Below are 144,179 nucleotides of genomic sequence, written 5' to 3'. Positions count from 1 at the left end.
CACCACCTCACCTAGAAATATAGCTGGGGCAATAGTCCCTCTAGTTTACGTAAAGCAATCAAGAAGCTAAGGCCCTAATTGAGCAAATACTCTGTTCTGCTAAATGTGTTGAAGTTATAGGCCTCTGTCTTGCTGATGTCATGTCCTAATTAGTTACATGACAAGAAATGACATACAGCAGTGGTCAAGGAAGCTGAGAATTAGAGACTGTCATAGGAAATGATTGATAAAGCCTTTTACAGGGGTTGGTGTAATGGGGAACAATGATTGGAATAAAATTCTTTTCACAGCAGCAGCTCCAAGCCCTCTAATTACTTCAGGTCTAACAGTGACATATCTGTATAAAATTTGGCTAAATCACAGGAGGAAGAATTAAGGCAAAAAAGGCGGATCCAAAGGTTAGTTAGATACTAGAATGCCATTTTTTCTCCCAGACACTCATGGCCTGAGGCAGACTAGTCCTCAATCCCAAATCTTTACATCAAGACATGGTTTGGGGCACAGCTGATTTTTTTCTCTTTCCCTTTTTTCTTTTTTTTTTTCCAGCCTGAGTGAGAATTTGGACTTCTTTTCTGTAGAGGGTTGACAAGAAGTTGGCCAAAAGGGTTGATGTAGGCCAAGTCACACCCGTGGTGAATCCAGGACCCTGCTAAAATGCACACTTTCAGCAAGAATTCATGTTTTTCCCTAGTTCATTAAGGTAGCCATTCCTCTAAATGGAAAAGTACAGGCAGTGTGTATTTGCTTGGTCTGTGGTCTGAGCCACAGGAGCCTTGGCAAACTGTTCTTGACTGTGGTCTATGAGACCAAGAGACCAAACACATCTGGGCTGGGTACAGTTCTGAATCCAGCTCAGATCAACACACTTCATTCCCTCTTCCTATCAGAAAATAAGAAAATTGTCTCTCTGAATCTCAGAGCAGGGAATGATGTGTTAAACACATCACTTTCAACATCAGTTTCCGACTAGCACTCAATCAGACGAGGCTAAGTAGATCACAAAATCAAGCAAGATAAAAGCAGCAGATGTTTTGACTCTAAATAGAAATATTTTGATAGTCATGAAGTGAATGGCAACTGTCCATCCTTCTTTAATGCAGGAAAAAAAGTTGTTTGACAGCACTACATCATTTGTAGTTGCCTTTTCAAAATGCTGTCATGTAAATGCCACTTGCATTATGGTCATTCACAAGAAATGTCACTTCAGCCAAGCAAGCTTGTGGCTGAGGCTCTGTCAGTTTCCATCCAGTTTGCACAATGAATAAACTGTGTGATAAAGGGGTGCATGAGGCAGACAACTGAGGTAAGTGGGGAGAGGGCATGCTGAGAAAGCTTGGCAAGAAAATTTTCTCTCAGCTTTATCCAAACTAATAAATGCTAAGAGAATGCCATTTACATTAAAACCATGGTCAGATTGCAAATAAAGTTTGGTGATTCACAAGCTGCTTCTTTCCTTCTGAGATAATATTTGTAGGGCTGTGAAATGTTGCATTTTAAATATAGCAGCACTTAGGGTACCATAACATGGGAAACTGCTTCTGTTAAAAAAAGCCTGCAATATGCATCAGCCCAAGGACACCCAGAAATTAACTTGCCACCACAGTTGTATCCCTATTTCATGCCATCACTCCCTTTTTTCTCCTCCAACACTGTTCAAAGCCGCTCCAATGGAATTGGAGCTCCCAGAAACTGCTGCACCATCTCCTGTGAGCCTAAGGTTCTGCTGAATGGAAGAGAAATCTGTGGATATCAGCAAGAATTACTTCAGCCCTGCTCTTGCAGCTAATACCTAGAATAGAGTGTGGTTCTGGCCTTACTGGTGAGATCAATGCAGCAATCCAAAAGGAGTGAGAGCTGAATGAAATAAAATGCTGGCTTAAGTGTTTTCCACCTCCCAATAGATTAACTGGTCTCTGTAGGAAATCAGAAAAGAGTGTGTGGGCAAGCTCATCTTTCAAGACTCACCAAGCCAGCAGGTTGGTTGATCACTTTAGGCTGCCTTCAGTGGCAGAATTTATTGCCATGTGAGTTAAGTAAGTTTTCTGAGATCATGTCCGTCACATGCTATCCAGTCAAGCTTACAGAGTTCCCCTGGTCATGTAGGACATTACTACACTTGTCCCTGCAATAATGTATTTCTATAAATGAACTCTGACTACTGAGTGGACTTTGGGGGCAAATAAAGACCCTGCCATCAGTCTTAGCAGAAAGATAAATCCAAATGTATGTGACACTAAATCCCTTCTCCCACCCCTGCCTTGTTACAGCCTTCACTCTTAATGGATTGTCTACGTGTAGGTGGCTGGATCATCCTGTGGGAATGTATTAAGGGGCACAGTGATGCTGGAGCAATGGTATCAAAAGCTGGGATAACAATGGTCCTGTCCCTATTTGAATTATCTCTTGGAAGAATTATTTGGGGGGAGCATCTGACCCCCAAGCTACTGAAAAATGAAAGTTAAAACTGAACTAGAAAAAAACCCTAAAAGCTGCAGTAAGAAGTTTAGAGTGGAGAATTAGATGCTGGCTTTGCCATGAGTGTTCTCTGGGGAGTCAGTACAGTAGCAGCCTAATATATTTTATTCATGACCTGAGGAGAATTTATCCCAAGTGTGAGCATGATGGTATTTCACTGAATGTAGCTGGCTTCACTGATCAGAAGATGAGAGCCCACAATGCTTAAGAAATAGCCTATAAGAAGGAAATGTTAATGATGTAGAGGTAATAAGGACCATTTGGACTTTTAAGGACTACATATTCTATTTATCACAGTGACTTTTAACTTGCTCTGTTAGATGCAAGAAAAAAAATGTTTCACCAGTGGCTTTAACTCAAAAAGTTTGTGTTTGTATTTCTGTAGTAACTTTTCCTGATTTAAATTTGGAATCTATCTGTATCTTCAAGCCTAATTCAGTGAACTGTCTGGATCGTGATATTGCCAGGGTGGATTCAGCCTGTTTGGAACACATATAATACAGCCTGACCTTCAGGATATGTGCATTTTTACACGACATCAGATTAAACTAGTAACTATCCAAAAATATATTTGCTAATATAATCATGCCATTTTAACAAACTTGATTTTCTTAAACCAGCTAACACTATGGGGTTTATTATCATGTGGTATAGTTGAGGTCTATGTGAAATATTTTAAGAGTAGGTAAAGCATCTGTTTTTAATTTCCCAGAAGTAGAGGGTGATGACACCTGCTTTTGCGTGCTCTTTAAATTATTTTTAGTTTATTTTAATTGATTTTTATCTTCAGAGGTGGTTAGTAAATACACTTTGAAAATTTTCCTGGGTGTAGATCACAAAACTACTTCATTCATAGGCAAAAAATTATCAGATACTGTATTTAGTTGTACTTCATTATTAACACCAAAATTAATAAACTGTAAACTGTGATTGTAAAGAAGTTTACCACTTACTATCATTTACCCAAAATGTTGCATCTTCATTGGAACTGCAGGTGTAAGATAACCTTGAGCTGTTTTCAAAACTTTTACAAAACAAAAAATTACAAAAACTTCTTCTAGTATTTTGTTTTCTAAAGGAAAATATGACAGTTATAAACATAACCTTACATAAAGGTAAGGTTGTAAACATAACCTTACTTTCGCCAATGACCTGCAATAACTTTCAGAAGTATAAACATCAGGTGTCTCCAGACCTTTCAGAATGAGATTTGACTTGTATAGGAGTGTTAAAGGAGGAATCTGGGGTTCTTCACTCTATGCCCTAGAGGGTCTACTCACAAACCTGTTACTGTTCCCAGTCTGTGTGATTCTTGGTGTGGGCATTTGATTGTTGTATGCTTTCTGGAAGTAAATCTGCACTAAAACACAACAGAAATCAAATGAAAGTCAAACCCCAGAAGACTGGCATATGAAATAAATTACTATTTCAAGTAGGCATTGAATTCCAGATGTAAACCTTGCAGGACCAAATCACTGTAGAGTTTAGGATAGCATAAGCTCTACCAGAATACCAGTTACTGAACCTGTGTTCCTTCCCCATACAGGCAGGTCTTTTTACATATCTAGTTCAAGCATATGACCCAAAAATCAAAATATAATGTCACAGCATTCATTTAATTTTTAAATCCGTGGCAATTAAAAGTAAAACCATCACAAAGAGCCAGAAGGATCTCCTTTCGTATACCCCATCGAAAAAAAAGGGACGTGTAAAAATCCCTCTACCACACAAGACAAGTGCCAAAGCTGTTTGGTGTTTGTATTTCCCTTAACAAAGATAAACTATCTCATGACTGCAGAAAGAGAAAGGAATTTAAATGATTATACACACCAAGGTGTGTTTTCCCAAGAGAACTGTGCGTACTCCATTTACCAATGAGGATCTCAATTTTACCACAGTGTGAGTTGATTGACAGATTTTATGGAGACACATAGAAAGACTCAGGACTGTTGTATCAACATGTTCACCTAGTTGTCCTCCAGGATAACAGACATGGAGAAGATAATTGTCTGTAAGTAAATTAGCGAGCAAATTCCTGCCTTCTGGTAGTTGACTGAAATGTTGAGATATGATGAACCCTGTGGGCCAAAACTGGTTAAAAGCACATTTCACAACCAAGTAACCCCTCCTTAGGGTGGGATACATGAATGGGGGTCTTCATACCATGTGCAGGAAGAATCTTTTTCTGGTCTTGAGTGGAAGCACATCAACCTAAGTTTTTAGCAAAATGGCTGCTCCGTGTCAGCCTCAGTGTATTTTTCACAGCACCTGCTTCCACAACAGCTCTTCAAAGCTGTTGTACAGTTATGTACTTGGCACACACACACACACACACACTCTCACCAGTTTGTCTCTTGACTACGTACTTCACATGGTAGGGACATCCTTGCCATGTTAGGATCTGTTCTGTGATTGAAACTGGGGGATACGTGAGAGCCCTCAGTGATGACAGGCATACCTGAACTACTGAGTACTTCAGCCTCTCTTCCTGCATTTTCTCATCTGTCTGTCCCTTTCAGCCTTCTGTCAGAAGAGCTACCTTCATCCTTGTCATACTGTTAGCATTCCAAACCCCCAAGGAAACAGAGGATAATAATTTAATACATATATAGAAGTTCTTTTGTCTTTCTTCTGTAGTTGGCTGTAGTTATGATATTTTCTGAAAAATCCTTTCCTTAAGATCTTTTCTCCCGAGAAGTTGAGAGGCCTCAGGAACAAAATGTAAACAATGATTATCTGCTGCTGTGGAATGCAACAGGTGGATCCGTGATTGGTCTCATGTGGTTGTTTCTAATTATTGGCCAGTCACAGTCAGCTGGCTCAGACTCTCTGTCCGAGACACAAGCTTTTGTTATCGTTCTTTCTTTTCTATTCTTAGCTAGCCTTCTGATGAAATCCTTTCTTCTATTCTTTTGGTATAGTTTAAATATAATATATATCATAAAATAATAAATCAAGCCTTCTGAAACAGTCAGATCCTCGTCTCTTCCCTCATCCTAAGACCCCTGTGAACACTGCCAGGTTTGGCAATAATTAATTTTATATAATTCTTCATACAAAATTTTAGCAAAAAAACCCTCCCTTACTGAAAGGTGTTTAACGAGTATTTTGATGCTAATTAATCACACTAATTCTGCATTTTTGAGGGAAGAATTTTTTTATCACTGATCTTTTGGATAAGGGCAAAGTTTGCTAGGTTTGGGGTCAGCAAGTTTTTGTTTTTAGACAAATTATCTCTTTGGCTCTTGGAACAGCAATGGTAGAAACACCTCTAAATCTCTCCCATCTAAATGCCAGTTAATACTTTGACCTTTTCACTTACATTTATTTTACATTCACAGAGCCTCAGGCATAGACCAAATTGCAAATCCCTCGCTGTTCACACACTCTGACTAGAATGGCTTAAGGTTAATTAGTTCTTCAGCAGACCCAGCCAGAGGTAATTTCTTGAGTTACCTTCTCTTGAACCCAGGTCTCTTGCTCTCGCTTGATTTTTATTTTGTGTCTTCCTGGTTCTGTGGCTTCCCTACAGACAATTTAAAAGCAATGGCAGAAAGTCCCAACTGGATGTGTGCCTGTGTAACCTGCTGTGTGTGATCCTGCTTTGGCAGGAGGGTTGGACCAGAGGATCCAGCCAACCAGGGAGGAACCAGGGGACCAGAAATCCCTTCCAGCTCCAACACTTCTGGGAAAGGGAATGGACTGCTACTGAACCAAAGCGTCACCTGTCACCTCCTCATGTCCTGTGGTTCCCCACTCATCATTGCTCTCAGTCAGCCATGGGAGCAACGAATTCAACAGTAAATGTTTTATATTTCAAAACCAAGTCAGTCCTCTATTCTCAATCCTGCCTTGTAAGCTGCAGCCAAACCTCTCCCAGGAGCTCAGCTGAGACTTGAAGTTAGATCATGGCATACCAGCACTTCTGGTAGTAAAGAGACACCTGGGAAGATTTCAAACGTTCAAGGTGCTCCTGCTTTGGGACCGCTGATTAATCAATGTGCATCCTCAGTGGCCACACAGCTGCAGGCAGCTGTTTTGGCAGTTGTCCTGGTGCTGTCTTATTGCTCCCTGTCACATCAGAGTGTCAGGTGCCATGTCCCATGAGAAAGGCTGATTCAGAAGGTGAGAACAAACATGCAAAGGGACAAGTTTTCAGTTAATTCAAAAGAGGCTTCGTTATTCTGTCTTTAGGCATTTGTGGGGAGGTAGAAGGAGAGTTTTGCATTACCCAAGAGAGCTAGGTGTTTTGCCAGAGCTGGAGAACATTATTCTTTTGGTCACAGGTTCTTGAACCAGGGATCAATTTAAAATAATATTTTCTAAATCTTTTTTTTTAACTATTTTTTGTTAACTAGTCTCATTCCCTAACTCTATTCTGATGTCCTCAGACTGTCTGTCTTTAATATAAGTTTCGTGTAGGGGTGCTATAAGCCTCCTCTTTGGCTATGGTACCAGAAGTCAGCCTTTTTCCAGCTTTTCTCTAGCTCTGCAGACATAGCCAGGGTAAGCTGGGCTTTGATACTGATTGCTGCACATTTCCACAGTAATAGGCTAGGGTAGCACTGACTTGTGGAGATATTGGAGAAGGGATGGAGGAGATTTGAGAGTTATAATCCCTGGGAAACCTCACATTGCACTCATAAGAGCAGCTGGCTCCTTATGCACTATAACACAACCAGTGAATTGCAACAGGCCATGGACTGATCTTGTCAGCCACAGAGAGAGACATCAGAAAAATGCGTTTCTGTCCAGTGTGGGGAATGGAGAGACCAAGTGTCCTGGGGTGAGCTTTTGCCTTCCACATAAGTTGGCGAGGATGAGACTAAAGTTCATCAAGTCTCTGCAAAATCTGAAAAAAAAAAAAAAAAAACAGTTTCCAGATTTCCAAGTGTTTCTAAACCCCTCAGAAACTGTAGTTGAGCCTGAAGCACAACTGAGGGAAGAGAGTTTAGGCTCACAGTTCCCTGAAGAAAAAAGTACAGAATATGAAAACTTGGCTGAAACAAACTGCTGTGCTTAGCATGTCAGCAGTCCTGTGGGAGCCCAGAGAAATGGGCACTCCTGCACCTCCAGCTGGAGGGTCACTCCTGCACCTCCAGCTGCCTGTGAGGCTTTGTGTCAACACTTATTATCCAAAGAGTCTGTCCCATCTGACCAGCTTCTGCCAGACCTGCCACTGGAGCTTCTGGGGTTCTCCGTGTGCTCCAGAAACCACATGGATTTATGGAAGACTTTGTTCAGCCCTGACATGCTGTGAGGAAACCAGGAGTTAGTATAGATCTATAAACATGCTCTGAGGGAGCAATTACTTCTGGCATATGAATGATAGGATCAATATGTACACATTCTGTATAGTCTTTGCCTGTCTGCTAAGTGCATAGGGGAGATTATTTTTAGCAGTGCAAGTTGTTTGCCAAGGTAGATTTTTCTGTACCTTTGCTGAAGTCACTTCAGCCTGGGAAAGGCCAGGGGAGAGACATCTGGTGGAAGAGTCTGGATGAAGAGCAAGACTGATTCTAAAAGAGGGAAAAAGTTTGGACCAAGCTTGCAAAGCCAAAAGCTAGGTTAATTAAAATATTTCATCCTGTCACTCTGATGTTCATGGAAGCAAACCAAAATACTTAATATTGCCCTTCAGGGTCAGACCATGCTTTGCTTCGCTTCACTTCTAGCTGCCTCTCCCAGTCATTGTTAAGTGCAAGCCTCCAGCTCACAGGGACATCAAGCTTATTAATCAGATTTCAGATGAGGCCACATTATATTGTCTGGGTCCCAGGACTGTCAGGTGTTTTGTGCTGACGACTGAGTCTGATACTTTAGATTGGTCATCCATTTCTGGGCATTTAGCGGAAACTCATCTACAGTTATGCTGATAAGTTTTCACTAAATAAGGTAGACCACAAGCTGAAAAAAATTAGCCATATTTCATATTAACAGAAAGCAATTTGAACTAAAGTAGAGGCACACTGAAAGACGTAGCATGAAAGAGGAAAATATTTACGTATACTCTTCCAAGAACCACAAGTTAGGAGCAGAGAGACTAATAAAGAGAGGCATTAAGCTTCTGCCACATCTATAGGATTTAAGCATTAATTTCTTCAAAGTCCTTGAATAATCTTAAATTGAATCTCCCTGAAAAGTCATATATCAAAGTGACAGAAGTTGAAGGCTACTCTTGTTGTGACTCCAAGCTGAAGTCCATGACTGCCATGGACTCAATGACATGAGAAAAGAAACAAAAAAAAGAGAAGAGTGACAAAAAATAAGAGAACGAAAAGAGAGAAAGAGAGAGAGAAAGAGAGAGAAGAGAGAGAGAGAAAGAGAGAGAGAAAGAGAGAGAGAAAGAAAGAGAGAGAGAAAGAGAGAGAGAAAGAGAGAAAGAGAGAAAGAAAGAAAGAAAGAAAGAAAGAAAGAAAGAAAGAAAGAAAGAAAGAAAGAAAGAAAAAGAAAAAGAAAAAGGGGAAAGGGAAAGGAAGGGAAGGGGAGGGAAAGGAAAGGAAAGGAAAGGAAAGGAAAGGAAAGGAAAGGAAAGGAAAGGAAAGGAAAGGAAAGGAAAGGAAAGGAAAGGAAAGGAAAAAGAAAAGAAAGGGCTCTATAATGTATGAGGAGAATGCAAATATTTGAGAAAAAGACAAATCTAATTCCCAAAGCATTGCACATCACAGACAGAGTGACACACATACACACACATACACAGGAGTCCAGGTTTCTCCTCTGTGTCTTCTCCATGAAGTCCTCCAAACTGTTCTGCCTTTACCACACTACTCCTTCTTGGGCCAGAGAGTGACAGACTCCAGCATTTGTGTTCAGATTTAATGTGACCTTCAAGCGGTCCTTGCTCTGGTATCTTTGGTAATAAGAAGTGCAGTGTGTGTGAATACTCTCAAATAAATAACGGCACTGGACAGTGGGACACAGCCACTTTGGAGAGCTGACATAAGCATGAAGTTCAGTGTTGCACCATTCACAAGAAACAAGTTCTAGACAAAATGACTAAATTTGGAAATATATTCAGTCGAGGTTTATTCCTCCAGTTTAAGTTTTAGGGAGGTGATTGTATTTTTCTTGGAAAAACCTGAGGGAGTATGCAGGACAAAGAGTTGACCTCCAACTGTTACAGGTTAAAGAGGTTAAAAACCCAAGGATAGCTTCCATCCCAGCTATCAGTGGTGAATGATACCACCTGCCTTGCTGCATCTCTCAATTCAGTCTCAGGACTTGTTTCATTCATGGAGTCTGTAATTAGTATAGTCCTGAATACACACCTTTTCTGCCCTAAAATTTGAAACCTGTCTCTCCTTATGTCTGAAAGATATGATTTTTGTCATGCTTCCAAAATTTTGAAGCATACAAAAGAAGGTAGACCCATTTCTGGTCTTCCTGGCTTATCAGCTAGGACCAGGAGTTGTGATCCTGTGGCTCAGCTCTTCTCTGAGCCGCTTCTGGTGTCAGCCCCACTTAGTCACTCTTTGCTTTCTCTTATTTCAAATTCCTGTTCCCCTGTTCTCCTGTTTCAAATTCCTGCTCTCCACACCATCAATGACAAAGCAGTAATTCAGTAATTCAACAGGTGTACATCATTAGGGCATCAGAACAGATTTTTTTAAAGAAAGGAAAAGGGGAATTTCATAAAACATGTTCCATTTAGTCCACAGCTCATTCTGACCAGAAGGGAAATTATTCCCTATTATTATCATCCTTTTTTTTTTTTCACCGCTATAATAAATTAATCTGGAAACCCTTTCCTTCCTCAGAAAGTAATGAAGAAATAAGCAACAGATTAAGGAGCTATCGCTCTATTTTTTAAGACTTAATCTGCTTCAAAATAACAAGAGCCCAGGTCTTCACCATTGGGATGAATAACTGCTGGTGATGCAACAGACTGCTTAGGATTTGCAAATGCCACTAGAAACAAGAAATCACATGTGAGCCCTTTCTCACGTCATGCTGAGTCCTCTAGAGTTGTTGTAGATCCTCTCCTTCTTCTTCTTCTTAAATCAATCCCTTTCTTTTTTGCCTCAGCTGGATGGTTAGATGGTCTCCAGAGCTCAGCCCAAGGGGCAAGTGAGGTACAGGGGAAGATCCTGCTGTCCCTTCTGCAAGGTGAGTTATTTCCTCTGATGTAGAGGGAGTGTATTTGCTAGCTCACAAAACTCTACACTTTGGTCTGTTTTACTGAGTATCAGTAACTTTCAAGGGCCTTCAGAAATGTATGATATTCCATGCTCTCATGGAACTCTTATGACTTTATCACATGATTTGTAAGCTTGTTCATGAAGAAAAAATTTACACTCTGGTTCTCTTAAACTTTCTCCAGAATGCACAATCCTTAGAGCCCTCCAGGTGCATGTATTAACTCAGTTAAAGTTGGTCAGGGATGTTAAGACTGATAAGAAGGCTGAGAGCCCAGGAGTTCCCAGAACTGGGAAGAAGGTCTGGGGCAGAGAAGGCTGACTGCCCAGAGCAGGAGACAGTGTTTCTTAGGGTAAGGAGGTGGGAAGGGGGATGTGGAGCTCACAAAAATGGATGCCAGGTCAGCAATAAAATTTTTGAAATAATGCTGTTTTTGCAGATGTAATGATTTCAAAGATAAGCAGTGTCAGAATCAGGTATGAATCAGTCTTTGATGACACATGTACTAAATTCTGCCAGTGTCACACTGAAAAGTAATGTCAGAACATGTAAGGATGCTCTCATATGGCACACACAGTAGAGAAGAGGTGTTAAATTTGATTATGCAAGCAAAATTTGAGTTTTCCCAGCTCACGAGTGCTTTTTTTTGGCAATGATAGTAGTGTTATTTTAGCTTCACGAGTTCCATGTAAGCCAGTGCTGGAGTTAATGAGAGCAGTATGTTCTGAACTGCATAATGCCATCTATTTTTACTGTATAACTTTGGAGCACTAATGCCCTTTAAACAGTTTATAGATTTTGCTTTGGCTGTGTGTTTATAGCTCAGTCTTTCACATGTTTGAATTCAACCTCTACAAAGTCTATCTATATACAGAGTTTTGCTAGTATGTATGTAAGCTCATGTAGATAGGTATAACAACACATTGTTTAATCAACTTCCTCAAGTAAACTATAAATGGAACTCTGCTTATTTGTTTGTGTAGAATATGTGAATAGCATCTGTGTACCTATGCTAAAAACAGACATATGAAGAGAGAGGCCATAGAAGATTTTCTCAAAAATTATGGCTTTTGCATCCTGCTGTCTGTGTTTCTCTATATTGGAAGTGCATGAATGTGGTAATGGTTTTGTTGGGGTTTTTTTGGTTTTTTTTGTAGCTAGGTAACTCATTTATCTATTTCCACAGCATTTTGACTTCTAGGAACCATAATTGGTGTTCCATTAGGTGCAGTGCTAGCTTCACTTCAAATAAATATAGAAAACTCTTCCAGTATGCATCATTAATGACTGCATAGCACACACAAAATCATCCCCCATGAAAGGAAAACAGATGGCTTCTTTATATTTTTAATATTGCACAGAGTAAAATCTTGCGATTGCTTTTTATTCAAGAAAAGCTTTTGTGTCCTCTGCAGTAAGATATATTTTAGTCTTTATGGCCTCACAACTTACAAGATAAATAATTACTGGATTTCAATTTATGACTGCAGGCACAAATATTCTCTAGGTACAGATGGGACTGGAGTGTGTTTATGAAACTTATAGATCATCTTTAATCAGTGGGTTCCTGAAGTGACCTTCAGAGTCATAAATAGTACCAAATAGTACCATCAGGTGTTTGAGTCTGAACCTAGATTTCTATGAAGAAAACAGAATGTCTAGAGGGTAAAAAGAAAAGAGGAAAGTCACTAAGTTAAATTGTTCTTTGAGAGAAAGTCTACCTCTGAAGATTAGGTCCAGTGCCTAGGAAAAGAATGTGAGAACTTTAACAGAGTCCCAGTATAGATGTTAGTCCCTGGTTGAACCCTCCCCTTGTTCTTCCAAGGAGAGTAGCGCATATCAGAGGAGAGAGTATCTTGGTAAGTGCTTTGGTTAGAAAATATCTTGAGTTCCAGGGGCAGCCTGTGTATTTCCTCCTGCTGAGTTAGATGAGAAGTACACAAGCACACATTCAATCACACTTTTGATCTCAGAGAAAGTGTGTTACCTGCTGATTCTATGGTTTACATAGAAATCTATTTTTAGTAGACTTCTGGAAATGTATTTGCAGTAAGATTCTTGTGTCTCTAGATGAGGCAGAGCCAGGCTGTTTACCAGCCATTTTCCCAATCTGTGCCAAGCACTGGGATGTGAGGAAGGTGAGGTGGTCACCTTTCCAGCTATAAGTTAGTGATCTCCTCTAAGATGTTCACCTAATCTCCTCTGTGAGCCAGTGAGGGCAGAAAAGTGATTCCTTCCCCCTGACTCTGATTCTGAGACGCTTTGGTGACACAGTGCACATGAACTGAGAAGGGGCACATTAGGTTTTACAAATCTTGGTTAATCTGTTGCAGTCGAGCATTTATTCTTCAGACTGTTGAAGAGCATAAAAATAATAATAAATAAATAACCTTCCTCCCTGACAACAACAGCAGTAGCATGAAAATGAAAGGTGGAGATGGTTGGTATCCACTGTTGCAAAGCCCTACTCCTCAGACAGCAAAAGATCCCTTGTGAGGGATGTCTTGTGCAGCCTCTCATTTGGGCACAGGTTTTGCTCTGAAATGAAATTATTCTAGGGAGACAAATGACTGAAAGCACAAGTGCTCTGCATTGAGACTTGCATCATCAATGGCCCAGCTTCCACACCCCCCCAACTTCAGCCTAGAGTTTCCTTTGGTGTCAATGTGAATGAGGGCCTCAGATGCTAAATCTGACCACTCTGATCCCAAAAAAGAATCATTGCTTTCTTTTGAACAGTGTAACAAAAGCATAACACAATTGGACAATTTTTAAAATGTTAGAAAAGGGCACAATGCTTTCACAGTGCTATATTTGCACTGGACAATTTTTTTGTTCTGTAATTTTTCAAATTCAGATGAAGAGGAAGCTCAGACCATCTGTACTTTAGGGATAACCTGGACAACAGATGTTTCTCTTACATCATGAACATTTTGTTCTCCTCTGTGATTTGTCATCTGTTTTTTGGCATTTTTTTGTTTGCTGTTTTCATTTTTTACTACCAAATTCTTGCCCCACTAGGTCTAACTTTTCTTCGAGTTAAATCAATAATGAGTGTAATGAAGTCAATAGGGCTGTGCTGATATGGAGACAGTATTTTCTCAGTGAAAAATTCTTTGGACATTGCTTCCTAATGCTGTCACACACTGCTCTGCAACCATGCAGGAACTGAGGAAGCTAGTGAATTTCTGAACCAGCAATTTTAGTATCTAGTTACAAAATGTAGCCATATGGTCATTTTTGTCTTGGTCCTAAGGGTCTGTATATATTTGCATGTTTCCTCCCGAGGGCCACCACAGATGAAGAGCACTTTGGGGACAGAAAACAACAATAGTAACAGCTACACTCTCTTCAGCTGTGGGGGCACAGATTTGTACCATTCCCATGGTATTGTTGGGATCTTCCATTTGTTGGGACGTTTATAATTGTCAGGTTATATAAGTGCGTGTGTGCAAAAGGGAAAGAGACCTACACAGATGGAAAATTCTGTTCAATGCCTTAGTAAAAAAAGGTGTTCACTGGAAATCACAAAAAAAGTGCTAATCTGCTTCAATGGTATTGAATGTTTTCTTTTCCCTTTGATATAAAAGGGAAGGTAGGTAGGTATAAAAGTAGGTATTTAGGAGTTGAAAATTTATCTGAAAGTGGAATGGCAGCAACAATGTTAAGCAACATCTTTCTTTTTCTGCAAAAAATCGTTGTTCTTCATCATCCATTCAATCACCCTGCCACTGGATCTGTTTCATTAGCATGACCTGTATCTGCATTGGAAGCCCACTCCAAAATCTTTCTTGAGGTCAGTATAGCCTGGCAATGACTCCACACTGTGTAGATAGTTATGATGACTGCCTGTGACCAAAAGGACCACTTGTATCCAACTTTTCTTTTTATAGCATGTCCCATTTTCCTCCTTTCTCTCTTTTAGATTTGTTTTCTCTCCAATTGCAAACTGGCGTATTTCTGCTAAAGGTAGGAGCTTGGTAACCCTACCACTTAAAAACAGTTTAGGCTGTTCATGAAATTGAAAATGAATGTGCTTGAAGTTCTTAAAATTCAGAGAAGGTAGTTAATGGTAGGTGGTCATCTCCATCATGCTTCTCAAGCAGTGCTGTGTGCAGCTATGATCTTTATTTGCCTTTCAATCCCAAACAAAATCTCACCACTATGTTATTCCTATTCCTTACATCTGCTTACAAAACGCCTTGGGTGATGCCTGATGGCTCTTCTCAGATACATAATTGAAGAAAGGGAAACCCTGAGGAAAAAAGCCCTTAACCATGCTTAACTTTTTGAATTAGATGCTTAGGAGTCTTTGACCCTAAGGATGATCTCAGACACATCCCAAACAAGATAAATATTCAGGAAGGCCCTTGAAAGTGTCAGTTTTTTATTCTCCAGCCTTCTTGAATTTCTCTCCTAGCTTAGAGTATTTTGTGTCACATTTCATGTAAGTTGTAATCTCCAAGGGGAGAAAACCACTCAAGCATGCTGTGAGGCTCTTACTTCAGGCTCTCAGCAATTTTCTCCTTCCTCTGAACACTTGTGTATATGAATAAGACTTACAGATATTGTCTGACTAAACAAATCAAATCACCAGCTACCTCACGGAAACTACAGAGGTAGCTTTGCATCCCTACTCTTCAAAATGTCAGGATGTCTTTTAAATATTATTGAAAGTCTGTTAGAAATGCCATCCAAGGTGTTGCAGCTTGAAAACAAACACATGAATCTAGGGAAACAATTTTGATGACTTTGTCCTAATTATCCACAGTTTAGGAATAAGAACTCAGAAGGGTACATATATAAACTTGTAAAATAATAGATATACAATTATAATTTTACTTTATGTGATTGGTATACAAGTACATAAAGGTGTATATATATATATAGCATATATGTAACATAACAGCACATATATTGTTAGAATACACTATTTCTGCAAGAAGGGACTTACAACAATAATTTATTCCAACTGCCTGACCACTTGAGGACTGAACAAAAGCTAAAGCACATTAGTTATGTCCAGAGAAATTCTGTGAGGAACAAAATCAAAAGCCTTACTAAAATCCAAAAAACTGCATTCATTGCCTTCCCTTCTTCCACAAGACAGGTGACCTTATCAAAGAAGGATATCAAATTAATTAAAGAGGACTTTACCTTTGTGAACCCATTTTGACTGTGCCAGAGTTCCTAAAGCTCTGTAAATCTAGGAACCCTAAGAAATCTGGGAACTCTAAAGGAAAAATCTGTGTGTGAACAAGAATATATTAAATCCATCCTAAATCACATTTAGAAAAATAACAGCGAGTTGCTGTGTCTTAAGATATCTGTACCTGAAGTAAAATATAATTTGGTGGATAGTCCACAGAGAAGCAAATTATTGGGGAAAATTATTTACAGAAGAATAAATTTTCTGAAAAGCTATACATTGATGGATGGTATAAAAAATGAGTGGCTTATCAAATTAATGAAAACAGGAAACATCTGTGAGAAAACCTGTTAACCTTGTATATGAATCACATAAATTAATCCCAGAAGGAATCCTCAAAGTTGACATAACTAATGTCTTACATTACGTGTATCAGACTCAATCACACAGTGATGAGTTGTGCCAAAGCTGCTTTTTGCCCAAGCTGGGTGTGCAGAATTGTGCATTCTGATATCCCCTGCTGTGAACTATGTGGAATGTCTGTATCAGATTATTCATTTTAAAGGGAATTAAATTTCTCTTGCTGGTGTTTTGTTTGATATACCACAAATGACACATCTGTAATTTGCAGGTTACAGAGGGATTCCTTCTACACTACTTTCACAGTTCTTGAAGACCCTATGGAACAACATGAAGTTCTAAAGAAATATAAAGGAAGAGTTTGGAATTAATTTTCTTCTTTTCTTTTCTCACTTTCTTTTCTTCCATGTTTTCTAGCCACCACTGAGACACAGCCCATGGTTCATGAAGAAATCTCAAACAGCCTAAGAAATGGTGAGAACAAGCTCTCAACAAGGTGAGAGTGCTTGCAATTCCCATTGGGTGTCTCTAATTATAATGTACTCTTCATTAAAAATGGCAACAAGAGTTCACTGAGCCTGCATTCTTGTGATTAATTTCGATGTTCTCCTAATCTTTTATTGTTATTTATACTTCTGTCTTCATGCAACTGATTATGCTGTACATTTGCACCATTCAGAGAGTAAAAGGAGTGACACAAAGGGTGAGTTTACATGATGCAATGGAGCCTTGTGGAGATATTTCTGAACTAGTGCTGAGCCAGGCTGTGTGCTGGCACAGCCCAGAGATGTACGTCACTAGAAATTCTCATCTCAGAGCTGTAAGGAAGCCACATTGAGCACATAAGCTCTGCCTCAGAAGGATTTGCTACACTCTATGAAGAGCTGTGGGATCACAGTTTTTCTGCTTCCAGTTAAGCTCATGCTGTTTCCAGTTGGTGAAAAAATTACAGGCAGCTTAGTGCAGGTGTCTCTCAGGAACACCCTTTGAGTGTTCCTCCCAGTATGTGATGCCTGTATAAATATCAGATACCGGATTTCTGCTAAATCCTTAAGGCTCCTAAACATATCTTTAAAATTACCTATCTCCACTGACTAAGCATTGATATACATTAAAGAATCTACTGAGCAAAGCCCCCACAAAAGTCTCTGCAGCTCAGGAGGAACAGAAAATTTGAATTATCCAAGATAACTTGCCTATAGCAGAATTGTAGCTTGATCCACCTTGAATTTACATTTGTCGTTAAATTATTTCTGATTTTCCTTTGATGATTGTTGCTAAGGTAGTTAGCAATTTTAGGTGCCTATTGTTGGATGTCCCAACCCGAGACAGACATCAATAAATTGATTTTTGGAGAAATTGCAAAACAGCTATCTCTGAAAACGAGTTAGTCCCTCAGGCACACTAGAGTGGATGGCGTGGAGAGGTGCACACTTCATCGAGTAATAAACTGGCTGGATGGCTGGGCTCAGAATGTGTTGGTAAATGGAGTCACATCCAGCTGGTGGCAGGTCACTAGTGGGGTTCCCCAGGGCTCAGTGTTGGGCCCAGCCCTGTTTAATATCTTTATCTATGGTCTGGATGAGGAGATCAGAGGCACCCGCAGCCTCTTTACAGATAACTCTACTTTGGGTGGGAGTGTTGATTTGCTGGAGGACAGGAAAGCTCTGCAGAGGCATCTGGACAGGCTGGACCAACAAGCCAAGGCCAATGGTGTGAGGTTCAACAAGGCAAAGTAACAGTCCTGCCCCTGGGTCACAAAAACACCAGCCAGCACTACAAGCCTGTGTAAGAGTGGCTGGAAAGATATCCAGCCAAAAGGACCTGTGAGTGCCGGTTGACAGGGTTTGAAAATGAGCCAGCAGTGCCCAGGTGGCCGAGAAGGCCAATGGTGACCTGGCCTGTGTCAGCTATGGTGACCTGGCCAGCAAGGCCAGGGCAGGGATTGTCCCCCTGTACTCAGCATTGATGAGACTGCACCTCAAATCCTGTGTTCAGTTCTGGACTCCTCAATTCAAGAAGGACATCAAGGTGCTTGAGCATGTCCGGGGAGGGCAACAGAGTTGGTGAAGGACTTGGAGCACAAGTCTTACAAGGAGCAGCTGTTTAGCCTGGAGAAAAGGAGGCTGAGGTGAGACCTTATCACTCTCTACAACCACCTGAAAGAATCTTGTTACAAGTTGGGGGTTGGCCTCTTCTTGAAAGTAGCAAGCAATAGGACAAAAAGGAAATGGCCTCAAGCTGGGTTAAGGGGAGGTTTAGATAAGCTATTAGGAAAAGTTTCTTCCCTGAAAGGGTCATCAGGCCTTGGAACAGACTGCCCAGAGAAGTGGTCTCTGTCCCTGGAAGTACTAAAAAATTTGAAGATGTGGTGCTTAGTGGTGGACATGGCAGAATTAGGGTAATGGTTGGACTTGATGACCTTGGAGTCTTTTACAACCTTAATAAATTTATAATTTTATGATTCTATGCATGTGCATAAAAAATTGTGGCATTGACATGCCAGCTTAATTTCTGGGGAATTTTTTCAGAAAAGCCCAGACTTTCTGTGTTGTTAGAGATCTTTCTTACGTCTTCCTCTTCTATTAGTTTTCTGCTTGCTACACACCTGCTCTGAAAATCTTCTGTTCCTCAGTTTCAAGCTTTTAGTTGCAATTTAATGCTATTTGCACTGTATTGTTGCCCGGAGGCCTAAGTCAACACTGGCAAGGCTCCTACTGGCATGTTATGTTAATAACCACTTGATTTTGTTCTCAGTGAAAGCAATTTTTTCCAACAACTGGGATTCATCCTGCTTTTGTTAGTGAGTACACAAGTACACCCCAGTACAAATATTAAAGGCCTAGATCCTTAAAAATAGAAAGGTAGGAACCAGCAGCATCACTGCATCCAAGCCAGCAGCTGCCTGGTCCAAACTGCACACCAGATCTGGCTCCACCATCACAGGCCATTGCTCCTGAGTCTTACTTCTGATTGAGGATCTGCTTACTTCTGATTGAGGATTTTGAGCATCCTAGCATCCCCCTGCCAGCTTCAAATATTCAGACTTTTTAGCAGACAGTTGTGGAAATTTTGGCCCACCCTGGCATGTAAATGCTGCAGGAAAAAAATCATGCAGATAAGGACTTGCAATATACAGCACTAATTAATACCCAGTAATGGGGAATTAAGGTTGCAGAGAGCATGCTTGTCTGTAATGTTGTTCTTCAGCAAAATATGTCCCTAATATTACATGCATTTGTATTTGGCACCTCAAAGATGCATCTCTATAGTGTAAGCTTGGCATTTTGACTGCCTGGGAAATTTCAAAATAAATACCTCCAGACAACAACAACAAAAAAATGCTACTCACAGGCAACAAAAAGTAGTATTTTAAAATCTATATTTTTAAAATAAGTCTGTGAAATTTTACAGTCATTTGCATTTCAAGTCTGCAATTAGATTTAAAAAAGGCCACAACTGCAGCTGTGACAAGTACTCTATTATGTGAAAAAAAATCCACATAAATAATCCTCTTGTCCTTCAGTGGCAGCTCTGATGAGAAGGAATTTTAGCATAGCACTCAACAATTGCCTCTTCAAGGTTGTTTTCATTTTTGATACTGTATGAATGGTAAACCAAAAAGAATTGGCATCCAAACAAGATGTGTATTTAATTCTACAAATTGCTCTTGGTATTGCACATGACCCTTTTCAGAGCATCTTCTCAGGCTTTTAGGATGAGCTGTAGAGCATCCCCTGAGCCATAGAGAGGCTTTTCCTGGCACACAGGGTGATATGGCATCCCATCAGCTCCATCATTTTTCAGAAAGAGGGGAGAGGAAGGTTTCTAGGGATGGCCATCCATCAGCTCCCCTGGAGCTGGGAGTACACATCCTCCCAGGAGATGGAGCACGGGGCAGCCAGGTGTGCAGTGCACTGCTCTGCACTTTGGCTGGTTATTGCCATTGCCAATGGTTTCCCCTGGTGTTCATTAAGGGTGACATTTGTAAGCATTTTTTATACTTAGCTGAGTTTGCCAAAGGAGGTGCTGAGGTTTGATACAGCCCTACCCTGAGCACCTGGATTCATGTCATGTATGGAAAATGACTTCAGTTTTAAACCCCCAAATAATCCAGCATTTAAAGTCTCTTCCTGCCAGCATTAATGCTGATGTTGTAACAGAGGTGTTTAAGGTCCGAGCCCCAAGACCTCGTGGAGGAAATGTGGCATCTTGGAAAATATCCATTGCCTACACCAGAAGGCAAGTGGACACAGCAGGGAAAAATGAATTAAAGACACAAAAGATGAATAAAAGTAAATGAAGAGCTAAGGACTGGGCAGGGAAAGAGACTGATGATTGTTATTGGGACAAGAGAGGACATGATGAGGAGGAATAAAAACAGTAGGAACAGTATAAAATAATTTTGTCATTTATGATCCATAAAGAGGGTTATTATATTTTTTTTCTGCAAGAGGTGAAAGACTAAGATGGTGGTCAGGGGGGAAAAGCACACAATGTGACTTAAAATAACTGAACTCATTTCAGCTTAGCAAAAGGAAGGTTGAGAAGGATGTGATTTCTCTCTAGAAATATATCAAGAGTAAATGCCAGATGGAAAAGGGCTATTTAAGCTAGAGGGCAATTTTGGCAAAAGAGCAAAAGGGGGAAATCAGCCATAAATACTTTCATCCTGGGGAGCTTCCTCCCCATCTGAACAGCAAGGGTGTGCACTGTCCTCTCAACTGGTGCTACTGGGGCAACATCTGGCATTTAAAACTGGAGCCTGATTACTGCATGGAAAAGTATAAGTGACAGGACTGCTTGATTTTGGCAAGGCAGGATGCTCATAATGCTCAGGTTTTTTGGCAAAAGCCAATGAAAATGGAAATGAAGGGAGAATTTGCTGCAGCCTTTTTGTTAGCTAGCAGTTATCAATAAGACTGAGTGTATTGAAAATTTCCACAGTTGGCTTCAACCTCACCCAGCCAGTCCCCTGAAGCTCTTACCTTCATGATTTACAACCATTTTACAATGGAAAAGAATGCACATCTGTGAAGACCATGTTTCAGAAGTTACCAACACATTTTCTTATTGCAGCTCAAGCTACTAAATATGCTTTTCAAAATCCTTTGACATGCCAGACAGTACTGAACTCCAAATAAATGGCACCTAAATAAATATTAGACAGAAATTCTTCTAAAATTGCTAAATTTTTGGCATCATGAAGGTAGCCCCTCCTTGGAGGTTTTCCTTCATTTTGGTTGTTGTGATTTCTCTGTTCTTTGAACCTCTAGTAACTCACTCTGAGACTGCTGGACTGGTGTCAGTGGGCAGGAAGCAGCGTGAGAGCCAGGCAATATTTTTAGTTTTGTATATAGGAAAGTTTCTGGCCAAAAGTTCTTCATTTCCCAAATTAGAACTGTCCTATAAATTCAACATGGTTCAACACTGTTAGGTCTGGGTAAACATTTCCTTTCCAACAAAGCATGTAATATGTCTGATTAAACATCAATAATACTTTAAATATTATATCAACATTTTTATTAACAAAGAATAATTAAAATACCTATCTGTTCCAGTAGGACACCAGCCATCTTGAGATGGGGAGAGTTTTCTGACCTGCCAGATGTGCTCTGTTTCCAATTGTGTGGTGGTGATTTGAAGGATTTTTCATTTAGTTTAGCATTTTTTTGCTAAGGGGCAAGCCTGGGTTTTGTAGACATCAATGGACAAACAAAAACTGAGCCTGGTTGTTTTTCACTTCAACATCAACAATGTAGTTGATTAAACTAAAATCACAAAAAATCCTATCCATTCTGTCTGTTGCAATTCCTGATTTCAGTCCACTACTGTGTTTTCATCTTTCCTATAGTCATTTTATAGTCTGGAAATTTTTATATCTTGATCTTCATATAGTCAATTAAGATGTAAATTTTCCAGCAGTCTGGTTAATATTAATTTCAGGTGGTATGAAAAGCCTGTTGAAACCTCTGAGAGCTTTTCTTTCAACTATAATGGGCTTTGGATCAGAACTCATAATAGCAGTAATTTGTTTGAATCTTTTCTAGCTAATGAGTGATTAGCAGATGCTTTTTCCCCTCTTTACCTAACACTTGATAAACCAGAATCCATGAGGAGCTGTGTACTAAATAATGGTGTGATTTTACAAGCCTCAAATCGCTTTAGAAAATAGATTTATAAATCATGCACATAAAGGCAAAGGATATTGACAAATTCTCTGCTATTAAAGAGGTGGCTTGCTGTGCTTTATGTGAGCCTCTCAACAATAAAGTGTTACCTGTCATGGGGCACTGGGAAACACTATCAAGTCTATATATATTGGTGTCTCCTTTTTGTTTTCTTTTATTTGAAGTGATTTACATGTCTTTGGTACTTCAGCTCAAATCTCCTCTTTTTTTAGGATCAAATCCTTATTTAAATGTTGTTAAACAATTGTTCCTTTGTGCAGAAAGAGAGTTATGCAAAGGAATTACTTGTTGTTATTCTCTAAGTCACCTTTCAATCCAAGCAACCTTTCCAAAACTGAAAGATACCAACTATCAGGATTTGTTCTACTCGACCTTTCTTGATATTTAGGCATCTGGCTTTCCAGCTCAAGTAATCAAGATGATAATTAAACCTACATCTTTGTGAATGTCAAAACTGTCATCTGCATTCAGGATGTTACAGGTCTGCAAGAAATCATGATCAAGAGAAATTTAACATCAGTGAGGTCATTAGCAAATTGTTCCAGCTTTGGCTTCACCAAAAACTACCTTGTCAAAGCAAATGAGATACATGGAAGCGTGTTATATTAACTTCCCCTATAGAATGCCCAATCAGTGTTGTTATAAAATAAACATATTTGTCAAATAGAACTATCAGGAGTATTTTAAATATAAATAAATGCCCAAGCTGTTGTTGCAGGTTATGAGTATCTTTTAGAATGTTTCACTTCTAATATCTTGCACAATGTGCAATTGTATATTCATTTATAACACCAATTAATTACTTTCCTGCTGCAAATTGTATTTTTAGAGAAACCAACAAAAACCCTCTATGCTTCACATTAAAAAATGGAAAATGAAATAGTAATTCAGAAATTAATTAATGATGCAGTAGCTTCCAGCTTAGAATAAGACAGTCAGGTCCATTAAGTTCATGAAAAACATGTCTTGAAATTGTTCCCATTTGCAAATGAAGCCATGTCACAGTTTTCTTATCCCCAAACAATCAGAAGTAATTTTCTTTCCAATAGCCAATGTGGTTCTGAGTTTTCAGCCAAAGCTGTGAACCCACACTTGGCTCTGATACCAAAGGGAGGCAACCACTGTTTGTCATGATATGGGGTCACTCATATCACAGGATGTCTTCTGTCATCTGCACTGAAACTGTTTCATCCAAAACATTATAAATATAGGCAAGTGTAGGAATTATTTCCATTTCCCTGGCATTATTTCTCTCTCATGCTCCCTATCACATGCAAAATTCAAGCACAGCAACTCCAGCTTCAGAGCAGCATGCAACAGCACTTCTGTGCACAGATTTCCTCTGCTCAAATCTTTCTTTGGAGATGGTTTTGCAGCTAGTTGAAGAAATGAAGCTAAAAATGTTGCCTTGGAACTCCAAATGTGTGCTTTAAATAGCCAGGATGATAGTATGTATTTTCATGTGTTAAAAATGGGGTTTGCAAAGATGGAAGGACTGACTGGATACCTCAGATAAATGTGCCATGTGAGATGGAGTGAATTCAGTCCATAGGTCCTCTCCTGTGGCAGGAGAATTGTACAGCTCTGCAGGGCAAAGCTGCATGTCCAGTGTGCAGTGGCAAGAAATAGAGTGTAGGGAGAATCCATGCCTTGAAGGCACTCAGAGACATGCCAGGCACCTTTTCATGACAGGAGACTCCCCTCTATCTAAGATGCAGTTAGATGCTGCAGTAGTGCTTTTGTCAGCTCTTTACATCAGAGGCAGATGCCTAAAGCACTTGCCCAAAGAGTGCTCTGGGTCATGTTCCAGGATCATTCTCTGCTGAGCTGGAATTTCCATCAAAACTCTCCAGCTGCTCAGCCAAGAAGAAAGACCTTTGAAAGCAGGAGGAGCACACGTGCCTGACTCCTGCCTAGCTCTTGGCCAGCTTGGGTAGGGAGATTTACTGTGCTGGTTCCTGCTCCTGCAGTTGTTTCTGCCTTTCACATTAAATATCTACAGTGGAAAAAAAGATGTACAGATGGTTGCTAGAAATTTAAAATACTTCAGCACTTACCTACATTACTTGTGTTTTGGACTGCAAACTCTTAAGAGTAGCCCTGGGCAGGAAATTTTGTACCAAATTACTTCTGTCCCTGTAGACTAAATTTATTACTTGAAGCAAAATGTGAGCCTGGGTGAACGGAGAGAGGTTCTTAATTGTCTGACAGTCTGCAAATTCCTTTTTTTCTAGTATTTTTCAAAGAATGGGAAAACAGGGTCCCTAGTGGCAGTGCTGGCATTTTAGGAGAAGGTGTGAAGCAGCAGCTCACTGTTAGACTAATTATAGCATCTGATCTGTGAGAGACTCTCTAACAAGCAGAGGATTTAATGGTACAGCTGAGCAAGTCAGCACTTGGCAGCACATGCCTGCAGGTCTGGGCTCTCAGCACGGGGATGGTTAACCTAGGGCAGGGACAATGCAAACTCTGACCTGTGGTGTTGATCAGGGATGGAGGAAATGCCCAGGAGAGCACTGCTGGGCAGATTTAAAGTGTTTAGAAAAACTCCCCATGCTCTGTCCCAGGTATAAAAACCACCAGCATCTGGAGACAAGTGTGCTAACCCTTGAAGGCTAGAACATAACTGAAATATATTTAAATACAATGTTAGAATGAATAACCTAAAGATTACCATGATGTATCTTAGCCCTGAGTCCACATGCTGTTTGCCAGTGTACCTTCTGGCAGCTGGGGTAACAGCTCCTTTATCTCCAGGTTTTTGCAGCAGGAGCAATAACAGCTGAAACAACCCAAGTGCTGGTGGTAAGCTGGGGGATAATTCAGAGCTAGCCTAAGGCTCCCTCTGGAGTTAAAGGAATGATCAGTGCCTCCAAGGAGGGACTCAGAGATGGGGATCTGAGTCTTTCTGGAGAGTTCAGTGTAGGGAAAACCCAGAGAGGCGCTCTCCCTTTGCCTTACTGGAGCTATGCCAGTGCAGGGCCACTTTCTGGGTTTTCTCCTGCTATTTTCTCCTGCTATTGGGGAGAAGAAAACTTACAAACCGAAATTAGGCTGCAGCGCTGGGACAAAGACATACCACAGTGAATGCTGCAAAGCTAAGGATCATTGTCCAAACAAATGCTGTGCTGGCTTAAGCATTACCTTAAGTTCAGTTAATTAGTGATTTAAACTTTGGCTGATTTTAGGGGTAGTTGTTTTTTTTATTTTTATAGTATTACATTTTCTAGCTTTAGTTTTCAAGTACAAGTGATGCTGTATGTTGGGAAAACTGTCAAAAGGTTTGATTTTCTGAATGTGTATGTCAGAGTCCACAAGTCAGCTCTCACAAGCTATAAGGACCACATAAATTAAACACCCACGATCTGAATTAATTCTTGTAAAGCCCTGACCCTGTATTTGGAGGAGTTTGAAGGCACTTATGAGATATTTCTTTGTTGAAAAGCAATTCAAAGAAGCCTTGAGATTCACACTGGTTTTAGTTCAGTTTTCAGCTACTGCTGTACCTCTCTTAGCAGGTGCCACTTGCTATTGTGACAGTATAAAACAAGCATCTGAGGAAATAGTCTTGATACTAACAGGACCATAACAATTTGGAGAAAAGAACCCATCATTTCTACCAGAACCTGAACTCCTTTGATATAATGAGTAGTACTTAAGCAATTAAATAGTATTTATCCATTCATCATCTCCAATATACACAAATAAATGCATCTCTTAGCAAATATTCCCAATCACAAAACTAAGCTTGCCACAAGGTTAATCTCTCCTACTCTACGATGCAGGCTGGACTAGAAAAAATAGATCATAGATGTTACTTACAACCTGGGAAGCATTGCTAAACATGCAGAAACACGCTGAAATAAGAGGGAGCCTTCCTTTTGATTTAAAAGGCCATTACAACTATGGTGCTGAATCTTTTTATCTGCTTTTAAAATTGTGACATGTATCATTAGCTACTGTGAGATTTAAGCAAGCATATGACACCTTGTTCCTGCTTTCCAAATTTTCAAGGTATTTTTTGGTTTTGGGGGAAGGGGTTGTAGCACTAATATCAAGGTGTCTTTAAAATCCCCTTTCATAAAATTCCCTGTATCCTGACTCCTCTAAAATAAATTATTTAGCAATAAAAAGTTTAATGAACACAGTTCTTGATTACTGAAACATATAAATAAACATGGTCTTGTTTTGATATTAAAAACCTCTTTTGTGTCCTGGGTAGAAGCAGGCTTTTTCATACAGAGCACAGAACAAACTTTTTGCTCTCAATTGGCAATGTCACAGCTTGAAGACAGATTGGTTTGCTATTAAGAATCTTGCTAAGTCAGTGGATGTAGTTTTTCTTTCTTCCTTTTTCTATTATACAAATCACTAGGAAATATAGTTGTTCAATGCTCCAGAATCTCATCTTTTATTTGTGTGTTGTTTAGAAAATGCTTCCATATTTGGTCTTTTTCTGTAAAATGTGTAAGACTAATCATTACACGCTATTTAAGAATAAATTTGGCTAAATAGTCATCACGCTCCCTCCATTCCCAGAAAAAAAACCCAATAAAATAATTTTTAAATCCTTTTTAATAAATTAATATTCATTCATCAATATTTTCATAAAGCATCTCTTCATCATTCCATTTTACTATTCTTTTTTTTCACTGCAGAAGAATACCAAAAATACATAGCTGTGCCTTAAGCAAAAAGAACTGGGTTTTACTTTATCTTTACAATGGGATGAAATCAACTTGGAGTTAAACCACCATAATATTTCTACTGTTTATTGACCCTTTGGGCTATAACAGAAGATAGTTCTCCTTTTTTTAAATGCCTTTTACAAACAAAGTATGTGTAAATGTTATTTATAGTAGTGTTGAATTACAAAGGAGTTAATTAGCTATGAAATACAATACTCTGGTGTGATTTAATTGAAATTACCGTTTTTAGTCTTAAAGCAATCTATGGTTAAAATAATATACTACAGCTAGTGCACAGGGTCAAGAGCCAGAAAATGGGAGGTCAAGGCAAACACTGCTCTTAACACGTGGTTGCACGTGTGTGTTTTTGTGTGTAAGAAGTCGTGCTGGGACTGTAGGAACATAATCGGCAAAAAAAGGCACAAAAAATGTGTGTGTAAGATGATGAAGTACTAACCTTACGCGAGATTTTCCTGGCTTTTTTCAAGTCAAACCAAGACTTGGATCTGTTCAAGGTTAAAGCTGTTTGTGACTAAACCAATGAATGTGAAATCTTTTGAAAAAGCTGAAGTGTGCAACTGCCTACTTTTTGCAAGGACAGGCAAGATGGGGAGCACAGTTCCCTGAAGGGGGCTGCAGTAACGTGCTGCCCTCCAGCAGTGCAAAGGGTAAGAGAGGGAGAGAGTCCTCAGAGACTCAGCCTCTTGCACGTGCTGGGCCCTGAAAAATCCACACTGCCTCTTTGCTCTGTGCAGAGAGTAATTTTCTGCCTTCTTGGAAATTCCAGTTGAAGCCACTGAAGAACTGATTTCAGTGGGATTTGGAATATACATTTCTATCACAACTAAAAAGTCGCTTCTTATTGAAGGTTTCTGCCTGGCCATGTGATTTCTAGGAGGTGAGGCTTGAAGAAAAGGGAGTGCTGAGGTTAAATCATGAGCACAGGACCATTCTCAAATCCGACTTCTTAGGGTAGCTCTTTTAGGGCACTTACAGGAAGAGTTGCCTGGGGATAATTTCAGTGGGGAAATTTTTCTAAAGCAAAGCCTACCATTTATAATTTTTATTAAAAATCAGATAGTTTTATTTAAACATATTTTGCTATTAAGATAAAAACTTAAGAGAGGTTTTCAACTATTCTTTCTAATATGTATTTTGGGAAGGCGTTAATTGTTAGTCACTTTGATTATAAAGGTGACAATGTGCTCTATAATCCCTTCACAGTCTGGAGAGATATTGAAGAGCTCACAATATATTGCGCTTTACCAATGGGACTTAATACTGAGGAGCTTTAAAACACCAAGTTTTTCTGCTCAAGCTATACGGGTTTCTTTGAGGCTCTTCATGCTGTGTAGTTGTCTGCAGACACAGTGCTTAAAAACTGCAGCTTCAGCCACTGTGCACCCTTGCCAAGGCTGCAGCGGGACTGCGGCGCGGATCCTGCCCAGGCAGCAGCCGGGGCTCCGGTGAGCGCTCCCGGCTGGGATCGCACGGCAGGGATGCCGCAAGGCAACTGCGCCAGCCCATCCACGCTCAGGGAGCAGCCTTGGGGATGGAACTGGAACACCTTTGCACACCAGGCTCATCTGCGCTGGAATTTTGGTCCAGAGCAAAGTTTCACAGTTCAGCTGCAAATAGTGGTGGGAACAGTAATGGGCCATGCACGGCAGCAGCCCAAGTATCGCTGCTCTACTCACAGGTAAATCAAGTCCTGGTGAGAACACGGGGCAGTCGTTACTGAGACAGGGCAGCCTTTTCACTTCCATTCATATTTGGTGGTTTTGCTAGATGCATATCCACACATATTTTTGCCCATAGAAGTCTCCAGCTAGTATTCAAAGCTCTCTGTCAAAAAATCCCATTGATGTCCACAGGAATTTCGCATGCAGAGAACTGTCAGGGCTAAGCCTGAATTCTATTTTTTTTAGATCTATTTATGCTACTGTATTTGTTGTTATTTGAGAATGTACATGATAGAAACACTGTTTACAAAAAATATATCTTCTTTTCTTTAGAAAGATTTAGTTCTGCTAAATAACAAATTAGGTTTACAGATCTGAAATTGGCATACCTCAATGACTACAATTTACTAAACTGAAAAAAGTTGGAATCCCAGTGAGGGAATGAACTGGGATCAGAGCTAAAATGGTCACATTTGCATGAAGGGTATGTTAGAACACAGTTAATGCTGAAACAAAACACACTCTTGTGATCTGTGATGGCAGCACACTACCTTGGTAAGTGTAGGCGTATACTTTCAGTATATAAATAAAACGTGAAAATGCTCCATTACTGAATCAAAGTATCAGAAGTGCTCTATTTGCTCAACTCTAGAGAATAAAAAGTTATAACATCACAGAAACAAAAATATGACATAACATGCGGTCACGATAGCAAGCATAGGAAAGAAAAATATTGAGAAAATATACTTATATGCATATTATGCAAATATATTTTACATTAACATACAATGTTATAAGAACGTTAAATAATATGAATGCATGTTTAAAAAAGGCTACAGCTAGGTGATTTCATGTTGAAGTAACAAATAACCTGAGACATCTTCTATGCTTTCACTGGAATAACAATCTTTAAATCTACAGCAGATGTAGAGCACATTGACAGTAGTTGAATTCTCAGCTAAATTATACTAGAAATGTGCTGTTCTTTTTCAAAATGACATGGCAGCTGGAATCAGTCCAAGGGAAGGAAAATGTGCTGTACATTTACAGTACTTACAAAAGATTCATGTCACTGTTGATGGACACTTAAAATGCTTGTTTGAAATATTATAAACCTGTATATGTCTCCAAAGACCTACAACACTCCCATGATCAGCTCACTTACTGCAGAAGAGAAAGCAAGAGATCATTAAAAACTATGTCCATCCTGGACTGGGAAAATATGACATATATAAACCCAAAAAAATTTAGCAAAGAAAAATAAATTTGGCTTGATGAAATGGTAGTTGATGGATCTGCAATATAAATAATTACTTTAAACTTACCAGTGTAACTTTACTGCTTTATGATTCGTGTGTATGGCAGCATTTACAAAGGATGTTACTAAATACTGACTTTATACATGATTACAGCTGTTCAAAAATTTCTATGACAATCAAGGTTTTGTAGTGATAATATACAACACTTACTTTCTCAAGGCTTGCTTCTTTGACACCTGCCTTTCAATTTAAAAAGTTCCTGTGAAGTGCATTCTATGTTAAAGTGTCCATAACCTCAGAATGAATGTGTTCATGTGTGTGTGCATACATATATTTTTGCTTTGCAGTATGTGCTTTAAAGTACACACAGTTCTTTGCTACATGTATTCACACATACATGAGTATGGTCTACATAGTAAAAGTTCATATATATATTTTTTTTATATATAAATATATATATAAATATATATATAAACTCTGCAGGCAAGTAGTACTTCACTTGTTATAGTTGAAGTCCTTTAAAAAAACTAAGTCACTCAGTTAACATAGTATAGCCAGTAAATTAAATTGAAAAGAGAAAACGTGAATGGAAACACCATTCTTGACCATCTGTCGATGGCATTCACATCTGTTAGATCGGGGATTTTTATTTTCAGTTGCGAAGACCTTCTTCGTAAATGGCCCCTCTTGCTATGGGAGCCTGTTCTTTCTGACGAACGCCTTCCCAGGCTTTCACGATGTGAGCTTTGTTTTCTGTACTGGATTCCTGAGTTGTCAAAGGATATGGTTGAATTTCGGGCTTCTGTAACGCTGGTGGTGACCTCGTTGCTTGCCACCTCGTTGTGAATTTCAAGCGATGTTAGCAGAATGTTTCCATGGGTGTCCACCTAGGGGGAAAAAATAGAAACATAAAGTCTTTCAAAAGACTTGACTTCGATGAACGGAATGTGGGTGTATGTAAATCTCCAAACCCATACATATCTAGAAAAATAATGTAGTTATTTTTAAGCATGTGATAATCTTAAAAAAGAAATGGCATTATTCAGCTGCCTAAAATTAGGCAAGTACTTAAATACTTTTACAAACAGGGTTATCATCATGCTACCAAACATCCAGTACAAAACCATACTTGGCAAAGTCCACCATTTTCTTTTCCCTCTGAACCAGCCACATTTTAAAGGATGGTACAGTTCAGTGAAACCTCTGCATTGCTGGCAATAGAGCAAGAGAGTAAGGGATGGATCCTCTTTCTGCTACAGTAGGAAATTAAATTAAACTGGCTAGTTTTTTTTTTTTCCTAACGGTGATCTAAAATAAGATTTTAAAAAGTGCCTGTGAAGTTTGCAAAAATCATAAGAACAGTTCTGATGTGCTGAACTCTGTATTTTACAATCACGGAGCTTATTTACAACTTATCTCCTGAAGTTTTCCTTCCAAAGTCATTTGCAGAGTTTTCCAATCATGGCAATTTTTAACTGCAGGGATTTTCTGTCTGCATGATTGATCTCAAAAAGGCATAGGAAAAAAGTGGATGGATTGAGGAAATAGGAGGGACTCTTCCCTTTCACCACCCTATTCCAGAAGCAGTGACCAGTGTTTAGCACAAAGTATATTTATCACATGCTAACAAAGTCAAAGTCTTGGTGAGAGAAACTTGACAGCGGTTTCTATGTACCTATTTTGGTTTAGTATTAATAATACTTTGCTTAATTTAATAGCAACTACAACTACAGCAAGGTCAATGTTTGTGCTAGCAGTAACTCATACCTAGTTATGGTATGGCTCATGCCAAGGACTAGGCATCAGCCTGATAGACAAAAATCCAGGTCCCTGGTCAGGCATATCACAGAGAGCTCCATACAAAAATCAAAAGAACCCCATGTAAATTTCAAAGTGCAGAGCAGTGTGATGCCATTTTCAATAATAAAGAAAAGGTCCTGATCATTTAGCCTCTTAAAATCTGAGCCAGATTCTCCAGTCTTCTGAGTGGCAAAAGAGAAGCAGCACAGAGTTGTATATGGCTCCATCAGTCCAGAAACCTTAAGAGTTTCCATGAGTGGCACTGAGGAGAAGTTCCAAGGAATGGTGTCTTAATCAGTATTTGATAGTTTCATTGGTGGGGCAGCACAACCCCCATGCACCAGGCCCTACAGGCTGAAGGATGAGCAGTCAATAGAGCTAATGCAGGGATCAGCTCCAAATTTTCTGCCAGTTTTGGGCAAGGAAAATGATGGCTGAAGGTAAAAAAAAATGCCATGTGCTGGGTATTTTCAGACAGTTAACACACGTGTGACTCTGTTCAAGAGAATTTATTTCTCCATGTCAAAAATAGATAGTGAATCATGGAATACAGGATAATTTCCAGTTTTACATATGCAATTTATTCATCCATAATTCATCGCACAATTAATACAATTTTCTAACCTGCCACATGATCTAGCTGTTTGAACTGTAGCAGTTGAACATTTCATTCTAGAAGCATCAGTTTAAAAGTGATTGTAAAAACAGGCTATTGTCACAGCCTTCTGAAGTTTGCACAGTCATCTGATACCACGTCCTTTGCAAGCTGTGTGATGGATTAAAAGTATGTGCAGCTATGTGTCTGTCCATATGCTTTTAACTTTTTTCATTCTTATTGAAATTTTGTGAAATGGATATTTCTTTCATCAATTATTGATGCTTCAGCTTATCTCTTCTCAGGGAAGACAATTATGATAGCATATCAGTTTTGCTTTGCCAAGGTGCTTGCAAATGGAAAAAAAGAATGTAAAATGTTACAAATTATATACAGGCAAGTAGGAAAAAAATAATGGCATGGAGAAACCTCAGTGGTGATTAAGAAGAATTTATTTTCTCCATTGCAGAAACCCTTTGGGTACAAAAGTAAGACATCAAGGTTTGTAGAAAGGAATTCATGCTGTTGAGCAGTCTCTGTAACCAGGGAGTAAACACAAGTGTAAAATACAGTCATGGATATCATCACTACTTATGGTGGTCTCTGAAAAAACTGATTCAGTTTCTTCTGTTGTTTTTTTTTTCCCTGCTAAGAGTACAAATTATGATCAGAATATTTTTGTGTGCAATGTGTAAAATATCTCAACAACCTGTTTTTTCCTTGTGAAGCTTAAAAGTAAATCTCTCATCCAGATCCCCATGACATCAAATGTCATCTTTCCCATCTCCTCCCAGGCTTTGAGAAACATCCTTCAGCTTACTAAAAATGTCATAGCAGAGACCATTTTGGTGGGCTTCACCCCTAGAGCCCTTGCAGGTCTCTATTCCTTTTCCTTCCACCACCACAAATGTCAACTCCTCTTTCCCTCAGGACTTCCTGATCTCTCCTGATTCTGTCTGCCACCTACATAGACACAGACATCAGCCCATCCTGGGTACTTTGTCCTTCTACACTGAACCTTGACTGTGGTGAGCTGTCAGTTGAAAGCCTGCATTATGGAGGGTACACCTACACATTCAGGCTTCTCCTGATCAAGGAATTAATTTTATTCCTATTATTTCCTTCTAGGAATAAAATTAATTCCTTGATCAGGAGAAGACTGAATGCACCTTCTTCACCTTATCTGCCAACTTCATATGCCACCTTAACACAGTTTCTGCCTTTGATGTGCCAACTTATCACTGTTTGTCACTGCATCTAGATGCATCTGCATCAAATCAGAAAGGTGGTCAAGAAAGTTGCAACTATTGGGTAAATTATTTTTATAAAGGTATCGGTATGTCCTATGAAGCTGCATAATAGCATACATTTTTCTCAAAATGTCAAATGAAACATATTTGGAAACATGCTTTAGAAATTCATCTGTTTTGCTAATGGAGCAACCGGCTTGCATGTCAAATAAGAGGAAGGAGCAGATGGAGAGAAGAAGGGGTCTGCAGAAGCTAAATCAGCCTCTGGTCCACAGATACTCTTGAGATTCATTCTCTCAAATTGATTCCTTCAGAAGTTTTGAAGAAACCACCTAAGCCGTTGACAACATTAGAGCTAATACTTTGTGACAATCTTAAGGTGAGTCCTAAAGTATGAATACTTAATGCATGCAGCATGTTAGAAAGTATTTGCACATAAACATGACTTTGGAATCATTTAAGCAATGATTTAAATTACTTTGACAAAGGTACACAAGCTCTCTCAACAAATAAAGAAGCAAACCAATAATGGCAGGGTAACCTGTGCAAGTTGCCTCATGCTTGCCTGAATATACAGGGAAGGCAAAACCCTTCATGAGTGAACACGGGTGTTGCTCAGAGGCTCCAGGGAAAATGTTATCCCAGGTATAGATTAAGAAAAGTAGCTCACTGGATTGCAGGCAGTTATGGCTATGAATGAAAAACAAGGCTAATGTCTTTGATAAAATTTAGGTTTACTCTGTATGAGCCTTGGAATACAATACCTGGCTCAAAAATGTCACTCTGTGCACTGGACATTCTCCCCAAAATGCTAATATCCGGCTTTACTCTCAAATGCTGTTATAAATCAGAGAAGACACTGTGGATTTGGCCAATTTCCCCTCAATTCTTACCATCCTTCTTTGACCAGAGTATTTCCCTTTCTTCACTTCTCTGCCAGCCCTGTGCTTCCATTCTTTCTGCAGCCTTCTTTCTCCCTCCTTGGCTCCACCGAAGCCATTCCTTCCCACTTCTACACTATGGTCTCCATGTTTGATTCTCACATCTCCTCCCCAAAACAAGCAAGAGTTGGTTCTTTCCTTGGAGTATTTCCAAGTAATTTCATCAAAACAGATGGAAACAGTTGAGTACCAAATCATTAATTAATTCTCTGCTGAATGAGCATGGATACAAATACGCAAAACCAGTGCTCTTATTTCAGAATAAATTTTTATCAAACTCTATCCCTCCCACCTCTGAGTAACTACATCTCCTGCACCAGGGTGAAGTGACTGAATCTCATATAAGTGCATTTTGAGAAGCAGATTCACCTTTGAAGGTTTACCATTTCTGAGCTATACATATTACAGTACAAGTGAAAAGTTCAAATACTCCAGCAGCCTAATGTCATTACCCAAAAAATAACTGTGACTCACCTAAATGAAGCCAGAAGGAGGAGAATTAAGACAACATTCACAAAGAACCTACTCCTTGCTCTTGGAGGAGCACCATGTCACCAGTGGACTCAACTTGGATTATATGCTCCAGGTCCAAAACTTCAGTGCCCTGTTGTATCTGGGAAGTCCTAAATCTACTTCTTAATTCTGCCTAGCATCCAGGCTCATTTAGATGTTAGCTATTCTAGTTTAAAAAACAAAATATAATAGCTGCTATTAAATACCTTTCTCCAATATTTTTTTGAACTTCAACTTTAAAGCCAGTTTGAAAGCACTTTACTAGGGCCAGAAAACTACCATAAGCCTTGATTTATTATTAGGTAGACTCTGAATTGTTTCAAGTTCATTTAGTTCTCTGTTTAATATTCCATAAATTTTAAAGAGTATGTTTCGATGAAATCTCTTTTTCCTCATAAGTCTTTCAGAGGAAGCATTTTGCTCAAAAATAGGAAGCATTTTGTTGAAACCCCATAGGTATGTTTACTTGTTCATCAATCCCAAATTTTCAAATACATGTAAACACTTCCCATCATGTGAAGCAATATAAATGCAAATAGGGGGTTTAAATAACATAATGAAAAGCTCTGTCTCTGTAGTTAGTCTTGCATTATTTTACATCAAAATTAGTATTTAAGTACATACAGAATCACAGAATATTCTGAGTTGGAAGGGACCCACAAGGATCATCTGGTCTGACTCTTGACCCTGCACAGCAGCATCCCCAAGAGTCACACCCTGTGCCTGAGAGTGTTGTCCAAACATTCCTTGAATTCTGTCAGGCTTGGTGCTGTGACCACTGCCCTGGGGAGCCTGTTCCAGTGCCCAACCACCCTCTGGGAGAAAAACATTTTTCTAATAGCCAACCTGAACCTCCTCTGACACAACTTCAGGCCATTCCCTTGAGTCCTGTCACTCATCACCTGAGAGATCAGTGTCTGCCTTTTCACCTTCTTTGCTTATGCATAAATGGCTTTCCAAGTTATAGAAAAATATGCAATCGAGCTTAAAGTTTGATCTGTGCTTAAAGCTAAATACATTGACCACATTATACCTTGGATATTTAAAAATAATTTTAAACTGCGGGCAAAACAAAAACTATAGTGCTGAGTGTTCTCCCTGAGTCTAAAAATTGATACTTCTCTCACTCCCATTTGAATATGTTTATATTAATTAATAGACATCAATAAATGGAAGAGATCATTATGTTATATTAGCTTAGTAGATGAACCCAGGATAACCAGCAGAACTGGGAAGATGGAAAAACCTTGAAAAACAGGGAAAGCATGAAGAAGCAAACTAATTAGGAACTTCCATACTATTTTCACTGTCTATCAAGTTTTACAATTAGCCTTGATATAATATAATGGAGGAAGAAAATGAAGCAAATGCATAGTGGTCCTTTGCCCCGTATTTCACATTGTCTCGATTATTACAGCCTCTGAGATGTCCTATGCACATCCCTCTTACCATCTCAGGATTTGCACAATGCATACTTGTGCAAAATGGTTGCAAAATAAAACTTGTACATGTATGAGTCTCAGTGCACAGTGAATGTCCCCACCATGAGCTACAGGATGAGTGTTCTTCCCACAAGAACTGTGCTTATCACCCTTGACAGATATATTTCAAAATTTGGTACCTACTCATCACAGTGGTGATATAAAAATCTCCCACTGTTAAAAAAAGCACTGAAACAAGTATCCAGGAAAGATGAAGATACACAGGAGAATACTGCCAGTTTTGCTATTCTCGTACTTTCCAATTTAAACTGAGTGATAATTCTTCCGCGGAAGTCAAGATATTAATCTTCACAATAAAACCCCACTTATGAGAAGGGCTGCTACAATTAATAAAACTGCTAAGTGGATGTAAGTGGCCTGAGCCTCTATTCTCAGCAATGCCTGGTGGGAAGCAGCTGCCTTGGCCAACAGCGGGGGTTGGAGCTAGGAATCTCCAGAGCTAAAAATATATGCAGACACTGCCTGATGAGAAGGGCCTTTTTATAAAGGGTTATTGCATTATTCCTGTCAGAGGAAGCTCTTCCCACATGTCTGACAGCCATTGAGGGTTTGAAGCTTGAATGAGCTTGTGTGATAGTTACCCTCCTGATTGATACTCTGGGGCTGAACTATTGGTCCCACCAAGCTGAAAACTTAAATTGCCACAGTTTGAACCAAAAAGCAATGTGTTCAGCAGGGGACTTTAACACATGTCACACACGCTCAGAAGGTCCAGAAGGATTGGCCCAGAAAGAGCAATGTCCAAAACACATGCTCACCATCTGATCATACAAGTAGCCTCCACCACAAGAGTGAACAACAAGTGACAACAGGATTGCCTTAAAGCTCTCTCATGCTGATTTAGCCATAAATTAGGCTTTATCTGAGCCCTATTTAAAATTAACAACTTATGCAGCAAAACTGAAAGCTTTGAGAGATAAAAATGAAGCCTCAATCTGCCAACACAAACAGGATAAATGGAATTGATTCGTAACAACAGCAATCAATTTTCAAAGGAAACATCTTTAGAGACCACCTATTCTTTTCTGACAGTTTTTCTACAATCAGAGGACTTTAATTTAAGTATCAACACCATACCAGAAGAAATATTTTAGGGAAAATTAAAATTAATTTCTTCCTTGATCCTAGAGCTTGCCTTCATATAAGAAGCAGAGCATCAAGGCTTCAAAAGAGAGTTTTCAAACTCAAACAAGTATGTATATGAAAATTGGTTATACACACACACACAAAAAAAAAGCAGCATCCTGTGTTTTTCTCAATAACTATGGTTTACTGCAATAGGCTGGAACAATTCAGTGAGGAATACTATTTACAGTGCATTATCTGAAATAAAATGCGATGCAAAAGCAGTCAAAAGAAGAGACAGCTAAGTGTGAAATTTCCTCTGTAGTCAGCCGCAGATCCACAGATGAGTCACTCAGAAAGGATCACTCAGATTTCATCTCATCACCAGCTCTGAATCTGCTGAAACCTTTTCCATAGATTCAATTTAGTCAGACGTGCTTCAGCCATCATGCCACCTTCAGCAGTGCTGCACAGGAGAATAGAGAGCAGAGTTTTTCTCTCCCCACTGCTTTTCTTTGTCACCTCTGCAACCTGAGGACACCGGCTGTGCCAATTCTATGCTGCAAGAGCTCGTCTTTCCCTTACACCTGGAGCTATTTGGCTCACTGGTTTCAACACATGGACAGAGCTGGACAGCAAGCCATAATGGGAGCACTGAAGCCAAGAGACAGCTCAGCAGCAGCAGCTGGTGGAGCCCTCCTCAACACAGCAAGCCTGAGTGGCAGCATTTCAGGAATAACTCAGAGAGAAGTACCCAAAGGCCTGGCACTGGAGGGGCACATCCAGAGCAGCAGCACCAAAATGGCGGTGGCTGTGCCAGTTTTGGCTTTTCAAACCCATAACCTCTGACAATGCAAATGCTTTCATTATGAAGAAGACTTACTGAGCATGAAGTTACTGCTTTGCAAAGCAGTCATCACATACAAAACCAACATATTCACATCTGTGCATTTTGTTGCCTAGAACATTTTTTTTACTATAAACCTCCCTTGCTCTACAGTCCAATAGGAAAAGGAGGAAAAGCCCTTTTGCTACTATAAGAGGAGTGTTTTTTACCAAGCCTGCTAGCTTGCACTCCTGATTTCAGTTCCCTGATGTGTAAAAAATAGACTACAATAGTAGTATCCAAGCTGGTTCTACTGGTTTTCAGGGGCTAATACGCTTCTGGGTGGAAATGCAATTTGCTCATTGCCTTCTCTTGTTCCCTTTGCCTGAGAGAACGACACTGCCTCAGCAGCACTGCCAGTCTTGGACATCATAAAAGAAAAGCTTGAACTCAGGGCCTGAGCACCAGGCAATGTGCTGAGCTGCCCCCTTTCTGCTAGTGCTGCCTCCCAACACAAGGGATTTCCACCACACCACCAGCTCCTCCTGACTCTGGCTGGACCTGATACAGCACTAAGTTGTTCTGTCACTACACCCACAAGTTACAGCATCTGATGTGGACAATAAATAGAATATTATTTATTTTTTATTTGGCTCAGTTTGGTTTTTTGTTTTGTTTTGTTTTCCTAGTGCCCTGAGCTAGTACTCTTAATCAGTGGCAGGGAGCTCATGCACATGGTTCATAAACAAGCAAATTCAATTACTGAAACAAAACAGCAACAGAGCAACCCAAAATAGTAGTCAGAAATAAACTAATAATAACGCCTTCTTCCAGTTTTATATTTGAACATTTTTCAATCTCCTCTCCAGCACAGCTTACATTTGACAGTCATGAAATAGTGGTGATAAGTGCAAAGTGGGCTGCCTGCTTTTGGCATTCTCCCTTTCTTTAAAAATGTTGCTCAGCCCCAAAACACATGAGATTGGAAATATTTTCCAGAATTAGAAACCATCCCTTTCTGAATGAAATTACACTCCATGGAAGACTGAAGCCTCAGCAAAAGCACAAAACTATTAATTTCATTGAACTTGCAAAAGTAGTCTTCCTGTGTGTCTCTGAGCCTCCCTTACTATGCAGTATTGGGGTACACTGCGTGAGCCTGTCCCAGAACATCTGGCACCGGAGTCCCAACCCTAAAGCAAGAAGCAAGCAACTGTTATTTCCATCAGATGCAATGATTTTCAAGAGTCACCAAAGGAGAGACTGGAAGTTAATCACTCTTTACTATCCCTGAAGTGGTGAGAGTTGCAGAGTTTTCAGGTACTGTCTTCCATAGAAAGCATGATAAGAACTCTTGCATGACTCCAGTCCTGCTGCATCCATGGACATCTGCATAACATGGTAAATGTTATGATCATGAAGATAAGACATTTTCCTGATCCAGACATGATCCAGAAGATAAGACATTTTCCTGCTTCAGGGTTGTGGTATCTTGAAGCCACAGAAAACCTTGTCCAAAGTAGATCTGTTAGATGTATTTTCCCTGAGATACACATCTTGAAATCCATGGGATCTCTTGCCTGTTCTGATCAGTTTCCTATGCTTCACATTTGCCAGTGTTTCTCAAATGAGAAATCTGACATCCTACATCCAGTGAATCTTCTATCCATGTTTTGTTTCAAAGGAAGATATCCAATTAGCTCTACCTAATATTTCTATCTGTTTCTGTTGCATGCTGGCACTGCTTCTCTGAAGGCATTGAATTCAGAAACTGAAACAGAGCTCTGCTGAATTCCCCAGCTGTGGCCTGGGGACAAAATGTTTTCTACACAGAAAGGGACCATACCATATTATTTATCCTGTGTTATTTGAACAGCAAATATTCACAGTAAATATGAGTATATATGATTCTACAATGCATACAGAGTTCCCTTTCACACCTTGAACTCCAAGGGACAAAGTAAAACACTCTTCTTTAAACTCTGGTATACTGAATTTGTATCCTTATTTGAAAGAATCATAGAATTTCTTTGGTTAAGAAGTCCCCTAAGGTCACTGAGTTCATCTGTTAACCCAGAACCATGCCCCACATGCCACATCCACATGAATTTTGAACTCTTCCAGTGATGGTGATTCCAGTGCCTGACTTCCTTTTCTGTGAATAAATGTTTCCTAATATAGAATCTAATCCTCTCCTAATGCAACTTGAGGCCATTTCCTCTCATTCTGTCACTTGCTACGTGGGAGAAGAGACCAACCCCCACCGCGCCACAACCATGTCTCCAAGTGCCACATCTGAACATCTTTTAAATATCTCCAGGGATAGTGATTCAACCACCTCCCTGGGCAGCCTGTTCCAATGTTTGACAAGCCTTGCTGTGAAGAAATTTCTCATTCATGCACGGTTGCCATTAAACCAGCAGAAAAAGCAGAACAGTTCATTATATTTGCTTGGGATGCTTCAGAAACAAAAGAAAAGGTTGTAAGTCAAAAGCCAGGGGAAAAAAAAAAAGATTGCTATATGCTATGTGCAGATTCAGGATATAAAAATGGCATGAACTGGGTATAAAAATGTACATTTTCATTAGTTAAGGTACTATGAATATTTTGAAAATATAGAAAAATTGATCTCGACAGAAGAACTGTCAGGCATGGAGTAGTATTGGACCCATTAACAAGTCTTGTACTGTATTATGTAAATCACTTAAATGGATGAGATACACCAGATGGTTTCCAGGAGGAGAATCAAACCTTAGTGCATACATCTGCATTACCTGCTTGCAGTTAAAATCTTCTCCATGGCCTTCAATATAGATACTCTTATTTCCCCATCTGTATTTTTTTATTAATATGACTATTTATTTTTCCAGTAAAGACAATTTCTTTGTCCTGATATCTTAGTTCTAAGTAGAGCTGCCAACTGTGATGAGAATCTGGTTTCATAATACAGTGGAAAAAAATATGTTTACTGGTTCAGAATTGTTTCACATATAGGAGTGCTGATAATTAGGTGTAGTTCTGCATTACATTTACTATAGCAGACAAAATCATTAGGATAAGCAAATATAGCCTGAAATTACTTTGATGATACTGGTTTTGATAAACAGGTAGTAGTTCTGTCACTGTGAATTCTTCTAATTTATAGCTGAAAAAAAACCAGTCTTACTCAATAGAACTGAATGAAAAAGCCTCATTGGGAGCATTTTAGTAAAAAAAAAAAAAAAAGAAAGATGTTCTATTCAAACTGACATGGCTTGTTAATGTCAGACACTGCTGAATACCTTGCCTTTCCTCCCAAAGATTAAAAAGTGAGGTATTCACTGGAGAAAGTAATACTCCAGGCAAGGAAATGGGCTGGAGGACAATCAGCATAGACCTTGCCAATACCATGCTTCAGAAATCAATCTGAAAGTTTCTCTAGGACTTACACTTTCCTGCTGGTTTTAAACAGCAGCAGATGACAGTGCCACACACATTGAACTATGCTGGCCATTTAATTAGCATGGCAGAACTAATCCTTCTTTATCTGTTCCCTCCCATGGTAAATGCCACTCCTCTAAGTGAAGTGAGGAAAGGTGTGCTCAGATCCTGGATTCTCTTACACAGGAAATGTACATACGTACTTAAAATCACAGTTAGATTATATTTGATTTAGACAAATAAATGTCTTTGTAGATCTGAGCCTTTATTTTCAAGCTAGCTTCCTCCCACTGTCTTCTTCTTACACTTACTTGTCATACAGATCATACTCCCTTCCACATCTGTATGCCTACATACAGTCTTCTATGTCAGTTCCTGAAAATGAAAATAGCCCAGTTTGTCCACACAAAGATGTGGTTGGTTGTCACCCCAAAAATGGTTTCTTTTTGGGGTTCTTTCATACTGATAGGCTTTGCAATGTAAAAATAAAATATATATAAATCCAAGAAACTTACCCGACTGCCTTCAAACCTTGAGCGATCGTTGTTTGCCTTTGTTGTTTTTTCTGCAAGTTTCTTCTGCCTTTGAGGGCCTTTTCCAAAGAAAATGTAGTTGACAAAGGCGTATTCAAGTAAGGCCAAGAAGACAAACACAAAGCAGCCCATGAGATACATGTCAATGGCTTTAACATATGGAATTTTAGGCAAAGTCTCTCGCAGGTGAGTGTTGATTGTTGTCATAGTCAGCACAGTCGTAATTCCTACACAAAGAAAAAAGATCATATATCTTACAACTCCAAGCTTTCAGTTTTATTTTCCTTCTTGGCAAACATGCCTTGTCAGTGGGAAGAAGCTCAAAAATTTGTCACCTTGCAGGTGACATCACTGCAAAAAAAGAGCAAAATTAAAACTTGATACATTATTATTCTGTTAAAATTATTTCCTTCCTATGAGCAGGGGGAACAGCCGACAAGGGGGTCTGGCACCAGTGCCATGAGTTAATGTAGATTCATGGAAGTCAAGTGTAGCTGTATTGAAAATCTCTTCCATGGAGACCAAACTGATGTGCAACAAGAACACTGTTCACACAGATGGTGAAAGACTTCTCTCGCAGTTTTAATTTTCTAAGAGTCAGGCAGTTTGTTGATGTCAGTCCCGTAGGGTGCCCCTGTGGTAGATGGGGAGAGACAGGTACCTTTCTAGAGCAGTTCATCCCATCTAGATTAGATACCTATTTCAGGAAAGGACAATCTATAAGTGGAATTTGAGATGACTAATTTGCAGCAGTAGGCTAGTTACATAGAAACAAATGAGGTGAGCAATGAGAGATAGATAGGTATGTGAATTTTTGGAAGGAAGAAGGAGGGAGAGCAGTATTTTTATAGCAACAAACTGGATGCTAATGAAATATTTACAAAATATCTATATCAACCTTATGTCAAGGTATTTATCTAAGGATGGACACGGCACCTGGAAATATATTACAGAGGACTGTTACGAAAATCTGGAAAGAAAAGCAAATTTATTGTCAGTCTGCCTGAATTCACAATAAACTGCAGGATCTGTTTCTCCGCTGGAAATTCTATGGGAATTGCAAATCACAGGTTTCTGAAAACACTGATTTGTGGAATAAGTCTCATTTCAAGGCAAGTCATTCTATTAGTTCTCCTCCATTACTATTTTCTTTGATTCCATAATTATACCATCAGTTTACATGTTGTCACTAAAATACAGGCAGAACAAAAATAAGGGACAAAATAAAATTGCTGCCATATAATAAAGCACAGCTTCTTTTATCTGAAGAGACAGAAATAAAGACAATATAACTCAAACCCAAGCCATCAGTGTAAGCAGTGCCACTCCAGGGAACTGTAGTAATACCATACGAGATTGTGTAACAGATATTTTGGATATTTAGTGGGTTAGTGTCATGCAGTTTTCAGTTTTTCCTCTAAACTGGGAAACAAGTGTGCATTGATATCAGATGTCTGGTGATCCAGAAGATGAGGCATGCTGAATAGAAAGGTAGCTATCATTAACCAAAGGGAAATACATTCCCTGGGAGATCCTGAAATCCTGTGGCCAAATGTCCTTCTGAAGCTCAATAATTTATTTTAAAGCATAGCTGGAGGAGAAGTAGCTGACACTCCCCTAAAACAAAAAAATAAGATTATCTTGTGTTTATAGTCCTTCCCACAAGGGAGGACTCCAGAGATTATTATTCTCCTCACTCAAAGCACTGAATTTAGGAACTTCTAGGGCTAACTAGCAAAAAGTTGAGAGCAGAATTGATAGGTTTGAGTATTTCTCTTGAGATCAGCCCTATATCACCATCTGTCTGCAGTGTCCATAGCACATAGTCCCTGAATAAGCTGGCCTTTGCTCTGCACCTTGGCTTCACTCTGGAGGCAACTATTTGGTTCAGTGCAGCAAGGGATCAGGCACAGGGGCAAAACATGGAAGTGAATTAATAGAATCAGGCTCACAGAGAACACAGGCTTCTTGAAGGAGTTGAGTAAAAGTTTGTGTCCCAAGAATTGCACAGAGAATGCTTCCTTGAAAAAATACTTAGGAAATCAGGTATACCTTCTTTGTACTGAGTTTTTCAGAGCCAATCATATAGGTCCAAAGGTGCTGTATTGCCTTTAAGCTTTTATACCAGTTCACATTAGAATGCCATGTAAGTTCACAGACACTACATAAGAGGGAGCAGCTGTTGCCTCCCCTGGAGGCAGGAAGGCCCTGCAGAGAGACCTTGACAAATCAGAGGACTGGGCAGGCAATCACCAACCATGTGGAATTCAATGAGGGGAAGTGCTGGATTCTGCACCTGGGATGGGGCAAACCTCAGTGTACAGACAGACTGGGGAACAAAAGGCTGGAGAGCAGTGCTGCAGAAAGTGCTGGGGGTCCTGGTGGATGGCAGCTTGAACATGAGCCAGAAGTGCCCTGGCAGCCAGGAGGGCCAAGCATGTCCTGGGGGGCATCAGACACATCATGGCCAGCCAGGCAAGGGAGGACATTGTCCTGCTCTTCTCTGCACTGGGGCGGCCTCACCTTGAATATTGTGTGCAGTTTTGGGCACCACACTATAAAAAACATTTTGAACTATTAGAAAGTGTCCAGTGGAGGGCAACAAGGATGGTGAAAAGTCATGAGGGGAAGCTGTATGAGGAGCAAGTTAAGTCACTCAGTCTGTTCAGCCTGGAGACCTCATTGCAGTTACAGCTTCTTCATGAGGGGAAGAGGAGGGACAGGGACTGATCTCTTCTCTGCTGTGACCAGTGACAGGCCCAGGGGAATGGCCTGAAGTTGTGTCAGGGGAGGTTTAGGTTGGATGTTAGAAAAAGGCTGTTCACCCAGAGGGTGGCTGGGCACTGGAACAGCTCCCCAGGGCAGTGGTCACAGCACCAAGCCTGACAGGGTTCAAGAAGCATTGGACAATCCTCTTGAGCCCATGGTGTGACTCTTGGAGATGGTCCTGTGCAGGGATAGGAGCTGGACTCCTGTGGGTCCCTCGTGGGACATTTAAACTCACCATTTTCTGTGATTCTGTGGTACCAGCTTAAGACTAATAAGAGGGGGTATAAAGAGGAACATAGGATTAGACCCGTGATACTGAACTTTATTATACAAACATCACTGACATAATCACCAAGGCACTAATTCTTTTCTGAGAAGAAACTATTAGATGGATTTTTGTCCTCTCAAAAGGACTTTTTACCAATTGAAAATAGAACATCTGGTCTCCTGAGCTTGCCTTGTACTCTCTGATTTTTGTTCTAATATTTGTTTTACAGTACTTGATGAACTTGTGCTACACAGAAATGGGTCACATGAGACAGTCTTGCTCCTTAAACAAGCAAAAATCTCATTAACCTGTAACAGAAGGGCATGGAATGTCACTGGCTATGGTAACTTCTGTCTAGCCATCTGTTCTCTGCAGTCCTGGCCAGTATGTATCTAATGGTGATGGTTGTGGTTGAAGTGCTGCCCTCACTTGGTCCACCTGGGTGGATCTCTGCTAACCAGTAGCTCATTTATGAACACATCAGAGGTGTTTGGGCTTCATGCCTCACTTCCTATTAAGCTACTACTTAGCTACAAGTTGCTAAAGAAGCCCTGGCTGCTGAGTGGTAATGCCAGACTGTGCCATGCCCATATGCACCAGCTAACCCACAGTACATGCAGAATTACTGCACAGTAACTGCAGTTAATCTACAGTATCTCCATCTACCCAAATTCAGATGCTGGATAATATATTGCACAAAGGTGGCTACCCTGCCTGCTTTGGTGTGTGGGACCTTGGGAGACATAGGGTAAGGAAAAAGGGAATCACAGGAGCACGGGTTGGAGTCTGGATTTGCTGTGGTACATTACAGAAAAATAAGGGAACTAGGGAGTATGTTCCTGTTTTAAGAAAATAAGATAATACAGCAGGTAGATAGCACAGACTTAGTGACAAGTTTTGGGTAATGGGGAAGTGACAAGGGACGCGTAATTGAGAAGCACAGGGTTGAAGATAGAATTTGGGACAAGATGAGAGGCAGAAGTATTTGTAAGGATTTATGGATCCATTCAATCTTCCTTAGGTATAGCTATCCCTGAGTATGCTTCTGTAAAGGATTAAATATTTGCTATTGTCATAGAATAGCATCCTATTGTCATAGAATCTGTCCTGGTTCTGGCCAGGACAGGGTTAATTTTTGCAGTAGCCAGGAGGGGGCATGGCTAGGACCCAAAGGTTATTCTATATCACCTCACATCATTGCCAGAGGTTGCGGGAAGAAAGGCTTTTCCTGGAAGGAAGGTTTCTCTTCAGGTTGGGGCAAAGGTGGCCACCATTGAGTCACAAGTTGCACAGTGAGCATTTTTGCTGGTGAATCACTCTCTCTTTTGTGCAGTTTTGTTAGTAGCATGTTGCTGATCCTGGCTTTTTTCGCGTCTCATTGCTGTTTCCAGTAAATTGTTCTTACCTCAGCCTAGGCTCTTTGCCTTTTGTGCCTCCAACTCTCTCCAGCCATCCTCACAGGGGGAAGTGGGACAGGGGGAGGTAAGAGGCAGTGTGGTTTTAATAGGACCACTAAATTGGAGAATATCCTAACCCTAACCCTAAACTATGACAGAATCACAGAATGGTTTGGCTTGGAAGGGACCTTAAACTCCATCTAAGTTTGCTGCCATGTGCAGTTCAAGTTGTTTGAAGACACATCTAACTTGGCCTTCAACACTTCAAGGGATGGGGAATCCACAACTCCTATGGGCAACCTGCTCCAGTGCCTCACCATCCTTACAATCAAGAATCTCTTCTTACTCTAAATCTATTCTCTGTCATTTTGAAGCCATTCCTCTTTGTCCTGTCACTACATGTGCTTGTATGGAGTCCCTTTCCAGCTTTCCTGTATGCCCCTTTTGGGTACTGCAAGGTGCTGTAAGGTTACCCTAGAGCCTTCTCTTCTTTAGGCTGAACAAAACCAAGTCTCTTGGCCTGCCTTGACAGGAGAGGTGCTCCAGTCTCAGATCACCTTCATGACCCTTCTCTGGACTCACTCCAACAGGTCCATGACCTTATGTTGGGGACCCCAAACCGGATCCCATACTCCAGCTGGGGTGTCACGAGAGCAGTCAAGAAGAATCACCCCCTCACCCTGCTGGCCACACTGGTTTTGGTGCAGCCCAGACACAGTTGGCTTTCTGGACTGCGAGTGCTCATTGCTGGGTCGTGTTGAGCTCCTTGGCAATCAATACCCCAAGTCCTTCTCCTCAGGGCTGTTTCTCAACCCATTCTCTACCCAGCCTGCACTTATGCTTGGGATTGCCTGACCCACATACAGGATCTTGCACTTGGCCTTGTTGAACTTCATGGGATTCATGCAGGTTCACCTCTCAAGCTTGTCAAGGTTTTTCTGGGCGTCATGCCTTCCCTCCAACATGTCAACTGCACAATTTTCTAGTGACTTTCCCTTATTTAAAGGATACCTTGATCTGAAAAGTCCTTGGGCAGGAATCACATACCTGTGCCAAATCCATGTTTTTCAGTCATGAGGTAAATGACACTTTAAGCTGTCATAAACATGCACTTAACACGCCATGTACTCTGATGGGTAGGTGGCACAGCATGGTCCATAGCTGATGTGCCCCTGTATGCTCTTTCTGCCAGTGTCAGTTAAAGCACCCAGGACCTCAGAGGAGGCTTGGAGCCACATTTGTCCTCCCACACTGAGCTGGACTAAAGCCCACGCTCAAGTATGACTGTGGAGCTGGTCTCCTAGATGAAATTACAACAGCATTAACTTGATGAGAACAAGTCTGGGACCTGTATGAGCAGCTCATGTCAGAGATTTAGTGGTTACACTCTTGCATGAAGGAGGAAACATCACTTTTGAGGCAATGCTGGATGACACGATTTTGACGCAAATTATTTTGGAATTTCAAAACACTGACATCATGTCGTAGTTTTTAACAACCTCTGAAGGCTACATTAAATCTGACATTTTAATGTCCCACTCATTTTTAGCACATACCAAGGGCAACTCTTGCTGCTGATGCATCATAATTGATCCAGAATGACACCCATGATAAAATGGTAATCAGTATGGAGGGCATATAGGTTTGAAGAATAAAGTAGCCAATATTTCTCTTCAACCTGAAGCTCAGTGAAAGTCTTGGATAGGCACCTGAGAAAAGAGAGAGGAAAACATGTTATTTATACTGAAGGAAAGACACTTGTAGATAGCTGCCTTCAGTTTCTTCACATTTTGTGGGGTAGTATGACATCTGCAGAACAGTAGGGATGACACCATCACTGTATCACTCATCTGTATTAAAAGAAACATTGCAGTGAATATAATGATAGCCAAGTAATTTGTATTTGGGAAGAAAAAGAGAGACAGTCTATTACTTTAGACTATTGAACAGATAGGTGAGCACCAGTTAGTTTTTACAAACAATTGCTTAGGTGTCCAAGTAAAATGCTTATCCAAGTACATGGTTTTCTGTACAGAATTTATATTGAGAGAATAAGTAATGTGCATAATTTTTTCCTTTACAATGAGGAGTTGTTCAAGAGATGAAACTTCTTAATTACATCTGAACGATGAGAAACATGCAGCCTGTGGTGTCAAAAATAAATTGTAATGAATTCCACTACAGGAAAAGCCTTCAGACTAGATCCTCTAACGTCAATTATAACCAGACCAAATTTTTCTTCCAAACATATTTTAAACAAAAAAAATTTGAATTTTGTGTGCATGTATATAGTTCATGAACAGTTACAAACAGAAAAAATTAAGAATGGAAAGAACTAATAACCCCAATACCAACTTAATTTCATATTGGTGCTAATCTTACTGACTACATTTTAGACATGTATATATATATATATATATGTATATATATATTCAGATGAATATATTTATAAATCTCAAACTGTTAAAAATAATTGTGACTTTTTTCATCAACTGCAAAGATGATTAAATCTGAGTACAGCTGTATAAGAAAAAGGTAGTCATTCACACATTAGCTCCATGATTTCAGTGTTCGCACTACCAGTCCTAGATATACTTCTAACAGCTCATCTAAAAGATTTAGTTAGTCAACATCCTAAAAAAAAAAATTCAGCACATACCAAGAGCCCAACCAGATATTAGAACACTTCCCACCCATTCTAGTGCAAATATGTAAAAACTATGAAAGATTACGTGTAGAGAAAAAATGAAAAATTAAAAACTTCCCTTAAAATTATATTCATGTGTTTGCATATGAGCTTAAGGAACTACATTTGCCCATATAGACATGAATGATGGATTTCCTAAGAAAGAAAGGGAAAGAAGGAAGGAAAAACTGCAAATTTCTCTCCATCACATTACTGATAGTTTGTTACACTTGGAGTCATATAACAGAAAAATGCCACACCATTTCCAGGCAGCAGGAGCATCAAGGATATTGTGCAAATATCCTTAACTGTTGTATCAAACAATCTCTCAAAACTATCACCAGGAAAAGAAATCTCTGGTACCTGTATCTGGTTGCTGTGATTACTTCAATCAGTAGCATTTTTTTCAGAATGAAATGCCTTTTAGTTTCACCAATAGCAGTATATTGGTGGAATCAGAAGGATGTATTTCAGCCTGATTAGACCAAGATTTTCTGCTGTCTGGAGCAGTTGACACAATTTTCAGCAAGCAAACATCTATACTGCAGCTTGCTTAACATCTTCATTTTCAGAGAAACAATGTTTCATTTCAAAAGACAAGTTTTCTCATTGAAACCAGCCCTGTTTTTTTTTTTTTTTTTTGCAAACCTTAACATTTTCATTTGGATTCTTATGAAAATCTTTCTGTGGCCTTGTGTCTACAGATTATATAAATAAAACAGGAGACCATAATGAAATAAATAAACTGTGCTGTCATGAATTACATTAAAAATGCAGCAGACCTGATCACCTTTCTGGAATAAGAGTAGAGCATCAGACAGAAATCTTTATAAAGCTCTGCTGAGAAAAATTATTTCATATAATGCACTACCCACTCAAAGGGATTCTCAATAAATGTGTATAAAACTTTTCAAAAGCCCTGTCAAGGTCTGAATATCTGTGGAATATTATTGACAAAGGTGACAACTGAAATACTGATTCTTTGATTAAATAGCATGAAGGATTAATTCAAGAAAGTTCAGTAGAACTGAATCACTGAATCAAAGTCAATTTTTGGTTTGCTCCAGAGCCAAGGACCCTGAATGCACTAGGGAAATTCAGAGAAAGAAGAGAGAACTTCACCATTGATAAAGCACAGAAAATGGTGTGGGTGAAAGAGGTGTGTATCAACAGGGGAGGGAATAATGTGTCACATATGTTAGTAATGTTCAGTAATGAAATCCCAAACCATATAACAGAGTGAGCTTTAGACGTTTATCTTGAATGCTTCACCTGTGACCATGAACCATTACCTCAGCACCATTTCTATCTAATTAGGTAAGGTAATTACTGAAACTAGTGAGATGTGGCCTTAAAGGGGGACTCCCCAGAGAGCTGACCTCAAGGCCAGAGACACCAACCTAAATATGCTCGAAGCAACAGGTTTTTGTTCTGAAATTAGAATCCCAAGAACCATGTCTAGAGCCAGGGCTGTCAGTGCCTTCTGTCTTCCTGCTCTAGAGTTGGAGTTGACTTCAACAGAGATTCACTTGCTAATCTGATGGTGCCCTGATCCTTTTGAGATGCCCTGTGACATGTCTCAGACACCAGCATGCAGCTGATGGATATGATTTACCCCCCTACATCTTTTTGATCAGCACGTGGATAACATGAAGGGTTCTGTGTGCCCCCTCAAATAGCAGTTGCTTAAGCAACTCCCTTGAGGTGCTTACACATGAGCTTGGTTGTGCTTACACATAAGCTCCAGTTCGTCCAGTCAATCTAGCAAATGAAACCTAGAGAATTATCCACCACCTCCTAAAATGGACTCCTGTAGGTATACTGAATTTGTTTCCAGACTCCACCAACTGCATGGACTCTATTCTGACCAACTCAGACACCTAGTTCAAATGTAGACACTGAAATTATAGTCACCACAAATGAGAACAAGATGAATCCAGACCCTGCAAGTCTCAGGGTAAATTTTGATGGTGTGAGGCTGCTGGGCAATATAAACAAAAGTCTTGCTGGCATTACATCTGCTTACTGCAGTTTGACACGTATAGTAGAGTATAGACTTTGTTAGGGTCAGGTTGAAATTGAAACATGAACGAGTAGTCTCATTTTTTATCATACTACATAGCCAGGGTTCTCCTTTAGGTACCTCTCCCTGAGACTGTGAGAGTTTATATTGCTTTCAACTGAATTGCTCTTATGTCTTCAAAAATTATCTATTGACTGCATCCAGCCTGCCATCTCTGCTGCAGTATCTCACCTCCAGCAAACAGGCCACAGGAGTCTATTGAAAGTAGGACCCTTCCTTACTTCCTGTAGTTAATTCCCCCTCTTTTTCTGAATGGCTAAAGCTCTGTGAAAAGGATGGATCCTAACCTTCATGGAGCAAAGACTGTAAGTCAGATCTTTATTTATCTAGAAACATCCATTCTGTGGATTACTTATTTAATATAAGTTGACTTCTGGGTAAGCTCAACAATTACGCTGTTACTTGTCTGATTATGATTGCATAATGATTTGTCAATTAAGGCTCAGTACATTTAGAGATTAATTGCCAGGAAATTCTAGTTGTTGAGGTTCCATAAAAAACTTCTTTTTTTTTTCCTTTTAACTTTGTTTTGCCTTGTTATCCTTCCTCTCATATAACAGGTTGATGTATATGGGCTGATTTAAATACTACAGGAATAACAGAATTTTCCCAGAAGTATTTCAATCTAACAGTTGTGGGAATGAAAGTATGAAAATAAATACTTAATCAATACTTGAGCCCCAAATGTTCCTTTTTCACAGTTTTGGGCACTTGATAAAAAGAGATTACTTGTTTCTGTTCCAATTTCATTAAAAGCTAGCAAGCTGAAATATCTGGCTTCAAGGCTAAGTTAGTCTCTCGCTGTTTTATCCAAGTATGAAACAAGATAACAGAGTTGGTCAGTTACAGAATTTTTCTTTTAACATGTTCCTCTGGGAAGGTTCTTTGGCTAATTGGAAATGTACTTTACATACTGATCTTTCAGAATACAGCAAATATTTCATTTTCAAATCTTTTAAGACTATCCTCCTCCTACCAACAGGTTGCTAATGTGGCTTTGGCTGCTATGTGACTTGAAGCGTTTAGGTGGTGTTTTACATATCCCCATTCCTGTTCACTATCCAAGCATTTTGGGATAACAAACATATAGGAGGCAGATTCAGGTAACAGACTTAGCACTACATTTCAGGTGTTTGAATGCAGGTATTTGCTCATGCATGGAGCATAAGCTGTTAGTGGAAACCATGGAGATCTAGACCTAGATCCAGCTGATTCTAAGGGTGTGATTTAACTCTCTATATTGAGGTGTCTAAAGCCATTTGAGATGTGATAGGCTAAAGAAGAGCAGAACAGAACACTACTTAAGCAATCAATACTGAAGCAGTAGATGGTGAACAGAAAACACAAAGCTGTAAGATGCCAGAACAGCAGCCTAATTGCTAACCAGGATCTTCCACAGCAGCTCAAGAAGCAGCAGATTGTTATGTTTAGGCAACTGAAGAATGTCTTACAATATTCATTTGAGAAAACAGAGGTGTTCAAGAGCTGAATAGCTCTTCAGGCTTCACTGACAGCACTGACTGGATAGCATTTGACTGTGGGCTTCATTCAGTTACCGACATGTGTGCATCCAGTGCCATTTAAATATCTTATGGTATCCTGTATGGCCTTCAGTTGGTGTGAAAAGGATAGTCAAACCAGGTATTTCTTCTTCATAGCAAATCAAAAATAATGAATAAAGGGAACAGACTATTCTACATGGCTTTGCAGGTACTTTCTAGACACCTGAAGGTTTTATTCAATTCCCAATCAAGTGTTCTCTTTTTTTTTTTAAACTACATGACCATACTGGTTTGTCCATTAATCTCAGGTATGCCATTTGCTAGATTTTCACTCACACTTACTTATTTTCCATAAACCCTTTTCTATTGCTCCATTACTCTTCAAGAGTGCTACCCTTGACCAAAAATACAAAGCTTAAGCATTAACAAAGTAAATCAGACTTATTTTTATGATGAGATTTGTGGTTTTGTTTGTTTCTTTTCTTTTTCTCCCAAAAAAGATCTTATTGGCTCATGTTCAGTTTGACATCAACAACCCCTATATTTTTACACACAAAACCCTGGCATAACCTGGCATTCTCTATCCTTAATTTGGATAGGAATAATTAGTTTCTGTATTTTGAACTTACCCATGCTGAATTTTATACTTTTTTCAGATACATTTTTTTGCTACTTTGGCAACATAAATTTTAACTTCCATTCTATACTTCAACAGTATGCAGTTCCTCCAGCATTCTTGCAGCTCCACCCAGATTTTCTGCCATTATTGATGGGGGTTTTCCCAAGCTTATCATTGCTTCTCAGTAGTAACTATGGGAACAGATTTTTTCCCTTTGCCTAAGTTACACAAGATTATACAGCACAGTTTCTCTTGAAGGATAGGAGAAAAAAACTAATCCAAAAGCTGTTTATGGCATGACTCTGAAGTCTTCTTTTAGTTTTATTCAATCAAAGCACACTAGGACTGAAATCTCTGAAATGTTCCCTGAGATATTGCGCTCAAAGAACTAATATCTCCCCCTGAGACTTCAATAACCTCAAAGCCAAAAACATGCCTAACTTACTTTCCAAAAAAATGTAGCAACTGGCCCTAATTACTAGGACTGTAAAAAAACTTTTGAGAAGAAACTTGAAAAGTGTCTGCTGACTTTATGTATCCGATCTGCTGGCATGCTTTACATTTAGATTTAAACATGGTTTTCAGAAACAAATGTGATGTTTCCCTGCATGAAAGTACTTGTCATAAAATGTCATCATTAATCAAGCATTTTTATAATGTCCTGTATCAAAGCAATAGTAAATTCAGTATTGTGTCTTTATCAGTGAAAAAAATTAAATGTTTCAGAAAACAGCACAAGAAACATGCTGTTCTCTGTGAGTCCCTAATGCCAAGCTCTCTTAAACCCTGAAGCATGAGACTTTTTTATTCCTTTCACTAGTATTTTTAAGAAAGAACCATTAATATTCTAAACAATTGGTCAGTCACAGAAATATGTACTCCTAGTTTTTTTAGACTCTCTCTTGTATTTGTCACATATCTCTTTGGATTTCTTGTTTTCCTGATTTTTTACAAATCTTCCATCTCTACGTTACTAAGTCATGCATTTAGTGAAATATTTCATACTGAACTAAAAGGTGGCCTTGGACTGTCATAAAAGTCACTCCACAAATAAGTTCTCTGTACTCTCATTGTTGTCTAAACCAGCCTTCCTACAAAAGCATATCCAGTCCTGTGGAGGGGCAGGTGAGCCCTAGCTGCCAAAGGTGACAGTAGCGGCAGGACAGAAGGATATAGGATTAGAGCAACTGATTCTCTATATAAAAAAATCTTCCATTCACAATGGTAAACGAGAACAGCAGCAGCTGGCAAACCCCCTCATACTAATTTCAATCCCAGCAATATTTACATTTTGTTCTGAAATACAACTTGTGTTTCTGTGTACTTTGAAACAGATGCTGTGTCCAAAGAGTGGGTGAAGTGATGCTTACAAACATGATTCAGCTGTGCTTCATTTGTTCTGGTGTGCTGAGACAGATGGAACAGCACACTCCTGTGGTCTGAACAGCACTGAAAATCTGAAGGCCCCAATAATGAATAAAGTAATGGCCCCACATGTGCTCATGGCTTTCTGTGTTGCTTTGGTTTTGTCAGACATATTCCTATTTTGGTGTCTAATACCAAATATGTAAATCAACCTTGCATTTTGTAATCTAAAGACATTCAGTACTGTGAGTTGCTACTAACTTTTATTCTATCTTCAAGGAAACAAGCAGGGATTTAATTTTAATGCTTTAACAATGACTACAAATGCACTGAATGGCTATCTATAAAGTACTGCATATCTATCAGTGCAAATCAAGAGACAAAAGACATTATATTCACTATGTAACAACAAAACAAACATGCACTGAAAAGTTGCAGGGAGGAGTTTAGAAAATTGGTGGCTTTTTGACCTAGCATGTCAAAACACATTTATGAATGATCAGTTACTCTGTAGGTTACATTTAAACTCATGATTCAGAGGTGAATGACTTAATAGTTATTTAGATCATAGGTATTTAGGTGTCTAGTTAAGTTTCACACACATACACAAAAAATAAAAATAAACAAGAAGGCAAATAATCTCAAAATGGTTTGGACTGGAAGGGATCTTAAAGACTACATAGTTACAACCCCACTGCCCTGTGCCAGGGACACTTTTGACTAGACCAGGCTACTCTAAGCCCCATCCAGCCTGGCCTTCAACACTTCCAGGGATGAAGCATCTACAACTTCTCTAGGCAACCTACTGCCTCACCACTGCTAAGGTAAATAATTTCTCCCTATATCTAATTTCTTCCTATATCTAAATATACCCTCTTTCAGTATGAAGTCATTTGCCCTTGCGCTATCACTACATGTTCTTGTAAAAAGTCCCTCCCTACCTCTCTTGTTGGCCCTATGAAATACTGGAAGGCTGCTAGAATGTTCTCCTCTCCGGGCTTATCCCCAACTCTCTCAGCCTGTTTTCATTGGAGAGGTGCTCCAGCCCCTGATCACCTTTGTGACCCTCCTCAGGACTTGTTCCAACAGGTCCATGTCCTTCTCGTGTTGGAGGCCCCAGAGCTGAATGCAGTACGGAATGCAAGTCTGGAATTTTCATGGACTCCTACTTCCAGGCTTTGTCAAGTAACTTTATCCAAACATGCAACACAGGCACCATATTGTGACTGGTAAGAACAGTCAATTATTATTAATAAAACAGTGATTTTCATGCACAAGAAAATTAAACACTAAATGGCAAATGGCGATACTTGCCTGTGGCAAAGACAACATTCTTTGACACCAGTCTGTATTCCACGATAGAGAACTGAGGAAGTTCAATCCTCTCCACACCAGTGACTGCATTGTCTCCACCTCTCCAGTAGAACTCTATGTCATCAGTTGTGTAGCCATCTGCAGGCAAAGCAAGAGAGTCAGAAATAACAGCAGACTCAAACATAGCTTCAAACATGCAGCTTGTCATTTGTGACAACAAAAAGAATTGGTACAGCTGGAGAGCTGTATGGTATTTTGCCTGTGGGAAGGTCTCCCAAATTGCTACACCATTGCAGTCTGCCTGGGAATTTTAGGCAAAATACTCAGCTTTCTTTTTATTTTACTTTTTTTTTATCACTCATGTATTATTCACTAATGGTCACAGTGAGATGAAAACACTATCCAAAATTTAGGATATCAAATGCATTTAGCACTGAAACTAAATGTATATTTACACTGATAGTCACCAGAAGAAGGTTGATTATTCAATGAACACAGAGAAACATAACTGGGGCAGACCTTTTCCACTCACAGTAAACTGTGAGTTGCATCATTTCCACTAGCTTCCACTAGTGGAGCACTACAGCTGAATATGGAATATATACTAGTGTTTTCTGTATGTGCCCCACATTTTCCAGCCAGTAGCAGAAATGGACCAGGTACTTCTGAAGAGCAAATGTACATCTGAATATTGCAATCCTAGGACATGACTAGGTGAAAAAGAGAATGCTGTTCTTTTTGTACACAATTTCAAATCATAAATGGGGTCAGTCTGATATCTCATGGTAGGTCCTGCACCAAGATGACCCATACTTAATAAAGTGTACTGAAACAAAAGTGTATCACAGTGTTTGCTCTCTTGAAAATAAATCTGATAAAAATACAAATATTCATCTCTCGTGTTGAAGGTAAGCATCCAGTCACTACCTCTGCCAAGTCAGGCAGGAATACTAAATGACTTCATTCTGTCCTCACCTCATTTTTCTAGGATGTATTCATCTATCTAGGAAGGAGTCATATCTTTTAATAATTCAAATAAACAGACAAACAAAAAATCCAAATGGTGATAATTACATGATTCAAATAGTGTTCATAGACACACGAGTAAATATTAAACAGCTCTATAAAACAACCAAAAAACCCAACTCTATCCAAATTAGAGTTCACATGCATTTTCTTAGGTACGTACAGCTTTCTATTTCCAGAGTACAGTTTTGTTCATCTAATGGGTATCTTCTTAAGTCCATCATACATGCTGCAGTGGTTGTGATTCTGAAATACAAGCATCAAATAGTTTTACCATACAGCCAGTAATCCAGGTTTTGGGTGATGGGGTTATCTTCCAAAGTGAAGACCCTCTGAAGAATAGCTTATAATAACTGAGAATCTGGTCCACATTTTTACATTGAGCAGCAATTACACTGACTTTCAGTGGAACAACTGGCTGTGAATTACCCTTATGCAACCAGCCCCCTTGGGTTTCAATGGACCTATCCTCATATGCAAATATTACATGAACATTTGCTGAGATTAAAAGATACAACTTTATAACAGAAACCATGAAGTGAAAATAGTCTGCTACAAATGTCAAAATGATCGCAGCTGCATGAATAACTGATTTCTTGGTTTTGTGGCAAGTCTAGAAAAAAAACCCTGAAATGTTGAAAAAAAGTTTTAAGTCCAGCAAAATGCTTTGTTTTAAATCTTACTTCTGTGGTTTTCAAATGGAAAGAGGATTTTGTTGTGAAGCTCCATATTGTATTTTAGGTTTTCTCCTCAAATAACAAAACACTTTCACTTCTCTGTCTATTTAACCATTTAGCACCCTAAGGATGGTTTTGCAAAACATTTCACTACTGATGAATCAGCTTTATTTATCAACCTCTTGTAGATCAGGAGAGTCAACAACAAACATGTGCAACCAGAACAACTGTCTTAACAGCTTCACACAGCACTGCCACTTCATTTTGTAATTAATGGATTTATATATTTGTTCTAACTTTAGACACATAAAACCATATGCTCATAATTATTCTGCAGCATATTCTGATGTTTTTGTGAATCACAGCCTTCACCAAGGGTATGTACATTATTATGCATCATTGTTTTTATAATGGCTTTGTATAAATTATCTTCTGATTCTGACTAGCTCCATTTCTTACTGATCCATTTTTGATATAAACAAGACATGGACGTTGCACAGTTTGTTCCTAAACAAATAATATTCTAGTGATAATTTACGCAAATAAATACAAGATGGAAAAATTCCTTAAATGTACCTCTAAAAGCTAGAACCCTCAATGTAATGTTTTTTTCATGGGTTTTCTCTGAAGTTCTTTCTTCTACCCATTAACCTTCTCAAATTACAGTCTTCTAATCTAGTAAACTATTTTAATATTCCAGGGCAATGTTTCAAGGGAAAAAAGTAGTAGGTGCCTTTTTTCACATCTTTCACAGTAAAAAAAACCCAAAACCCTATGTTGTTATTATGAATGTTCTATCCAATCTCAAAGAAAAGGAAAGAAAGAATGGTTATGCTTAGTATATAGGACCATTTTAGATTAATAACCACATAATATTTGAAGAAAGGGATTAAGACCATTATTCTATCTCATGAGACAACAGAGACCACCCTTCACTGACTGAGAAGGCTCTTTTGCAAGAAAATATTGTCATTTCTTTGCACAGGGAGAGACAATTGTATGAGCACAAAGGCAATGAAAGAGGAAGGAGAGGAAAAAGCTCAAGGATCTGTTACTCAGCACATCTTCTAACTTGTGTTCCTACCAGTAGCCAGTGAGAAAGGCACACACCTGATCTTTGGGCTTTCCAGCCTTACCTACAACATGGTCATGTCTTTGTCACCACTGGTTCCTCTGACTGTCCTCTGAATAGTCTTATGCTAGTCCCACAGGATTTCAGGTCCTAAGTATTGTATCACAAGAGGATACTTAGGTCAGCCTTGCTCCAAGCTGCATCTGGGAATTGCTCTGGTTCCTCTGGTAACACAAATTCCAGTGGGCTGGAGCTGGGTACAAACAGCAGTTCCTCAGTTGCTCTGCAGTTTAGGGAAATGTCTTCTCTGCAACCAACATCTGCAAATGCCTTTCTGGAACCTCAGGCAGGGTGGTAAGACACAGAGCTATTAACTGTGGAGGTGATTAATAATTTGGGTTGTTTTAGCCTGGAGAAGAGAAGGTTCCAGGGGAATCTTATAGCAGCTTTTCACTACCAAAAGATAGACTACAAGAAAGATGGACTAGGAGTTTTTAGAAGGATGTGTAGTGGTAGGACAAGGAGAAATGGCTTTAAACTGAAAGGTGGTAGATTTAAATCCGATTTTAGGATGAAATTTTGACTTTGAGGGTGGTGAGGCACTGGAACAAGTTGCCCAGAGAAGTTCTGGATTCTCCATCCCTGTAAGTGTTGAAGCCTGCACAGGGCTTTGATCAACCTGATCTAATCAATGTCCCTGCTCATGGCAGGATGATTTTAAGGTCCTTCCCAACCCAAAGCATTCAATGATTCTTTGATTCTCCTCAATATGATTACTAAGAGCAGCTCTAGCTAAGTATATAAAACAAGGATTAACATACAGTCTTAGAGGAGAAAACTTATTCTTAAATCTGTGATTATTGATAAGCAAGCCATGATGCCCTTAACAAAGCCATACTGATTGTGCAATGAAAGGATCTTGCTCCTGAGTCAAATAATAACTGTGTTCAAAGCAAAACAAGTAGGCATGCTTGGAAATTGTTGGTATGAAGGTTCTCTCCCATGCTTTAGAAGATTCGCCTACACTAACCTGGGTCTCATGTGGGATCCTGCAGCAGAATCCACATGAGCTAAGTTGATACAAAAGAGAATGCACTAGCAGACTCTTAACTATTATGTTGCAAAACAAGCTATAAGTGCCAGCCTTACAGAACACAAATTATTAATTTTACAATATTGTAAAAAATTATACAGCTGTCAAATTTATATTCAACTTAATAATTGTGTTATGGCTTTTAAGGAATGTATTTTTATTTTGGTCTGTTCACATACTCTAGGGGTTTGCATCACAAATTCCAGTAGCAGAAACTGCACATTCTTGCTCAAGAAAATTTTTTACATTACAGAAAAATGAACTAGAAAAGAAGATACAGCCACACATAGACAGAAACAAATTTACCTCATTTTTTCAAAGTAAGTTTAGTACTCAGAGGTCCCTCTTGAATGAACATTCAAGCAATAAAATTTAACTTGCACAAATACACACCAAAAGCAAGTATGAATGGCTCAGGCTTGTGCATGCTCCCAGGAAAAGCAGGTTTTTTATGGGAGAGGATGGTGCCTGACACAAGACTACAAGGTTTCAAGAACTCATCTTCATGGCAGTGACAGAGGAATGATTACAAGCCAGACAAAGATGAAGCGGGACACAGAGACAGGCACACATACAAATTGGGTCAAAGCAACACACAAAGGAAATGTTTTAAATTTTTTATAATTTCATACTCTGGTTTTCTTTCCTCTGAATATAGATTCTCTTATCCTTTTCTGGGCTCAGATTATACTGCTATGTTGTATAGGAACCCCATCTGTGATGGGCTGTGAGGTGCTGCCTACATAACCGAGAGAAGGACATTTTATGTCCCCAAAACTTTTACAGTATGAATCAGTCTAGGCAATTTAGATACTTCATATGTGACTAGGTCACAGTCCTGTTTACTTTCTTGATACAGAAATACATTCATCCAAAAAGAATAGAAGTAAGCGTGGTTGCCTTGTCTGACTGATCACAACTAACTTCTTCACCCTGCAAACATCTATCATGTTTCAAATATGAGTAATAATTATGTGAGTCCTTTTGGATAAAATACATATATTCCTCAGCTCCATTTACTTTTAATGGCTAACATTGTACTGCCTAAAAACAAGAGGTTTATGCATGAGAAACACACAAGCAGTCAAACTCTATTTTTGATCCCCAGACTATGAAATAGTTACTTCCTCCATAGTCTCTTATGGAAAAAAAAAAAACTGTTTTATCATTTTCCTTGTAGATTATTCTGGAGAAGATAGAACAAATTCAGTGTGTTAGCCAAAGAAAAAAATTCCCCAGAAATGGGCTGAACTTCAAAAAGCTACTGTTCCATTCCCCCACTATCACAGACTTCTGCTGCAGTAGCAAAGTGCTTTCTCTAAAGCAGAGAGGAACCTTGGACGACTGAAGGTCAAGTCCTTCAAAAGTGTGATAAATCCTACATTGTTCGGAAGAGAACATGCATCCAGTGTGGCCTTGGGATCACTTTCAATTGTATTTGTGTTGAGGAACTGCTTTGTTCTGTGGATGTCCTGTAATTGGGTGCAACCCTCCAAAATTTCACCTATCATTCTGAGTGACCCTGTGCTTTGTGGAACATAAAACTCCAAGTTCTGGCCTCAGCCCACATTGCTCCTGGACTGCAGCTTGAGCTCAATGCCATTGGGATGCTCTGAAGCCATAAAAGAGGAAGTAGGGTAGTGATGGAACAACACAAAGCACAGGTCTTTAAATCAGCAGAGATAAGGCTCAGATATTTTCTTCCTTTTGATCACAATGTCTATATTGTGACATGATTTAATGTAAGATAGTAATTCTTCACTATGTAACTTAGCTGCTTCATATCATAGATATCTCACCCTGGATATTACATGTTTCCAGAGAAAAGGAAAGGGAAGAAGTGTGCTACACACGAGCCACTGGTGAATGCCCTGCTGAGCAAATCCTGTTATGTGAAATGCATCTGCTGTAGATACTTGTATTTTGCAGAAGAAGAAGCCAATTTATTCAAATACACTACTTTATGACAGATAATCCTCACCTGAATGGGTCCAAATGTTTTTAGAGCGTGACAGAAAGAATTCCACATATTACTAGGATCACAAGAATTCTAATCTCCTTTACTTTTTTTTATTATATTGCTGTGGGGATATTTCTTGACATGAAGAAAAACAAGTATATCTCAGATAACTTTTTCTTACATGTAACCACTTGAGAAAAGCATCCTAAACCTGTTGTATTCCATACTGGCTCAATACCTTGCAAAACAAAAGCCTCCTTTTGCTAAAACTGGTTAATTACAGAGAAAACATTCTAAACTTCAGTTTCATATTAAGCTGAGTCTATCTATTTTGTCTAGAAAGATTCATTCAATTATCCATAATGTAATAGGAGTTAAAAAGGTGAGGGCCAAGACCCAAATCAAGTAAAACGTTCAACCAATAAAAAAGAGAAGCAGGCAAAATACTGATACTAGACATATAAACATCTGCACCACTTTTCCAATCTCTTTCATTTCTATATTAGGGACTTTTTAATCCTTCACTACCTATGTGCACCAATCTTGAGTAATTATCTCTGCTTAAATATACAAGAAACTTCCAACTATGGAAAAGGAGCTTCCACTGGCAAAGACTTGTTTTTCTGGTTTAAGCCACTGGAGCAAATGAAAAACCTGTTCAAAGAAAGCAATATTTTGATACTACTGGGTTTTCCGTAAAGATTTTTGCTGGTGTACTTAAGTTTGCTAAGGGAGGGATACTTCAGCATTTCTAACCATAAAAGTTATGGCAGAAAAGAAAGAAAACACAAGTAAAACCTAAAATAGGTAGAAAATAAGAGAATGTAAGGTCACTTTGTACCTCTGGTTTGAAATGTAGCAATTACAGTGCTGATTCCTGCTTGAAGAAATCACTGAAAGTACTGGGTCATGATCTTAGCTGTGGCTGACTCTCCCCAGCCAGGGCTACTTCTGGCTTTTTTTTTTTATAGACTATGAACAAATCAAGAGACAACATAAGCACCCACATTCAATCTTACTGCCTGTATTTTGGACAGGATTTTCAGGTTTACAATTAATATGTGCCTTTCTGCTGCCTATAGCCAGTGGGCTTTGCAGATATGGTGACTGTACAGAAACAGATAAAACCTGACTGAAGGCGCTTCTGGCAAAATTAAGAAACATCGAGTGTGTCATTTGTTTTCTACTGGCATCTCTTAGAGTTACAGGGAAGGTTACATAATAAGCTGGCCAATGTTTGTAATAACCTTGTACCAGGAAGCAAACATCAACAGCACATAACAGCAGTGATGAAATCTCCATCGTGGAGCACAGACCTGAGGCCGTAAAGCACCGTTCCGTCCGGGTGGAGGCGAATCATTCGATTCTTCACAGTAACGCCGTGCACAAATGATTTCTTGTCGTTCAAGAAGTAAGTGTCAGGCACCCAAAGCTGATCTGCCACTCGGTTGTCAAGCGTGAGGTTGAGAGGTATGCCAGCATAAGCCAGCCTCTTATCTCTCCAGTATTGTTGAAAATACATAGTCAAAGTGTAATCCTGGTGAGGAAAAAAAAAGAGAAGTACAAGAGTCAACCATACTTTGTGTAACTAGGAGAATAATTTCCCTCTTGATAGCTTATTCTGCTGTTGATTAAATTTAATATTTTTAAATGTTTAATAAAAATTAAATATTTGTATCACTTAATAAATAGTTTATATCATTCAAGTATCGCTCTAGACTAAGGGGGCATTTTAACTCCTATGAAATAATTCAGCAGGTATCAGTATCATTTGTCCTGCTCCTGCTTTTCTTTCATGTAGTTCTACTGATAACTGCCCAAAATTATCATATTTATGGAATGATAAATGACATTATGGGTAGACACTGCCATCTTCCCCATGTTTAAAAATGACAGATAAATGGAAAAACATTTAAAGTATTTTGAAGCAGTATGCAAATTTCTGCCTGAAAAATAAGCTGAAGGTATGTAGATTATACATGTACGTTTGTGTGAGACTGCATTTTGCAGTAACACAAATATTTTCTCATCAACAGACTACACTGATACTTTGAATAAATGTAAATTGTATTAAAGTCCCACTAATATCAATGTTTGGTTTTCATAACTTTGTCAGTTTTAAGGTTTATGGTGTCTTCTACAAGCTGTGATCACTAATGTAAAAGCCTAAACATGGATACAGAAGCTTAAAACATCCACTCAAAAATTCTTCATTTCATTTCAGAATTTGCTAAGCTGATTTCTTCATATTGTACTAATGCTATATTGAAATCCTTTGAAAGGCTTGGATGGTAGGCCTCATTCATTAGCTTCATGGTATTACAAAACATTAAAAAAAATGCCTCTGAACATTTTAAAGTTATGCACCAGCAAAACTGAAAAAATAAATCACATTAAATAAATGAGACCATAAGTACAGGCCATTAAAACTCTGATTTTCAAATTACAGAAGTGCTCTAAACAATAAAACACTTCATGAGATTCTTCACAAAATACTGAGAAATTTATGTGATCTCCAAACACATTTAAATATTTAGCAGCAGGTGTGCAAGCCACGAGATACCTGCATTTGCATCTGGTTCTACAAGCTGGTGATGCAAAACCCCTCAGGCTTGCTGCTTGTTTGGGAAAAGGATGCTCAAGTTTTCCAAGCACGGCTGTTGGGAATGGTCCATTCTTGTAATGGTTTTCATGTGGACACAATCCAATTCCAGGCACTGCTCCTGCCCTGTTTCCCTCAAGCCCAATGGTCTTTCCTTGAAATCATATGAAACTTGAGCCTGCCTTTCACACTCAGAGACTTTGCATTTTTGATTCAGTGATTCATTCTCTTTAATGAGAGATCTGCTATGGCTTAAATCAAATTTAATTGCTTAGAAAAATAAATCATTATAGATATCAAGAAAAAGCTGTTCCCATTTTAAGAAACTAATAGGAGACTTTTGAAAACAAAAGGGACCAGTGATGGGAGAAAGGAGTCCACGTGGAACTGCCTGGAAGGAATCTCATTCCTCAAACCTCAAATCTGACATGACTGCTCAAGAGAATGAGCTCTAACCTTTTTGTCAGCAGCTTTCTTCAGTGGGACTGATGGTCCCTGCTCAGCAGGGAATGAGGTGCATGAGACACTGGGCACACCTGCCTCGCTCCCATTACCAGGTCACAAAGGCCACCTCTCTCCTCACGTTCTCTGCAATCAGTTTTCTAACACTGATGTTACAGAACCAATATCCTCTACCAGCTGTGTTTTGCTCTGTTCAATTAAAGCTTGTTTCAATTAACGTTCAAAACTTGCTGGCTTCTATAATGGTTTGCACGGTGATGTCAAGAAATTTGGGATTATAAAAGTTTTGGACACAAGAACGGTACACCAAAAGCTCACTATGTGTAATTGCACAGTGCATGCACAAAATAATACGAAGCAATTAAATAAAGAAAAGGGGGGGTACTGCATAGCATTGAAAGAAATGACCTGGTCAGCACCAAAATATAAGAGAAGCAGTACATCTGAAAAAAAAAAAGTTTTAGGCTAGCTTTCTTTTTCCTTTGGTTTAAGATAAAATATATGCTAACATCTAATGAATGGAGTAATCAGTTAGCTAAATAAAAGATACATAACAAGACAAGCACTAATTATCTAGCATTTTATTTTAAAGTAACATTTACTATGTCAGGGAACAACTTCACAAATTATGCACAGAAACAAAACAACCATCAAACATCCAGGATTTACTGTCTTGAATGAAAAAAAGACTTCCAAAACACATTTTCTCAGGTACAAATTTCACTAGTGCTTTCTCTATTAACCCTGTTTACTTATTATATCATCTTAATTTTAAATTTTAAAAAACCCTCAAAACCCTCAAAACCCTATGTCTATTCATGTTTGTGATTATATTTGCATTTTGTACATTTGGGCTCTGCCAGCCTCACCTGCTCTGAAGATGATGACAGAAAGAATTAGTATGAACCATGCTTGGCCGCCATCACATTTTTTCAATTCCCTCAAAAAAAGGGGGAGCAACAAGCTTATATAAGAACTGCACTGAAACTGCTTGGCTGTACAAGGAGTGATAAATGAGCAGGAAAGGCCAGTTCCTTAGGGTGGCTCCACCAAGTTACTCACTATCTGCAGAAAATATACTTTTTAAAACCCATAAGGATCAGTTCTCATTCTTTGATTAACTGATTTTCAAGACTCTGTATGTATAAAGAAAGTTTTTCCCTAGTCTAGACCCCAGAGGATAACACAAAAAGGGTTTGAGTGTAGACTGGAAAATATGAATTAGATATTTCAGATAAATGAAAAAAATGAACTTTTAACACTCAGTAAGTAGTCTACAAAGTTTATTAAGGGCCACCTCCCTCTAGGGAGCTTCTGATGACTAGTTCTGATATGGAGGTCAAGAGGGTAGATGTCTAAAGCCAGAAGAGATTGATACCACTAGAGCTACTGCATTAGGGTGCTATTGTATGTCAAAGACGACACAGAGCTGCCAGCTTTAGGAAATTCTAGCTACTGCAAAGAGCAGTGGACAATTTTCTCAGCAGGCAAAGACCTCCATAAAACATATTTTATTCCCCCAAACAATACAATGCAACATTCAACATTTACCTCTCCACATCCTCACAGTAATAACAAGCTTCAGGTCAAGCATGGTAACAAAATCACTCAAAGCTCTGACAGCCAACAAACCCAGTGCTTCTCAAGTACAGGTGAAATGTCCACAGAACGGGAAAAGCTCGACTGCACAGGCAACACAATCTTTCTTCTGTGAATTTAAAGACCCTGAAACATCCTACAAGGATAAAAGACAGTGCTGGGCATCCTTGAATTTCTAGCATGACAACAATGCCACTAATGTAAGGAAAGGTACACAAAAAGATGTGATGGCTGTTCTTTCAATATAGTTTTCTCTGGTCAAGGGGAGTGGAAAACACAATTTAAAAACCTCAAATACTAGATGATACTTTGGATATTATCAAGATAAGACATTTAGATACAACAATGAAGAGGCTGATATCACAACTTAAATAGTGTATGGTTTTTGTATGTACTGCTTATGATTTTAATACTTTTTTTATTTTTTATCTTAAGCAAGAATTATAGACTAATAAATATTGTATATGCTAATCATGTACAAAGACATTTTAAGCATTTTCTACATTACATTTGTCCCTCTTGGACTGTGCATACCATGGAAACAGAACTAACCCACTCCTAAAAAGCCACTTCAGACAGATAATGCACTGACTGTAAGACCAATTAATGAAAAATACTAATAAGCTGTAATAGCAAAGGAAACAATTACCTGTTTTCTGTTACAGGGCTTGTTATCTCTAGTTTTCCTCTCCTTCACTCAATAACATTGAAAGAAAAATTTGAAAATATAGTTTGCTCATCAAAATAAAATTAACATAATTATAGCAGAAATAATGCTCTACATTTGACTATCACTGTTTGCTGTCTTACTATATCATGAATCACTGATGTTACAAGTTTTCTATTAGCTGAAAAAATGTTCCTTCAAAATGATTGCTAGATAAACACTGCAATTAATATTTAAGATGGAATACTGGTAACATGGGAAATAATCAAAAGAAATTCTTAATGCAAAATGAAAGAATATATTGCAAATTATTGGAAATATTGGAAAAAGTGGTGCAAAAAAGAACTATTTCACTGCTTGAGAAGATAGCCTTGTGTCTACCTGTAATGCAATTTCCTGATTTAAATTTACATTAGGATGTAAATTCACATCCTTGTTTTCTTGACCAAAAGACAAATGTGATTATTACCATCAGTTTCTGGACTATTTAATTTTGATGAGTTAATAAAGTAAGTACTCATTCATTGGATAAAAATATTTATTGAAAATCCATGCCTTAGTCTCTTGAATAACTTCAAAGTCTCTTCCCTCACCTTCTACATGATTTCAAAAATTAGATATGGCTCCTGTAGTATAAAGAGCCATTTCTGCACTATTGATGATTGAATTATATTCTTCCCAATAAGCCCAAAGTGAGTTGCAAAGCCAAACTCATGAAACCTATGCTTTGACAACATATCTGTAAATCTGTTACCCTACCATACACAGAAGAGACCTGAAAAATAGATTAATGCACACATTAAGTCACATAGTTAAAATGAATTTAATAAAGACTTTTCCAGAAAGGCTTACCATAAGAAATCAGAATTTACCAGCAATGCTAGTTGACTGAGATGATCACATAAACATTTTTCTCAGAATTCCAAATTTTCTAATTCCTTCAGCAACTTTCATATTAAAGAAAAAATTTACTATTGAAAGAATTTCCAATCATAGAATCATTAATGCTGGAAAAGACCTCTAAGATCATTAAGTCCAACTACTAACCACCATATTTCAGCACCAAACCTTGTCACCACATTCTGCATTTACAGGCCTTTTGAACACTTCCAGAAATGGTGATTCCACCACTTCCCTGGGCAGCCTGTTCTAATGCCTGAAACCTGTAATTCTGCATTATATTTTACTTGTTGACATTTTGGGTTGTCCAATGTCCAAACAATAAAGTTTCTTACTCAATCACCAGAAAATGGAGAAAGCCACCAAAGTCTATTTTTCTGTAAAGTCTCTTAGAGGAGAACTGCCTGATGAGAATGTCTCTGGCAATAGATGGAGTTCCTGGGCAGCCTGAGTGAGGGAGACCTGAGCATGCACACAGACACACACACTCGTCCACTCTGGTCCACCAAAGCTGCTTCTCCTAATGTTTCTTGGCCTACCTGCTGTTACAGTAAAGGATCATCTCACCTATAAGATCCTGATTTGGGCTTTTCTTTGACATTATGCAAAACCTCTACAATACCGACAGGTTGAGAACATAGCACATATTTTCCCGAGCATGTGGCTACAACACTCTTCCATTAAGAAAATGCTAAAGCAGCTCAATCATGCTGATTTCAGTGTGACCCTCCATATATCGATGTTGTCTTGGTATCTTTTGTACAAAATTACCATTACTGCTTTCCTCTTCTACTGAAACACAAAAGGATGGTGTTGTAAACAAGAATTATTTAGCCTCCAAGAATCTACTTGATTCTACAAAACAATTTTTCAAATAAATGTGTGATTGCATGGATCTTTCCTGCCGCTCATACCCTTTGGCACAAGAGCTCCCACCTCCACTGATAGCCCAGTGCCTTCTCCAAAGAGCCTGTTCCCATTGAGCATCCTTGGGTGCTCCGAGGAGGGTTGCCATACCAACCAGCACTTGGCTTTCTGCAGGCAAAGAGAGCACAGTTGACATAGAAACCAGCCAAAGCAGCTCCTCCGCTGCTTTTCGGGCACAGGTGGTGGTCACTGCAGTGGAATTGAAGCTTCTGAGCAGGAATGAAGGGAGCAACCAGGCACCCTGAGGGGCACTGCCCCCAGCACCTTCCTGCCACGGCCAGTGGAGCTCATTCTTCAAAATCTGGGTATTGGCTCTTTTCTCTCTGCTCCTCTGCCCACCCCAAACTGACGGGGATGCATTCCTGCTCTTGGGGTGTTCTCTCATCCCAACATCAGAGGACACCAGCTGACAAGAAAGCAATTGCTTGGGGTGAGCTTTGGAAGGTGAATATAGATAAAAAACAAGTTCCTGCAAATATTTAAGTTGAGGGACATAAGACAACAGGAAGACAGCCTGGGCTATTTAGTCTCTGACAGATGAGAATGGGGGGAGAATACTTCAATATACCTTTTCTGATTTAGAGTGTCACAGGTATTACAACACCCCAGGCTTCTCAGTAATCAGGAATTTCTATTCCCAAAGGACTGATCAAAGGAAAACTAACACACACCTTTACACCTGATGGGTATAATTCTCTTTGACCCAGAGCAGAAAGCTAGCAAAACAAAAAGTGTGGTCTTACACTACATCCCTGAAGAGGTGTCCAAAGAATTTGTGATAAATTACAATCAAAATCCACTTACTGATAGACAGATAGAAAAAAAAAAATCAATATCTGATAGGTCACTCCTGAGAAGGAAGAATAGAAATGCCAGATGTATAGCTGCTGTTCTTGAAAACTCTCAAAGAGATCAAGTCACAAAAAATACCTTCAAATACCCTTAAAAAAAGATATACAAAAGAAAAATAATGCTAGGCTAAGTGATTCACTGAACTTGTTTCAAGAAGCACATTTTAATGCCAACTAGACCTCATAAAAACAGGTACATTTAATTGCACTAATTGAAATCCTGCTAACAACATACAGGGAAGGAAAAAATCAACTTCTATCAGCTGTCAGCTGGTTCCCACGACTGAGGCAGCTGACCTTAGAGAGATGGGAACTGACAACTAATGGATTGTGCCTCCTACACAGTTACAGGATGTGCCACCAGTGAGCTGGAGAAATGAGCTACTGCCCTATCATCTTAAAGCTGTAGGTTTACTTTGGTTTTAGTTTGGAGGCATGAAAAGAGGTTAAAAATTTGGGATTTACCACATACCCATTTTAGAGAATGAAGGACTTCTCACACTTTTACTTTATTCTTTCCATAAATACACAATCTTACATCTTTCCCTTGCATTTTTTGAACTATCAATATTAATCTGGGAGGAAAAAAAAACTCTCTGAGAAAGCCCTGTAAGCTGATATTATTTGTGATATTTATTCACGCCTTACAACTTCTTAGACAATTGAATGCATGCACTCTTTTAGTGTCTGCAAGGTGTTCCAGCACAGACCCTAAAGTTGGGCATACACAGATGTGTTTTAAATACTGCGACCATAAATACATAGCTCCATGCCCCTCTTATTTGCTGTTATTAAACATGAAAAACACTTTAAAAAAATTCAGTAAACAGTATTTCATGCTGAAAAGTCTACAGTTTTTTTTGTCACCACAGAATTGTAAAAAAGCCATTGTAAAGGCACTTGTAGATATTTTTTTTAATTACTTCGGAGTCCACAAAATATTCAAAACTATATTGAGGAACAGAGAGCTGATGGATCCATGCAGTCAAATGAAAATAGGTATCTGTTCACATCACATATTTTGGTTAAAAAAAAAAAAAAAAGGAGTATTTACTCCACTGTGGGAAGAATTTCTTAAATTTTCTCATCTCCCAGCCTATCCATTTGCTGACTATGGGAACCAGCCAATCTCACTGGCACTGGAGCCTCAAGGCTGACACCCAAAGTTCTATTTGCTGTCTGCAATTCTGTGAAACAGCAGATATTCTTACAGGAAAACCCATTCAAGACAGACACAGTGAACAAAACACCCTTTGAGAAAAAGAGCAAGAACACATCAAATGCCTTAGTTATGCTAAACTTGTAACATAATCTCTGTATTTTCAGTAGCAGACCTGGAGGGCAGCCCCACACCCTGCCCGAGCCAAGGGCCCAGGACTCCAGGTCAGCCCTGTGGGTCCATCAGCTCCAGCAGGGCTGCTCTCCAGTTTCCACAGCTGCCCTGGGCCAGCCAAGCCCAGCCCACCTCTGGGCCCATGACTTGTCCCCAGCCCCAGGGAGGTGCCCACACCAGGGCTGGGGCTGTCCTGGTGCCCCCAGCTGCCCTGCTCTGGGCTGGGGATGGGATGGGCCCTGTCTGCCTGCGGCCTCTGCCTTTCATGAGGATCCCCTGCCACTACAGGCACCTTGGCCACTGAGGCACTTTGTATGTAAGAGGGTGGTTCATTTGTACCAGGCTTTTATCTGTTCATTTCAGAGCAAGGGAACGAACTGGAAGGGATTTATCCGTGGTGGCTGAGGCTTGCAAAGGTGATGCCTGAACTGTCCTCTGCTGCCTCCTCCCTCTGCTGCCTCCTCCCTTCCCTTCAGATGTGTCACTCACACTGCCAGCTTCTCTCACATCTTCCTTTCACTCCATCAGAAATGCTAATTCCAACTCTGCATCTTACAGCAACAAAATTAGGATGCATGTTAAGTCAAAGGGAAAACATGCATTTACTCACAACTCATTACAGAGGGTAGGACAAACACCCTGTGACACAGCAATGCTCATGAAACTCAGCAAAGCACAAAATAAATAAATGGACAAAACCCCCCCTAAGAGGACATATTGCAAGCATACATGATATTTAACATCCACACATATTTCTTGCTGTACAGAGACTTGTGGAAGAAATGGAGGAGAGCATCTCTTTCTGACAGTGTCCTTGAAAGATCAGGCTGTGAGTGATTTTATAGAGAAATATCCTGCTGGAGGAGAGTCTTCCCTCTTGCATAGGATCTGAATATCCTGCAAAGATCTGCAAAAAACCTTTGGAAGGGAATCAAAATGTGGAATAGTAAAAAGAAAAAGGAGGAGAGTTTCAAACTACAATGCTGCCTAACTCCTTAAGCCAAGAACAGTATGGCCTGAAAAGGCAGATGTGTTCAGGGATCTGTGTCTACTTAGGATATTTAGAGCAAAACTGATCCTGTAGCAGATAATTACTTTCCCCTTTGTGTGAACCTCATGAAGTTCAATAAGGCCAAGTGCAAAGTCCTGTACCTGCCTCAGGGCAAACCCAAGCACAAATTCAGGCTGGATGGAGAAGGGATTGAGAGCAGCCCCGAGGAGGACTGGGGGATGCGAGTGCCTGGGAAGTGGGACATGATCCAGCAATGTGCACTCACAGAAAAATTCACCTACACATCTGTGCTAGGTGAACAGTCTGATTTCAAAGACACACCTCAAATTCAGAAGCACAGGCAGAGACTTTCCCACAGGTACAGCCTATAACCACTGCTTGATTACTTATTTATTGCATCTACTATTGTCAAATATCTCAGAAGCAGGAAGTGCATGGATGAGGCAAGAAATCATTTTCCCCACATTTTCCCTTTGGGTGGGAAAAAAAAGTGTCTGTGTAAATCAGACGAGCAAGGTACACTATATACCATTGCTTTCAGATAGAGATTAGTATTCTGCAGGGTTGCTCAGCTAGGATGACCAGGTGACCTCCCAAATATGAAAATTATATCCTTGAACATCTATCTACCTCAGCTCATGCTCCAGCAGTGTTTTCCATGCTGGCTTCAGACAGTGGTGTAGGAATGGAGGGTTTAGACTCATCAGGAACTGGACAAACTTCACACAAAGTCTTTACAGCAAAAATGGGATTCAGATAAAGCTGCTGTAAGTAAGGACCAGGAAGGTCACTGAAGAAGGAGATTGAATGAGATTGAACAGAAGAAACTTAAACAGGTGCAGAACAAAATCTGGCTTGGGGATATATCACAGAGGGGTGAAATTATAAAAAGATTTATATCCTTGAGAAGAAACATAGGACAAAAGTTCATAAAACTCAGGTAGGACACAAGCTCATTCTGTGCCTGAAAATACCATTTAAAGATAGCATAGAAAAAATAGCAACCAAATCAAATACATACATCCTACTATTGAAATGCTACAAGTTTTAAGTTAGATACAGGAATGAGTTTTAAGAGACAATATTGACCTAACAGAAGCATGAAAGACTTGATGGAAGGAAAGGCTGTCAGTGGGAACTACAAACTACACAGGCAAGGAGAAAAGGATGCAGTGTGTGTTAAAGAATGCTTTGTATCAGATAATTGTTCTGAATGTTGCACATTATGGATTAAGACACCAGGACTACAGAAATATTAGAGCTGTCACTCCCTTATCAGGATTTCAGTGGTGTGAGTGATTTAAAAGACAACAAGAAAACAAATTAGTAATCAAAAACTTCAATCACCCCCACACAGGCTGAGTAAATGTCAGGTTGGGGTGTGATGAAGAGACTTTATGACACCACAAATGACTGATTCATGGAAGAGCTTTTGCTAAAAGCTGAAACAAGTCAAGATACCCCTGACTGGGTTCTGAGAAATGGCTCAAGTCATGGGACAAAATGCTGTGACAGAAACACTGCTCATTAACCTGATGGAATTGGGGAATTCTCTTTTTAAACTGAGAAAATACTAAATTAATATAAAAATAGTTTTTTATTTCAAAAAATAAAACATAAAAAACTTGCTTCAAATTTGGAGAAGAGTGTTTATAGCCATCATAATATGATTTCTTAAATGTTGAAAGCAACTGTTGAATAACAAACAAAGAAATCCCAGAATGTTAACTTCATTACAACTAAAAATATATACTTCAAAAATAAGAAGTCACTTCCAAAGGAGAAGAAAATAGCTAAGAAGATATACAAGAAAAGCAAAATAAAAAAGCAAGACAAAATTGCCGAAGCATTAATGTTTTAAGGCATAAACACTTACTATAAGTCATCAAATGATACTAAAAGAAAACCTTATAAAGCAAGAATGTTTTACATTTACATTGTTAATGACCAGATATAAGACAAGAAAGAGAGACCAGCAGTTTTTGCAACAGTGGGAAGTCACCTGCAGGCCTCCATCATCCTCACAAACATGACATACAGGAGATGAACACTGAGGTACCTACATTTGCTACAACATTTCTTTGAATAGTAAAAATGAGAGGTGTGAGTGTGAGGAGGTGCAGAAGACAGCAGCATTCTGTATGCCTGAGTGATAAAACAAAAAAAAAAAAAAAAATCAATGCTGATGAAAAGTAATGCCCATGGGGAAAAACCCCAAAACAGTCCAAACTGTGGATTACTTTGTAGGTTCTGAGCTAACTATGGCCACTAAGGAAAAAAAAACCTGCAGTATTAACCAGAATTTTTGTGAATAAATCAGTTCAGAATTCTGTAAAATCAAAATAAGCAAACATTACTAACAGTATTTGGAAAAGAGATAGAAAGGCCAGTCTGTATGGAGCTCTGGGCAACCTGATCTAGTGAGTGGCATCCCTGCACATGGTGGCAGGGTTGGAAACAGATAATCTTTATGGTCCAACCCAAACCATTCCATGGTTTCTGAAAGTGTTGAAGAAAAAAGGAAAACTCACTGCACTGCATCATTTTAGTCTGCTTACACCTTGAATACTGAGTACAGTTCAGGCCCCTGTTCCCACCAGGGCAGAGCACAGCAAGGTACAAAGAACTGCAGCAAGAGGAAAGAAGGGCACAAAGCTCCACATAAAACCAGACTAAACAAGCAAGAACTTTTCTGCCTACAAAAGAAGCAACTAAGTGATAAATTGAAGATATCTGTAATAACGTTGTGGAGGAGGTCAACAGCTATTTACTCCTCCTCACTTGTAAGAAACAGAGACCAGCAAATGAAATTACCAGATGTTGGGCTCTGAACAACTGAAAGGATACTCTATTTTCTGAGTATATATGAAAATATGTGTATGTATATGTATATGTATGTTTAAACTAGGTAATTCTTACCCACTGCTTGACACTAAAAATAAGCAGATGTCCCAGGAAGCCCCGAGCAGTTTCATAGTTTGATGCTGGAAGAATATCAGAAAACTAACATAACTTAGTCTAAACCTACTTTTATACTATGCTGGAGCATTCATCATTGCCCACAGCAGGAAACTGAATACCAAGAAAGGCAGATTTCAGGTTAACTTCATTTCTCATGTCTTTATCTTCTTGGAGCATGCTATGAAGTCATTTAGGACTCTGCAGTGTTGCTCAGGAGCTGATGTGACTGTCCTGTGGTGTTAATAAGCATTGCTGTCAGGGCTGACAACTTATCTTTCCCAGGGGAAAGAAGCAGAAGTTGTAACCTGAAACACTTATACAATTCATTTTGGATCCAACTGCATATGATGTTTTTGAACATGAGATTTTTGCAAATAGCACAAATATGTCAATGTAGAATATTTTACTGCCTGTCAAATTTAAAAATTATTTTAGAGTCACTTCTTTAATGATTTTGAGTGATACTCATGTTCACTTTAATTTGTCTAGCGTCTGCTCCTGGCAAATGTAAGCAGATGTGTCTAATTATTACCTTTTGATACTTGTATATGCATAGCATGAGTAAGATCATGAAGAAAACAGAGTTTTGCGAAGAGGAGGCGAAATACCTTTGAAGCCAATGACATGGCAATGAATCAGATAGCTAAAATATCTATTTTATAGTTGTGAAGTTGGCAAATAATCCCAAGCCATACATTATTCCAAGAGAAAGCATAGTTTGAAGATGATAGATACATATGTAAATTTAAATTAGGTTGAAGCTTGACATCAGAACCGTGTTCTTTCCTATTTGAGCTCATGAAATCATAGAATCAGATCCTGAGTCAGAAGGGACCTAGAATCTGAAGTCCAACTCCTGATGAGTTGATCAACAGGGGTAATATCCTTGACCTTATTTTTCAACTGTAACACCATTCACATTTTATTTGAGTGGGTTTTGCCTATTGAAAGATCTTAAATTGTTTAAAACACCAGTTTAAATGGTGCTATTTAACACAACAATTACAGCCAGAAGTTTAACCATAATCCCCCTGCAGAACCTCTACCCCACAACTGCTTGTGCAGCTTCTCCACCTCCCTCATATCCATTTACAGTCTTGGATTTTGGGCCACAGCTCAGCTTCTGAACTTGCTGCTGTGTCCAGGGACAAATGGCTAGAGAGTCTCTGGAATCTTTTACATATAAAAGGTATGTCAGAAAGGGAGTGTGGTGGGTTTCTAGGGTGATATGAGCAGGAAAAGCTGAAATCTGACAACTGCTGTGAGAGCAGTGCAGTCTCAAATCAAGAGGTCACACTGTTCTTACCAAATGCAAAGTTGGTTATGTTATCTCATGCACACAGATCATGCCAGTAAAGGAGGAAATATTTTATTTTAAAGTATCTATTAAAACCACAGAAAAATTCTTTTAGCAGTTTAAATTTTAAGAATGTTTATTTCAGTATCATATCACCTGGTTTTGTCCACAGTATGCAGACAAAATGATTCTGCTTATGACCAAGAATCAAAATTTGTACATGGTACAAAACTTGTAAATACTTCAAATTCTGCTAGATGAGAAAGACGTACCTAAAACCATATTCCATGCCAAAATAGATAATTAGAGAAGCTAAACATAATTGTTCCTCCACCTTATTGTACTATATTCAATTTTGATTCTGTTTCTATTTATACAAACAAATACTTTTTCTCCACTATTGGCTGCTTTTTGTGACAGGTACTATAGTGTTTATCTTTTTCAAATTAGATTTGCAATTTTCAGCTACAAGCAGAAACAGAACTACCAAATTATTAATTGAATAAAACAAGAACATAAAGTAGCCCATATCTCTAACTCAGAAACTAAATGTAAATCTATGTGTGATATAATGTAGTATTACATTATCTCTTCCACATTTGCTCAAGTTCATCTCCCAAAGAATTCATTCCTATATGACCAGCTGTTCTATGTAGTCCCAAATCCAGCAGCTCCCCTTCAGAGCAGAAGCTGCTGGATGCTGAACATATTAAAACATCTGATGCTATAGTGGGAAAAGAGATCTCAGAAATTTGGCTGTAATGACAGAAATTGATGCATTTCTAAAACATGGTTGATTGATTATCTTTTACAACTAACTGTAACAAATGTGTTTACACTAAAAAAAGAACTGACTTTCTTTGAACTCAGACTCTGTTGCCCAACTAAGTGATTTATTCTATGCTTAGAAAAAAGCCTTTGCTTGAGTTATTGATCTACACATTATTATTACAATAGCATGACATGGTAGACATATTGCAAATGGATTCATAAAGTGGGTCACTGATAATATAATGACTAAATAAAAATATAAAGAATTTATCTTTCCTACCAGGAGCACAGATTATACATGCATTTGTATGTGCAGACATGCAGTCTCTAATTCCTGGTTCTATGCTACTGTTTATGAGAGAGACACACAGGGCCTTTCAGTCACACTAACTCATCTTTTCTGTAACATGGCTTGCCTACCTAGGCTTTAAAAAGGCTCTGAGTTATAGTCAACATTTCAAGAAAACTAATTTGTGATCATTCACAAGTCACCTGTAATACATGAAGGATTGAAGCTATTGTTTCAAAACCTTTACCTGTGGCTATGAATTCTAGAAGGCTAATTTAATTAGAAGTGATTTTTAAAATATCACTAGGCAATATTGCTTTTTTGGAGAAGAAGTATTTGTTTCACATACTACATATTTTCAAAATTGATTGACATTTCTTTGCAGGAAATGTCTACAAAACACAATGCCATTTGGGTGTTTCCATTAAAGACAATGATAAATGATATTGAAAGCTGTGGAAAATTAGCCCCTGCTTTTCATAAGACTAGGCTTTCTTTGACTGTCATAGTTTGGATTACACTTCAGTTACTCTACTAATTTAAGCTCTCCTTTCAGTCAAAAGGAAGGAAGTTATTTGAAATTGGGGAACACAGAAGAGGAAAGCTGCACGACCAGGGACCGAAAACAAAAATAGCTGATCAGTCAGTAGAAATCATAGATTATGAAGTTGGGTATTTGGGACAGTTATAAGAGAACCAGGCATATGTGCCTAGTGATACTGATATTTCATATCAATGAAATGCATATGTGAAAGACGCTACTATAATCCTAGCATGCAGCAGGCGATGGAAGTCAAAGTGCCACTGCACAAGGCACCAGTTCAAATTTCCTCTAAAATAGGCTGAAAAGTTCTGGTCACCTTTCTTCAAAAACTTCAGCTGGGGAAAATACAGGGGAAGGGCTAATAAAAGCCCAAGGGGAGAGAGCACCTGTCTTCTGAATCAAACACTGGCTTGTTTAGCTCAGTGACGTGAAAAATGGAGTGTATGGTGACTCCATCCACACACTACATGCACTATTTCCTTTCAGACTGAGTAACCAGAGATGGACAGATCATCTTTGCAAAACACACTGTCAGCATCATCAGTATCTGCTTTATTTAGTTTGATCCTAAGGAAGGGAATACTCCATGCTCAGATGTAATCAAAGACAGCGTACAACTGATTGCCTCAAGAACCACCCACACACAGTTCTTCATCATTTAGCATTAACCTTTCACAGAAAGTCCAAAAAAATTCCAACTTTTATAAAAAAATAATCAACAGGTCCTTTTTTTTTAAAGAAAAAGGTGTTTAGGTGCAGTTAGGATATAGACTCCTAAGCTACCTATGATCTTGAACTCCTTACTGAAGCTCCATGGAAACAAATTGTTCAAATTTTAATGGGAATTCATTAGAAAAATGTAATCAGATCTTTTTCTTATTTATTAGAAAAAAAAATTAATTATATTTAGAGGCATCTAAATCGCCTAATTAATGCTGATCTGATTTGTTGGTTGCTGTCATTGATTGCCATAAATGAAAGATTCAAGTAGTGCCAAAACCAGAAAATCTGAACTAAACCAGAAGTTGTGGGACTTGTCCAAGCACTCTTAGTGCTAAAGCCACAAGGCTACTTATGTATAGCAATCCTGTTCAAGTGTGCACTTCACACTGCACACATGAGCATTTGGAAACCAAAACACAGAGCTCAAGAGCAGTGAAACCATGAGCACAAAGTCTGCTGATATTGGAGGGCTGACAGCAGCAAGCTGCACCTATGCAGCCTGTGGAGACACCATGGGGCTGATGGGCTGCCTGACCAAAAAAAGGGACATAAAGGCTCAGGAGTATGAGAAAGGGAGACAAGACCCTGCCATGAGGGTGCAGTTTGAGCAGCCTGATGTGTCAGGAGTCAGGAGCTGCAGCCCTTTGTGCTCTGGTGATTTGAACTGCAGTTTCCCAGGAGTGGTCTAATGCCCCAGTACCAGGTCCAAGTGTGACTGATTTACAGGGAAGAGCTCATGAGAGGCTGATGAAGAAAGAAGACACAAAGCAGGGCTAACCCTCTTCTTTGGCATCCCAACACCTTGCAAAACCAGGGTGTAAGTTACAACGCAGGTATAAGCAGTTTCTGCTTCCAGACTGTTTCTACATCACCATGTCAGGATGACTTCTTATTTTAAGAATGCTTATTCTGGAATTGAAGGGTTATGCTCGCTTTTGACTGAAAGGAAGCATCAGATGGACAAAATATTGACAAAAACCTGGAACAACAGTGATAGTGAGCAGCTTACACTCAAATACTGTTAATCTTGCACTTAGATAGGATGAAAGCACATTCACAGCTTTAATGGAGACCTCTGGCATGTCCATGCCCAGATAAGCATTCTCTAGAACACAGCCACAGCAGAAGAGCTGCCCATTTAAACTATTTCTGTCATGTGATTCAGATTCTGGACTGAGCTCAAACAGACAATTTACAGATAATGGGCCACATTCAGCTAATGTGATGCTATTAGAACTCTACGGGTTCTGATGGGGTTGTACCATTATATCCTGTGTAAAGGAGATGTTAATTTCTCCCAATAAACAATAAAATAATGATTCATGTAGAATGCTATGATGCAAGACTAAATACAACCCAAAATTAAACATGTATTTTCCCCTTCTTTCAGGGAAAGCATTTCATTGCTTTTTTCTGCCTGCTAAACATTTCTTCCTCCTTCTATAAACTGTGTTTCTGCTCTGGCAAATTCTTCATTTATTGATTCTTTTCTTTTTAATATTCAACCTACAACCATCCACGATATGGTCTAGTCACTGGAGCTTTATCCCATTTGCCATATTTTTGTTTCTGAGTATATCTAATTTGATCCCTGCTTTTAAATGCATTTCTCCTTCCATGGAAATCATATTTCTTCCTCTAAATGTATCCCCCCATACTTGTTTCTGCCACTATGTGCTTTTCAGATTACCTTTGTTACAGTATTATGAAACCAGAGCAATAGATTCCTCCTTATTTCTTCGCTGTGGATTTAGTCTGGATTCACACAGATACAATGGTGCAGAAACTGAAACAGAACATTTTAAGGTGTTGGGATCAATCTTTTTCCAAAAGCCAGTACTTGTATTTATATGAATATGTTTTAATAAATATTTCTCTTCCTTCTGAAAGTGCTATGAATAACAAGCAGTAATGGAATTCTGCAGGGGTAGTCTTAGAAATTTTGCTGTTTGCTGGCTTTTACCATTTTTCTGTCCATCAGCTGTGTTTATTCACTGTTAGAGGTAACCAGTTTAAATCTCACTAATCTAAACCTCTCTAAAACACATAGATAGTAAATATAACTCCCTGCCTTAGAAAAAAATACAAATCTTTGAGGCCATCGAAAAACGAACCATTTTATCAATATGCTCAAGTTTTTACATATTATCTGGGCTACCTGGAATCATGTTTATCAGGACCATAAATTCAACAGACAGAAGGAAGAGGAAAGACTAAAAGACTTCTGAAGTTCAATCAGAAGCATTGTTCATTTTGTTCTAAGATTTATATGCAGGGAAAAAAAGGTAAATGGCTACTGATCCTTCTCTTTCTGGGAGCTTCCAAGGGCTGATACTGCTGTGTGTTTTAATGTTGAATTACAGGAGGAGGAGTATGCACTGTTTCATTCAGGTGTCACCACCTGGATATTTATGCATACAGTATTAAAGAAATGGCACTTAGTAGTTTGGAGACTTTCCTTTGAATAATACAGATTTCAAACCAGTCCCTCCAAAAGGCCTCAGGATAACCTTGAGAATAATTAAAACATTCATTATCAAGGAATGAATCACAGTAGATTGCAACGAAACTAATCTGATGCAGGGACTGCATTTCCTTATTTGTTGCCTTCATAAACAACATATATCACAACTTTCCCAGGATGCTGAAACTTCCTTCAGATGGATTAGCCAAACTATTTCTAAGCAATTTTTAAAAATCCATTCTAAAAATAAGTAATTCTATTCTGAATATAGCACTCTTACTGAACATTTTGTTCTTTCAGTCTTCACATGTTGCATCTTTACTGATCAATTAATTCTTTACTGAACATTTTATTCTTTTACTCGTCATATGCAAGGAAAAAGTTGACACCTTTTACTAAAACATACTAAAATATTCTGGAGTGTACACACTTTCCCTTCACTGATCACTTTATCTGTGAAGTTGTTACCAGAAAATTTTAATCAGAAATTCTTCAGCAATCTTGGCCCAGCAAGTTCTAAACTACAAAGTAACTTCCAATAGTCTTGGCTGATTTCTGTCTCAGAAGAAAACTGGAATAATCATAAAACCATAAAAATTCAGCCCTAACATGTTAAACCTGCAGTGCAGTTTTTACTAAGGCCTCCAACCATAATGATGAAATCCAATTCATTTTGTGTAGCTGTCACTCCACAAGAAGAAACAGCTTTGCAGAAAACACAACTGATTCGTCCCCTTTTGCACGTGTACAATTTAGTTACACTCTAGAAATAATCCGAGCAGCAGAGATGGAAACTGCTTGGAAATACAAATGTTCTGTCTCAATGAAGTCAGCCTGGCTTGAGGAGCTGTGCTCTCTCTCATTTGGCAATGCAAGATGCAAATATTTTGATTATCTATTTGCTACCACATGATACACTGTCACTAGCTGATAGATTTTAAACCAGTACAAATGAAAGGAGCACAGAATGACACCCATATGCAGTAAACAATGACCCCAAAATATTTACATCATATATTTTCACTGAAGCTGGAGGAAAAAACCCAAGCTGTAGCATACTCTCCTTAAGAGGCCTTGCAAGTATTTCAGTCAAATGGAGACACAGCATTTCTGCAGTTATGCTTTTCACCAGAGAACCTATACCTCTGATGAAAGAACAGAAATAACTGAAACACTAGGAGGGAAGCTCCTTTCACATGATTCAGTTAGGCAAGAAAAGTTATGTGTCATTCCAGTGCCTGAAGCAATTTGAAAATGCAGATGTTGGAGATTTAGTATCTTCATAAATATACATATGAAAAGCAGAAAGGACCAAAGTAAAAATCACAGAATCACTCAATGGTTTGGGTTGGAAGGAACCTTAGAGACCATCTAATTCCACCCCCCCACCATGGGACACCTTCACTACATCAGTCTGCACAAAGCCCCATCCATCCTAGCCTTTCAATACTTCCAGGCATATGGCATCCTCAGTTTCTCTGGGCAACCTGTTCCAGTGCCTCACCACCCTCAGAGGAAATCTCTTCTTCTATCTGATATAAATCTATCCTCTTCCAGTCTGAAGCCATTCCCCCTGGTCCTATCAGTACACATCCTTGTATACAGTCCCTCTCCAGCACTCTAGTGGGCCCCTTTACATGCTGGAAGGTGCCAGAAGGCCTCGCTGAAACCTTCTCCAGGCTAAATCATCCCAACTCTCTCAGCTTTACTCCATAGGAGAGGTGCTCCATCCCTCTGACCATTCTGGTGACCTTCTTCCTGACTCCCTCCAACAGAATCCCTTGTCTTTCTTGCAGTGGTGTCCTCAGAGCTGGATGGAGCACTCCAGGTGGGGCCTCAAAGGGGCAGACAGGAGGTCAGGAAAATCACATCCTTGACCTGCTGGCCACGCTGCTTTTGATGGAGCCCAGGATATCATGTGCTGGTCCCAATCCTGACCCCTGAGGAATGTCACTGGCACATGGGGCAATTGAGTGAGACCATCCAGACAATTCTTCATCCACTGAGTGGGCCACCTACCAAATCCATGTCATGCCATTTCAGAGAAGAGGAGCTTGTGTGGGATAAAGTCAAATACTTTATCACTTGCACTATCAGTGAGGAGACCTCTGCATGTGTAGTCCTGCAAGAAAGCCAAGACCCACAGATGGGGTTTTGGGTGGAGTGCTTGTGACCTTCTTATTTCTGAACACAAGGAGATTTCTCTTGTATCCACACAATGGGACCAGGAAAACAAGACGTATCAAATACTCTTACTTTTGTGTGTTTCCCTTGTAAATAAACACCCTTGCTAGACCAAACACCACCAAACACATTCATCTCCCTCTCTCACCAAAAAGGTAACAAGATCCAGTATGCTATCACTCTGCATGAATCTCAACACAGTAACATCAAAATGCGCTGCTACAGTTGTAATGATTAATTAAGTAATATTCACAAACCAAATTTCACTACTTAGCATTTACAAAATTGATTCTGTCTGGAATATACAATATGAAACATTAGATGAATGGAGAAAATGAAAGGAAACATGCTCAGAAGCTGTTCACATATTAATGTATTTTAATATGCTTGAAATAATTTTTCAGAAAAACTTCACTTTTCACTTCAAACATTGAGGCATACACCACTGTTGAAGTAGAGATAATTGACACCCTGTGGATGCAGAATAGAGACAGACAGTTTTGCTTTATACATACAATATTAAAAAAAGGTAAACAAAGGAATTCCTAATTACCTGTGTATTGTACTCAAGGCTGGCTGAATCAGCTCATTCCTTGGGCTATGCTACCATTTCAGTGCTTCCCATTCAGTAAGACATCAGTCTACAACAACTGGAGTATGTGGTTAAAATACAAGATTTGTTAATTTCCTGCTCAGATAATTTTTTTTATCTTATTAAATGAAATTATTTTTAAAAACAAGTTGCCTGCTTAAGACATAGCAAACATCTTCAGCTTAATGCCTTTGCTGAGGGTAGCAGGTGAAAACACCTCTTTTTTTCAGAATCAGTGACTGCCATTTCAGGCTGCAAAAAATAGAAAGCAGTAAAATGTCAGCTGACACAATGAATATCTGTATAAAAGCAATGATACAACTTGGCTAAAGCTAGGGAGATGTATGTGATAGCTGAGGGCTGTAGAGCTGTCAGACTGCTATGCAGATTTTATTGTATTTCTTATTAAAAAAGAGAAACACCATTTATATTGTGCACTACAGATACAATATTTTTTGTTAGTGCTTACTTTTCTATCAGCACTTTTAATTTATCACTGACATAAATTTGAAGTATTTGTAGCCACAGAAAAAAGATATGCAACAGGATGTAGACTTCATTAACTGGCATCTGCTTGTACACTTGTTCAATTAAATCAGGTCAATACAAGTTTTAAAGCCAACTTGATCAAAAAGTAATCTTATTTACTTAGATAAACAAAATAATTGCATTAATCAAACCAGAGCATCTGCCAAATTTCCATCATGTCAGTTTTAGTGAAGAAGCAATCCCAAACTCCATGGGCAGCCACTCTAATGCTTCTGAGGATATTTGACCTACACAAGTGCACATCATTTGCATCCCCATAAACATGAGAAAAACACATTTCTTTCTTACATTTGTCCTCTTTTGGTAGCTTTGGACTATTATGTGACCTCTCCTACCAATATAATCTGTCTGGCACTAATTCAAAGAGTTTGTTCCTGCCAAATAGTTTTCCCTATGACAAAAAAGCTTCCTACTTCTCCCTCTGTACTCCCACACATATTTACATCCATCTTTGATAGCCTGTGGACTGCCAGGCCTTAGCAAACACTCAAAAAAGTTTGCAGAAAATAAATTGTTCTAGAGGAAGAAAAACTAATTCAGAATGTTTTTATTCTCTGAAAAAAGATGTTAATATTCACTGTCCACTGCAGCTGATATAATGTTGTTGTTCTCAATGGCAGTACATAAAGACCATGAGCTCATAAAAAACAGGACAAGGATTAAAAGAGTATCTAAATGTCAAATAACTTGGGTAAACTGGGGTCATCAGTAAACAACATAGTGAAGCCAAAATGTATTTTCCTGGTACACAATGCTGATGTGACAACAGATGAGAACAGTGAGAGTAGTAGCAAATGATGTAAACCACTTTCTACTGACACCAGTACAAACCCTTACATTTTTTTAACAAATAAAAAATGGCATCATATAAAAACAGGATGGAAAATCAGTGGCAATGACTGGTAGGAGATTTTATTCCCTTTTTTTACTCTTAAAGAAGCAACAGCACAAAAATTATAAAAGAAAATAAGAAGAAAATTCTACCCAACAGACACTGTTAACTTACACTGGAAGAATTTAACAAACTCAGCTAGATCTATAATCCTTCCAGTTTTGCTTCAATGTTTGTATGTACACATTGATTGAAAGGATAGATACATAAAAACATAAATTTTTTTTTCCTGAAATCTGTGAAGTGGTCATGGAAGCACATTTGTTCTGAAGACCAACCATTACAAATATGAGAAAGCCTATTCAAATCTAGGACTGTAAACACTCAATATGAGATAGATTAACTTAGAAAAGTTTGGGCTTTTCTCCCGAACAGTACTTATTTTAGGGTCTCATAAGACTTTTACAGTGACTCTACAGAAAATGATTCCAGTCCAAAACATACTGTCTTTAAGTGTATTACTTATAGCTCATTTAGTGCTCAAGGTTGTGGCTTTTCAGAGTGCTCAGAATCTAGCATCCAAACACTAGTTTGTGATCTTCCAATTCAGTAACCCATCTCAAATCTTCTACAAAAAGAACAGATTCACTCTACTGGATACCTGACATAAGAACACTGAATGTTTGGCAACTTCAGGCAACCAGACAAAACCATCATTTTCTGAAACATCTAGTAGCTTGCTGACTACTTCATAAAACAGCTCAAATTTTCCTGCTCCAAGTCATTACTTCTTTTTCCTCTACTCTTTCTTGTCTTTTTCCTCTCCCCTCCCCTTCCCTAACATCTGCTTCTCTTACTCCAGTTCTTCCCTTCTCTCTTTTTTTTCTATTTTTACTATAAAAAATAGCAACATCTATCATTAGAAGCACTGTGCAGCAAAGGCAGCGAAAAGAAACTCAAGTGACTGTTGTGTGACAACAGGAATAGTACTCCTTGAGCTCACCCAGGATACTCTTGATGTATTTTAGAGCTAGTCTATCACATTCTTAATTCTCCAGCCCTGGCTTCCTCCTGAGCAGAGATGCACACAACCATTTCTCAGCAGGAAGATGTGATTGCATATTTCAGTTACAGCTTCCATATTCTGAACACTTGTGGTCACTGAAAAGCTCCTTCACTGCCAATAATACCACATATTGCTGGACACTAAAGAGGCAAAAGATTCTAAGGAAAGAAATACACACTATAATAAACATCTGAAATGAGGCCAGTCTTGTCTTTTGTTTTATGAACAGTAATTCTAGATACAGGCTACATGGCAACCACATTTTCTTTTTCATGAATGACAGAAACAAGAAAAAGGAAAACCACTATTAATTCTTCAGAGAGCATCAAGTCCTTAGGCCCAGGGTCACACTGCTGTATTTTAAGCACTTACATGAATGAGATATGTAATTGCCCCAGGCCAGTGGAGAAGAATATTTAGATCTTTGACAGGCTGAAGCCTCTGAGGGGCACTTCCCTTTCCATTGACTGTATGTGCAACCGAGGACAAATGCACTCATAATTTAGATGTCTCATATGAACCCCAATACAGATTTCATAAGCAAGTTACTCAACCTGGACTAATCAGGGTTGAAACAAAACCATCTCTGAACTAAATACTGCAGAATCCAAATCAAATGTCTACTGCAAATGCAGTTTTAGATTTGGTGTTCCAATTTGCACCACATAATTGCAAGCAACTATTGCCCATTTCATCTCCTCCTTACATTTCTAGAGCTCAAGAGTTGGTATTTGTTTGTAATGGGCTTAGAAAAAGCTTTACATTTTGATTTCTTGATGCCTCTAAATATTCTGTTACAGGGATGATTGTCTACTTACCTCTCAAGAAAGTAAACATAACTAACCTCTTCAAGTACAGCATATGTCTCTATAAATATTTCACCACACATTTTGTTGTAGAAATAGAGTAAGAAATAACACACCCACTTCCACTAGAATTGATTCTGGCACTTACACTTGCCAGACAGACTCAACGAGTACTGGACGAGCATTGGTGTGTGGCTGTCATCTTACAAATACACTTTAAATTCTCATCTCAAAGTTATAAATAAATAATTTGTATTTACAAGCCCTACCTTAATTTGGTTAGACTATCTAAAGCTGTAATTCAATATTGATTAGAAAAGCTTTTTTGTTTGGCTGTTTTTTTCATTTACTGAAAGGAAAAAGGAGGTAAGTGAACAAAGAAAGATCACAGAATCATTTAGGGTAGTAAAGACTTCCAACATCATGGAGTTCAATCTTTGACCAAACACCACCTTGTCAACTAGACCATGGCATTGTCCCACATTGTTTTCTGAACACCTCCAGGGACAGTGACTTTACCTCTTCCCTGGGCAGCCCATTCCAATGCCTGACCACTCTTTCCATAAAGAATTTTTTCCTGATGTCCAATCTAAATGTTCCCTGGTGCAGGGAGGTTATATCATCTCATAGCATTGAGGTTATATCACCTCATCCTGTCACTGGCTGTCTGGAAGAAGAGCCTGACCCCCACCTGGCTATGACCCCCTTTCAGGGAGTTGTAGAAATGATAAGGTCCCCCCAAGTTTCCTTTTGTTTAGGCTAAACAATCCCAGCTACCTCAGCCACTCCTCATGGGACTTACCCTCTAGACCCCTCACCAGCTGCACTGCCCTTCTCTGGACGCACTTCCAGCACCTCAGTGTCCTTCTTTAATTGAGGGGTCCAGAACTGAATATGGGATTCAAGGTGTGGGCTCACCAGTGCTGAGTACAGCTGGACAGTCACAACTCTGATTCTGCTGGCCACACTATTGCTGATACAGGCCAGGATGCCATTGGCCTTCTTGGCCACATGGACACTTTGGCTCACATTCAGTGGCTGTGGACCAGCATACCCAAGGCTTTTTCCATTGAGCCATTTTCCACTCATAAAATAATTAACATTACAAAACATATTTTTACTCATAATCAGACCCTAAGTCCAACCTAGCCTTATTTCCACAGAGAAATAAAATCTTGGTCTAGAGAAATTATTAATCACAAAGCCAAGTCACTATTTCTACATTAGAAGCATAACATGGGGAAAAACCCTGTCTGCCAAGCAGTTTATTACAATAGTTGTAACTTGGTCTCTGGCACTGAAATTCATCCTCCAGGAGCCTACTGTATTTCTGCACTGTGCTCTGGCAGATCTTGGTGTTATGTGGTTCTGTGCTTCACAACACCCTGGAGTAATACCTTTGGCAGGCCTGGAAGCTGATTCACCTGTCCCTTTGGTCCCTGTGAGCAGGGTTTGGTTACCAAGATGTACAAACCTATTCCTCTTGGATAGCTAACATTTCTGCACAAGGCTGCAGATGGGGCATATAACTATCAGAAGAGCCTGGAACTCTGTTTCTGGAACTGTACCTGGATGCCAGATGGAATAATTGCAACACCCAAAGGGACACTGACAAAGGATACTGGCTACCTGTGATTGAGCCAAGGAATATACATCTCTCAATTACAAAATTAACACAAATTTAAAGAAATTTAAAAAAAGGAAGAAAGAAAATAGAAAATAGATGACCAGAAGTTGCAAAGGTATTGGACTGACATAGCTAATCACATCAGAAGTAGCAGGCAAAAATATGGCCCACAAATTCTGATGCTAAACAAATTTCATGTCTCCTGCGTAAATTCTCTCACTTTCTGTTCTATTTTGCTAATTTAGTCATAGAAGAAGCCCCACGGTTTCATTTTTTCTTTATAAATTAGTCAAAAAAAAAAAAAAAAGGTATGACTGATTTCAATAAATACTTAACTGATTCAACTCCTTTTCAGCCCCTGTCTGTGATGTTCATTTACACCTTTTCCGCCCAGACACCCTCAGGGTACATTACCTGAATGGGAATTTCAACTCTCAAAGCTGCAAAAATCTCCAGACAAACAATGTTTTACAAAATATGCCTTGGTACTGTAAACACACATTTTCCTGAATGGCATCTTGCCAAAGTCTTGAAAGACAGCAGGATTTTTACCTTGAGTAAGTTATCAGTTCTTAGTTTCTCTACATGTACAGGAAATAACCATATAGAAACAGCATCTTCAAGGAATTAATCTTGCTGGTATAAAATTTGTCCTTCAGAATTACATGCTTGGTACTTGTGCTTCTGGTTCAAGCACTCCAGTTCTTTCCATGTAGAAAGGGGAATAAAAACATAACTTCATTACACCATATTAGAGTTCCTACCTATTTTTTGACCTAAAATGATAAAAGGTGTACGTTTGAGTATTCAAGCACATATGTATCTGAAAACTAGAAGAGTGTCTACATTTAATCTTCTGGTTCAAGCACTCCAGTTCTTTCCATGTAGAAAGGGGAATAAAAACATAACTTCATTACACTATATTAGAGTTCCTACCTATTTTTTGACCTAAAATGATAAAAGGTGTACGTTTGAGTATTCAAGTACATATGTATCTGAAAACTAGAAGAGTGTCTACATTTAATCATCTCCTGTGTTCAAAAGTAATCTTTGAAAATTCACAAAACAGAGTCAAAAAGAAAAGCAGGGAAAGATTCAGTTGTTCTCATTAATTCTACACTGAATTAATTGAGCAACTTAATAGCAGAAGTGTATCTGTCAGACTTTACAGTAATTAAAACTCAGGTAGGAAATATTGGATGGAAAGTAGAAGAGCTGTAAGATACAAGCCTTTAAACAGAAGGGTAAAATCATACTCCATGCAAATTGTTGTTCAACTAAGGCAATTTTACATATTTTACAATAATTATTTAAAAGCTGTTGAATTTTTTACAGCTGTTACATTTTTTTACAATAATTATTTAAAAGCTTTTGAACAAACTTTTGGGATTTAAAACAGGCAATATGATTTAGTTCTGGGACAAAGTAGGACCAACTCTGGATCATGTGTGTGCATTCTCTTCAAGAAATCTAGTGAGGCAAAATAAAAATAATCCCATCCCATGGGGGCATCCATCAGAAACTGGGAGAAGACATTCGTGCCATTCCTGAGTAGATTTTCTGGGGAAATTTGATCAGGATAAATGTACTGGAAGGATACCTCTGTGTAGAGGTAGTCAAACAGGAAAATGGCTCCAGGCAAAGTTGCAGTACAGACCTTCCAAGAGAGTGGCTTGAAACAGGCTCAGCATTGAGTTCACTTCTGCTGATGGCTGACAAAACATTGAGAAAGACAGAAAAAGGGGAAGGAGCAAAGGAGCTTTCAGTATGATTCAAGCCACTGTAGCCAAAAAAATCAGAAATTCCAGTGGGAAATTTTAAAAGGCTGCAGGTATTTCAAGTGGATGTTGGCTGATTTGAGTGACAAGCTGAAAATAATCCCGCCCAGTTTGCTGCAGCCACAGTGGAGCTGCTGCTGCACAACTCTACCCATGTTTGGCACAGGTAAGGGGAGCTTTCACTGGCTGTCTGGAGAGACCAAGGACCTGAGCAACTTGTTCCATCTGAAAAGGAGCTATGAATGATTAAGAATTGAATGTCTGTGTCAGAGTACAGGGCAGTCCTACAAGAGCCCTCAAAGGTAAGCCATAAATCCACCTGGCTGCCCCCAGGCTTCTGCCCCCTTGCACAGGGTTCCCAGGCTGTCTGCAGAGCACAGAACAGGCTGGAGACAAACACAAACCTGGGACACTGCTGTAAAGCACACAGGGGCATGGACTGCTTCAGAGAATCTTTGGATAGCGACAGAAACCAGAGAGACTTCATCTAAATTATACCTTTGCTTTCAAACATGTAAGGAAAACCAGGAACACCCTAAATACCAGCAGATAACATTAGGAGCAAGGATGCAATTTTACCTCCCTACATCAGTAGGCTTGCAATACTGATGCCAGATGGACTTTTTCAAGCATCTGTAGATCAAACTGAAGTCTTCAGGCAAATCAGAGACAAATACATGTCAGTGTCCATGACCCTCTCATAAACAGTATCAGGGAAACTAAACCAACCAAATAAGCAAATGCAAACAAACCTGGAGGCAGAACTTTCTACGTTTTAGGCATTAACTGAGAAGTGTAATGCTGTAATTCCTTTGTGGTCAGCTACTCCAGCAGAGAAGTAAGGCAAAATTACTCCAGCTAAGCAGAATTTAGAACAATTTTGACAGAAATGTGCAAAGTATACAATCAGAAACAATATGCTTTTAAAGTAAAAAAGTTGTTTACACAGAAATGTGTTATAGGCATGATCAGAATATTGCAAAATTCTAAATGAACATTTTTCTGCTTGGATTAGCCATGCTAAATGGGCAACAGTTTTGCCCTTTCCTTCTATTTCCTTTTTCTTCACAACTCAGTGTTTAACCCAGTGCCTCTTAGATCAGATTAAAGTGAGAAGATGTAGGTCATTTGTGGGAAAAAAAAAAAAAAGACAGCAGCAAAATTAACCATTTTTACTAATAATTTAGCCACAGAACCAAGAAATACCAACATTTTGGAAATGTCAAAATGATACTTTGGAGCCACACTCTGCTTTTTCCCATGGTCTACGTATAAAGCAATTGTTTCAATCTCAGGAAACATCCCTGCGTGTCACCTCCAAGTGTCAAGAATGGTGAATCTCAGCAGCAAGGGACCTGCCTCTTGCCTGCAGACAGCTGCTCCTTGCTGTGCTCTGTGAGCAAGATGCCTGAGAAGGCTGGAACTAAACTTCCATCCACAACCTCTTCCCCACTCGTACTTATGTGGGAGAGTAAGAGCCACACAGGTCCTGCTGTCTCCTTCTCTGTTCCCATACCCAAATGTATGAGAGACAGCCGATAGTAGCATCTTTAACAACAAGCTACACCTTTTCAATTTCCAACTAGGATTAATCAAATCAGCTGATTTGATTAAACTGATCATTAAAAAGAAGGCTAATGAGACAATACTTAATATCACAATTATGTCAATCACTTTAAATACAATCACAGTAACAAAAGTAGAAAGACAGACTTTGAACTACTCAGTACAAGAAACAAGGAAAGCAAAAAGGGACTGCTGCACATTTTCTGTAATTCTGAAAAGCTAAGTCCCCTTCATGTCCAAGCTACTGCAGTAAAGTACTTATGGAACCTGAAATAGATTTTCCAAGAAAAAAGATGTGCCACTTTCATGCCAGCCACAGAAATGCTATTTCATTGTTGTTTTCCAATGACAGTCATAGTAATTCTTAAGCATGAATCTTGCATAATCCTGCAGCTCATTTTCTCTTGTTTGTGGATTTAATTAGAGATGGATAAGGTATGGCCCAGATAACTTTAAATATAGGAGAAAAATATTTACAACAAGTTACACAATAAAGTAATTATATTTCTCAGTGCAAATGTATGCTGTTTATTTAATTTGTTTAAAAACATACGCCAAACACCTTCCTCTAATAACCATCAACTAGCAACACAGAAAAGATGTGAAGGATGTACAGTTATTTTGAATACTCTCTGGTGGAAACTTTTATTTGCATGGAGGTCCCTGTGAGTGCATATTATGTAAAATGAGTGTTGAAAGAATAAACAGGGCATAGGGAAAAGGGATGGACTGAGGCTTTGTGGTCTGAGTTAGTTGTTTGTGTTTGGTACTTTGATGATGTTACAGAGTTGTTATAGCAACAGGCCAGAACCCTCTTGGGGAGAAAAAAAGAAGGAAAAAACCCCAACAAACTGAAACAGTTTATGTGATATGCAGGTCACTGTGCATGTTTTTATTGACCAGACATGGGAAATGGACCCTGTCTCATTCTGATAACCTCCATAAAAGTTTGAATTTCTCCATTTGTTTCACTTGGGACTTTACGATCCATTAGACTCTGCAATCAAACGTGCACATCCCTCCTTTAATCAAAATAAAATCTTAGCTAGCCTGGTCAAGTAGAGGAAAACATATGAGGATATTCCAAAAAGCAGAGAACTTTTTTCTGACTGTATTGGGTCTGGCTGAGCTGGAGTTCATTTTCCTTTGGCAGCCCTCACAGTGCTGTGCTTTGCACTGGTAGCTGCAAAGGGGCTGATAACACCCCAGGTTTCTGGCTACTGCTGAGAGATGCTGGCACAGGATCAGCACTATCCCCTCAACATTCTGCACCCCACCAGCAGGATGGAGTCAGGCACGATCCTGGGAGGGGACACAAGCAGGCCAGCTCACCCAAAGTAACCACAGGGGCATCCTACACCATGTAAGCTCAGCTATTAAAGGTAAAGGAGAGAGGAGGAATGGGGGGCACTTTTTATTTCACAGCGTTTGCCTTCCAGAGCAGCCCCTGCTGAAGCCCTGCTTCCCGGGAAGTGCCCGAACATCGCTTGCCGATGGGAAGTAGAGATTAATTCTTTTTTCCCCTCTGCTTAAGTGTGCGCCAACTTTTGCTTTTTTTTTTTTTTTTTTTTTTCCCTTTATTAAACTGCCTTATCTCAACCTACAAGCTGTTTTCTATCTTTTCCTCTCTCCCCCCTGTCCCACTGGGAAGAGGAGGGATGGAGCTGCTTGGTAGGCATGTGGCACCCAGCCACGATCACCCCACCACACTGACTGCTTCAGAACAGCTCTGAAAATCCCTAACTTTTCTTCTCCTGCCACTCATGCCTTCACCTCACCTCTTGCCTTTGTGATCAACCACAGTAGCAACTTCTAATGTAAGTGTTTTGACAGGATTAGTATGGTAAGGGAGTTGACCTGACTTAGACTGAACTTGGAAGCATGGAAACTCATGAACTGCAATGTCAGGCTCTTCATCATTTACTGTTATGCTTGTTTGCCTCCTTCTCATTTACCTTTGCTGGGTTTTGAGAGACTCACCAAAACCTGACCATTCCTAACAAACTTCTCAAGAACAATAGTGTCTGGAAACTTCAAAAAAACATTTTTCATTTTATTAATAAAAAATACCAATAAGGGATAATTCATCATTGTAGGCCAATTTTAAATATTAAAACTATCCAGATATGTTATTCTTACTTTATTTTTTTGGCAGGAAAATTGTGAAACAGATTTATTTAACAATGCATCACAAGAAAAAAGCATTGAAAAATCTGAATTTTAGTATCTTCATAATCTTGAAAACAACAGAAAGAATTAAAAGGGTATTTCAGAAATGTATTCATTCTAAACATTCATGTCAGCATTGGTGTGGGGAAAGTCACACATCACCTTGATGTGGTAATGAAGACTGACTATAAAGAACCAAAGCAACCTGGACAAATGTTCACATCTGGGTGCATGGCATGTAGCATATTGTAGTTTTTGGTTTAAATTGTCAAATGTAGATACAGGAAGGGTAACATCAAATTATGACATCTACATTATTTGGATAAAGCAAATCTAAGTTTCTGAAGCCTTCAGGGCTCCACAGTATGTCAAACATTGTTACATTCTCATGCTTAGTGGCCCTTAAATGTGTATCCTAATTATGTAAATACCTACATTTTACATAAAACTCCTCCAGGACTACTGGCAGGCAAGGGGACATACCTTTTGTATAAACAAACGCACACCAAGAAGTGGCATCCCCAGTGTTTCAGCTCTTTTTAATCTAGGACTGGCACAGAGCTGAAGGAGGAGGTGAAGCGCTTGAGCAGGCATGAGAAGAGAATGACTTTCCACTGATGCCTTTCACCCACTTACCAAATTCACATAAGACATAAATGTAACTCCTTACACTATGCAGGGAACAAAGATATTTTCAAAAACACATCCAGTTCAGCCCAGAAAGGAATTAGCCCCTGCACATTCAGCTCTGTGGGTATGTGCTGAGGATGGCTAGCTGGCTGAGGATTACTCATGGCTGTGAAACCTGCTCTCAGCATTCACAGCTGATAAGCATACACTGCATGGCCTTTTGGCTGTCTATATTTGTACCACTCTGCTTAGAGGGTTTTGCATTTGCTTAGCATTGGTCAGGTCATTACATCAGGCATCAGTGCTTCCCCGTAAAGCAGAACGATTGCCTGAAGCAGTTTTAATCAGTTTGTAACTGGAAATGTTCCATACAGGTCAATGGCTATCAGTTGTTGGAGTGTGCATAATGTAATTAGAATGGGCTACAATTGATGTTTTGGACTTAAATAAGGACCTTTTTGCTAAAATCCACAGCTCTATATGGATAGATACTGAACTCTGTATCTTGGAGTAGTGTCACAGTCCATGGAGGCTTTACTCTCCAAATCAAGAAAATTCAGACTGTTTGAAGAGAAACATTATGCATAAATACTTCTGGAGGGTCAGGAGGACCTGTTTGGCTATCTACAAGTCAATATTCTGCTGCCCTAGCCCTGCAGAATTTAGAAGCTGTCTTTCTTTTAATAGTCAAAATAGAACATGTATTGATTAATGCGTGTTGGGGTGCATGAAAAACGTTACTACTGTTACCACATACCTTGTAAAGCCCTCCACAGACTGTTCCCTGTTATTCACATTATTCACCAGATAGCAATTTTGTCTTTTAAGTCTTTTGGACTCAGCTGCCTTATATTTCAGCAGAACCTTGGAACAACATCTTTCTGCTCCTAGATGTCCGCACCCCTAAAAGCATTTGTGAACTAAAAGGTCAATACATTTCTTCAAGCTCCCTCAAAGCTTCAGGATTTCCTGAAGCTCCTCCTCAGCTAAACCAGTGAACAGCTCCTAAAGAACTTCCGTGTGTTTCTAAGTTATTTGGTAATTAAACAGACCTGTCTTTGAGAGGAAGGTCATACAATTATTCTGAGGAAAACAAGGTAACTTTTCCAGACTCCTGATAGTATCTGCTGCCCTCTCACTGCATTTTACATATTTAAAGCCTAACTTTCATCACAAGGTAAAATTAGCACTGAAGCAGATAATTTTTAAAGCATCAATTCATAATGTTAAACAGAGCAAGGGACTTTCCCTTTGAATTCACGTGTTAGCATCAGTCCCTACAGTCTGTGTGTTCCTTGTTTTAAATAGCAACAGGAAAAAAAATCAAAACCAAAAACAGAGAGGCAGAACAACTGCAATGAGTAATTATGAACTAAAACTGTATTTAGCGGAAGAAAAAGTTTCCTTTTATTATTAGACAGCACGTTTAACACAGCACTTGAATGTATTGGTTTAGATTGGTATATTTAGTTTATTTAATCTAATATTTATATATTAGATTGCAGTAGCTATATTTGGTAGCTACTGCAGAGAATGGACATGAACACAGTCTTCATTCTGTTTATGCTCTCAAAGACACTGAGATAGAAAAGGATGTTTGGACAGAGATACAACCAATTCTACTGATATACTGACCACTTTGCATACTAAATAATAATCTGTTTCTGTTGTTCATATTCCATCATCCTCTCAATGTACTGGAAAGCACTAAAATTTAGAGCTTTGTCACTGGCATTCCAGCAGAAACGGCACATGAGCAGCCTGAAACCTTATCTGTGATGGAGAATTGCATAAAAAAAGTGTGGGGAAGATGAGGATAGCTCCCTTTGCAGAGGAGTATAGAGCATTTGATAAAATACAAAAATGAGCCAGAAAGGAAAGATATAGTGGCTTCCAGAAGATGAAAAGCACAAAGTGAATGTGATGGAAGAAGATGAGGCAGTGCAGGGATTCCCAGTGTGAGAGTTCTGAATCCAAGACTACCAGAAAAAAAAAAACAAACCTGCAATTGCTTTGATTGTCTGTGCTTAAAAGAAGAAGGAAAAAGGAGAAAAATGTGAGATAAAACAGAAAAGGAAAGGCAGTGCCACTAAAGGGCATGGAAGTAAGCTTGGATCACACCAGGAAATATTTTAGAAAATGACTGTAGATATGCATTGGCAATTACAAGCAGAAAGAGAAAAAATAAAATTAGTTGTAACCTTAAACAAAAATGGAATATGAATGGAAAAGCAAGCCTGGGCTCCTTATTTATCTGTGTATTGTTGAATCTCGATCGAGGAAAACTTTGGATCCAAATGGTAACAATGATCAAATAAAAAATATATTGGCAATAGTTAGTTCTCATTCAGATGTAGGCTACAGAATAAACAAAAGGGTTTAATTATCATATATGTACAAAAGGAATACTTTGCTACCAATTTGAAAAAAAAAAAGAAATTCAAGCATGGTATCTGGTCTTAATACAGTCAATGCTGAAGAAACCTTTCTAATCACAATCTGCACATTTAGAACTTGAGGGGGGTGTTTGTTTTTGTTTGTGGTTTTGTTTTTTTAACTGCTGTGTCTGTAACATAATTATTAATTATTCAATGCATGGTTCTGTGGAGAGAAATGCCAGTCTGTTTCAGATGACTAGCTGCTGGAATTACAGCCAACTTAATTGTTTGCTCATCCTTTTTCTTTACAGCCTCAGCCTAGTGCCTCCCTGTGATCTTTGCATACTCCTTTTGCTGTTCCCCTCGCCCCATTCTTGACAGAGAGGTGGAAATTTTGAATACCAAGCATGAGAGGAAGGCAAGTGGAGACCACTTTGAAGTCCTTCTTTCTCCCCATGTTCTGCAGACTTCTCTACTTGCAACCTGGGGTATGCTCCTCTGTTTCTGAAAGGCAGAAGAGAGGGAGGGGGCCACTTGGCCTGGTAACTTGTGCCCAATCTCCTCACCTGTTTTTGTAGAAATGGGTATCAGTGTAACAAACTTTAGAAATATTTGCTGTTCACTGTCATTTATAGCTGAGTAAAGAAAAAAGGGGATGTGAAGAGCATTGCTACCCAAATATGTTTTGGCTTAAATCTGATTGCAAACTTTAAAAAAACCCAAACAAACAAAACTTCACTTCCTTTTCACAGCAGGGAGGCTTCACAGGAGTAATGAGTGCACTCCCAGATATTCTTGTTTATCCTTGTTTAATCAAGACCAAAATGCTAAGCTTCATAGGCAAGGTCTATTATGCAAATTAACTTGAATAGTTCAAAATGGCTTAATTTGTATTGAAAAGATCCCATTAGTATGTGCATTCTTCAAACAAAAGGAAATCTGTATACTAGTGTAGGGTGTTTTTATCTGTATAATTAGTGTAATTGTAATAGCTGCAAAATGAAAATCTGTAGGCACATGCTAGAAAACATGAAGTAACCAGTAATAATTACCATTCCTATTGATATAATATGCTAACTGGCTGAAGAGCTCCCTTGTAGATACTTTTAAATGTGTTTAGTTTAGAAAGAGCATGAAAAATCCCAATACCACAGGATCACAGAATGGATAAGATTGAAAGGGAACAATGGTGGGGTCATCTGGTCCAACATTCCTGCTCAACCAGGGTCATCCTAGAGCACATGGCACAGGACTGTGTCCAGACAGCTCTTGAGCATCTCTAGCAAGGCAAAATCCAGCACAGGTTAAAAAGCGAGACATTCAGTTCCATACTAAGTGTGGTTTACAGCTTATATGAATACTTCATTCCCCTTAATGAAGTCTTAAAAAGCACATAAAAAAAAACATAGTTAATGCACAAATGCTGAGAGATGATTAAGTTGTTGGGTTTGGGGTTTTTTTAAGCTTGACTAAATAAATTCACAATGTCCACAACATTCCTAACTTTATGCCTGGGCAGATGTCACACAGAACGAGGGGGCACAACATACATGCTCCAGGTTAAGGACACACCAACGTGAGCTGCTAAGTACGACCTAAATTATACCTTTGTGAGGAAGCTCAGCTGGGAGGCCAAAGCCATAGAGGACAAATTACCACTTTGCCCTCAGATATTTCTTCCTTCAGACACAAACAGAATTCCATTCTCCCCAGGGGGCTGGGAAGCTTTTTGCCCTGAGGATAGATAGATATGATTTTCTATCCAGACTAGGGGGAGCCATAATACAACAACCCCCTCCAATACCTCTGCTAGCACTCCAGGGAAACTGGGCTTCTGAAGTGAGCTCCTGAGCAGATCTCAGCCTGGCTCTCCACTTCTTGTGTAATAATCATGCTGCTTTTCAGGATGCTAACATCATGGTCTCAAATTAATATCCACAGACGAAATCCGAAATATGAATTTTATTCCAGATTTGAAGGGTTGTTCACTGGCATTCAAGTAACGTAGGAAGATAAAATATCCTGCTCTCAGAAGAGCAGGATAACCTCTGTTAATAAGACCTTTGGAAAGCACGCACTATTGAGCTGAGTACTTAAGAGCTAAGGATATAATTCTCAAGCAGCAGAGACTGAACTGTGTCTTGAGACAGGAGTGTCACTCTACTGAATACCATTTCCAATCTAGCTGTTTTTTATGGTGTTCTTACTCAAATAGATATCAATATGTCCAAAGAAAAAAGACTTTTTATGCTACTGATGAGTAGACCATAAGTTAGCCTGCATCTTTGATATCTAAGATGAAAATATTAATATTTCTATTATCTTTCAGAACCATGCTACAGAGCTCCCTCAAGGAGTTTTCACATTATTTTCTGCACACTATACCCCTGGATTTATATTCTAGTAGAAAACAGAAGTCATTTGTTTCCTAGCATACTCCAGTTTGCAAGAGGAGATCAAGCACATTATGTGAACAAGATGTCAGAGGAAAAAAAAAAAAGTCTAGCTGTTTGAAATGATAATTAATTTACCATAACAAATAGAAAGAAAAAACATTTGGCAGGTGGTGATTGACTTAGCATTGCTGCTAGCAAATTTCAGTTTACTTTCAGTAACAGCATGTTCACTGCATAGTAACCCTGAGTTCACTTTGCCAAAATCAGTAGAGAAACAGACTGTCAACTGCAATAGATGTAGCTGGCTCTAGGGAGCTGGTCTAGAGTACTCAAAGTACTGAGCAGACAAGGCCTGTCTTCCATCTGGGGGCACACCACTCACAGAATCAATTAGGTTGGAAAAGACCCCTGGGATCACTGAGTCCAACCCATAACCCAACACCACCCTATCAATTAGACCACGGCACTGAGTGCCAGGTCCAGTCTTTCCTTAAACACCTCCAGGGACAGTGACTCCATCACCTCCTGGGGCAGCCCATTCCAATATTCAATCGCCCTTTCTGTGAAGAATTTTTCCTAATGTCCAGCCTAAACCTCTCCTGGTGCAGCTTAAGACTGTGTCCTCTAGTCCTGTCACTGGTTCCTTTGAGGACCAACCCCCACCTGGCCACAGCCTCTTTTCAGCTGATTGTAGAGAGCAATAAAGTCACCCCTGAGCCTCCATTTCTCCAGGCTGAACACCCCCCAGCTCCATCAGCTGCTCCTCATGGGACCTGCTGCAGACCCTTCACCAGGTCCATTTTCCTTCTCTGGAAGGCACATTCCAGCCTTCCAGTGTTTTTCCTGAATTGAGGGGTTCAGACCTGGACACAGGATTTGAGGTACAGCCTCACAGGGGGACAGTCCCTGCCCTGCTCCTGCTGGCCACACCATTGCTGATCCAGGCCAGGATGCCATTGGCCTTCTTGACCCCCTGGGCACTGCTGGCTCATGTTCAGCTGCTGTGACCAGCACCCCCAGGTCCCTTCCCACTGGGTAGCTTCCCAGCACTCTGTCCTAGCCTGTAGTGCAGCACTGTGGCCAAGGTGTACTTTGTTAGTCTGGTTGAACTTCATGCAGTGGTCTCAGCTCCCGTACCCAGCCTGTCGAGATCCCTCTGCAGAGCCCTCCTAGATCCTAGCACCCAATCTGGAGTCATCTGCAAATCTGCTAATGGTGGACTCAATCCCCTCATCCAGATCACCAGTGGAGATATTAAACAGAACTAGGCCCAACACAGATCCTTTGGGGACACCACTAGCACCAGGACATCAGCTGGACGCAAAACCATTCAGCAGGACTCTCTGGACCTGGCCATCCAGATAGTTCTTATCCAGCAAAGGGTGCACCTGTCCAAGCTTTCCCAGCAGTCTGCTATGGAAGATGGTGTCAAAGGCTTTGCTGAAGTCCAGGTAGACAATATCCATGGCCTTCCCCACATCCACCAGGCAGGTCACCTGGTCATGAAAGGAGATCAGATTGATCAGGAAGGGCCAGCCCTTCCTAAAATCATGCTGGGGGTTCACAGTTTTCTTTGCCTCTACTCTATGGACTGTTCTTTATATTTACAGAGGCATATAAAGTACTGAACGTTGTCTTATAGTGCAAGAGTTCTTTTGTCATTACATTGCAAGGGTTCCATATTGCTAGAGTTTCATACCTCCTTGATATTTCTCATAGCCAGCTCCTCTAGGCACTGACTCTGCCTTGTCCTCACAGCAGCCAACTCCAGTTCCCCTCAACCAACCAACCCACTCTTTTATAACACTCTTCTGATTGGCTACAGCTGTGGCCTGTTAACATCAGACCTGCTCCTTATCTCTAGTAATTGGCTCAGCTGCAACTCTTTAGGGGGTTAGATTACATTCTATACCACCTTATTTACTCATATCCCCCAGGTATATGAACAGTAATCCTCTTATTTTATCTGACCATTGAAGTTCAGTGAGGCTCAGATTGATCTATCCTGTACATCAAAATGTGTAATTTGAGAAAAGAAAAATACAATTCTTAAATGGAAAATGGAAACAGGAAACGAGGGCTGAAAAGGAGGACTGCAGATTAAATATTAAAGAACACAAATATGGCTTGACCATCTAAAACAATTCCTCCCTGAGAAATGTCAGCTTTCTACAAACAGATTTGCTCCCTTGTAAGCATTTTATAAATCACTATTCTGCTGGTGAATAGTATGCAACCCGTTAAGCCCCTAGAGATGTTATATCTACATCAGAAAAGAATGGCTCTATTTTTAGCCACAAACATGTTCTGGGTAAAGAAAAGCAAAGTAGAGCCATGGCAATTAAACCTAATAGCTGTGCACAGCAGTCCTGTCAGGCTGCCTCTCCATAGGTGAATGGAAAATGCAGTGGGACTAAAAGCTCTGTAGCTAAAGGAAATTGCACAATTAAGGTGCTTTTCTGATTTCGTATTTGTAATCTGTTTTTTTTAGGGGAGAGAAGCCATGCGTTTGAGATTTTCTTCTAATTACACAGAAAACATTTCAGTGACATTTGGTCCCTTGATCCTATACCATATTCCTTCCAAGAATTAGAAATAAAGGGATTTTGAATTTCTTAGCTCCTGCTCTTTTATAGATTAAAAAAGTGAAAAAACAAGAGGAAGATCTAGTCATGCACCATTTGGCTCTCTGCTTTCCTTCCAGGATTCTCAACTCCACCTCTAGTCTTTAGATCCTTGGGAAAAAACCCCACACCAACAATCAAGCAAACATTAAAAAAAAAAAAAATCAAACAAAAAACCCCACAACCAATGAAACAAACAAAACAACAAAAACAAACAAACAACAAAAAAAAAACCACAAAACCCCCCTATAGCCCTGAAACACAAACCCAAAAGAAACTCCTTACACTTACTTACACTTACACTTACTCCTTATTTTTCATATATTGCAGATATTTCTCATTGGCCCAAATCTGACAGTGCTTGGGTACAGCCCTTGTAAGATACAATACTCAGGATAAATAGGTGCTAATTATGTTTTGAAGAGTCTCTTAGCACTTTTTGACATGTTGCATCTCCAAAATTTCTCTGTTCTGAAAATTTCAAATAAAGCTCATCTGAAGTGAGATGTGGCTGAAAAGAGCCATTAGAAGAGGCATGAAGGCATTCTGGGACATTATTTGTTGGCAATCATGAAAATAAGAAGAATCCTAGGAGCTTTGAACATTTTTAAAGAATGCAAAATTACTAAATACTATTTGGAGTCCTAATCATTATGCTCAACTATGGGAAAGCACAGTTTTGGAGGAAACAAAGGAGTAACAAGATTGCTAAAATGGTGGAACTGAGCTGTCTGTCTACCACGTTGTTGAGTGACATCCACTTTTCACAGCAACAAGCATGGAAGTTTTACATTCAGCAGTGCTTTAAGATGAAGTTTTCAGCATGACATTAGTACCTGAATTAGAGAAGCTGCCTTTAGGTTTGCATTGCAAAAACATAATATCACTAAAGTGGAAGATTTACCATGATGAGGCTTACACATTACAGCTCTTGGTATCACACATCTAGACCTTTGCATCTTATATCCAAAGAAAAGGACCCAAGAGCTCTTCCACATGATACTGTGAAGGGCAGAAACTAATCACAGTCTTTATCAGACTCCTGATAAAAAAAAAAAAAAACAGACTCCTGAACAGGGCTCTGAAGTCCAGCATTTAAGACATGTCTTGGAGTCTTCTCTCTGAGGATAAAGTCTTGCAGTGCTTCTGCTCACAGGCTGTGATAAGGGTCAGCTGCAGGTGGAAAAAATGGCTGATAACTGGCACATCTAATTGAGCTTCCAGCACCTGTGAGGGTTTTTCCTTCTTGGGAAAACATAATCAGTAGCTGACAGCTTTCTAATGTATGTTTATAGGGATGCTGGAATCAGACATTTACAGGGTGGAAAAAATGATTTCAAACCATAGCCAACAAAAATATACAATCTCAAAATTTGCACATCCCTCTTAAAATAAAGGGTTAGAACCCATTTATGATCTCTGAACAAACCTAGGCTCTTTGACAGTCTCTATGCAGTCATTTCTTTATACAACTGCCTTCCTCTTACCCTCCAGCCCAGATCTTCATAGCTAGAAACACCATTACGTGTGACTCTCTGTCTTAGTCAAATGGTTTATTTCCAAATGGCTATCACAAAGATTTCATCTTTCCTTTCTTAAGAGGGCTTATGTTCCTACCAACTCAACCCCTGAGTCTGAAGTATGTCCTCATCTATAACAAAGGCTTATCACAGCAGTTACAGATACAGACACTGCATCAGTGAACACCCAGGACCACGGCCCTGTTTGTCACAGCTTCGTATCTCTGAAGGTCTGCAAGGAATCAATATGTGCAGACAGCAGGAATACTGAGTAACTGCCAAGGTGGACAGACACAGCTCTCCAAAGGCTGGAGGAGAGGCAAGGGAAATGGAGAATCATAAAGTAGAATAAAGAGCCCATAGACCCATGGAAACTCCTCTCTGAACATTTTGTCCCAATGTCTTGCAGAGAAAATACACAGAAAGTACATTTCTAGAGGAAAAAGTCTGTATTAAGCAAAAATTACAGTTCGGAACATACTTTAGTAACTAACAGTAATACAAAAGTATTTCACCTGTAGTGAAATAAATATTAAAAGATGAGGAAATTGAGTGTTAAATACAACTAAAACTGAAAGATTCAAAAGCGCTGAAAAATGTATTATCCAAGTACCCTTGGGTCTGTCCAAAAGCTATTCAATGCAAAAACCAACAACAACAACAAAAAAACAGTTCAGTAACTCAGAGATATCCTTTTTTCACCAGAAAAAAGGGCTTAATTTTCATCAGCAATACAGAAAAACAATTATTTAAATTCAACTTTTAAATTTTTATACTAATACCATCCTCTGGGATCAACAGAGAGCTCAAGACAGAAACTGTAGCTTAGTAGCTCCCATCAGCTTGACTAAGGGCAAAAGACTCAGGTCCACCGTCCACAAGGTTTTCCTGTGAACCCTTGCATTATGCTACAGGAGTTCACTGTGTCACAAAAAGACAGAGAATATATGAAATAAGACTTGCACATGTATATATAGCAGCAGAGGGAGAAAGAACCTGACCTTAAACTGTTAATTTAACAAAAATACAATTGCGCTTTTCAGCCTGAAGCCAGTGTTACATAAGAACAGTAATAGAGAAAATGGTTTCCATGCAACATAGCCTGATAATCTATCTGAATAAGAAGCTATTTTTAGTTTTTGAGAAAAATGACATCCTCAGATGAAAGCATCACTTTCACTACACTGAAAAATTACTTCTTGTCAGTCATAAGTATAATGTGTACCATCTATTTACATATTTTGCACAGATTTGATACTTTACCTGATACATCTCCTACATGTTAAATTCTATCAAAATACATATAATTTAGTAGAATATTTTATTCCAGTAAATTCTGTTTATTGAAATGAATAAATACAAGATTTTTCTTGAAGCCAAAACTGCATTATGTTCTGTAAATAGAAGTCAATGAGGTTTCTGTAGTTGTAATTATTAAAGACACTCATGTTATTTCCTTGCAAACCACTTTCTAATAACAGTATGTACAATAGAGTAATAAAGATTTTTTTTTCCCCCAGCTTACCCTTTGCCCATTTAAAAATTCTTTCTCCTGCATGCATGGTACTTATACATAATGCTCATCACAAGCAGAATTCAGAAGATGCTGGTAATTGTTTCACTGTTTTGTATTGAAGCTACACTACATGATTAATTTAGAACAGGATCCCAGGCCAGAAGTCTCTGACCTAGTACCTAAAACAAACTACTCACTAAAAAGAGGAAAGTTAAAAAATAAAAAAGTAGAAAGGAGAGCATGACAGCAAAAGCCATGTTAGTGTCACAGAGAGAGAGCACCATGATTTCCATATGTAAATATAGGCAGCATCACAAAAGAATTGGGAAGGCAAAAATGCCAGCCGAGAGGGAACTCAACAGAAGAGGGAATGGTAGAAAAACAATTTGCAAATTAAAAGTTCAGGCAGAGAGTTAATCTCTGTGGAGATTAGTGGATGGACAGATGACCACACAAACAATCACAGGTGACTAAAGGCCTGTGATTCCAGCTGTAACTCTGCAACTCGAGAGTGACTACCCTCAGCCCAAGCCCTTGGTGAAGTAAAAACACCTGGAAGCCCAGGCAAGCGACTTTAACCAGTGAAGTGTACTTGATGAACAGGAACGCAGGATTGTGAGTGCAGTCACTTGATGCTGAGGCACCATTCAGCTTCTCATTTAGTGAGAGAGCCCCGTGTCCTCAGCAAGAGCAGCTCTTGTCTGAGCTGAGGGCACAATCACCACAGGCTTCTTCATGCACACTTTTGTTTACCTCTACCAAGACATAGTGATGGCCAGCATGACTGTTCACATTTATATTTTTCCATGATGATCAGTTCTGCATGTGTATGTTAAGAGAATGCTGGATTTAGTTCATATATATTTGGAGGTAATAATGGAATTCAGCACTACCAACTTCATCTCCTGGGAAAAGGAACAGTTATTTAGCATAAACACTTTTTTACAGGCCAAACTCAAAAACAATGCTGGCTAGCCAGCTGACATATGCCCAAAGCATGTTTATCTAACAAAGGAAAACTCCCTCAAACAAGGACAACACATAATGAACAAACAAATTGTATCTATTGCCCTCATAACACTGTAATTAGGATGGGATTTAAAGATGGCAATACCTTTAAGGGAAAACATAAACCAAAGCAGTTACTGTTTCTAGAAGGAAAGCTGAAAACATGTCAAAAATTATAACCAAGTTGTACATCTACAAAAGCTTTTTCAAATTTCTGTATCATTGCATGCTGTTTTGCAGTTGTGCCAATGCCACAGTTATAGAGCTTTTTTGTGAAGCACGTTAGCTGAAAAAATAATTGACACAGGTGGACCAAGCACTCCAGTGCCGTGACCATCAACCTGGCACAGCGAAGGCAAAGGCCAAAGAAGCACTTGGGGCCACAGGAAGGAGAAAGCAGCAAAAACAGCTTTGCCAGTGGAGAAAATATGGCAACCTCAGTTCCCTTAGCAGCAGTTCCCTCTTCCCTGAAACAGGATGTCAATACTCCCTTCTTAACTTCTGAATCTTTTATGAATTCTGGCATTGCTTCACTAACATTAAATTCAGAAGGGCAGTCTATGTTAAGCCATCAGGCTTTGGCTTCTATTGAATGGATTACGAAGATAATATTATTTTCAAAGTTATTGATATCAAACACACAATGGAAGGGGGTTTTTATCATTACATCATTTTATCATTTCATCGTTGTCTCACGTGTGTTACATAATAAGAACTCCTACCAAAGAAAACATTGATGCACCAAAGTATCACCATGCAATAAACCAAAATGTCTAAGATATTTTAAGACTTTTAAGAGAAAGTAAGAATCAATGAATGGACAAAAATGTAAATCTATTTATGAATAAGTAAACAAGAATAAATCCTAAGGTGTTGGGAGTTGCTTTTGGTGGATTTTTTTTCCATTTTACAAAGTACTGCTTAGAAGATTATACAAGATATAGATTAAATATATAAAACACATATATTATCACATTTGAAACTTATTGCTGCCAGAGCATTATTTTTAGGCTTTGGTCTGGGATGAAGGATGAGCTTGACAAGGGCTATGTAGCTCTGGAACACAGAAGAGTTTGACTGTCACCTGAGGCAGCAAGAGCCAGAAAACTCTGAATAACCATTTTGTGCATGTATGGGAAAATCAGTTTTTATGAGCGAGGGGGCTCTCACACAAACCCTTTTAGTGCCTGAATGTGTAGAAGGGGAACTTGTAGATGGATAATGTGCTGGTCACCAGAGAACCTGGGAAAAATAAGATACATTTTGTGGATCTTTTCCAGCAAGTCTTTTGCAGAATTCAGAGCAGGGCACTCCATCAAGAAGTGTGTGTCCTTGTGGCATGTACAAACAAAACTTCAGTTAGTAGCTGTAGCTGTAAATTCTTTCTTCATTGTTAATATTATGCACCAAGTGTTTATTTAAGGGGTATCTGTTTCTTCTATTTATTTTTTTTTTTTTAAATTCAAACAGTATTATGGCTGCATTTCAGTTGGGGTCAGCCTGAAGATCGTTACAGCAATCACTGGCACGATTTTTGACCAAATGTGTTTGGACTGAGACAACTTGGTTATTTAATTTAATTAAGTTCTCTACTCTTCTCTTTCCCATCACATATAATTTAAGTAATGTGTAGAATCTTAGATTAGTGCAGCAGTGAGAAAGCAAATCTATCTACTGCCAATTCTCCAAGCAAATCTTACAGTTGGTGTTAATAAAACAAGTCAGAGACTGAATGAGAACAATCTTATGTTTAATAGTTTTTAAAACGTTGTACTTTTAAGGAATAATAAAAATTCTTAATGCTAGTATATCAGTGGTGTTCTTTTATACTATATACTCGTTAGCTGGCACAGACCCAAGGATATTGCTGATAAAGCACCATAGCTGAAATCATTATGCCACTTACACATTTAGGATGTTGGACTAAGCAAGCTGATTGCTATTATCAGATTTGCCTTTTGATGCAAAATAATAACTCAGTATATAATTCAGTGGTAAAGGAGGAAAAAAAAAACAAACCACAAACCAATTTCACCTGTGGCACAATTCCAGTGAATATACACGAGGAAGACTTTGGAGCAATTCATCAACTAAATCTCTTGTATTACATATGTTCACTTAAGGTACCACAATTTTATTCTGAAAAAAGCTGAAGCAGCACAAAATAAGCAATGAATCTGTATGCAGCAGAAATTTCAATTACCTGAAATGTTTCTTGAAGCTCCAAGTCAATCTTTAGCTGCCATTGAGAGATCATAATACAAGATTTCCTAATATTTTTTTCTTCATAAACTACACCTTTGTGGGTCTCTTCTAACTCAGGATATATTATAATTCTATAAAGGCAGACTGTGGGACTTTGCGCTTGTTTTTCTCCCTTGTGATGTAAAAACTTTTCCAGTTGCTGTTTCCTCTGTTTTGGATTCCCTATTTCAGCCTTAAAGCAAATTAGTCTCCATGTGACTACCTGACTGGACTACACATTTCTGCTCAATACTGAAAAAATCAGAGCACATACCCACTCCCACATCATAGTAATCATGACAGCTGTCATTTTTGCTGTCAAATCTTCTAGGGTCAGTGGTGCCTCCTTGTCTCCCTTTTTTAAGGGTGAGGATACTCTGTTTTTACAACCCACTTAATTCTGTTGTTCACACATGTAGCCAATCCCCAATATAACCTGTAAAAAAAACCTGAAAACCAAAACAACCCAAAATAAGAAAATGATTAGTCAAATACACATACACATGCTTCATTTTGGTGGTAAAACAAGAGGAAATGGCCTCGCATTGCTCCAGGAGGGGAAAAAAATTCTTCACTGAAAGGGCTGTCAGGCATTGGAATGGGTGGCTCAGGGAAGTAGGTGAGTCACTATCCCTAGAGGTACTTAAGAGACATTTAGAAGTGGCACTTGGGGATACAGTGAACTGTTGGACTCAATAATGTTAGAGGTCTTTTACAACATACATGGTTCTATGACACTATGAATGTTACAACAAGTAGAAGAAAAACTCATGAGTATTGCAGAGTGTTTCTTAAGGTATATAATATATACTATTTAATGTATTAAGCAACTGAAAGGATATTTCAAAGGAAAAAGGAAAATTAGACACTGTGCATTCATGAGCATTAAAGAGCATTATATACAATTATGACATTTCAGTTCTGAAAGCGGAGAAGAGCCAAAAACCAAAAAATCTGATCACCCATGTTCTGACAGGCCCAAAATATTTTCCAGCATCATAGGAAACTCTGATGCTTTCAGTCCAGAGTTAGAAAAAAACACTTTTGTCTACCAGAGTAAAAATAATTAAACTTATTACTGTGTCAGAAGTTTTCTATTTTTCATGCTATTTATTAACTGCTGGCAAAAATTAGTTTACATGTCTTGAATTTTTAATAGAGATCTATGTCTACTGCCCTCTGGACAGTCTGGATCTCTTAAATTACATCTACTTACTAAGAATTTTAATAACTGTTTCAGTGATTGGTACTTTCTGGATCATTAAGAGCTGAATACAAAGAAAGCAGCACTTCAGTGATAATTATCAAACTGTAGTTTAAGGTAAATACCTAAAACAAAAGGAAGTTTTCTTCAGCAGGAATGAAAGTGTCTTGGAAAAAAATTATCTTGTTTTATATTTAAAATGAAGTTTCCTACGGGAATTTGGAAAAACTCTTCATAGAGAATGACACTTGGGGCACCCTTTATATCCTGAACAGGAAAAGCAAGGAAAGGAATGTGTGTGAGTGGGAATGGGTGGGGGGAATCTTTCAATGCAAATGGTATCACATAAGTATCATATTATTGTGCACAAATTTGATATATGGCATAAGAAAACTGCAGGGAAGGCTGGATTGTAGTCTTGATTGTGCTGCAGTAAGCCTTTCAGAAGCCACTTGAACCCCAAATGTAAAATAACTGATCATTAAGGTTAGGACTATCAGAATCAGATCCTACTCTCTCTCTCTTTTCAAAGTGAAATCTGATGGTTTTACTAAAACACAGATTTGACTTTAAAAAATCAAAGAAAATATAAGGAAGGCCCAGAAAATTTGGTGTTTTGAAAAACGCATCCCCAAGATATTTGCAATTATTTTGGTGTTACCTAGCAATTCTCTTCAGGATTTTTGGGGTTTTTTGCTTCATTTGGGTTTTCGTTGTTGGTTTGGTTTTGTGTGTGTATGTGTGTGTGTGTGTGTTTTGTTGTTGTTGTTGTGTTTTGGTTTTTTTGTTATTGCTGGTTTTTGGGTCTTTTTGGTTTGGTTGATTTTGGTTTTTCGAGGGTTTTTTGGTGTGTTTTGCTTTGCTTTGGGTTTTTTGGGTGGGTTTTTTTGTTTGTTTGGGCTTTTCTGGGGGAAGTGGGGGGGGCTTGGCAAAACATCCTATTAAGTAACAGAGACAGGAGCCCAGAAGGAAGCCCTGTATTATAATTTACTCACTATTAGTCTGATTCCTTGATCACTAACAAGTGCAGGTGCAAAGAGAGCTAGGGATAGATAGTGGAAATCAGATAGTGGACAGTGGAAATCAGAACACAGATTAGACCATTTTAACAATGATAAGCAGAATCAGGGAGAGGGAGAAAGGAAAAGACAGAGAAGTTGCAATTGATACTCCAGCTGGTGCAGAGCAAAGGTGATGGCAAGGGTATGTCTAATCACACATTGCTTTAAACATACACCAGATGACATAAGAGAACTGAGATTTCCACAGCATGATAAAGCTTGAAAGAAGCAAAAACTCTGAGACAACAGCTTTGCTGCCTGATGAATACATCAGAAGGCCCTCTAGAACTTGAGCCACCATTAATACCAAAACTACAAACTGATAATGCTGAGGCAACACAAACAACAAAAAGATGGGTTAGAGCAATCCCTTAACATCACAAATACTAATCAGCAAAATACCTGACACAAATTCCAGCATCCTCAAAGAAAGGCAATCTTGTCAAAAGTTGTGCTTCTAAATTGAAAATCCATCTTCATTTGTACAACTGCTGAGCTGGCATTAACCTCACTAGTCCAGCTGGAATGGCTGGGATGCCTGAATCACAGAGTATGATTAACAGATTTTACCTATTTCCTGGGTACCCAGAGAAATTTCCCACCTAAAAGCACGTTTTTGAGCAAGAAAGGTGTGCAAGGTAAAGAATGCTGCAGCTCATGTTCTATAAAATGTTCTGCAAAAACTGTTTATGACACAGAACCTATACATTTGTCTGTGCATCTCATCAACTTGACTCGTTTACTGCCACATGGGCCCTCTTAACAGCCAGTAATCATTATAAACACCATTGCTTACAGTTCACCCAGTGTTCTCCATCTGTGGACTGGCCAAGAACAACTCATGAGATTTGTTTTCCAAGCTGTACAGATCAGCCTGATAAACCAAACAAGCTTAGAAGCGTTTCTGGAAAGGAAAATGATGATTTGTAGAAGAGAAGTGCCTTTAAAAACCTGGGGTTTCCCTATGTGGCACAACCTAATGTCTGAGGATAAACAATATACAGATAATGTCTAAAGAAAGCCTACTGGTTATTGTAAGATTACTTCAAAGCTTCGTCTGCAGTTACTGGACTGTCTGCCCGGGCTGATTAAGCCTGCTGACATTTTTACGAAGATATTTTCAGCATTTTGAAGTTCTGAGTCTAAGGGGTGAAAGGAACACCTTTCAATCAAGCAAGATTTGCAAATATTCAAATAATTTCAGCCTGCACATGGGTCTAGCCCTGAATGCTAAAATTATTTTTTAACTCCTTACTGACCACCTCTTCCTAATTTTAATCATGTTGCACACAGGGCGTGGTAGAGTCCTTGACTGTGTAAATACTGGCTGCATTTAAATAAATTAACTACAGATTTCTAAGAGAACAGGAAGTGCCATAAAAATTACTGAATGCCATCCCTTGCAATGGCAGGATTCAATGGAGTCAGAATTCCACACTCTGTTAGAACCAGAAGTAAGTTACTAAACAGTAGCCTTAGAAGGGCAGAGGCAGACTCTTAAATTAAGGTTGATGAGATGAAGCCTGGTGGACATTGTTTTTCCTATTACTAATCATTATGTAAAAGGTGAGACTTCCAGTTTGCAAGCCTAATGTTCCCATTTCCAGAGGCTTTCTCTGGGCAAAATTGCTTCAGTGCCTGCAGAAATCACACACAGCAGTTTAAATAGAAGCAATGCCTGCTCAGGTAAACAGTGCAGCACAGTAAAGAGTCTAAAATCTCAGGAAACTCACTTGTGATTTGTTTTACATGGGGTGGAATGCCCAGCCTTTGAGAGTGCCAATGGACAGAACTCCACTGTCATTTCAGAATCAAAGTTCTTGGGCACAATGCAAACTCTTTTGGCACATTTTGGGTAGGCACCACCTGATCAGCTTCAGTACTAAAATGATGCCAGGTTCATCTCCTGATTGTCTGCCAGGGCTGTTTCTTTAGCATCCAGGTGGCCAAACAGTGAAAGCCAACAGATAAATCTGGCAAATCAGTATCTGCTTGACTAGATATTTCAGTGTTTATACACAAAGTACTGCCTTCCTATATACTGAAATTACCAGCGATGCTGGAGCAGGTCTGCTTCCCAAAGTAATCTGATCCACTGCAAGACAAAAATTGTTTAGACATGACAGGTTTTTCTTTGTGGTAGGTGACACAGAGGACTGAGTAAATCCACAATACACTGTACAAATGGAAAGGGAGAGGTAAAATGTCCTGCTCTTGCTCTCATTCCCATGGCACAGCAGTAGGATGGCACCAAGCTCAGCAGCTCTAGCCAGGTCCTCCAAACACATGATCTGTATGAGGACACAACACCATTCCCCCAACAGGCACAGCCTCTGTGTGCTTTGATATGCCCTTGGAAGAACCAGTCCCACGGAGACACAGCCTTGAGGAGGGATGCAGCCTGCTCCAGCCACTTCTGTTTGGATGACTCAATATACTTCCCCATATTGAAGTGGATGACTGCAAATGTAGCACAAGCTACTTGCCTTTTGTTTCTGGATGTGGGAATTTCCAGAAAAGGAACATTAACTCTGACCTGTCACTGTCTTGGTTCAGAGTAGCAAAGTCTGAAAGCTTCTAGTAGAAAAACATTCTGGTATTTTACCAATAGGGAGGGAGCTGAAGAAACAAACAGGAAAAAAAAGGCAGAAAATCTGCACTCCATTAATGTCGGAGAAATATTCCAGGGAAAGAATGTGGATGATGTAAGGCAGAGGTGGAAAAGCAGATGAAGACAAAAATGAAGAAAATGGGCAAGAGGCCCTAGGTTGATTTTTTAATTGCAGATTTTGTTCATTGCAGTGGAAATAGAGGTGATTTCTTTTGAAACTTATCTTCCTTATCTATACTACTAGTGCACTGTTCATTTGGGGTGTCCTCTAAGGCAAAAGCTATTGCAAGTGCAAAACAAGAAACAGCACTCTATGGAGCCATTTTCAGCTAAGGAGGAGATTACTGGACCTTTTTATAAATAAAGTTTAGAGTTGAGATTTCTAGTACTGGAGGATAGTGGTTTGCACAAAGTATGGACAGCAAAGAACTTCCAAGTTTTATCACAGTTTTTACTCCATTTCAGCAAGTGTATCACTTCAGCTAACATCTTCCTAAACCAAACAGAGCTAGGCATTTAAATGTATTTTTAAGCACATAGATAGGTGGTTTGATGCCTCTCAGCTGCAGTTTCAGCAAAGTAAATAAGGCCTGTTAAATAAACATTAAAACATTACTAAACATTTAATGAAGAAAATATTGTGATGTGATGCATCAGGAGACCTGAGTATGCTCCACTTCATGGTCTATTGCCACACTGCTCAAAAAAAGCAGCTCAGGCTGAACATTTTTGAAGGCAAACATTCAATACCTAATTACATTTTACAGGGAAACAAATGGGCGCCCATATCCCAACATTACTAAAAGGAGAACAAATATTATTGAATCATCTATACAGTTAAAAGCAACAAATTTTTGTTTTACATAATCCATTACAAAGTAGGCAAAGAAGTTATTTTCATCTTAACTAATCAAAATTCCAGCCAGGAATAAGCATTGTGAGTCAAAGTGTGATTGCTGTGCAGCCATTCAATAAGAGCCCAGTATACATCTCAGCAGGGTAGTGGAGGGCAGAAGAAGCAGTTTTGTACTTAAGCTCCAGGTGTAATATCTACCACATTTAGTTCCACTACAAGTTTTTGAAGCAATAATTTGCGACAGGTATTATCATTAGAGGATTCATAGCAAAAAAAAAATAGTATTTTTATCTGTATTATCAGTTCTTGAACTCTGTACCCATGGATATTAGTCTTTCTTTACCTAAAATATTCACTATCACCAAAGTAAACAATTTAATTTGTGTTTCTGGTATATTTCTGGATTAAATCTTAACTTACATGTGTTTGTTTGCCAGCAGCTTCTCCTCAAGATACTGGTGCTACAGAACATCAGTGTTCCACAGTGGTCAGCATGAATAATCCAGGCTGATGTTTGCTAAAGTGGGTTTTTCATCTTGGCATGTGAAAATCTGAAGTGGGATTCGTGACCCAGCCCTTGCAAGCATGCAGTAGCACATTTGACTATAGATGTGGAGCACCTGTAGTTGAGGTCAATGTTCAAATTCCCTTCCCTAAAATGCAAAAGCAACCTCAGTCCTGTACTCCACTCATCAAGAGAAATTTTGGCAGTTTGATCAGCTTAATGTGTAAAACCTCACAAAGCTTAAGATATCTTTTTCAATATCCTCCAACTCAAACAATTTGTCCCAAATACAACCCACTAATTTGATTAAGTACACTAGGATGTATCAGGCTGTGAAGTGATTTGGCAGTAGTTTTCCATATAGACTGAAACTTCTGCAAACACAAAAACAATTTTTCCAAATCTCGAGCAGCTTTTTTCATTCCCTCACTTATTTTTCAAAGAAATGGGGATGGACATCAAATAAATGGTTTGAAATAGTCCTGGTAAAATTATATGCAAGCTCAAAGCTGTAAACAACACAGGCCAAATTAGTTCTTCCTCCTTTTAGCATTTTCATTAGAGAGTAAAATTTTTCCTTTACATGCCTTGAAAACCTGATTCAATTTCATTATGCTTTAGCTTTCATCCAAATAACACAAATGGAGTGATTTTGGTGATAAACAAATATAGTAGAACTACAATCCACTTACACTGCATACTGTATCTTTTCAAATCTGTTCAATAAATACATATTTAGTTAATTAAATGACTAGCAATTCGCTCAGTGGACAAACACTGAAATTAAACACTGACTCTTAAATATGCATAACATAGGCAGTTATCAATTCTTAATCTGGTTTCATTGTCTGGAAAAAAAAAGGGAGCCTATTGCACATATCCTAATAAAATTCTCAATTATTAACAAAACAAATGTATGCCATCTTGTAAACAGATTTCAGGTAATAATAACAATAAATTATTATTACCTGAAATCTGTGTGTCTGTGCTCTTAATACATGTAAACATTACAACTCCCTATAAAAATACCAAAAGAGTGGAAGAATTATTTATTGTGTTTTCTCAATAATTTATGGGTCAAGAGATTTCAATGAAACCTGTCTTTTTGATGTTCTGTGTGAAGTGCCTGATAATTCAAATAAAATGGCTGAGGTTCAGAGCTGTCAAGCCAGAGAAATCTCACTTGGAGGAGGAATAATGAATCATGGTGCCTTTCAGATAATTTGGACTCTTTCCTTCTCCAACATTTACAGGTACACTTATTGTAGATATACAACTAGAAATACATCTGGGCACATAGCTGGCAAGTAAAACAGCTGAAGACTATCCACTTGTATATTCAAATCTTTCCACCCCTATAAGAAGTGAAAAAAGAAGTTTCCATTACATACAGAACCTAATGGAAGACTGGAGAAACTTAGCTACTATTTATTTTACATTAGTCTGTAATGGAAAATACTTCTTTCAATCACTTATTTACTCACAGTACTCCAACTTCACATCAAGAAATATTGTGTAGGGCCTTGCATAAAGACTTTTTGAAGGACCAGCCTCATGAGAGAGGAATCAAAAATTATGTCTGCTTCACTAAAGCTTCAAGGAAGAACAAGCCCTGCCAAATTCCCGTGCTTTTCTCTTTCATCCTGACTACCTCCCTCTGATTTTCTTTCTTCTGGAGGTTTTGTTCAGAGGTACATCCCATTACCAAGGAGCTCTGCATAAAAAAATAAAGGTACAGGAAACAAGCTCTGGTTTTGAAGACAGATTACTCCACGGTTTTTAGAGGTATCTAGCCCTTATACTTGCATTAAAAAAAAACTTTAAAAAGTGAGTTCTCATGGATCAAAACCCAGAACACAAGAAAAATGCCTTACAAATTGGTTTCATATCTGAGAAGCACTAATAGAAATTCATAATCAGTTTCAATATCTGACACCTGGCCATAAAAGAGAGCACTGGCACCTTCCTGCTCAGCACTGTGACTTTCTCCTGCCAGATGATCCCAGCCCATCCCTCTGCTCCACTGCGGGCTCTCTCACCCATCAGGGGATATACATTTCACACTGCTCCAGTTCTACACTCTTTCCTGGAGTTTAAGATCATGTCATTAATATGACTCAGTCCCCAATTCAAAAATGAAGACAAAAAGTGTTCAGTGAGTTCTTCAAAGGCAAATATTAGAGGCTTAATACTTCTGCATTCTCAATCATTTGTCTTTGCTAAGGATTACAGTGGTATTGAAGAAATATGTTTTACAAATGAGGTATGTACACCCAAAACTATATTATTCAAATTTTATGAGTGAGTCATCTTGTCACTTAATGATTTGAAATTGCTTCTTCCTAAGCATGTAGGTATGCAGTTTATAAATGGAGATTTCCACTAGTTAACTGTAAATCTCCTCCACAGCTCAGCAAATCCCACTGACCACCTCTTCCTCACAGCTGTTCTAAACAACCACCACACAGATTATTCATGGGTATGCATATGTTATGTTTCTTCTAATGACTCTGGATTGCTCTTAATCTTTTCAATATCTGTGCACTATAAGCAGAGATTATCTCAGGATTAGGGTGTTAATATAGAGTGTATCATGTGGTTAGAGAAACTATTCTTGTGTTTGATGTGATGCCACTTAAACCTTAAGCCAATTTGCAATTCCTTCATTGAGATGTAAACAATTTCTACCTAATTGTTAACAATTATTTGGACTTTTCTTCCTGATTTCCTACAGAATGTGCATTCTGGTTTTAAAATTTAAAATGTAAAGAAGATTATGTGGTGTAGAACAAGGTGTTAGTTAATACTGTACATGATGTTGTACTTGAACTAGCCAAGCATGTGAACAATGTAAGGGAAAAATAAGGCTTCACTCATAAAATATTTTACTCTTGAAATATCAGGTAATTTATCAAATTGTATTTTTAAATGGACCATAAACCTTGAAATTGTATTTTCTAAAATTTTCCACAAAAAAAAAATTTTAAAAGCATTTTTCCTCCAGTTACAACACCAAGTCAGGAAAGCACCTTTATTCACTTTTATTTAGCAAAATCTTTCACATCAGGACTGCTTGTAACTCACACTCTGAGCAGAGCATGCCTCACAGTAATGCTGAAGCCAGGACTTATAACACCATTGCCAGTTTGAACAGCCCTGGCAAGACTTCCCCCTTCTCCATCCTTTCTCCATCCATCACTGTGCCACAATGCCACTGTGAACCAAGTCAAAAGGACTCTGGAAAAGCGTGCCTGGAATGCCCAGAACTTTGGCAGTCCCAAGGGGGTTTGGAAAGGATGAGCTGAAAGGAAATCCTGCAGCCAGATTGCAGACTGCAGGTCTTGGGGCTGTGCTCCTGCAGAGGCTGAGCACAGAGCACAGAACACTGACAAAGCTGACCCAGAGCACACTCCGTGTTTATTTTTTCCTTCCCCTTGCAGCTGGCAGCCTCTCTTTGAAGCAGGTACAGAGGTTTGTGCTGTCAGCAAGAGGGAAGAAGAATTAAAATACCACAGCTGCTGCAACATTCCATCACCTGGGGTGAGCAGCATGGGTCTGGAAATGGCAATTCCTTGGGGAAGGCTCCCAGGAGGGAGCAGGCACTCCCTGCCTCCCCTCACCTGTGTCACTCACTCTGCTGGAGCAATCTGCTCCTTCTGAGACCTCTCAAATGCATGGGAGTTAAATATCCTCAGTTTGACTAAATCTAGTGATTCTGAGGGGACAGTAAGTATTTCAAGTTCTATCTGATTTCTAGCAGGGCAATAAATTTAGGTTGTCAGGATGAAATTTAAATTTGGGAAGAATAATTTATTTTTGATCCCTGACTCTTCATTTCTCTGTTTCTTTGTGATATAGAAAATAATAAAAATGGCAAGACATATTTATCTTTTAAAACCACTTCTATTCCCAAAAGGTGAAGCTGCATTTGCTCATATTTCCACTCAAGAACACGATAAAAACATTTAAGCCAAAATGAATAATTCTTGTCAGAAATCATCCACGCTTCTAAGACATGACAAAAAATGGATTAGAAATTTATGACTATAATCAAGGCAGGTTCTCTACATTAAAGAAACTGGTTTTAATTAACATAGCAGAAAACCTGCCCAGAGCCTCCAGAGACTCTCTGGGATGCTCTGGGAGTTTGGAAGTCACTTCCAGCTTATTCAGAGGGTTTTTCCTCCCGTGGCCACTCTGCTGCATTATGAAACGCACTCTGCGTCACTGCAGTACAAGAACTTGTAACAAACTCCATTGGCACTAGCATTAGAAATTTATGATGAACTCTCCAAGTATAAAAGACCATTTAAAATGACTGCCAGAAGGGAGAATGTTGGAATTCCTACTGCTTTTATCAGTCCCTGCAGTAAAACCAATGAAAAAGTGTACTTTAGAGTTTTAACAGTAACATGTTAATAAGTATGGGTCAACACTTGGTTTTGAAAACTTTAAATATAATAATGCAAGTGCAGAAAGAAAAGAAGGCTTTTTTTGGTACTGTTTCTCTTTTGCTTGCAGTCATCCAACTCATTTTTAAGAAATAGTCAGGAACTCCAGCAAAAGAAAATAAATTTCAAAATAAACAATTTTTTAATCCTCTAATTTTATCCAAGTACTAAGAAAAGAAATGCTCAAGATGGTAATGAAAACAGAAGTTATTTTTCTTAGAATTATAGGTCTGAAAGAAGGATACTCTTAAAAGCCTTGTTTTTTCGTGCACAGGAACAAAAAGCAGAGTTTAGTCAAACAATACAACATTTAGTGTTGATTCATTCTACTTCCTTCTCTTTGAGAATACAGAATTATCCATGATTTTACCTTTCTAAAACATTAACTGGAAGACTTGCAGAAGACTGAGTGCAACACAGGACTCTACCTTGGAGGCAAATGCCTACCTTACAAGGAGAAGCAATTCAGACACTACAAAAATACATATGAATTGCTCAAGCAGAAACATGATCTGTACAAAAAAAGAGTTATTTTGAAAAATTAAATGACAACAGGCCAGGACATATTTATGTAAAATGTCCAAAGTTTGCCTGTGTTAATTTGTAATATGATGAGATATCTTAAAGGAAAATAAAATGGCAATCCAGATGAGTAATGTTCTATTAAGCAATCAAGAAGTTATAAATAATAACATACTTGCCTTTGCCCAACAAACGAATATTTTTTACATTTATTAGTACCCTCACATGCACATAGTACTAGGAGTTTAATGCATCAGTAACATATACCCAAAATTTTAAGAAATAATTTTTTATGTTAATATATTCTTAGGACCCAGTACAGAGATATCTTTGAAGCTGGGATTTTTGCCTGCCTATTTTATTGTATTCCTTTGTGAAATTTTTCCAAAATCAGCATGTTTCTGAAATATTGGTCCTAAGATATTTTTTGCAATCGTCATTCCATTTAATTTAAACAGATCGTTTTATGCATAGATATAACTAATAATTTTAAAGTTAAACAATACCGCCCTCACACTAAATTATTCTGGAAACAAAGGAAGAAAATGCAACATTTTCCCCCAAAAATAACCTGAGCAAAACCTGGGCAGTTTATGGAGGGCAATCAATTACATCCATAACTTTATTCTAGTGCACCGAATCTAAACTAAATTATTGAAATGTAGCATATTAGAATACCATCTTATCTCCTATTCATACAAGAGATGATATAAAGCACCTTTAAATAAAATTCTCAATTGATACAAAATAGTCACAGTTTTCTGCACTAACTTCAGAAGTGAGATATTGCAGGTGCTGGCACATGTCTTGAGTGATGGGTTGATCTCATCAAAGAAACAAGTTTGTCATCTGTATTGGGTGCATGACAGTGCTCCCATGCCACCATCTGAGATGCGTGTCATGTGTCAGCACCAAGAACAAGAAAAAAACTTTCTGCAGCAATTCAGAAAGTTCTGGCAAGAAGGCAGCTTGTTGCTTGCTACTAGCAACCTCACTGGAAGACACCACTGATAATACTGCAACTTCAAAAAACCTTTTCAGTTTCATCTGCAATATTTCCTTTCCTCCTCACTATAATTCAATAATATATATGTAGCTGCACAAGTTATTAAGGATATAAAAGATGTACTTTCTGTGGTGGTTAAAGTGTAAAAAACATATTAAATAATTCTATTGTGAAAATAAATGGGCAAATTATGCATCAAGCATAAGATTCATGGAGATTCAGCCTCTATTTTAAAGCAATTTGTAAAGCAGTCTTGCTCCTCCAGCGGCAATCACTCTAATTCAATGACATGGCTTTTAAAATGCCACATCACTGCACATACCTGGACCTACTTTTCTGAGCTTGGACTGTAAGCAGAACAGCAGGATCTTAAGGAGTACATAATCATCCCAGCATGGCCCCAGCTCTAAGTCTGTGCTGAGAGCTGAGGGCTTTCTGTGGTTTTTGTGATACCTGTGGTCTTACCTAGGAATTAAAAATCTAATCAATGCATGCATCAGTTAATGACTTCTGCAATCCTGGAATAGAACAACTCTTAGTCTGGCTCTGCTTCAGTTCAACCTGCTGACAGGGTGTTTAAGGATGTGCTGCTGTATCTGTGCACACAGTGCTGGCTGGCACACCCAGTCCTAGTGCTACACCTTTCATCTTGGGCTTCATCAGATGAAACAGCTTAACAACCCTTCACATCTGCCCTGTCCACAGTGACAGCCACACACTTCATGCAGTCATTCAGCCAACTTCATAGAGGAAACAATACCCCAACTTCATAGAGGAAACAATACCCTAAGAGCAGCAGACCTTTTTGAGTGGATGTAACTTTACATTGGCTTATAAAAATCTGGCTAATAGGCTGTATTCACATGCTATCTTTTGAGACTAGTCAGTCAGAATTGATTGCAACTATAAACCCTCAGAGAAATATTTAATAGGTATGTGATGCTTACTTCTCTGAAAGTATCAGATCTCACTGGATCTGGATAGGTCTGGATCGGATCCCAAAGCATCTGGATCCCACTGGGAAGGATTAAATTTTTTTAGGCACACTTTTTTGGAAAAAAAAACCTAAAAAAGAAATAATCAAATAAATGGTGAATCATATCTATGCAATAAACTGATTTCAAACAGAGACCTCCTAGAACATGACATGGACTAAATTACAAACCACAGGAGTGGTCATCATATGCTGAAATACTGGTTTTACCTGTGCTGTCTAAAATAACAGTGACAAAAGAACTTTAAAACTAAGGCTTTAATCCACTTCTGCATTCCTGGGTCAGCTGTGTCATAGTACTAAGTAAACAAAACCTATTTTAAGTCTTTATTTTCCCACTTGTGCCAAAGGGATTCAGCAGGCACAGAGAAAGTGGCTTTGTTACACACACACTCTTTTACTTTGCTAGGAGTGCTTAGCACCATAATGAGTAGATTCCAATAGCATTGTAGTTGATCCCACAATGATAAAAAGTATCATCAAAATTTGTCTGCCAAAATATATTGATTTTGAGAAAATGTAATTTAGAAAAAAAAAAGTCATTGAAGAAAATCAATGTTTTGTTGCAACATCTCTGTAAGTGTTTCAGTATTATATTATTCAGTATTCAGTTTCATATTAAATTAGAAGTACATAGGAAAAAAGTCAGCATTAAGATAATAATATTAAGTCTACTACTTGGTGCGGTCCTGCCCTAAACTCCAGAATTCTTTCAGAAGCCTTCTAAAGAGCCTTTTCTTTATACCCTGCCAAACTAAGAGTTTTAATTCCTCAAAAGGCACCTTGAGTCTGTCTCCTATCTGATCACAGCAGGAACCCACACTGGAGTCTAAAAACTCATAGCTGTCCTAAAAGAAGGGTGAAGAATGTCTAGGTACTTGTGAATTCTCTTGCACCATCTGGTCATTTGGTGAAAAAAGTCTTTGAACTGAAAAAAAAAACCCACTTGAAATAAACCACTGGAGGGATTTTTGAGCACTCTGCAGCAAGGATTAGCTTCTCCCTTTGTCTGCCCACTCTCCGTTCACCTCCTGCTCTTCAGCACACCTGAAACTATAGCAATTGACTTATCTAGAAAACTCTACACTGGTTCCAGGGTTGATAACAGCAAAGAAGGTGCTGAGGTGAAGAACCTGAGAAAGCACATTCTGAAAAATTAAGACTGTGCCAGTGAAAGGTCTGTGTGTGTAGTAGGAGGCACAAATTATGTCTAATCTTAGACACTGGGGGACTCACCACTAACTCCTGATTAAGGGTGTTTGTCTTCAGGTGCTATACCTCAAGTATGACCTCCCTACAGGAAAATAATCCTGTTTTCCACTTTTTTATGAAGCAAATACAAATTATTGTCCACTCCCTGAGATGCAATACTTAAACCTGAGTTCTATTGGATTTCCTGCCCCAGATTTCACAATGACTTAGTTCTGAAGCTTTATCTTTTTAGAAAGAAGGAGTCACGAGTTTCAGAAAGAATGCCTCATCTGCTCTCAATTCCTATTCTGCATTAAAAAAATACAGATTTTAAATTCTTTCAAAATGTATTACAGTTTCCTTTTTTAAAGTTCATTGAAGTCATCAAAAACTCTCATCTCAGGGATTACACACTACCTTATACCGTGGAGCTCGGTATTGTAAGCAAAAGGAGCTTGAGGAATAGTCTATTAATCCATGACTGAATATTCAAAGACATTTGGATTTTCTATTCCTGAATTTCCAGTAGCATAATTCAAACATTTCTTCCAAAAGATTTTTGAGGACTAGTGCAAATTAATGCAAAAGATCTGCTGCTTGCAAAATTCTGGACTAGAAAGTCCAGAAATTTAAGGTAGAGTTTGCAGCTTTTCCCTGTTACAGCCACAGACAGACACACACTGCTTTATACTGCTTGCACTTGGAAGTTTTCTGACATTCAGAGGCAACAGCTGGTGAAAGTAAGCAACTTCCAAAATCTGCACGTGTGCACAGAGGCAGATTTCATGGCAGTGTCAGTAGTTAACACTGGGCAGCTCTGGGGATTTAATGAGCGTGGCTAACAATGATGATGATGAGAATTACAACAATATGTTGTAGAAAAGTATGATGTACAAGAAAAAATGTGGCTAAAACTTATATATAGCTATTCCCTTCATGTAGGTGCACATAGGCTAAATAAGCAGAATAATTTATTTTAATGTCCTTTGGATTAAGCATTATGAAACCAATTGCAACCACATATATTCCTGAAGCAAAGTCATGGATGCTGGGAGAATTTCCAGGGAAACACGGCTTTTTTTTTGTTATTTATTAAGTATCTGACACTAGCCCTAGTGAGAGATATGATACCGGGCTAAGACACATTTGGTATGAACTGACAGAGCATTTCTTATACCTGTTTATCACTGCCACTCACAAACAATCAAAAAATGAGAGTAAAGAGGAAGGTATCACTTCAAAGTAGTTGCTAATTAAGTCATGAATAAGTAACACATCAGATGGAGATGTGCTTCAGTGTCCCAAAACGAAATGACAATTAATTCTAGAAACAGGAGTCAGTATGGCTTTGAGTTGTCTATATTAGCACTGTGGTTCTAATTGGGAATATACTTTGGAAGAGCATCTGCCAAATTGTCTCCCTTTATACACCTCGGTGCATGCTGCAAACCTGCTCTGGAGCATGCCACAGAATTGTAGAGTAACAAGGAGTTCTGGATGGGAAGGGACTTTAAACACCACCAACCCCACGGCCCTGGGCAGGGATACCTTCCACTATCCCAGGTTGCTCAAAGCCCCATCCAACATGACCTTCAATGCTTTCAGGGATGGGAGATCTACAACTTTTCGGTACAACTTGGATGGACTCAAGCCAGAGGTGCTCTCCATAAGCATACCTAGAGCACCAACTATGAATTATGTCCACTGAACCAAACCAGAACTACTTCTACAAAGCAAACTCTCAGCATTTAATATGGACATTGGCCACCCAGCTGCAGTCCACAGACCTTCACCTACTGGGCTGAACAGCACCAGCTTTTGTCACCAAAAATTGGACCAGACCTCAGGAATACAGGTTTCACTGGTCAGCTGAAGGATCTAGGACATGCTTCCTTTCTTGTCTGTTGTCCCCCAGCACAAGACTTTTAAGCACCTTTAGATGGAACTTTGAGACCTATTAATGAAAAGTGATTTCCAGTTATTTCAAACACATAGTAAACATGACATTCTGGTAATCCATCCCCTTACAGATTGTGTTGCGCTTTGGATTTGTAAACTACCTATTCCTCGCCCACATCTCACTTGTCACTCTTCACTGGAGCCAAGACATGTTTGGGCAGAAACAGTCTCTGGACCCTGTGAGGTCCTCCTGCAGAGCACACAGGTAGCTCAGTGCCAAGAAGGCATTTTTTAATGGAAATCTTACAGATTGCTGCTGGAATGGCAATGTCTCTTGGCCTCCTTTTCCACTGATTTGATTACAAAATACAAAATTTTGTTAACATAAAGCCTCCACAGTAATTCTACATGGCATTAAAAAAAGTCACCTAATTTGATCAGTATACATCAAACAAATTTTTATCCATGTTAACTTTATTGACACTTATTCCCTCATCTCTTATACATACTGACTATGAATTATTTCTTTGGAGTGCTATAAAGGAAGGTGGAAGCTAAATTTGCATCATAAAAGCACTCTAATGGTGCCAAGGATGAAAAGAACAAGGTGATGGCATCACAGAACTGGCCATGGCACCCAACAGAGACACCTTGCCACTGCAGCAACAGCTGTATGTCTGAGGCTTGAGTAGGGAGCCATGTACTTTGTCCAGAAAAAAATTATTTGGGAAAAGCTAAACTGCAAACATCACTGGAGCCTTTTGTCACAGAAAACTGCAGGGAATTTTTACCAACTCTGAATTCCTACTGAGAATTCACCTCCGTTTAAAAGTTCAACACGTATGGCTTAGTGAGGTTGCTTAATAAGGTTAAATGCAGTACAGACAGTACTTCTGGTACCACAAAAAAAGCTGAATTTATTAGGCCTCCAGATCAGTAGATAAATTTCTCAAAGAGACTCTATAGCTATGTCTCTACTAGTGGATTGAACATGACTAGAATATTAAACATATACTCTGGCACGAGCATCTCAATTCCTTACTATTAGACAATCTCACCCTCCAAAATGGGGTATCCATATGTTAGCTGGATGTCAGAAGCAACTCTGGTTCTTGCAGACTCCTGGCCGTGCCTGGAAAGCCTGGAAAGAGCTAGCAGGGGCCAAAACCACATGTGAGTGCTCCAAGAATTTACTGGTAGGGCTGGTTGGAGTTAGAGAACTCAGGAATGTTTTCCAGCATCTGTTGTGAAGTAACCTAATGGCAGCAATGTCTGTACATGGCCCGCCCACTACGTTTTTTTCTGGAATTCAGGAGTCGTGGTGGGGCAGCAGAAGAAACACAGACACACACTAAAATAAAATAAAGCTCAGGGAAATTCAGTTCTTGGAGATATTTCTTCATGGTCCAGCAGTAACTGTTGAACTGTACAGTCTTTAAAAATTTCCTTAGGATGTATACTAACTCTAAATGACACCAAGGCTCTGAAAATTACTGAATAATTAAAAAAAAAACATGTTGCCTCCCCTTTTATCATGTTTAATACTCTGGTTTGTTTATTCCTGTAAAGGGAAAACAAAGGGAAAAAATGGTGTTGGACCTATTGGTTGATAGAACAAATTTTTTAATTTAGATTTCATATTTTTCACTGGGAATTTAGCTAGTAAAGAATTAAGAAAATATTTTGATCTCCATCAGATAGAATAGAACAGCTTAAGGGGAAAATGGGAGAAGTTGTCTCAAAACACCTTCTTTTTCCTCTGATCCCAAGCTAGCCAGGCTGAGCCAGCCCTCAGCATGAACTGCAGCACAGTAAGGACTACAGAAATAAGAAAGACAAGTCCTCTAAGTGTCAAACAGAGCCCGTTGCACACAAATTCTATTTTCTGCTCAGCCTGACAAGCTCCTTTCTGTATCTCACCCAGACAGAGAGTATTAGCTCCAGGGAGGCATTTTCAACAGCATGCCCAAAGAGAATCCTCAGTTTCTTATTTAGTCTCTTGTGCTGAAACAACATCCAACACCTAGAGCCCAGAAAAGGATCTGGCTATTTCCTAGACCTCTAGATTAAAAATCTCCTTTTCATACATAAAGCTTACATAACAACACTAGAAAGGTATCAGCAGGAATCCTGACTGGCATTATTGTTATTGGCCACTAAAGAGAACTCTCTATTAACAACAAGATAAGCTGGAGAGTAATTAATGCAAAAGGGCAGGTTTTAGAAACACATCGTCATTTGAGAGCTCCAGCCAATATTCTTGCAAACCTGAGGAGTGATACTGATCGCATCTGTAAGAAGATGTTGAACTGAACACAGCCCCAGTTCTGCTACATATTGTGCTACTTTTGTTTAAAAAATGAAAAAAAGAAAGAGTGGGCAGGATGAATCATAAAATTTGTACATATCAAGCGACAGGTAATGTCTGAAAAAAAATTCAAAGAAATAAAGATTTGAAGTGTTTTTGAATTCAGTTTTGTAATTACATACAATTCTGCTGATGCTTTTAGCACACACTCAAATACTCACAATGTTGGGGTCCTAGTTTTTCAGCGATTATACACAGAATTGGAAACACGGCCATTCCTTGCCCTTCAAAGCACCTAAAAATTCAGGTGATGATACCTAACTACTTAAAAATTTCGCTCTTGGTGTGAAGATCTGTAGCTTTGGTGCCATCCTACGATGACACAATGGGATAACTGATGGTTGGGATATCGGCAGTAGTGCTGGATGGATTTGCCTCTGCCATTCTGTATGACAGACAACACAAGTTGGGCCAAAACCTCTTCTCTTTGACCACTGGAATTGCACCACTGCATGTAACAGCCAAATTTGACACAGTATTTGCCCTGGAAAGGAAAAGACAATATGTTCCTCAGAAGTCTGATATGACATAATATGCTAAACTAGTCTCCTTTGGAGTTTTTTCAGTCAATCAATAAAATAACAGTCTTGGAGGATTATTGAATACATGATTTTGATAACATGGAGACTACAGCTTCTGAGTGCTTGCCTGTTTACCGATGGGTTTTGTGAAAAACAATCAAGATACCCTGTCCCTGCTGAGTGATGATAACCAAATAAAATTGAACTTTCACTCCACTGTGATCATAGAGCAATCTAAACACTGAAAAATTCCCTCCCACCTTCCTTCCTTGCATTCTCTAATGCCATTAGAAACAGTCACATTTATGGTATGGCTCATTGCAGCAAAAGCATGGGTAGGAGTACACTGGAGGATTTTTTTTCAAAGGTCTGGTACAGCAACCTTTTTAATAAAAATAACCCTTCTAATATTTCATTATACAGCACAAATATCTGGTATTCAAGTCAAAAGTCAAAATAAATAAACAAGTAGGACATTGTGTAATGGTATCATTAAAAATAAGCACTTTCTGTTTTCAAAGATATTAGCATATCATAAAACATAAATAAATAAATAAATAAATAATATTACTGACAGCTCTGCCACACCAGCAGAAAAGGCAACATGGTAAAGGACTTGAGGCTGAGCATTCAGCACTGAGGCTGGGGCGCTGGCTGTAGGCAAGGGCATCTTGAAGAATATGAAACAGCCTAACTGGCAGGGGGGTGGTTATGCTGCACAAACTGATGAAAAAATATCACCCTTCCGACAACAAAAGATGGCTAGAGAATAACAGACATGAAGGGAACAACAGGGAGAAGAAGATGGAAATGTACTAGTGGCCACAGTAAGAGCTAGGACAAAATCTAGTGGCAGTGATAGATGACCACAGTTCAATGACAGATTGAAAAGTAACCCTGACACTTTCATCCTTTGATTGCCTTCATCAACATTACATCTAGTCAATTTTTCATACCCATTATTTCCATGTATCTGAAGATTTATCACTCATTTTTGAAAGGTAGTGTTTAATTTTGTGTCCTCTAGAAGCAATTAACTAAATCCATCTTCTGAATCTTCAGCACTGTTACTGCATTATTGCCATTTTTTAATCGAATCCCTCCGAAGTGATCTGCCATTAAGTATAGATTCATCATAACATTTTATTTCAGGTTTGCTCCTGTTTTATGATCATGAAGGGCACCACAATAACATGAATATATAAAGAGACATAGGATTCAACAATGCCACACACATTGGGGTACATATGACATTCAAAGTCATGCAAATGTTAAAAACAAATGGTGTAATATAGAGGTGCAAAGAATTTTAGAACTCATTTATTACCATATTTTGCAGCATCAAGCCCAGGAGAGCTAGCTAATTGTGTGTCAGAGAGTAGCAAGCTGTGTTTCCATTTAGTTTCATTCAGCAGTGTTTTTAGAGAGAGGGATGGATTTGGTTTTTCCTACAACAGTTTTTTTTTGTTTGTTTTTTGGGGTTTGTTGTTTTTGGGGTTTTTTTGAGACTACATATCCCAGGAAAAGGACTATTAAAACAATGATGAGAAAAGACCAGCCTCCTGCTTTCCAGCACAAAAGATGTGAATAATCAAGAGTCAAGAGGGATGAGAAAGAAAAATTGCAGAAGATTCATACAGGAGTCTCATGAGATTTGGTCACTTGCTCAAGCTATTAACAAAAATCATTCAGGGACTTGCAGGGAAAAGTAGCAGTAAATGACTGTGACTTCTGTCTTAAAGACAGCTGCTCACTGAGCACCAGCAGTCAAATTAATGGATATACTTACATCTCAGTAGAGTAATTCTTTTTTCATTTAGAGCACCTTGCTCATATAGAAACCTTTGTGCCAGCAGGTTACTAAATGATGTGTCTATACATGTGTGTGTCTAAGTAACTTACAGGAATATAATGCAAGATTGTAAATGAGATCCTTATAGATGTGACTAATGAAAGAAATGCACAACACCACAAGCGTTAGGGCTAGATGATTCCTTGAGGAAGGCCATGCAAAAGGGATCTTCTTTGGAGGTTAAAGCTTTTCTTTTTAATGTAAAGATCATGAAATCATAGAATACCAGCATGGGAGGTATCCCATCTTCCAGATCACTCATGATGGTATTACACAGATATTTATAAAACCAAAAAAGAATATTATACTAATGGATAACAAGATTACATTATGCAAACTTCTGGCTTCCCTTTCCAAATTACAGCACCAGCATCCAATTCAAAAGGCACCCAATGCCACATAAATGGGTATGCTGGGAAAGACATACAGTATTAGCCTTGATGCAGTCAAGTTAATAATATATGAGCATGTGACTAAAGTGGGTGTACTGGAAAGATAAGCTGATCAACTACCTTAAATGCACTTGCTAATTCACTGCCCATCTTTTTATTCCTCTTTTTTTTTTTTCTGTCCATTTAAGGGGGATGGTTTATAAAAAGAATTGCAGGCAGATAATCAGCATTTTTAAAATAGCTAAGTTATTCCCCAGCTAGCTCAACCATTTTTCTGGGGAAAAAAAAGGATGAAATGCCAAAGTAGACACTATTTTTGATTAAAAGGAAATGAGATATTTCCTCCTTAAAATTGATTTCTCTTAATCACCTCTCGTTCATCACACAAACACAGCTACTGCTAACTACTTCTCTACACATTGCATAAGCCCTTACTGCCCAAGGACAACCTGCTCTCTCTGTCACACAAGGTTAAAGTGAAATCCAGTCCATCCCATCTGTGCAATTAATTTGAACCTACGTTCCAGGTACCTAACAAAGGCTGTTTATGGGACTCTGGTACTTTCTTTAGTTTGTTTTCACAAAGTAAGTATGCTGGGAGTCCTTCACCTATAGACCCTTATCTACCTAAACTGAAGTGAACAACATCTCCTCTGACCTTAAGTGCAGGTAAACTGCCCAGTGTAGCTGTCCTGTGTTCCACCTCAAGCTCCTTCTTCTCTTCTTCAGTGGCTGTCTCTCACCTGCCACATCTTTCTGCTCAGTCAGGCAGGGCACCATGCAGCATTTGAACTGCATGGAGCTGCTGTCAAGGGGCATGAAGCCAAGCAAGACCAAGAGACAGAGTTCACCCCTCATAAACAAGCCTGCAACAGCAGTTTCCCAACATGCAGGGAATATCTGTCCACCTGTTTTCTCAAAGAGGAAAAAAAAAGAGCTGACAGCTCTGACACCAATGCAGGTGGCATTCACGTCACTGACTGCCAGAAGGGTAACAGATGAGCATTTGTCTTAAGCCACATTCACTGAACAGAGAATGGAAGGAAACAAGGCACAATGAATTATCTACAAGAGCTGTACAATGAGCTGTCTTCTAATACAGATCTGCCAATCAGATCAGCTGCATGGCCCTCTGGAGAGTCCAGCTCTCCCACTAGAAATGATGGCCACGTAACCTCACAGGGATGCAATGAATTGCACTTTCTGGATAGATCTAACCTAACAAATGAACTGAGCCAAGGAGTTTTCTTGTCTGGAGGACAAGTGTTGTTGCACAGCACAATTTGTTTCTACCTAGATTAACTTATTTCACAGCACAACTAGCTGCATCCAAGTTGCCAATGAGCAGTGGAGCTGGCATGTGCTGACCTCCAGAGAGTATCAAACCTGGGAAACTGCTGAGACAAATCCATGCCAGTGACTGACAACCAAGTGCATGACTGAGCACACGTGCTGGGCTTAAGCATGTAAGTACTGACATTCTACAGATATCAGGAGCATCACAACTCTGAAATTTAGCAGTGCCATACTCTGTGGCTCAAAACCAAAACTAAGGGTCATATATCCTGTTCTGCAAATCCTGAAGACCTCTTCCTATGTAAAGTTCCAGTTGGTTTGGGTGATATTTTTGTTATCCAAATAGAAACCTATTGTAAATGATTGGAAAATGCTTAGAAAGTCCAAATGACTAACACAGGATTCCTATCTAAATAGCCTAGGAGGTCAGAAGCTAAAGCAAATCACTTCTGATGCAGAGAAAAAAAGACATGTCACTGTGTTATATTATGAAAAAAGGTTTAAATAAATTCTTTGTATCTTTAACAACAAGACTTGCCACATTATCAACTAATATTGAGAATTAAAATGCAATTTTGTATCATCTAGTATTTTCAACTTCAAACTTTCAGTGCATTCTAAAAAGCACAGAAGCATAAGAAATCAGCACCTGGCCAAGGAAAATGGTCATCAGAAAACACCAAGAAAAATGGTCATCTGTTTACAAAATAACATTTGATAAAGTAAGAAAATTAATTTATATTTTAGGCTTCTAAATCTGAAAGATTCAATTTCTTACTCCTCCTGAATTATTTCCCCACTGAAAAACGTGACAGGGGCTGGCTCTGATTCCCTGCACAGCCAATTGCAGCTCCTGGAAGGCAAAGCCCTCAGATTTTTGATTGTGCTTCAGCCCAGTCCAAAAGCATGAAGGACCCTGCCCAGCAGAGCTCAGGTGCACCTGCACTGGATTGCAGCCCAACCTTTGACATTGGAGCTGAGCAATGAGCTCACGTGCTAAAGCCATGATGGGCAAGGAACAACCAGAATGGGAAACCTTAAAATATCCCTCATGTGAACAAGACATAGTTAGGGGAATGAAGCTCTTCCTTTCAAGTAACTTTAGGGTTAACAGACCAGCAGAGTAAGACATTGGGGCTATCTTGTATCTCAATTTGAAGAACAAGAGATGACCTATTTTTAATCACATGGATTTGAGGTTGCTTTCAAAGCCTATCTTCTCTGTCCTACATGTATTTTGATTCAGAATTCACACAAAATCTATATGAAAAACCCTCTGCAGTTCACATTGTGCACAGAATTCACATACAGGGCATTGACCTGCTGGCTAATACTACTTAGTCAACTAAAGCTCAGCTGTATGCCAGTTCAGGGCTCTCTTCTAATTATCTTCAAAAAGGCAGGTTACGAAGGAGCAACAGGTGGAATTCATTCCAACGTGAACTGGAAAAAAGCATCTATCCTAAGTCAGTCAACTCCTCTCATTGTCTTTTCCATCCCATTGCCCTATTAGTACCTCCAGATAGGTACTCCAGGGGGACCAGTCATCCTTGTCTTAAATACCTGTTTTAGAACAAAAAATATTCCCTCATGGAAGTGCTCCTCTCTGTTAAAGGGCACGCTGATGATCAGCTCTGGCTGAATGCTGGTCATACAGCAGATAACCTATTTAAAGCTTGTGAGACAAGTCTTATTCTGAGACCCAACTCCCGCTGGTACAACCATTCTGTACAAAGCTCCATGTTGACATAACTTCACAGCATCCAGAAATTCTACTAGCTGCACCAAAGGTACCTCTGGCACCTCTGCAGAGTGCTGTATTGTGCCATGGAGACATACCCATGAACTAATGAAAATTCAACATTCATATTAGTATTAAGAAAAAAGTCATTAACTGCTATTGAACTGCCAATTATCCAGTGTAACTGCAGACCTCCCAGCACAGCTGTTTTATCTTCCCTCTCTGCTGCGTGCAATATTACATTCATATTGCAGATTATATTATCACAGCGACCTGTAACCAGCTCCTAACTGCTGAGAGAACAAATTATTTTGCCAAAGTTATCGGTTCAAATCTGTAATAGTGAATAATGAATTAGACATGCTCAGACTCGGGGATTTTTTTCCTTGCAATATCTGTAGTTATGAGGAACTGTGACATTCAATTACAAATATTAAATAAACCATTGCTTTGAAATTATTCTTCTTCCAGCTATTTTTTATGACTCCATGTCACAGGAGAGAAAAAAAGAAATTTTGTCCTGGATAAGCTAAAACCCCTAATGGTAGCTTAATATTATTCAACCTCTTCCACTGAAAGTTTTTTATTATCCTTCAGCATTGATGGATTGCACTTGATACTACCCAAGTTTAAATTCTTTATATAATCATATCTTTATTAAAAGGAAAACTGTGGGGAAAAGTGATTTTTTACTAAATCATCCCAGTGTTCTGGTGACACCTAAACAAAAGGTACTCTCTTCAAGTTACAAATCACTGGCCATGGTAAAAGTAACCTAGAGAAGTAGTAACGTGTTTATTGGTCTCCTCCCCAAGTATCCGCCACCAGCAAGCAGTAGAGACAGGACATTTGGCACTGAAGACCATTTTGGCACTTGTGTCATGGAAGTTTCCATGTTTGTCTGTTTTCTTCTGCCAAGCATGACATTGCCTGCCATGCCTTTATCAAATTGCCAAGCTTTCTGTATCACTAAAGATATTAAACTATTTAAATAAAAATTCAGTGCACTTTTAAAGGTCTTCATATAAATATCCCTCTTTCCTTTATCTCTTTTTCTTTCTGTCTTCAAGGGAGTGAAAAAAATTTCTAGGTATAGAGAAGGTAAAAATTCATAAAGCTTCTGCCAATTTTCCATTCCTGTTAACTTAAATTAGTGCACTTCTTCATTACCTGGGCATTATAAAAGTCTTTCAGCAGAGGTAAAAATGTATAATGTATACATGCACAGAAGTCCTGACCTTGTAGCTTCATAACTTTTTTCAATGACTACTACGTATTTTTGAAAGAACATACATGTGACACCGGGTGCAATGGATGCAAAAGTACTAAGAACATAATAAAGATTTATATATGATGTTGGTGCCTAATGACATCTCAGCTGGCAAGGAATATACTTATGGCACTGGCATTTATTTACAAATGTCCTATGGGAAACTTCCCATCTTCTGAGACATCTTTATTTACAAATATCTTATGGGAAAATTCTCATCTTCTCAGGCATCAGCATGATACCAGCAGGAGCAGCTGAAACCACACCAAGACACACTTGAGAGGACTGACAGAAATAATAATGAAATCAGGGCAGAGATTCTCAGAAACAGAGTGCTGGAAAACAGCTCAAAGCATCAGCTAGCCCAGCCTCCCCAAAGGCAGGAGCAACACCACTGGAAGAGGTATTTATCTAATCCCTTCTTGAAAACCTGAAAAAAGGAGATGCTACAAAAAATGTAGTTAGATGAAAACCAATTGGAAATCAATTCCCTAATTTCTTCAGATCTTAATTTAGTTGGTTCCAAAGAGCAACTGATCATCATTCTCTCACTGCCAGCATCCTACTTATTGAGAATTTTATTTCTTCTCCCCATCCTATCTTTCAGTATTAAACAAACCCATTTACTTCAACATCACCGCATATGCCCTCTTTTATAATTATTTTAATTAGAAACAGGTTTTTTCTGTTCCTTACACCTCCTGCTTCTTTCCATCTCCCTGAAAGTCAATGAGGAAACACTGGACACAATATTCTTGCTCAGGCTTAACTAATGACAAAGCAAACTCTGTGTCTTGTGAATGACACTACTATTTATGTACCCCAAGGTAAGATGTGTCTTTCTTCAATTATACTGCACCTGTGACTTTTTCACTTGCTTTAGATTCTGGTCCAATAAGACCTTTTTTTAGTGTTCTATTGCTTAGCCAAATCTTTATCATTTTAAATAATGGATTTTTCACTCCTTATATAACACAGCACTTCATGCTTGCTCCCTCTTTATTTGGGCTATTCCTCTAGTTTGTAAGCATAATTTTGAATCCCTTTCTGTCCATGGAATGCTTGCAATTATTCCAGATTGATGTCATCACAGATCATATCTACTTCATCATCCCAGTCTGGATGATTCAATGCTGGCAGCTGGAGCTGGTTTTTAAACAGTCTATTGGCACCTCCCAGCAACATATACTACCGCCCTGTCTCTGCATGAGCAGGTATTCCTTCCCCTTCAGGGTAGCTGCTTTCCACTGCAGATAAGCAGAAGCCTGTCATCAATTCCCCTGGACAAATAGGAGTCATTTCCCTATCACACCGTCTGCTACAAGCACTTCTTTCTCTCTCTCTCTGTCCATAAGAACTATGAAACATGACAGAGATGGAGAGAAAGAGAAAGTGAGGCAGGCTAGGGGAGTTCATGGGTACTGTACTGAGGAAGAAAAACAGATGGAGACAAGGCAGAGGATGGGTGATCTTGTGGCCAGCTGGTAACTAGAGAGCAGGTGACAGGATTGGTGCCTGTTGCTGTGCCCCTCTTGTAGTGGATGGATGCTGGCCCATCACCAGCACAGTGACAGCACTCTGCAGGGCTATGATGGCCTCAGGAGATCCTTCCCTGCTTGGGCACTACTTCTTTCTGCTTCCTTTATCCCCCCATATTATCTATCAAATACATGTATGTATGTATCAAACATATACACACATACATGCAAAATTATCTGTGTGGTCTTTCTACCATAGTATGATCTACTATTCCCCCTAAAAATTATTAAATTTTTAAAAAGTTAAATTATAAAATATATAAAAGCAAAATCAGAGTATAAAGTTACATATTCTATTTTATACTCCTGTGATTTGTGAACTAGTAATAGGCACTGCACACATGGATCCTTTTCTAGCCAGAAAACTGGTGTTTGCAATATGATTATGTAACCATTGTATCAGAACAACTCCTTTAATTTCTCCATCTGAATATTCAAAGTGAAGTTTGTGAAAATTTGGTTATGATTTCCTGCAGGAGGTAATATCAAGATTCTGCCTGCTAAATATCAGGAAATATCTGTTTATGGCAGGAAATATAAGCTACATTTCCAGTTGGAAACACAGGTTACATTTCACTGTGTGTACTCAAAAACTAACCAAGTTGCCTTGGCTCTCTCCATAGCCATTCGAGAAACAAGGACACCTCCCAGAAATATTAATCCTTCCATTTAAAAATAACAACCACATAGACATCTATTCCAGATATCTGTTCCAAAATAGTGACTGTCTCTTTCTTCTGATTCCAGAGGGAGCCTGGAGGATAGGCTTTGGCTGTACATCTAAGGAACAATTCAGTTACCTAAGCAAAGGTGCCTGGTGCCATTTTGGATGCCTGGATTATGCAGGACCCCTGCAAAGAGCTGGCAGGTACTGCAAAGGATCTATGCAGGTTCATTTAAGTTCTAGAGAGGCAGCTGGAGTCCGAACAAAACACCTGGAGGCACCTAAAATATCTAAGAAGCACTATTACATTGCCTTTTTTATTTTAAGCTCTCTCAATTGCATCACCTGTATTGACAAGAACAAGATTCAGTTGTTTAAATTTCAGGAGCTGCTGTTGTGTCTAAAACCTGAGCACAGAGACATGGCAGAGGATTTGCAGGAGATCTGCATCAACCTGGACTGGAAACAGGAGGACAAGTATGAGACTGTGAAGCCAAAATGACAGTAGACACCTTTGCCCAAGCATCCACATTCTGTATTAGACCTCCATTAACTGCAGTTATAGAGTTTAGCAATCCAGCTCTCACTTAGACATCTAATCCTATAAATCTCAATTTACATAAATGGGTTCCACCAAATTTTTTATCATATAAAGTAAGACGTGACAGATTTCATTAACAGAAGCATGATGTTCTGCACCCTCAGAGCTTCAGGTGAAGTATGAATTAATTCACCTAAAAAAAATTATTTGTGTATCCCTGTCAAGGCAAATAGACACTACTTAGTCCCAAGGAGTAGTAAGTTCAGTCAACCTTAGGGCAGCAACTAAAACAGCTTGTCAGAAAGATGTCAAAATTGCTTTAAAAATCAGCAGGCACCCAACAATGTCCATATGCATACTTGCAGTTTTATAAAGGCACATGCATAAAAATAAAAATTACAGTGTTAGCAGAGAAGAGATTACATCTTTTTTAGAGTGACAGCATAGAATAGATGACATCTTTTTCAGAAACAACAACTCATCTGTTTTAAGGTCTGACTTTATGTCAAACTAATTTTCTGACTACAGTATTCTCAAAACAGCAGGATGACTTTATAGCAAATGATGCCTCCTGGGTTTTGCCGGTTTAATTTTATAAAAATTAGAGCCTTTGAAAAACCCTAGATGGACAACTCTGAAGCCCTCTCTATAAACAAAGACAATGCAGACAGCACTTCTGAGAGCAGCAGCCCATTTCCTATTCTCTGCAAAACATTATCTCTAAGAAGAAAGGTTCATTTTTGCACTAATCCCCTTGTTTTCACCATCCACTTTATAGCATTATTTCCCATAAACTATGAAACACATTCTAAAATTATAGTAAAATGAAAGTACAGTACTTTACTCTTCCAGCTATAATAATGACTTTAAAGAGGGGGTTATTTGGAGATTCAAAGCATTGATTATTTAACTTCCTAAGATACAGAAGCATTTAGATGCTTGAAAATTGAATGGCTGAAACTAACGCATTTAATTCACAGACCAAACATTCAAGAAGAATCAGACTGTTAAAAAAATTGCAAATTGTGGTCACTTGTCTGAATGGAAATAGGCTGACATACTAGCCAAAGCACAAGAACTATTTCTTTTTCAATTCATGTAATGTGAGCAAAACACCTAAAAACACAGCAAAACCAAAATAAAATCAACCTGAATAATGAAAAATGACAAAATTTATGGCTAAGTTATTGAAACCTGGCAACAGTAATCTTCCATATTCTTTATTTGTAAGATGACTTACAGTATATTCTCAGTATTACATCTGTTTTTATTATTGATCAGTATTTTATTTGGAGATTTATATTTCTGTACAATTTATAGTGGTTCTAAATGCAGTTATTAGCGGTAGGCACAAAAATAGGTAGGTGCTTAAGTAGCCAGTTACACATATCATTTGTGAAATAGGCAAATAATTGTGGGAAAGTATGCACAGGTTAAGCAGGGGAGTAAAGCACATTGACATGGATATAGACATATGTGCAGCTAATTACCAGACTGCAGCCCTTCCCTGAGCAATGCACTTCTTATATGCAACTTCATCAATTCCCCCTTGCTACCATATATATGTAACTTAAATTATAAATACCTAATCATGTGATTTTTTATAACATACAGGTTTACAATTTCACTAATGCTACTCAATATTTTCAAGATGTTGTGAAATCAAATAGAAACTGCTTATTTACAACTTTTCAGTAAAACAAGTTGATGGTCTGCAATTCTGATACTTGCATCTGTCCTCCTGATCCAGCTTAGCATTTCAGCATCCAAAATAAAGAGAAATGTTAATCATTTCATGTAATACAAGGAAGATGTACATGGCTATCAGTAAGTCTATTCTAAAAAATATCTATAAAAATAAAATTTTTAAATGCTGGAAAGCTTAATAAACAGTTAGCAAATAAAGATTCATAGAGGAATATATGATATATAAACCTACAGTTTGATTATGAATAGAAAAGAGCATGATACAAGCTGTAATTCCTGTTACAAAGAACTGTCATCATGTCACTGAAAGCAATATTACAGGCTGCCTAGAAAGTAGCATAATAAAACTTGCTGTAATAACATTTTATTTATGTCCATAAAATTGAAGAATGGTAAATCTCTGGTTATTTTATTTTTAATACAGAGATGAATTTTAACAAGCTAATTTATAAAAGGTTACACCAGTGTCTAGATTTAAATCAAAGGAATTAATGTCCACACTACCACAGTTCATACAGAGAAATTCTTGTAACACATTTCAATAGTTGATGAGGCTAAAGGTCAACACTCACAATATCTGTTTGGAATTAAATGAAAGAATACGCCAAAGTTTAAAAGTTTACTTGGCAACCACCATGAAGTTCAACAGCTATGCCTCAGGTCTTCAAACTAACTAGGCCCTTTTTTTCCTGCCCAAATTACTACTTAGAATAAATACTTGAGTAATCTTGAAAAGCTCTGTCCCTTCATCCCTATTCGCTGTTCATTGAGATATACATTGATATATATTTGCTGTACATTGATATATACAAGAATGAGAATTCTTGCAGAGCAGTAAAAAGTTACTTAAAACAAGTGAAGTAACCAACTCAGGCAGTATGTGAACACAGCTGTACCTAGTGAAAGATGACTTCTTTTTCTGGCAGGTGAGACAAGCTTAGCTGAAATTCTGGTTGTAGTAAGGTGTTCATCAATCAGAAGCCCTTCCTGATAATTTTTCCTGAAGTAAACTACTACAGTTTTTATAGTAAAAGTACTCTAGCAACCTGCTTCAGAAACACATCATTTCTTTCTGTTGCAAGATCTGTATTGATGTTTTTCAGATTTTGCATTGCTCCATGAAAGGCCACCGGAAAAAGCTTCCACTTCTCTGCAGCTGCTCTGGTAACTGATGGGCAAGAGTGGGCACTGACTCCTGGGGCAGCCAGAAACTGAAGCACTTGGTGCACTGACACACAGTGTGGGCACAAACTGACCATCCTCCTGAGGAGCTCCTGCATCACTGAGGAGCTGATTACCCAGCCTAGCATAAGAAGCCGTGTAATTACTTACTTTTCCTTATACCCTTGCTACAATGGGCTGGACAAGTTGTTATTTAAACCTAATAGGCTTTCCTGCAGCTAGGAAAAAAGAAAGAAAAAGCACAAAAAGCAGCATACATCCCCTCATTTTCTTTCCAATCTCAGTATGCCTTTCTCTGATATTTATTGCCTCTCTGGCACTTCACATACACAGTGTTATATATTAATTTAATGAGTCATGTAATGCTTTCCTAAGACTGGAACATATCCAGAGGTGGGGAAGGTGGCAGTGGGGATAGTGAAGTCAGATTTTTCAATTACACTTCAGAGAGAAGCTTTCATTCAGCTCCCAATTTTTTCACTTGAGAAGAAATCCCACAGGTACAGAAAAGCCTGTCAAATACATGAGGTGTCTCTGCAGTTGCCTGAATCTGCGTGAAGCCTAAGATAAACTCTTGTAAGAACCGTCTCATTTTTTTCCCTCCTGAATGAGTAGAAAGGCTGCCATTGGTGACACTTTTAACTGCAAATGAGTAACTGTATCTGTGTCAAAAACACTTTTTAGAAGATGAGAAGTAGAGCAAAAGTTTCTCTCTCAGAATCTCAAGAGGAGGGGGTTAAAGTAGTGGCAGGATTAATGAAAATTCAGAGAACATGTATCAAGCCAAGATACGCCAGCATGTAACACTGCAACAGTGCATTGAAGGAGAGGTAGGGCAGTGTTAGCATCATATGTACTACAGGAGAGCTCAGCTTCCAAACGTATACATATTATTTTTAATGCCATAAATGTAACGACAGCATTGCAGAGTCTTTCTACAGAGGTTTGCAAAAGGAAGAATACAAGGAAAAAAACCTGAGACACAGAGGGAAGGAGTAACTTGCTGAGGAACATGAAAAATCCACCTCAGATTTAGGATTACGATGAGAAGCAGAAATTGTAGCTTCTAACATTGGATCATCAAGGTATACAGACGAGAGGATCAAAACGCAGAAAAGCACTAAACACTTCCCTGTCCATCGGTGAACACGACAGCCCACACAGCATCACTTTCCGAGACACTACTAGAATACTATTCCTCCCAAGTCCATTCACAACCGCGCCGGCTCTGGGTGCTCAACAAGCCTTAAAGCACTCGCACATGTCAGAGTTTACCCACAGACAAGCTGGGCTGATCGGATTTTTTGCCCTGAAGCGCGCAAGAAGTAGGGAGATGCCGATAGCCGCGGCCCTCCACCACCGGCCCCGGCAAGCCCGCCGGCCGCCGCCAGCCCACCCCGCATTCCGCTCCACAACCCGCTCCGCATCCCGCCCCGCATCCCGCCCCGCATCCCGCTCCGCATCCCGCTCCGCATCCCGCCCCGCATCTCGCCCCGCATCCCGCATCCCGCTCCACATCCCACTCCGCATCCCGCGGGCTGTGAGGCCGCGGCAGGTGCCGGGGGCCCGGCGGAGCAGCGAGCTCCGGCCGCCCGGGGGTACAGCAGGAGGAGAAAGCGGCTTGGGGCAAACCGGCGGCCCGGCACACTCGCGGAGACGGCCGCCGGCAGTGAGAGTGGAAAAGGGGGGAAGGAGGAAAGCGCGTCTCCAGGGAAATAAAGTTTTCAAGCGAAGAGGGCAGCGCTCGGAGCGCCGCGCAGCCCCGCGGCCGCCCGCCGAGACAGCGGCGACTTCGTGAGAAACGAGGGACGGCAAACGGGCGGCCGTGACCCGGGAGACAGCCCCGGCTCCGGCCGGGCTCCCCCGCCACTCACCATGTTGACTTCGGAAACCATGTCGATGCTGGCGATGTCGATGTTCATCCCCACGCAGACGGGCGGACCTGCAGGCAGAGCAGAGCTTTAGCCGGCGGCCGGAGGGGCCGCGGCAGCGCGGGCGGGCGGCGTGGCCGGAGCCGCCGTGCGGGAGCGGCGGCAGCACCGGGGACAGCGGCGGGGGAGGGGGAGATGGCCGGGCGGCCAGCCCGGGCAGGGCGACTCACCTCCGAAATCCGGCCGGAGGCGGATGTCGTAGCCCTTCAACAATTTATCCACAGTTTCTTTCACGAAGGACATGTTGCCGGGATCGTTCACACTGCGGGGAGAAAGAGACGGGGGTGTCGGGCGGGAGCGGCAGAAGCCGGGGTGCGGGGGCCAGGGGCGACGGCGGGAGCGGGGCGGGAGGGGGAGGGCGGGGGGAGCGCATCAGCCCGTTCCCCTGGAGAAACGCATCCCGCGCCGCCGCCGCCGGGGCACGCTGGCTCCTACCTCTGGGCGCAGCAGACCACGGCCACCAGGACGGGAGCAGAGAAGATCCCGAAGATCCTGCCTCTCCCAAAGCCCCACATCCCTCCGCTCCACGCTCCCTTCGCGCAGCAGCAGCAGCAGCCGCCGCCGCGATCCGGCTGCCCCGGCTGCTGCTGAGGAAGAGGCGGAGGCGACAGTCCCCGTTCTCCCCCCACTCGCCCTCCCTCCCCCCCAAAAAAATCCCCCACCCCCTGGCCCAGCAGCACCACCCGGCCCGCGGGAGCCGCCCGCGCACCCGGCTGCGCTCGCCCCGCGGCCGGACGCCGCCGAGCCCCGGAGGAAGGTGCCCTCCGCCGGAGCCCGGCCCGCCGCCTCCCCTCCGCCCGCCGCCGCCTTCCCGCCAGCCGGGAGGGGAGGGGAGGGACGGAGGGAGGGAGGGCGCCGCCGTCCCTCCGGGCGGAGAGCCCGAGGTGGGGCGGCGGGGGAGCGGGGCTGGCGGGGCCGGGACGGGCAGCGAGGGGCGGCGGCTCCCCTGGCACCGCCTCGGGGCACGCCCGACCCCGGCACGGCACCGGCCCCGCGATACCGCCCGGAGACGGCCGTGGTCACCGGCAGCCCCCGCGGGGTCTCTCCGCAGCCGGCTCCTTGTCCCGGGGGTCGGAGCGGGACCGCGGGGCTGGGGCAGCCCGCAGGGTCCCCCCTGGAGCCGGTGAGCGGGGGCTGCCCGACGCCGTGCCTCTGTCCGCCCTGCCCTCGGCCTGCCCTCTGTTTTGGGGACTGTGCCCCCCTGCCCTGTGGCGCATCCTGGGAGCGGTGCCCGGGGTGAGCCGCCGGGGCGGGAGAGGGAGCTGGCCTGGGAGCCCTGCCGTGACTTGCAAGGGCCTGAAGCTGCCTCTGCCCGGCTAGGGATGGGGTGTGCATGTACAGGTGCCGGGCCTGAGGCTCTCTCAGCCGTGCCTGCGAGGGTGCCACTGCACTGGCCGAGATGGACGCGCTCTGCCAGGCAGAAGCTCTGCTGGGTTCCAAACGTGTGTAGCCAGGCTTGTCATACGGGACAGGAATGAGGGGAAATTGCACTGGTACCAGAGATGTAGGGTGAGAGTTGTCTCCTGTGAGCTTCTGGATGCTCTCAACTTTGTATAAAACATTGATTGAGGGAAGACAGCACAGTTGTTATTATTTTTAATCTTCTTCCATGCTAATTAGTACTTTCAGCAGGACTTATTGGCATGGAAACAGAAGAATGTTGACTTGGGGATATTGGCTTTGGTTGCAGAGGCAGCTCCTCTCCACCTCACCAGCTCTTTACCATGCTCCATGAAAGTACAGACATGCCCTTGGCCAGCTTCTGATTCTGGT

General features: G+C 39.4%; 1 protein-coding gene across 1 annotated transcript; it reads right to left on the bottom strand.

Moving 5' to 3' along the window:
* Window positions 1-26,868: 26,868 nt before the first annotated feature.
* On the bottom strand, window positions 26,869-143,009 carry GABRB3 (gamma-aminobutyric acid type A receptor subunit beta3). The gene is made up of 9 exons (XM_054271399.1): window positions 142,842-143,009; window positions 142,577-142,668; window positions 142,350-142,417; window positions 63,533-63,753; window positions 57,578-57,660; window positions 56,389-56,526; window positions 48,376-48,528; window positions 42,368-42,612; window positions 26,869-30,827 (listed from the first exon to the last, which is right to left on the bottom strand). The coding sequence occupies exons 1-9, from the start codon at window positions 142,919-142,921 to the stop codon at window positions 30,477-30,479; spliced, it is 1,431 nt and encodes a 476-aa protein (XP_054127374.1). The 5' UTR covers window positions 142,922-143,009; the 3' UTR covers window positions 26,869-30,476.
* Window positions 143,010-144,179: the final 1,170 nt, after the last annotated feature.

This window comes from Melozone crissalis, unplaced genomic scaffold (genome assembly GCF_028551555.1).
Source record: "Melozone crissalis strain CALT ecotype California unplaced genomic scaffold, PUWL_Pcris_2 ptg000013l_1, whole genome shotgun sequence".
NCBI classification, from domain to species: Eukaryota; Metazoa; Chordata; class Aves; order Passeriformes; family Passerellidae; genus Melozone; species Melozone crissalis.
This window is presented reverse-complemented; position numbering and strand designations above follow the sequence as displayed.

What these genes read in the sequence shown, in the direction of transcription:
- GABRB3 (XM_054271399.1), bottom strand. Translation starts at nt 142,921, where the DNA reads ATGTGGGGCTTTGGGAGAGGCAGGATCTTCGGGATCTTCTCTGCTCCC. An exon ending in GTGGTCTGCTGCGCCCAGAG is followed by an intron (nt 142,669 to 142,841) that starts GTAGGAGCCAGC and finishes TTCTCCCCGCAG; the next exon opens with TGTGAACGATCCCGGCAACA. An exon ending in AGCAGCAAGAGTTGCCCTTG is followed by an intron (nt 42,613 to 48,375) that starts GTATGTGCTAAA and finishes TTCTTTGTGTAG; the next exon opens with GAATTACGACTGTGCTGACT.